The following is a 144,179-nucleotide window of genomic DNA, read 5'->3' as shown; positions in this document are numbered from 1 at the left end:
GATGAACACACAATTTCTACTGAAATTGTCTCTGGTCCTCATAAAGGGAAAAAGGTCTTCATTCCAAAAATTCATTTGCAAACTTTTGATAGCGAAAAGAATGGTATTCCATTTATACGGACACAGTTTCCCATCCGTTTATGTTTCGCAATGACAATCAATAAATCTCAGGGTCAGACTCTTGACTATGTTGGAATTTATCTTTGTGAACCTATCTTTTCTCACGGCCAGCTTTATGTTGCTCTCTCTAGAGTTAGGAATTCTTCTGCAGTTAATGTTTTAATTGTTCTGGGTACTTCTGATAACATCAAAGTTGATTGTAAAACAAGAAATGTTGTCTTTCATGATATATTTCGCTTGACTAACATATGATATATGAGGTCTGACTACCCATACCATTGAATACTTATTAATTTATGATTTGAAGAATCAAATGCTAACACTAATTTCCCATTCTATTTCTGTTTTTTAAAAAATTACAATGTGGAACTTGTTATCCCAGTTAAAGGTGTCCTGCCTGGGTGTGAAGGCTAGATCTGCAAAGTCACCGTGCAAGAAAAGCAGCAGATAACTGGATCAGCAATAACGCCAACAAAAAAACAAAAGTTTATTTTGCTGGATTCAGAGTTCTTCTCTCAACTGCCATGATGTATACTTCTTCATACTGCATGATTAACCATTTCATCACTAAAAGAATGCATTAATATGGTCCTTATATTTTTCATATCATTAAGGCATCTTCTGTTTTTATCTACAGGTCAATGCATGTATAATTGATTGCTTTGTGAATACTTTCCTTGTTGATAGGGATCACAGGTAGACGGGATTATATTCAATAATGACATTCCAAAGATCAGCCCTGGCCTTTAAGTTTATAAAAAGTATCTGATTTCAAATGCCATAGTAATGCTCATTCCATAAAAATATTGAACTGCTGAGCTGAAGATCCAGTGGGTTATTGTGACAGTCCCACTTTCCCCTAAGGCGTACCAAAGGGGTTAGCGGATTGCCTGTCCAACTCTCGCCAGGACTAATGAGGCAGTCACATACAATCTAAAACGTTCCGGAAGGTAATAGTGCGCTTAATCTATTCAAAATTGCAAACTGGCAAAACGAAAATCGAAACTGCCAATGAATAGTGGTTGCCACGTCGTATAACTCGGGAAAATATTTTCAAACCAAATAGGATACATGAACAGGGTTAAACGGTGTTATACACATACGTTTGTAATTTACAAAACAAAAAAAAAGATATTTGGATCAAAGTACATTTAAAGTTTTCCAACTATCGAGGAGCTTTACAAAAGAATATATTAAAACTAGCTTAACTCGTACTTCAAAACATCATAGTCCCCAAAAGTGGATCCCTATAAGGAAAACAAAATTTAATGGAATGAGCTTTTACCCAATGAGGTACCATCACCCAAGTAACGAAGTTCACATAAGCACAAAGCTAGTCAATCCAAACACATCCAATAAGTGAGTCAATTAGCATCACATTTCAATAAAGATATTTCAAAGGATACGGTCGGCTCTCAAGAACCCTTACCCCTGCTTGCCGTACTTGATCTCCGCCCCGTTGACCCTCCGTTAACGCTTAAGGAGTAATCAATACCGTAGACTCCACTTTCACCGATTCCTTCCACCTCACATATCCCTACCGGACCCGAACTCCAATCAGTTCAGAAATGGTAATACTCAAATATACCGGAATCAAGAGTCTCATACTCAAGGATTCCACATAAACAGTCCCCTTTGGCTTGTCAATTTTCTTGACCAAACCCTTGCCGACTCGATTCAATTGACCACCAATGGGGTTGAGCTCAGTAATAACAGTAATGGTAGCTGGATACTCGTCCAAGCGACCCCAATTCAAGTAGAATTCAATTAATGCAGTAAACAGTCACATAAGCCATAGAGCGCGAGAGTGATAAAGTACACCCCTGTCTCAAACAATTTCATCCATATACATAAGCATTCAAGTCATAAATTTCAAGTATAACCAAGTCATGAAGCAACAATCATGTGAGTAGCACACTCACCAAGCAAACACAGAGTGAAATCACAAATTTCTGTCCAACGAACGCTCCGCGTCACCGGCTGGTCCTAAAACATTCAATAAAATACAATGAGACTCGAATACGAGTCATAAACCGAATCCACATACTACTAGAGTAAGACCAAATAGAACGTATTAGGGCAAAATCAAGCTAAGACATGTGCGGAAATGAAGTTTACGTTGGAAAACAAAAGACAGATTTGACGTTGTTTAGCGGAACGAACACAACTGAAACTACACTTATCGGATTGAGGTAAAATTTACACCGTTTCGAAGCTAAGATAAAGGGCTACAACTTTGATGAAAACCACTCAGTCCAGTGCATGGTGTAGCTAGGTCAAAATTTCAATGTACCAAACCAGAATCGCACAAACAGGTTAGCTAATCACATTATGGTTAAATGACCATAACTCAGGCTACCGAAATCCAATTAGGGAGTTTCCAGAGCCATTAGAAAGCTAAGACACAACACTACAACTTTCATGTTTTGGCCAAAATCAAACTCAGTACGTATCAGGGTGGACGGTCGCAGTCAGTTTGGGTGAACTGCCAACCCTGTCCACCGGACTCTTACCTAGGACAGTCTGGGTATTTCCATCTTTTCACAGACTACCGAGCTCGGATTGGCCTGAAATTTTACAGACAACTATAAAACATTATTTGCTACAACTTTCATGTTTTAACTTAAGGCTAATTCGGCCTTCATCCTATCCAAACAGTACCAGGCAGAACAGGGTTAATTGAAACCCTAATCTGGAATTTTCCGTGCAAAGTGGAAATTTTTCGCAAATAACTACAATTTACGCATCAAAGCTTCATTCTAGACCATCCTAAGCCATCATCCATGGCCACATAATATTAAACATATAAAAATAGAAAAATCAAGAATAAATATAAAAATTCACTAATTTCTACCAAAAGACACAAAATCTTACACAAAATCACCTCTATGTTTACCACAAGCCACTAATTAAACATTATTGAGAACAAAAGAGAGGTTCCTTAGCTACTCACCTTACCAAATCAAGAAAGGAAGCAACTTAGCACCACTTTCTTCTAAACCACTTCACAACCAACCTCACCACCACTAAACTAATGATTTTTATGGAGGAATTTCAAGTTTAATCTGTTGGATTGGGAGATTGAGCAAGATTAGAGGCAAGGGAGTTGAGAGTTTTCTTTTTCTTTTCTTCTTAGAGGAGTCGGCCAAGAGAAGCTAGAAATGAAGATGATTTTTGGGTTAATTTTGATTAATTGGTAAAGTTAATGAATAGTAGTCAAAGTCCAAGACTTAATCACCAAGTGACACTTGTCACCCTTATTAATGCAAAGCTATCCTTTTGTCTCTCCTACACCAACCCATTTGGTAATTTCTAATTATCTTTTAACACCTAATAAATTAATTCTGGTATACAAAACCTAACCTAACTGGCCGAATTTTACCGAACTTTCTGCACTAGTGGGTCCCACGCCCGATATACCCTCCTAAATTCTCATGAACTAACTTATACTAGAAAAATAACTTAAAAATCATATTTACTCATAAAAATCATTTAGAAATTTTTCTAGTCAAGAAAATGTATAAAAGGCGTATAATTAAATAAAAAAAAGCCTGAAAAATAAGAAAATTACGGGTTCTCACACTCTTTCCCCCTTAAAGGAATTTCGCTCTCGAAATTTTCTCACTTTGATTCACGAACAGTTCAGGATATTTCTTTTGCATCTCTTCTTCCACCTCCCAAGTAGTCCCTTCTATCCCATGATTTCTCCACAAGATCTTTGCCAAAAGAATCTGTTTGTTTCTCAGCTCCTTTACTTTTCGATCAAGCAACTGTACAGGTTTTTCTTCATAGGTGAGGGATTCATCGATTTCAATGTCCTCCGGTTGTAAGATGTGAGATGGGTCGGGATAGTATTTCTTAAATATCGAGACGTGGAAGACGTCGTGAATTCTAGATAGACTGGAGAGTAGTTCAAGACGATACGTTACTTTATCAACCTTTTGGAGAATCTTGAAAGGTCCGACGAATCTCGATTGGAACTTCTTTCCTCTACCGGCCGTGATGCTCCGTAACGGTGTGATCTTGAGGAAAACACGGTCCTAAATTTCGAACTCCAAGTCTTTTCTTCGATTGTCCGCTTAGCACTTTTGTTGGCTTTGAGCCGTCTGGAGTCTTTGTCTTATCAACTTGATTTTTCCTCGTGCCTCCTCCATCCATTGAATAGCCGTCGGATCTAGGACTTTCCTCTCGCCGACTTCATCCCAGTAGATCGATACTTCCTCCCATAAAGTGCTTCGTATGAAACCATTTGAATTGACGAATGGTAGTTGTTATTGTAGACAAACTCTACTAAGATCATATGTTGACCCCAGTTACCCCCAAAATCCAGAATGCAGATCCTTAACATATTCTCGAGAGTTTGGATTGTTCGCTCCGATTGTCCATCCGTCTGAGGGTGATAGGTGGTGCTTAGGTTGAACTTAGTCCCTAAAGTCTCTTGAAACTTCTGCCAAAACCTAGATACGAAGCGGGGATCTCTGTCCGAAACAATGCTCACAAGAACTCCATGCAGTCTTACGATCTCGTCCATGTATACTTGAGTCAATTTCTCCATGGAGTATTTCATGTTTACTGGCAAGAAATGGATCGATTTGGTTAATCAATCGACGATCACCTAAACGGCATCGTGTCCTTGTTGCGCTCGCGGCAAACCTGAAACGAAATCCATTATGATATTTTTCCACTTTCATTCGGGTATCTCAAGGGGTTGTAACAAACCCGATAGTTTTTTATGCTCCGCCTTAACTTGTTGGCAAATGAGATATTTCTGCACGTACAGAGCGATTTTCTTCTTCATATTATCTTACTAATAGGCTCCTTTTAGGTCCTGATACATCTTGCTACTACCCGAATGGATCGTGTATTTGGACCGATGAGCTTCCTTTAAGATCTCCGTTTTCAACGTTTCATCTTTAGGCACCACCATCCGATTTTGGTATTTTAAAATACCATCGGGACTAAAGTTGAAGTCGGTCGATTCCCCTTTTTCCATCATCTCTCCTCACTTCCGCACCATCGAATCCTCCTTTTGCGCTTCTTTAATTCGTTCCAGTAAGGTGGACGTTACCTTAATATTATCAAAAACCACCTTATGACTCCCAAGGTCGGGTTTCCACTCACAAACGGATTCTAACAAATCCCACTCCTTAATCAATAACCCTGCTACTTGAGCCTTTTGACTTAAGGCATCGGCCACCACATTCGCTTTTCCCGGATGATAGTTGATGGTGCAGTCGTAGTCCTCCAGAAATTTCATCCACCATTGCTGCCTCATGTTCAATTCCTTCTATGAGAAGAGGTATCTAAGGCTCTTATGGTCTGAATACATCTCGAATGTTACCCCGTATAGATAGTGCCTTCACTTTTTCAGAGCGAAAACAACCGCGGTTAACTCAAGATCGTGGGTTGGGTAGTTCTGCTCGTGGGATTTCAGCTTCCTAGAGGCAAAAGATATCACATTTCGATTCTACATCAGCACACACCCCAGACCTTCCCGCGACGCGTCGGTATAAAGGGCAAACCCGTCTACTCCGTTAGACAAGACTAGAACTAGCGCCATAGTTAATCTTTTCTTTAACTCTTGAAAACTCACTTTGTATTTGGCATCCCACATAAACCGACCATGTTTCTTTGTCAAGTCGGTTAAAGGACCGGCTAATTTGAAAAAATCTATAATAAAACGCCGGTAGTACCCAGTCAACCCTAGAAAACTACGCATCTCCGTGGGATTTTCTGGCCGCTTCCAATTAGTCACAGCCTCTACTTTCGCTGGGTCAACCGAGATGCCCTCTTGAGAAATTACGTGCCCTAAGAAAGAAATTTTTTCCAGCTAAAACTCGCACTTACTGAACTTGGCATACAACTGATGCTCCCTCAGGGTTTGCAAAATGACTCTTAGGTGCTGTTCATGCTTTTCGTGAGTCTTGGAGTAGACCAAGATGTCATCAATGAAGACAACGATAAATTGGATCAAATAGGGCCTAAAAACCCTATGCATTAGATCCATGAAGGCGGCAGGGGCATTGGTCAGTCCAAAGAGCAAGACCGCGAATTCGTAGTGCCCATATCTCGAATTGAAAGCAGTCTTCGGAATATCTTCCTTCCTAATCAACAATTGGTAATACCCCTGTCGAAGATCTAATTTCGAGAAGACCACTGCTCATTGCAACTGGTCGAATAACTCATCAATATGGGATAGTGAATACTAATTTTTAATCGTCACATTGTTTAGCCCCCGATAGTTTATACACATCCGCAGACTCCCGTCCTTTTTCTTCATAAATAGGACAGGGGCTCCCCAAGGAGACCCACTCTCTTGAATGAAACCCCGTTCCAAAAGGTCTTGTAACTGCAATTTCAGCTCCTTAAGTTCCGCAGGGGCCATCCGATACGGGGTTTTCGAGATGGGCGACGTTCCTGGTAACAAGTCGATTTTGAATTCGATCTCTCTTTCTAGAGATAGAGCTACTAACTCATCAGGAAACACATTCGGATATTCATTTACTATGTGCACATCCTCTACCTTCACTTTATCGGTGGGGATATTATTCCGAAAGGTTAAGAATCCTTGCGCCCCTCTACTTAGCAGTTTCCTAACCCGGATGCCCGAGATCAATACGGATGAGGCTAACCTGCCTCTTATATCTAACCTTAAGGTTGCCTCACCAGGAATGCGAAATTCTACCACTTTCTTCTTACAATCTAGTTGGGCATTGTACCTGACTAACCAGTCTATGCCCAAAATCACGTCATACCCCTTAATGGACAAGCTTATCAAATCCCCCAATAATTTCCTCTCACCTACCCAAACCTCGTAGTCTTTATAAACCATGCTAGTGATCAAACGATGGTTCCCCGTTGACGTACTAACTTCTAGGTCGTAAGGTAAAGTAGCAGATTTTATATCAATACCACACATGAAATTGGGGTTAACGAAGGAATGGGTGGCACCGGGATCTATTAAAACCTTTGCAAATCGGTGAAATACAGGGATCATACCTTTTACGAGCTCGAAAGAGTCAGGTACCTACTGTGGCTCTAACGAATACACTCGAGCTGCGACCTTGGGTTTCGTCCCGTTCCCCTTAACTGGTCCGGAACTGGTCTTTAGCGGTTGTTGGCTCTCCTGTCCATCTCGTTTTAAAATCGGGCAGGTGACAAGCTGGTGGTCTGTGCTTCCGCAATCAGGCACTTTCTCTCCTTCTTCCAGCAGTTGTCCTCGATGTGGTTTGACTTTCCGCAATACCATAGGGTCCACGGGATGTCGAACTCGAACCTCTCTAGAAACCTCCTCCTTGGCCTCTCCCAGTTGGGCCACCCCTAGACTGAACCCCTCTGCTTACACCCGACTGCCTTCCTCCTCCGGCTCCCCGTCCGAACTTGGGAAGAGCACTTTTATCTCCCTGCCCTGAACTGCTCCCAGGAAAGCCTTGCTTCTTTACCTGAAAGTTTCTTACCTGTAGCCTAGCGCTTTCCACCCGTTGAGCTTTCTCTACGGCCTCACTAAAAGCGTTAATCTGGGCCACCGCGAGATCCTTTTGTATTTCCACGTTCAGGCCCTGGATAAAGCGCTTTATCCGTCGTTGCTCGGTCATGATTAGTTCGGGGGCAAATTTGGATAGGCGGGTGAACTGGCTCTCGTACTCTGCTACGGACTGGGCCCCCGGACAAAGCCGAATAAATTCATCTTCCTTCCGCTCCTGAACTAGCGGAGGGAAGAATTTAACGTTGAATTCCCGCATAAAGTTCACCCAAGTTCTGGGCGTTTGTTCCCGTTCCTATTTTTGTCGAATAACATTGCACCAGGAACGAGCCGCCCCCTCCAGTTGAAAGATGGCGAAAGTCACCTGCCTCTCCTCGGTATAATGCAGGGCAGCAAAGATATCTACCATCTTCTCCAGCCACCTTTCGGCTACATCTGGATCGGACCCCCTAACGAACTTTGGTGGGGCAAACTTCTGAAATCTCTCGAGAGCCCTGCCCTCGCTCTCCACGTGGTTGCCATGGTTGCCAGGGTTGGGGTTAGGATTTTGACTCTATTGCTGCACCACTTAGGCTAGTAAATTAGTTATTTGCTGCATAGCAGCAGCTATTTGGACATTAGGGTCAACCCTAGGTTCAGGGTTTGGTCCAGATGAGGTATCCCCAGTGCCCCTTTCCGACGTGAGTTGCCTACTCCCGCGTCCAAGTCCCCGATCACTACGTGTCCTTTCCATGAAGTCTAATTGATCTAGGTGAACGTAGCTATATATCAAAAAAATAACAATACATGTAAGTAAGGAACCAAAGGCTTTTCATAATAAAGCATATATACATACAAAACAAAGTCAAACAAGTCACATATTAACAGTTAGTCAAGTACAAACAAAGACAGTCCATAAGGGAATGACATCATCAAAAGTAATATATACATAGTTAGTTCAAATAATATACGGTAGTCAAAAATCATCCAAAATAACCTAGGAATAACGGCTTAGTCCGTCGTCAGACTAGTGGACCCCTCCGACTGGGCGGGTTCACCTCCAACCCCGTCTCCCGTACACGAAGCCTCATCGCTCTCCTTCTCGAGCAAATCATCGCAAATGTGCAAGATCAACTTGGTTCTAATCCTCGCTTTCCTAGCCCTCTTGACCATGCGCTCACGCGCCTCCCCAAGTTGGGCACAAAGGTCATCTATTCTATCCTGACCCTTAACCACGTCGTACTCAAACTCCTTGATTCGCTCAACTTACTTTTTGTTGGCCTCCCTCAATTGGTTTACTTCAACCTCAAGTCTAGCGTTATCCTTCGCCAACTCGTTTCTTTCCTCTACCACGGATAACACGACTGTGTTGGGGTAGGCATAGGTGTGGCGTCACTCACAATGTCGAAGGCGGTTAGCCGGACTCCAACGTACGACGGCCCCTCTCCGTCGGATCTGGTACTTAATCATCGGAAGTACTCCACGGGGTCGCTCACCAGCAGCGCTACCACTAAACGCACTATGTCCGTCCATCCTACACCAAAAGCGTAGTTAAACTTAAGTATTCTTAAAGAAATAATCAAATAAAATCCTCAAGTCGAGCATTTCTAACACGTCCAGACTGATTCAAACCTAGGCTCTGGTACCACTTGTGACAACCCCACTTTCCCCTAAGACGTACCAAAGGGGTCAGCGGACTGCTTGTTCAGCTTTCGCTAAGACTAACGAGGCAGTTACATACAATCTAAAACGTTCCGGAAGGTAATAGTGCGCTCAATCTATTCAAAATTGCAAATTGGCAAAACGAAAATCGAAACCGCCAATGAATAGTGGTTGCCACGTCGTATAACTTCGGAAAATATTTTCAAACCAAATAGGATACATGAACAGGGTTAAATACTGTTATACACATACGTTTGTAATTTACAAAACAAAATAAAGATATTTGGATCAAAGTACATTTAAAGTTTTCCAACTATGGAGGAGTTTTATAAAAGAATATATTAAAACTAGGGGTAAAAAATAAAAAAACCCCCTGTGGTAAACCTAATACACAGAAAAGTCTCCCATGGTTTCAAAATATACAACACGACCCCTCATACTTTGAACTAAATTGTAAAGGTGACGGAATCCGTTAAACTAAACGGAAATGGACAAAATGACCAAAATGCCTTGATATAATTAAGCAAAAGACAGCTCAAAAAAATCATTTGTTTCATTCTCTAAATAGAGAGAATTGAGAGTTAAGGGGTAGAATAGGTATATTTGATAAAAATTAGGTATAAAATTTTTTTTTAGGTTCTAATAAGTCATTTCCGTTAAATTTAACGGATTCCGTCACCTTTACAATTTAGTTCAAAACATGAGGTGTCGTGTTGTATATTTTGAAACCATAGGGGGCTTTTCTGTGTATTAGGCTTACCATAAGGGATTTTTTTATTTTTTACCCTAAAACTAGCTCAACTCGTACTTCAAAACATCATAGTCCCCAAAAGTGGATCCCTGTAATGAAAACAAAATTTAATGGAGTGAGTTTTCGCCCAATGAGGTACCATCACCCAAGTAACGAAGTTCACATAAGCACAAAGCTAGTCAATCCAAACACATCCAATAAGTGAGTCAATTAGCATCACATTTCAATAAAGATATTTAAAAGGATACGGTCGGCTATCAAGAGCCCTTATCCCTGCTTGTCGTACTCGATCTCGCCTCGTTAGCCCTCTGTCAACGCTTAAGGAGTAACCAATACCGTAGACTCCACTTTCACCGATTCCTTCCACCTCACATACCTCTACCGGCCCTGAACTCCAATCAGTTCAGAAATGGTAATATTCGAATATACCGGAATTAAGAGTCTCATACTCAAGGATTCCACATAAACAGTCCCCTTGGCTTGTCAATTTTTTCGACCAAACTCTTGCCGGCTTGATTCAATTGACCACCAATGGGGTTGAGTTCAGTGATAACAGTAATGGTCGTTGGATAATTCAATTAATGCAGTAAACAGTCACATAAGCCATAGAGTGCGAGAGTGATAAAGTACACCCTTGTCTCAAACAATTTCATCCATATACATAAGCATTCAAGTCATAAATTTCAAGTATAACCAAGCCATGAAGCAACAATCACGTGAGTAGTACACTCACCAAGCAAACACAAAGTGAAATCACAAATTTCTGTCCAACGATCGCTCCGCGTCACCGGCATGTCCTAAAACATTCAATAAAACACAATGAGACTCGAAAACGAGTCATAAACCGAATCCACATACTACTAGAGTAAGACCAAATAGAACGTATAAGGGCAAAATCAAGCTAGGACATGTGCGGAAATGAAGTTTAGGTTGGAAAACAAAAAACAGATTTGACGTTGCTTAGCGGAACGAACACAACTGAAGCTACACTTATCGGATTGAGGTACAATTTACACGTTTCAAAGCTAAGATAAAGGGCTACAACTTTAATGAAGACCACTCAGTCCAGTTCATAGTATAGCTAGGTCAAAATTTCAATGTACCAAACCAGAATCGCACAAACAGGTTAGCTAACCGCATTATGGTTAAATGACCATAACTCAGGCTACCGAAGTCCAATTGGGGCGTTTCTAGGACCGTTAGAAAGCTAAGACACAGCACTACAACTTTCATGTTTTGGCCAAAATCAAACTCAGTACGTATCAGGGTGGACGGTCGCAGTCATTTTGGGTGAACTGCCAACCCTGTCCACCGGACTCTTACCTAGGGCAGTCTGGGTATTTCCATCTTTTCACAGGCTACCGAGCTCGGATTGGGCTGAAAGTTTACAAGAAACTATAAAACATTATTTTCTACAACTTTCATGTTTTAACTTAAGGCTAATTCAGCCTTCATCCTATCCAAACAGTACTAGGCAGAACAGGGTTAATTGAAACTCTAATCTGGAATTTTCCGTGCAAAGTGGAAATTTTTCGCAAATAGCTACAATTTACGCATCAAAGCTTCATTCTAGACCATCCTAAGCCATCATCCATAGCCACACAATATTAAACATATAAAAACAGAAAAATGAAGAATAAATATAAAAATTCACCAATCTCCACCAAAAGGCACAAAATCTTACATAAAATCACCTCTATGTCTACCACAAGCCACTAATTAAACATTATTGAGAACAAAAGAGAGGTTCCTTAGTTGCTCACCTTACCAACTCAAGAAAGGAAGCAACTTAGCATCACCTTCTTCCAAACCACTTCACAACCAGCCTCACCACCACTAAACTAAGGGTTTTTATGAAGGAATTTCAAGTTTAATCGGTTGGATTGGGAGATTGAGCAAGATTAGAGACAAGAAAGTTGAGAGTTTTCTTTTTATTTTCTTCTTAGAGGAGTCGGCCAAGAGAAGCTTGAAATGAAGATGATTTTTGGGTTAATTTTGATTAATTGGCAAAGTTAATGAATAGTAGTCAAAGTCCAAGACTTAATCACCAAGTGACACTTGTCACCCTTATTAATGCAAAGCTATTCTTTTGTCTCTCTTACACCAACCTATTTGGTAACCTCTAATTATCTCTTAACACCTAGTAAATTAATCCCGGTATACAAAACCTAACCTAATTGGCCGAATTTTACCGAATTTTCCGCACTAGTGGGTCCCACACCCGATATACCCTCCTAAGTTCTCATGAACTAACTTATACTTGAAAAATAACTTAAAAATCATATTTACTCATAAAAATCATCTAGAAATTTTTCCTAATCAAGAAAATGTATAAAAGGCATATAATTAAATTAAAAAATAGCTTGAAAAATAAGAAAATTACGGGTTCTTACAGTTGTCACCAGCCGAACAGTCATCGAATCAGTCAATGATGATGACGATGTTCTGCCTGTGAAGTTTGACAGTACAAAATTAAGTGATCTTGTGAACTTCATGGATGACACAGTAAAATCAGTTGGCGAGCTTCAGTAATGTAATTTTTCCATTTATTCATCGGTTATGTTCTTTTTCTTGATTGATATTGTATTATTCTGCAGCAGATGTACTTGCTATAGTTATTAAAGCACTGGATGTCAAACATATCAACATAAATAAAAAAGATTCAGTTGTTTAGAAATTTGTTATTGTTAACAAAGAGTAAGTTTTTCCTTAGAGATGTCATGTTGATTATATCATAGTGTTTATTTTTCTATTTATTTCATAATTGGTTATTTCCCTGTATTAGTGCGCAGACTGTTATGTTACTGTGGGATGATTTTGTAACTAACGAAGGTCACCAGATGACACGTAACATATAGAATCACCTGTTGTTGTTTGTCGCAGGTTGAAAGTTAGCTTTTACAATTCAGAAATCACCCTGTTTGTCGCAGATAATTTGTCACAGACTGTTCATCTGCATCACCGCTTGAGGATGCCAATTCAGCTAAAAGAGCCAAATTATCTTAGAGTAGTTTTTTACTTCCCCGTTAATCCTACTGGCCTTTTTTTGTTCACCATTCCAGATGAATGATGCTGCTTGTTTTGTCTTAGACTGGAGATGGTCCGTTACATGTTGAACCTCTCTTGGCACTCTGCTTTTGTTAGAACTGTATTTAACTGCCTCTGATTAGATGTTAACTTGTTATATTTTAAGCATTGATGCTTAGCTGATACTTTCATGCTGCTTCTATGCATTATCACGCCTTTTGCTATGCCCCATTATATTGCTTTCAAAAGACATCATATGTTTCTCAACTCCTAGACAGCATTAACTTTCTCGTTCAATAATTATTGCGATTTCACTTACCTTGGAATATATCATCTTTATTTAATTAAATACTCATATATACAAATGAAACATCCTCACATTAAATGTGACAAAACATTCTTTATTTAATGTGCAGTATATATTACATAAAAATTTCAATTTTTTCCCATTTAGCTTTAACAGACAAGTCTTTTTTTCAGCCTTCACACTCAAATTTTTTTTTTACAATAACATAGGCCAGTTAAAAAAATACAATCCGCAGACCTTTATCGACAACTAAATTGATTATAACGTACAGTGACTATTCCTTTTCTCTCTTTTGTCGCTTTGCTTATGAAAATTCATAGGTAATTTAATAGAGCTATTATCACTGTCCTCCTACACATACTTCAATTCAATTGTCTTTCAAGAAAGCTGTGTTCCACACAATATTCAAAGTTTCTCTTTCATAACTTTCTTACACTGCATGTTGACCACATGCATTTCTTTAGCTCTCTAATGTATATCACCAACAAGTTCATTCATTTTCGATCACATTCCAATCAACACAACCCATATAAGTGGTAAGTTTCCTCTTTGATATATTCATCAACTCATAAAATCATCTTAAGCGGTTCTTCCTTTTTTCTACATTCTGTCAATAGAACTCTTTGCTATTTATAAAACTAATGCTGCAATATTTTTGTTTTGACTGGATCAAAATCGATGGCAATAAACATTGACAGCGGCAATTCCTCCAATGATTTGTCTAATGTTTGCAATGTTACTGTTGTTTTTTGTTCAAATGCAACCAGGATAAAAAGGTAATAAATTTTTATTCATATATAAATATATGAAGCAGCAAAAAACTTCTATTCCTTAACTTCATCGTCTGCGCTTTCAACTTCCAGATTCTGGCATCGAGCTTTCACTATATGTTGAAACTGCTTAACAAAAGCAGCATAACTATCATTCAAGGAAATGAGAGTTGGACTGTTCAAGTTACAGGACACAAATTTGGAGCTCGATGGACAGAATTTCAAAAAAAATAATTTACTTAACAAAGATAGTTATATACTGTTGCGTCACATCGATGTAGACACCAAAATTTCACCATCATTTTATTTATTTCTATTATTTATTTTTATTTTATTTTCTTTTATTTCTATTTTTGTTCATTTTTGTTAAATTTTATTTATTCTTGTTTCACTTCTATTTCTTGAAGAAAAATTTTTTATTATTAGAAAAACAAAAAAAGAAAAGGAAAATTATCAAAATCAATTTTGTTAAAAAAAAAAAGCTCTTCCACTCGCGCATACTATCCACGCGCGTGTTTTCTTCCCACTTTGCAAATCCAGATGCAAGAACCAACAAAAGGAGTACAAGATGGCAACCCGTTTTTTGGTTTCGGATTTTCTTGTTTTCCAAGCTGGGATCGTACAAGATAACATCATTACCAGCTGTCCAAAGATCCAATGAACCCAAGAACATCCACATATTCCCCTTCCCTTTCAATCTTAACCCTTCCTCTCAGGTTAAGATTTCGGGTTCCATATAAATAGTTAAACACGCAGCCTTTAAGGTTTTGGGGGGAAGAAACGGAAAGAGAGCTGAGGGAGTGGAGAGCAAAAGAGAGGCAAAAGCCAAGAGAGAGAGAGAGAGAGAGTGGGGGCTGAAAAAAGAAGAAATTAGGGTTTTGGGGAGAGGAAAAAAAGGAAAATCGAGGGAAAAAGGGATGAGCTTCGAGAAAGTTGGAGAGAAGAAAAAAAAACTAGAAAGCAAGGAGATTGACAGAGGCCGGGAAGGGGGAGAACGGCTGAAGAACAAGGGAGGGGAAAACTTGGGAGAATCAGAGAAGATTAAAAGAGAAAAGCAGTAAACGTTTCTGAAATCATCAGTCCGTGGAGGAATGTTGCAGTGCAGGAGTTGAGATGTTTCTCGACAAGGTTCTCGCAAAGACCTGCTCTTCCAATCACCTCACGCCTTGCTTTGCCTTTTAAAAGGCCAAAGGTAATGCTTTTCACCCTTTTTTCTGCCCATAGATTATAGGATTCACCTCAGAAGTATTGAAACCTTTGCTGCGATGCCTGTTTCTGTTTTTCTTCCTCCCTGTGCATCCTGTTTGTGAATCTGGTTGGGGTGGAGGATTTCGTGTTGGACTGGGTTTTGGAGGGCAGGAGCTTGTGTTTTCTATAGGGTTTCATCTGGTGAATCTATGAGTTTTGATTGAAGTTTATGGCTGATGTTTGTAACAAGCAAGCCCAGCAGATTGTAGATCATTTTTTCTTCAGAGTTGCATGACCTTTTAATATGTTCTTTGTTGTTTTTTTGTCCGGATTCTCCTCGATTGCATCTGCTAAAGACAGGCCATCATGTTTGGCTTCTGTAAGCAATGAGGGGTTGAGGATTATGTGAGTTTTGGCTGATGAAATAATGGGTCTGGTTTGGGTTTTTGTATGGACATAACTATGTGGGATGAGCTGCAAAGTTCATAGCAGAACTCTGTTGCAGCAGAGCTTCGACCAGGCTGCATTTTTTTGTTGTTGAACTATCATGGCTATAGTTGTTTAGTCTAGAAATGTCCAGTCAAAGTTTTTCTAGAAAAATGGAGTCTTCCTTAAATCTGTTCTTCGAATTTGTGGGTTTCTCGTGAAAGTAGACTGCAAACCATTCGCTGGTTCTTATGCACTATTTTCCCTGGTTTGTTTCTTTCATTTCGTGGGTTCCTTTCGCTTCATGCCTTTCTTTCACTTACTTGTTGAATGCTGAGATTCTTTTGATGGATGTGAGTCATGCCTAGAATGCACGCAACAAGAGTTTACTGGTTTGCATGATCTGCTGCCTGTGGGGAAATCTTCTTTTAAATGGACTTGGAACTTCCAAGCCTTTCCCATTCCAGATTTTCCTTTTCTTTGTATGATATTTTGATGATAAATTTATGGTATTGAATGAGAACTTGGAGCTTAGATCCTTGTTGCTAGCTGTATGTCACGTGAGATTGCAAAAGTCCTTAAAACCTATGTTTTCAGAACCGGACCGGATAGTGACTCGGCCGAGATCAGGGGTCAGGGGTCAATGGATTTGACCGGGGGTCGATAGGGGTCGAATCGGATAACGTCATAAATAAAAATTATTTAAAAATTAAAATATTATATATATAATATCTAATAATATGTTGATATTAATAAAGGTATATTCATATATATTTGATGTTTCAAATATATTTAACAAGAAAATTTAAAGAAATTAGAACAATCAAGTAGCAATTTATATTATTTAATAAATATTAACAAGTTTAGAATTAAAATTATGAATTTAATTGAAAAATAACATCAAATTTTAGGACAATATTTATAAAGTATCAAATATTTGAGGTATATCAATAAGTTTTAACAATTTAGGGGGTCAAAACATAATATTAAATAGTTTGAATTTTTTTTAAAAAAAATTACTGTTGAACCGGAAAAACCGGTTTTTTCCCAGTCAAACCCAGCCAAACCCGGTTTTTGACCGGCTTTGACCGAGTTTTAAATTTCCGGTTTTTTAATATGACTCGGACCAGCCGGTCCGGTCCGAGTTTTAAAACAGAGCTTAAAACATCAGAAGTTGCTGAATATTTCCAGATTTTTACATGCTCTTTGTTCTGACCCTTTTGTGCTTAAATTCAATAGTTTTATGTTGAAGAGTGAGAAAAATATTTGGTGATCTTGTTGTTTTGGTTCAAAGTGGGTTTGGTTGAGATGTTAGTGGTGCATCTGGGATTGCGGCCGAGTACTGCACTTGAGAACTCAGAGTTGTGCCAACCAATGTACATATCAATTATACCTGAAATTTAATTTTCATTGCAAAAAAAAATTGGGTAAGCCCAAATTCGAAATGCAATGATGATTTAGGTCTCAAATTATAATTCAGCTACCGTATCTCAAAAAGAAAAAAAGAAAGAAACTAATTTAGCCACCTACTACTTGACAACAGGCAACATGATTGCCAGATCGACATCCTTGTATTATAATCAACCAAATTTATTGTATCCTAACCACTCAAGAACGTGGAAAACGAGTAAAATTGTGCTAGAATGACGTCAAACATTATTAGAAGGTTTGAATTACGTGTATACTTAACAACCGTCCCAATATTTTTTTATTTTAGTTTATGATTATTTCATGGTGGATTCAAGATTTTGGTCCAGTTAAATAAAATTTAATTAGATGGTTGAAAGTTATTATAAAATAAAAAAGGAAAGGACAAAATAGCAAAAAAATGAAAAACTTTATGTCACCTTCAGGGTATTATTCCTCTAATTTGTATTTCTCAAAAGGGTAAAAATTATTATTTTTTAAATAAATATTTGATTTTATTACTCATACTGAAAAGACGGGATACAAGGAGGGGGCCTAAACCGTACCTCCATGAGTCATTGCACTACTCCTGACGAGCACTAGTCAATCCTACTAGATGGTATACCTAGCCGATCCATAGAAATATCTTGGCGAACCTCTAGGGGTAGCTGCCCCCACGACTCGAAAACTGAATTGGTACCTGAGTTATGCTCTCCATAGCCAAACCAACCGCAGACCTGTTCGCCTCGCGACGACAATGCGTCATGACCCGCACATGATGCCGTAAAGCTAAGAGCTCCTCAAAATCGCGCATAAACCACCAAGGTATCCCGACCTTGGTGTGGAACATTCGAACCAATAGCAAAGAGTCTGACTCCACGTGCACCTCCGCAAAGCTTCGTTGTACGCAAAGCCTCACCCCCTCAAGTACTGCCTTCAGCTCTGCTTGCAAGCTCTTAGCTACATCAAACACCTTCGCAAAAGCAACAATAAAACGCCCTTCTGGGCCCCTTAAAATACCACCCTCTCCTGCTCTTTCCGCCTGATAGCAACCATCAACGTTCAACTTAGGGATCATAAGCTGTGGCCTGCTCCATTTGTGCCAGGAAATCCTACCAGAACGGTCCCTCTTGACCACTAGATCAAGAAGAGAATGCCAAGATAAACCACCAGAGGCAAGATTGGGATACCGTCCACACAAAATTTCTCGTAGCTCCCCGAGTATACGCAAGTGAATGCCAACTGCTGTCACCCGTTTGCCATCGAAAAGCATCGTGTTCCTAGCCCTCCAGAGGTGCCAACACACTAGACAAGGTAGAATCCGATATATTGTCTTCAAAGCAGCCTTTGAGGTGGCCCTAAACCACCATTTAGCCAGCATATGTCGTACCGTAAAAGCTGGACCAGGGCTTCCATCACTCCCTTCAAATGACTGCCAAACCTGTGAAGGGATCTCTCCAATGCAAAAAATATGGTCTAGGGATTCCACCCCTGGCTCCTTACAACACCAACAGCGAGATGGGCCGTGTACCTGAAAGCGGTGGAGAATCTCCATGACTGGAAGTCGGGACCCCAGCAAATGTAACATGAAGAAGGACACCTTCGCTGGAATCAACGGATGCCATATATTTGTGAAAAACATTGACCTAGGTGATGGTTGGCTCACCTCCTGATACGCCAAAGAAACTGTAAACGAGCCAGAGGAGCTCAAGGCCCACATCATGCGATCCAACCGTCGGGACATAGGAGGAGAAATATGTAAGATGTCTGACATAATACCCCGAGGCAACCACTGCTGCAACAGGTGTACGTTCCACCGGCCTTGGTCAAAGACGTGTGCCACAGCGTGTATGGTTTCCACTTTATCGCACACCGGCCCCTGCCCCATCCAATTTTCATGCCAAAAATCCACTTCCCCATTCCCCAAAACCCATGTAATGTGCTATTCCATTTGGTCTTTGATCATCACCATCCTCCGCCATATGTGGGATTGCCCCCTAACTTGTTCAGCTTCACAAGGATGACCTCCCCGTAAATACTTTCCCCGCATAAAACGTGCCCATAAGAACACATTTTGGCGGAACAACCCCCACAATTTCATAGAGAAAGCGTCATAGACTGCCTGTAGTGCCCGTATCCCCACATCACCCTCCTCTACCGGACTACAAATTGAACTCCATTTTATCCAATGAACCCGTAAACCATAATCAGAGCTACCCCATAGGAATCCTCCGAAGATCCTTTCCAAACTTCGACAGAAACCCTTCGTGGGAGTCGTGGTAGCCAAAACATGAACTGGTATAGATGCCAGCACACTCTTGATAAGAGTCAGCTTCCCACCATAAGATAGCAACTTACTATTCCATGCCAGCACCCGCTTTGATACCGACTCCGCAACCCCCGAGAAGTAGATGGACTTGCCCCTTCCGACATAGAGTAGGCAGCCAAGATATTTAATGGGGAAAGACTGCTCTTTGAATCCCGTAATCTTGGCGATGGTATGCTTCCTAACCGCATTGAGCCTTTGATGCAATAGGAAGCAACTCTTCTGGAGGTTCACCTGCTGCCCCGACAAACTGCCATAGGCTTCCACTACGCACAAGACCATCTCTAAGGGCCTCTTCAACCCGCTACTAAAAATCATCACATCATCCGCGTACGCGAGATGAGAAATGTTATGGTAGTGTCTGGGAACCTTGAACGGGACAAACCTCCTCTCTACCAGTAGTGCATTCAGTGACCGGGATAAGACCTCCACCCCCAAGATAAACAAGGCTGGTGATATGGGGTCCCCTTGGCACAGACCCCTGGAAGATGTAAAGAACCCCTTCAATGTCCCATTAATAATCACTAAGAACCACACATTAGACACTAACCGCCACATCATGTCAATCCACCTCTCCCCGAAACCAAACTTACGCATCACTTGCATCAAAAAATTCCAGGACACCCTATTGTAAGCCTTTGCCATATCCAGATTAAGGACCACGTTTCCTTCTCTATTCGCCCTCCGAATATCGGAAACAAGCTCTTGAGCCAACAAAAAATTATCCGAGATTTGCCGCCCCTGAACAAACCCGCTCTGGTTATCCGAAATCAAGAGCGGGAGCACCCTTGCTAATCTCTTCGCCAGCAGCTTAGAGATAATCTTATTCACAAACGTGCAAAGACTAATTGGTCGATATTGCGAGAAATCCTGAGGAGAGCCCACCTTGGGGATGAGGACGATAGAAGTGGCCGTTATACTCCTTGGTAGCTTTGAACCAGCAAAGAAGCTACCCACTACCTCAAACACATCCTTCCCAACAATCTCCCACACGTAGGTGAAAAACCTCCCCGAGAACCCATCAGGCTCAGCAGCACTGTCGGGGTCCAAAGAGCTTTTCACAACCCATTGGCTTTACTGTTGAACAGTAAATTTAACTTAAAGATATGACACCTAAAGGGACTGCAAAATCCTTTAAACATTGAAATCATTACTTCTCTTGGGTTTAGAGTATCCAAGGTTGTGTTTGGATTGAGAGATTTAAATTAAAAAAATTTTGAAATTCTCTCAAATCTTTCTAATTGTTTAAATTATGTAAGAGATATTTGAAATTGCAAAATTACAAATGATTATAGTGTTTAAAATGTATTTTGATAATTAGTGAATTATAAACTCAAATTTTCTTAAATAATTTAAACAACTAGATCGATTTTATTGAATTTCAAATCTTTCATCAAAATTTTCAATCTAAATCAAGCCTGAAAAATTAACATATAGAGATAAAGATTTGCCTCAGCAAATAACTGGTAATACTTTGAATGAAGAAATTGAAAAATTGTAGGCAAAAAGAGAATCTCCAAAGATCAAAAGTAAACAAAAAAGGAAAAACCAGACATAAGGCTTTGACTGATGAATAAGACGGCAACAACCACAATTAGAAAGGATAGCAATCACATGCATACAGACGAAACTGATGAGTTTATTGTCGACTGCCTCGGTTTGCTCCAAAAAAGCTACAACGATAATGATTTCCATGAAAATATCAGACTGATTGGGACTGTGGCTCGCACGATTGACAGTATTTGGATACGTTAATAGATCAGATTGGTAGACTTTTTCACAAAAAAAAAAAAAAGAAAAAAAATTGTGCAGATATGATTGAGTTGAAGTACAGATTTTGTTTCTCATGTGATGCTTGGAATTTCAGGCTTCTTTGTACAATAACCATTCTTTTTTCAAAATTATGAGGATAGATAGTAGTTTCCATTTACTCCATTAATGATTGGAATGTGTGATCTCTCTCGATAACAGATGAAACGTCTTCTTAATTACAATGTGTTTAGTTGTCAAATAAGCATGTTTTTTTGGTACAATAAGCTTGTTTCCTTGTATATTGTCTCGCACAATCAAACAATTTCCATTGGCAAGTAACCTCTCCCCGTTGATTGATATGTTATGCTTGCAGCCATTGAATCAATAGTCCATGCCTTAAGAGCAAGGAAACAAGAAAGGAAAAATTAGAAGCCTACTAAATTTCCTTGATTTCTGTCTAACTTCTGATGCAATATATACATATGTACATACGTATATACATATATACTTATGTATATGTATGTACACACAAATTTGACATGTGTATGTATGTGCATGTGTGCGGGTGTATAGATATACAATATTGAATCAAAACAATATGGATCATTGAAATAAAAGAACGAATATTCGATTACAAAAAATGAAAGAATATGAAGAACCACATGCCAAATTTTTGTGCCCTTATATTGATTTATTTGAACCAACGTTCTATCAAATTACATTGTATATCCCAGAAAAGAAGAAACAAAAAAGAAAAAGAAGAAAATCAATCACGCGATTCATGCTTGTTATGTCATTACTTGTTTGTCCTCGCTACTTATATAACCAAATAGAGTCACAAGGCCAAATCAATCTGTTTTTATTTATAAAAACAAAAAAGGGAAAAAAGCTAGTAGTATTTTTTTTCCCTGCTAATGTTTTGATACCCAAAAAAAGAACGAAAATAATTTGTTACTAATATACCATAATTAATCAATGAGGGGGTTAATTGCACTATATCCCCTTGAATTTTTAGGTGAGTTACACTTTACTCCCCTTAACTTTTTGAATAGACTCTTTGCTCGTCATTTAATGTTTCTTAACTGTAATACCTCAAAATCTCTGTTATTTTGTATAACTTACAAATACAAATTTATTTTAGCAAAATATTATTGAACTTTATCTTAAATTATAGTATCACTCGTGAAGCATGCTGCTCAAAAAGTCACTTACGTGCTCTCTACTTTATAAAAAATACGAAAGCATTTGAAAAACGTAAGAATATGCAGGAGTTTTGGGAATGGTAATTGAAAACATATAATATACAGGTACACTGTGCTGTTTTACTAACTGTGGCTTGTAGAACTCTTAAGTCGACGATAAGAATGGTATGAAATAATGGAAAATCAATCCCAAAATAAAGACAGGTTAATTGGTTTTGTGTTTAATGCTTAATTGCGTGTAAATTTCAAGTCCATTCGCTATGATGATGAATGATTAGAGCTAGCTAGCAGGTCAAATATCATGTCACTAGACAATATTATAAGGGTTTGTCTAATTGATGTGCTAAGATATATTTCAAGTATCATATCTTTGGAAATATAAGATTAATTAGAAAAAATAAATAAATATAAGGGTGGGTAAGTAAAATTAAATAGAAAAAATATACAAATAAAATAGAAGGTAATAATTGTTAGTATGCATATATACATGATAATTTAGGTGAATGTTATGTGTGTTAAATGCTCTGTAAGCACTGATTAGAAAAACCCATATTATAATGATTAAGTTGAAGAAAGTCCCTTAACCGCGAGTTGCACCTTGAAATTAAGATTAAGAAGAACCGCCAGGAGCAATTATTAGGGTTTATTTTATCAATTCAATGTAGGGACCAATTGAAAATGGCAAGTTCTTGCAAATTTCACGCGATCGAGTCTTGGACTGGCCGCAAAAAGATCCGCATATCCTTTTGGCACTTTGATTTCCGAATCCATATCTTCTGATCACACCTACCCACGGTTGTCCTTTTCAATTGTGTCTACTAATCACCAGGCAATAAGAAAAGGAAGATATACAAGTAGGAAAAAAGTTTTTCACAACTTTGAAAATGACGGAAGATTATTTTTCACTCAATTCTACAAGTATTACATTCTAATCTAAAGCTATACCAAATGGTCCAAATCCCTTTATAAGTAATAGTAGAAATGAGTCGAGTCGAATTTTAGCAATGTATTACACGAGTTAAAATATTTGAGATTAAACTCAAATTAGAACTCATCAAACTTTTAAAAGCTGAGTTTGAGTTCAAACTCAATTATAGTTTACTTTGCTAGAATTCGAACTCGAGTTTGATCAAATTTAATTTAGTTGAGTTCAATCGATCTTAATCATGTTCAATTCAGCTTAAGTAATATATATTAGTATTTTATATATTTTAAACAAGGGACACAATAAAATTTCATACTAAAACATTTTTTTCAAATATATACATATACAGACACACATATATGTATGTATGTATATATGTATATGTATATATATGTGTGTATATATGTATGTAGATACATATACATATCTACATACATATATACACACATATATGTATGTATGTATAGCTCGGAAGCTCCTCACATAATAGGTTCGGTTTGAGCTGATTAAGTATTCAAGCCGCTTGAGCTCGGACAATGCGAACAAGAGTTTTCACTGAACAGGCTAATGAGTAGTCCAATTGAGTTCAACAATTTGCATCCCTATTAACCATTTAATTCCCCTTTGTACTCTTTTCAGCAAAGGCAGTACTAAATTTTTTTGAATTGTTTGGTACTTTTTGTATCGATGATGATACATTTCTCGTGGATGTGAAGCAAGCTAAGTCAGGGGCATTTTGGTATTTCAATATTGAATTTGTTGCCTACTAAATCACCATTCTCAAAAATATGCAAAACTTGTGTCTTGATGGTTCACTCCTTAGTCTCCTCTTCTTTTAATATACGTAACTTTTATCTAATAAATCTCACGCTCCTAGTTTGTCATAAAAAAAAAAAAAGAAGACAATTTTCACTCGCATTGTTTAGTAATATTATTTGCATAATTGTAAAAAAGTGTGAAAATTAATGTGCACTCTATTCTAGGAGCAGTACGTTCTATTTAAAATTAGAGTAAAAAATAAAAAAATCTCTTGTGATAAAGCTAATACACAGAAAAGCCCCTCATGATTTTAAAATGCACAACATGACATTTCATACTTTGAACTAAATTGTAAAGATAACGGAATCCGTTAAATTTAACGAAAATTACTTATTGGAACCTAAAACAAAATTTATACCTAATTTTTAACAAATATATCTGTTCTACTCCTTAAGCCTCAATTCTCTCTCTTTAGAGAATAAAACAAATGATTTTGTTGAGCTGTCTTTTGCTTAATTATATCTGGGTATTTTTGTCATTTCGTCTATTTCCGTTAAATTTAACGGATTTCGTTACTTTTATAATTTAGTTCAAACTATGAACTGTCGTGTTTTCTGTATATTAAATTTACCACCGGAATTTTTTTGTTTTTTACTCTTAAAATTATCACGGGTCATTCCAAGTAGGCACCCTCTGCTACCCATATGGTCACGGACTTCTTTGTATTTCAATGTTCAACTTTTTGCCTACTAATTCAAGAAAAGATTCCCCAACTATTCCAAACTTTTGTCCTTTGCCTTTGCCCTTTACCCAAACTATTCCATTTCTTAACAAAAACAACAGAACGCAGGCAATTCGGTATTTGAAATAGTATACGTAAGAAGTCTTACTTCTTGAAAGCATTATAAATACGAGTAGGAGCTAGACAATAAACATCCATATCAGGATGGGGAAGCCTTATCTAGGGTTAGTGGCACTCTTTAGGGTTGTATCTTCTTTGTTGTGCTTCATCACTTCTCCATCAGCTTCAGCTGCTGATGTCCATGGTGGAGAACAGCCTTTAGCTAAAATAGCTATCCACAAGACTGTTCTCGCATTACGTGACTCTGCCTCCATCTTTGCCAGTCCTTCCCTTCTTGGCAAAAATGTAATGTCTCCTATTCATTATCTTCTCCTTCCTTTTAATGTAATGACTCCTCTTCATTATATTTTCCTTCCTTTTTGTTTGTCAAAGATTATATACTAAATTCGGATGACATATGATTTCTAAATAGATGGTGTTAGTGCCACAGTTGGATTTTTTTTTTTCACAACTATTTTTGAATAAAATCCCAAAATTGCCCTTCCAGATATGTATGCAATTTAGATTTTGAAAGGGGTAGTTTTGTAATTTTAACAATAAATTCATTAGAAATAAGAATTTAGCTATGACAATATCATTTTACTTTGCTGGATACGTAATGGATCGGGTCTACCTAAATATTTTTCCTTCCACTTTCAGCTACTACATGCATATCCTTTAAGACGTAACTAAGTGACTGTTGGTACTATTTCTGCACCTCAAATTTACCAACTCAAGCTGCATAGAGTTGCCTTGAGTTTTGATCTTCTGTTTATTCTCTCTCATATGTTAGTGTTTTCTTTCTGTAATCAAAAGTATTTAAGTTTGCTAATTATATTACAGTACATGCATGACATCTTCAGAAAAATGTTTGCTCATTATTTTATAATCAATACATGCTACCAAAGTTCTCCTTGCTTGGTGGCACAAATTATTGAAGGGCATATTTTAAAATATTCATATTTTACATTTAACGTCACATCCAGTTTGGGGTGGCTAACATTAAAATATTGATTTTTCTGATAACTATTATTGGATGGGTGTTGGTTTCGAATTATCTCAACTCGATATCCGAATTAGAATGCCACTAACAAATAAATTGTTCAGATATTACAATCGAGCATAATTGATGTAATATTTTGCCAAAGTATTTTAGAAATATTATGTGGCTTTAAAGTCTACAAGAAACTGTTTTAGTAATTTATGAATATTTAAATGTTCAATTAAAAGTATAGAAGACAAGAAAGATGATTGAGTGCAATTAATAAGGCAGTAAGGGTGTAATATTTTAGGGAACAATCATGAGACTAGTTCAAAGAATAAGGGGTCAAATTTTTGCGACTGCCCTTATTCTTTAGGGACAATTATTTTAACTTTAGAGACAACTCTCCCTAAACACTTTGCCCTTATTTTAACTTGGTCAATTACTCTTACAAGAACAGGATGAGGATACTGAATGGATCACAGTGGAGCTTGTGAACAAAGATCCAGCTGAAGATGACTGGGTTGGAGTTTTTTCTCCAGCAAAATTTAAGTAAGATCCCTTAACTTTATACAGTTAAGCCCTTTTGACTTCAAAATATTTGTTAGGCCGAGTTATTTTTTGCAACATCAGTAGTTGAGATAATTAGGTAATCCCATTTAATATTGTGAAATTGATTTTTTTTACTTCTCTAGCACGAAAAGATTATAAAAATAATAACAGAAAGGTCAAATTCGAACAACAGATTCGAATGAAAATATAATTTCTACTAAAAAAATACAAATATAACAAGCAAATTCCATACTTCCAATATAATTCTCCTAGAATAAAGTCTTATAAGAGATTAAGGCAATTATTCTTCCAAACAATGTGGTAGGGCTTACTACTGTCATGTGACATCCCTTTTGGCCTTCCCTTAAAATAGACAACTAATCTACTTCCAAATAATAATAATAAAAAAAAGAACTCACAACTCTTAGGCTAAGTTTACAAAGGCTAAATTCTACTTAATTCATCTAAAATGAGGTAATGTGTCAGAGAATTTGTCAACAACGCTTTTCTTTTTTAAACATCCCGTCACTTCATGCCTTCAATTATTGGCTTTGTTTAACATATGTCCCTGAAACTTCAATTTTATTTCAGTATGACCCCCCTAACTTATTAGATTATTTCAATGGCATCCCTTAAATGTTTGAACTTGGAGAGTCTTATTGATACAGTTAGATGGCTTTCTTGGAAACCACCGAATTAATTATTACTAATCCAAATGTTGTAGTATATATCAACTACATAAGTATACCTACCAACAACACAAATAGTAAATTATGTGATTATGAGGATATATATATATATATATATATATATTGTGTCTGGCATGCGCGCACTAAATTCAAATTTTCAAAAGTAACTTTAAATATTAGTGTATTTTTTTTCCTTCTTCTTTTTCTTTTCTCGTTTCAGCTTTTCCCTTTAAAATTGTTCACTCATGGAATTTTCATTTGTACAGTGACTCTCTTTGCTACCCGACGCTGGAGGACTCTTATGAGGAGTCTCCATACATTTGCACTGCCCCCATAAAGGTGTGCTCCAGTCAAATAAAGATTCAATTACACCAATTTTTCTCTTATTGTTTATATAATTATACTGACTTTTATTTTCGTAATTTAATAACCAAAATTTAATTTCGCTTTTGTTGAGAAAAAGAAAACCCAACAAAATCAAAACTACGAGGATGTCACTGCAATTTTACCTTTATTTTTTGGGGCACAATTTAGCCCTAACCAATATATGGAAATAGTTGAAACTTTTTCTAACCAATTCAAAATGTTTTTCCTGACAGTACAAATATGCGAATGACTCCAACCCGTACTACACCTCAACAGGCAAAACTTCACTCACATTCCAGTTGATCAATCAGCGATCTGATTTCTCATTTGCATTGTTCTCTGGAGGATTGTCAAATGTCAGTAACGTCATCTTTTCTACCACTTGTACCTTTTCTTCTTTCCTTTCACTGTATATAATTCTGTCCAGCTGTCGTAAATCATATTTAAAGTCTTTGCCTTTTTAAGTAGGACAATGGATTTATAGTTAATTACTATTTTACTAAATGTAGGGTCATTTTTTTTGGTGTATAATATGTTGCTAATGTTGACTAATTTAAGCCCTAACTCTTTTGGTTTATCCTTTTCTCTTTTTTTTTCCCTGCTATGTAATTGATTCGCTGGTTATTCTTGTCAACATGGAGCCATCATTCTGTACACATTTTAGTGTGTTACATCACTAATGGTCTTGCCTTTGAAATAACCATTTATGAATGGACCGGGGCATGCTGGATTGGACTAAATGTAAATTTTTAGTTTCGTATCTCAACCAAGTTAAGCATTAGTGTACCGTATAACTGTGAATATAGAATGAAGAAACTCATTATTGGAGAAGTGGAGTAGGGATAATTTCATAAACCTCCCCTGAGTAACAATTTTACCAGCCTCCCTTGAGGTTTATCAAATTATACTTACCTCTCTTGAAAGTTGTTCAAGAGGATATTTTCTTTAAAAATCTTAAAGTTATGATAGTTATAAAATAATTTTGTGGAAGTAAAAGAGAAAGAAGGGAAAAGAAAAGCTAAATTCAAAACCTTTTTCTGTTCAAAATTGTAAGAATCATAGCAAATCTCAGGTTGAAGAGAGATGATTGGTCTATTTTGCTGAATCTTGTGATAATTAATATAGTTTTGTTACTTATTTGTTATCTAATGTATTGAATGTGAACATTTTGAGTAGTGAAATGTATGTGTTAATTGTTTTTAACTTTTAATTATTTTCATTCTTTTACTAATACAGCTTATGAACATCTACAAGAGGTATTTATGGAATAAAAGTTTCATCTCTCTCTTTAAAGTACTTTTTTAATGTTACTTTCTTACTTGGACTTATTTTATTAACCAAACCTTAACCTCAAGGGAGTTTTGTGTAATTTTGCAAACCTCAAGGGAGGCTAGTGAAATTGTTAGAAATCTCAAGGGAGGTTTTTGAAATTATCCCTTAAAAATATGACAAACAAAATCACTATTTTATTTTACCTTGTCATCTAGAATGAACATTTGACTCAGTGGATTGTGTAGTTAATAACTGGTCAAATTGTGATTATGCTTCTCAATCCAATTTTTTCTTCTATCTTGCACCTTTTTATGTGTTATTTAGTTTTCTATAATTTCATGTGTCTGTTTTTGCAGCCAAAACTGGTAGCAGTTTCAAATACCATAGTATTTGCAAATCCAAAAGCGCCTGTTTTCCCACGACTTGCTCAGGGAAAGGCTTGGGATGAAGTAAGTTTATCAGGATGGTTGGTTCTAAATAATTTGAATAGACATTATTGCTTTTTTTTTTTTTTTTTTTTGTGAGAGGACAAAGAAGGTAGTCAATGGCTGCACTAGAATCAAACTCTCTGTCTTAAACTTCAATTAATTTGGATCCCTAATTTTTAAAAACTTAATTTAGCCCTCTAATAATGCCACTACTCTTATCTACACTAGAGCTTGCTCTATTAACAACTATAGTTGATCATGAGTCTATCAAATTTTCAAATCACTACAATCTATGATTTTCATTTCGATATGCTTGTTTTGTCTTAAATCTTCGAAAATATAATTCAACTATCTAATTTACTTTCCTTCAATTATTGTTTCAGATGACAGTAACATGGACAAGCGGCTATAACATAGATGAAGCCTATCCTTTTGTTGAGTGGGGATGGAAGGGACATGCTGCAATGCGTTCACCAGCAGGAACATTAACTTTTAACCGAGGCAGTTTGTGTGGTATGATTTTATTCTACTCTTTTTACTGCCAAGTCGTTATATTGTTGTGCATCTAATGATCAATTCCTTAAATAAATTAGTCAATTCCACATTGCATTTCGACTTTTCTTTACATAAATCTCTTAAACTTCACCTTACATTTAGCAACCCAATCAGACAATTTCTACCAATCCGAACAGCTATTGGGTTTAGGTTGCTCCTGCTAGATTTAGATGTACGATAACCTAACTAACATCCCAACCAAACAGAACTAAGTATTAGGTAAAAATTCTTTAAGAGATGACCTTCCTAGCATATATGTGGCATCTGAAAATCGATGCTAGATAGTGTATATATTTTTAGAGTAAATCTCGTATACATTAATAATGTATACATTATCACGATTGAATGCACGACACATATGTAAGATTTGAATTTTAAATTTAAATTCGAATTATATGTCATATAGCTAATAATGAAAGTGTATATACTGTCAATGTATAGAAGATTAATTCATATTTTTATGCACATACATACATATATACATACATGTTCAATGAAAATATTCAATTTGCACCTATTTATCAGAATTAGATGTACAAATCATAAGGTTCAGGTTATCCCTACTAGATTTAGATGTACAGTCACTAAATTAACGTCTCTACCAATAGAGTTGGGTATTATGAGGTCACAATTATTTGAGCTATGATTTTACAAGCATTTATGTGGCATCTGAAAATCGATGGTAAATAATGTGTACTAAATCTAGCCACTAAAGCCGCTCACTTTTGCTTGCAGGTCCTCCTGCAAGGACAGTTGGTTGGCGTCATCCTGGTTATATTCACACTAGTTTCTTAAAAAATTTGTGGCCAAACACCTTGTGAGTTTCCTAACTTAAAATTCATGCACCATATTGGCCTTGATTTTTTTTTTTTATCATGTCAAATATCTTGATTTTGTTTCACGAATAATGGACTTTTACAGGTACCAATACAGGGTCGGTCACCTTTTAGAGGATGGTTCGTATGTTTGGAGTAAGACTTATTACTTCCGAGCTTCCCCATATCCAGGGCAAGAGTCATTGCAGCGAGTTATAATATTTGGTGACATGGGAAAGGTAATGCCCATAATTATCAAATGGAAATAAACCAATTAATCTTAGTGTTTATATCACGTTGATTAAATATTCTACTGTCTAAAAGGGAGCAATTATTTAACTACGAGAACTAAGTAAAAGCAACATATATTATTAGATAAATTTAATCAAACAGTTTTGAGAAATGTTAATGATACTTCCTTATTTGTTAATGGAACTGTTCTTGACTTTTTTACTCAATATTTTGACAAGATAAAGTGCTCGTGAGATATTTGTTACTCAAAATGCTTGTCGATTTGTGCCATTCTTGGTATTAAGTATGCATTCATATATACATGCTAATGTTACTTGCAGGCAGAGCGTGATGGATCAAATGAGTATGCAAATTATCAGCCAGGATCACTCAATACTACTGACCAACTCATCAGAGATCTCCCCAACATTGACATAGTTTTCTTGATAGGAGATCTCCCATATGCAAATGGATACATCTCTCAATGGGACCAGTTCACTGCTCAGGTTGCAGCTATTACATCGACTAAAGCCTTTATGATTGCAAGGTTTGTTAATTGTTCTATAACGCACTAACTTTACACGAATTTTATTAGCTTGGTTTTGTAACATTTTTCTAATACACTTTCTGAACTATCAAGTCTTCGTACAGTAATTCTTGGTGAAAATATTAAGGCCATTTAACTATAGTTTTTGAACAGATGAAAGAATTATTATCAACTGTTGTTTACCAAAGGATTTTGTGTGAGTAAACGAAGCTAATGGTGATAATTTTCGTGACACGGAGACGCACCACAAGAGATTAATTTAATGTGTGCTTCATGCAGTGGCAACCATGAACGAGATTGGCTCAATTCAGGATCATTCTTTAACGTGCAGGATTCTGGGGGAGAATGTGGTGTACCAGCTGAGACCTATTACTATGTTCCTGCTGAGAACAGAGCTAAATTCTGGTAACCAAAGTTATGATTGTTTTTTCTATAGAAAGTAATTGTGAATTAATAGTCATTTCTTGTTCCAAAAAAAAAAAAAAAACAGCATTTTCGTGATAGGTTTTAGCTTTTAGGAATAGACCATCTTTCAGCAATTACGTGATGAAGAGTCCAAGGAGAAATGTCTGACCAGCTATACATGATCTTCTTATAGGTATCAAACAGATTATGGGATGTTTCGCTTTTGCATAATTGATTCTGAGCATGACTGGAGAGAGGGATCTGAACAATATCAGTTCATCGAAAAATGCCTTGCATCAGTAGATAGAAAGCACCAACCTTGGTTGATTTTCGCAGCTCATCGTGTCCTTGGATACTCTTCCAATGATTGGTATGCTAAAGAAGGATCTTTTGAAGAGCCTGAGGGAAGGGCACACTTGCAGAAGCTTTGGCAGAAGTACAAAGTTGACATTGCATTCTTTGGCCATGTTCATAACTATGAAAGGACTTGCCCTATTTATCAGGTACACAACTATATAATCCCGGAAATCCTTTGATTAATTATTTTGATTTTTAGGAATAGGGAAAGTTCAAATTGCGGGTCAATAAAGCTAAGCAGTCTAAGTTAGCATAATAAAATTTTAAGTGACGTTTCGAGTCCTAGAATTAATACATGAACAATTCACACACATTGGGTTCGCTCTCAATTGCATTTACTTTATTGCCTCTAGAAAGTTAGAAGCAGGCTTTGAAAAGTAATTGAGAAGAGAACAAATAACTCTTTTATAATGAAAAATTAAAATCAGGTGTTGAGAATCATTTTACAATAAGCTCATAAAAAGATTAGATATAGGCAACCAATCCTTCCAAGATTTGAAAGTTCGGTTTTTGATATTTGAGATATACTTTATGTTTATTCTTACAAATTTTGATATTTGAGAACTTTTTAATTGCACTCTAGACAATTCACCCTTGATCCTTGCTATACTCTATTAATTTTAGTAAGATAAAGATCTAAGGTAGCTAAAATCTGAAATAGAAGAAGTTCAAAATCTAAGCATAGCCACTATGCTTTAACTGCACTGTGAAGTCCTACTCTGATTCTTCTCTGATATTTAATTTCTGTATGCTTTAGAACCAATGCGTTAAAGATGGAAAATCACATTACTCCGGGGTGGTGAATGGAACTATACATGTAATCGTGGGAGGAGGAGGAAGTCACTTGTCCCAATTCACTCCAACCAATACTTTTTGGAGTCTTTACAAAGATTATGACTGGGGATTTGTGAAACTGACGGCTTTCAATCGCTCCTCACTACTGTTTGAGTACAAGAAGAGTAGAGATGGAGAGGTCTACGACTCCTTCACCATCTCTAGGGATTATAGAGATGTCTTAGCTTGTGTGCATGATGGTTGTGAATTTACAACTTTAGCATCATGAGTCCACTTTTATTCATTAGGTGGATATCCTTCATGTTGATTAGAGGAATAATAAGTTTGTATGTAGCATCTTTGTTTTAAAATGGACTTGTCCAAGTAATGCCAATCTATGTTTCAATCTTTGCTGTAGAATTCGAAAATTATTAGAGTGCAGTAGATTTTACACTGTAAGGATATTTTACACTATAAGAATGCCAAACTATGTTTCATTATTATACACTGTAAGGAGATTTTACAAATATAAAAGTACGTGCAGTAGAAGATGAGTAAAATTTATAATATACTATTAATTAAGTATAAGAACAAAACTTACACCCCTTCACTCTTTTCAACCACAAATACAAAGATCTTCTATCGTTTCTTGTCCCAACATCTATTAAATGACTATATATCCCTTTTTTTGAACGTCTTATTCTAATTTTTTTCGAACTATTCAAAGAGATCACGAAAGTCGCATATGCGTCTGTCCTCTATATGGCATATCCACACATGGTAATCATGGAACTTGAAGATCTCCTAACCTGTGCTGTGACTCTTTAGAGAGATTTAGGACAAAAAAAAAGGTGCTAGAGAGAATTAACGTTGTGCTGGATGCCTTAGAATCTCTATTTATAATAGAGTTATTTCTTATTCTAAATAAGAAAAAATTATTAATAAAAATTAAGTCCTCCTTATTCTTCTAATTACACATTAACCCCATTTGTGCGTGAATCCTTAGGTTCAAACTAATTTGGTTATGATTAAATTAGAATTTTTCTAATTGGAATAATCAATTAACAACATAACTAATTATTTCTTAATTATCATTCGTCAAAAGTGACACCCAATAGTACATTGTGACAACCAATTAAATAGTATCAATTATTTGTGAATCTTTCAGTTATTAGTTACTCTACAATTCAATCCCTCCATCATACAATATCCCTATTAGTCTATTAGAGTTTGGAATAACTATCAAATACCTAGACTTAGTCTTATGTGCTTGATCTACAAAATAAACTCTATGAAATTAGAAATTCTTTTCTAATTTCTCATGAGCCTTGACCAAGGACTTCTGAGTTATAGTTTGAAAAAAATCACCTGGGATATTCTTTCTTTTACCCAGTGTGATAATTATCTTAATAACCATTTACATGTCTCCGTACATAATTTGATATACCAAATAACACGTACTTAATTTTTTTTTTATTAGAATATAAGTACACTATATAACTAAAACATAGCAATTATATACAAGACAACCATGACATTTCAGGTCTAAGAACCACATGCACAACTGTAACTAAAAACAACCAATTGACAGATTGATAATAATTTCTATTTGGCGTTCTTTCTTTGGCTCATATTAAGTGAATTTGTACTAATTAAAGAACTCATATATTTATCTTAATGTCTCTACACAAATGATTGAGATTCATCATCCTCTCAATTGAACATGGTAGTCTTACCGCATTACTAATGTCCAATTAATTATCCTATAACTAGGAACATTTTGGAGTAAAGCAACAAGTATATAGGTCTAATATGCTCAATTCTTGAGAGCATATACTCTCCAGTTTATTAATATGGAGTTATCATAGAAATAATTACACATATATACGATATGATAAATATTGCCGAAGTGTATTTAGGAGTCTAAGGAGAAATTGCTAACCACCTACATATGATCTTCTTATAGGTATCAAAGGGATTACAGGATGTTTCGCTTCTGCATAATTGATTCTGAACATGACTGAAGAGAGGGATCTGAACAATACCAGTTCGTTGAAAAATATCTGGCATCAATAGATAGAAAACACTAGCCTTGGTTGATTTTTGCTGCTCATCAGGAGCTTGGATACTCTGCCAGTGATTGGAATGCTAAAGAAGGAGCTTTTTTGAAGAGCCTGAGGGAAGGGCACACCTTTAGAAGCTTCGCCAAAAACACAAAGTAGACATTGCATTCTTTGGCCATGTCCATAACTATGAAAGTACTTGTCCTATTTATCAGGTTTGCAGTTATATGCTCCTAGTAAATCTTTTATGTCTACCATTATCAAGAAAAGGGGGGAAGGTTAAAATGTGAGTCGACAAAGCTAAATAGTTTGGGTTAGTATAAGAATTTACAAAATTCTAGTTGACTTTTTAAGTCCAAGAATCAGTATAATAATTCACATACGTAGGGTTTTTTCTCAGTTGCATTTTACTTTTGAAAAGTATATCACTACAACAAAAATGGACTTTCCTGGCATGACTATAAAGATACTTGTTGGTTTGTGTCATTATAGTAAGTCTATCATGACACTTATTATATCAACTCAATAATATACACTATAATTTTTTTAGTTTATCTGATATAAAAAAAATAATGTGACTTTAGACTGCCTATCATGACACTCAAGAAAATGTGAGATGTACCAAAAAAAAAAAAAAAAGAGATACAAAATGACATCGGTTGGATTTGGCAGAAGATTTATTTGGCAAAACACTTGGTGAAATACTCTAAAGTTTTATTTTGCCGGCAAAAAGACTGCGAAGATTTTCTTCTTCTCATCTCTCTGACCTCTCCACAAACAAGCTATCTCAGCTAGTCTAGAAAGTTGTAGGAATCCAAGCTATCTCCGCAAACAACCATCTTCATCTTTTGCTAACCTCAACTTTAAATCCCTTGGCTAAGACATCTGGAAGGGCAGGCAAGGAGTAAAAGCTAGAAGATTGGAGTCCAATATTGGCAAAGCGGGAAGATACTTCAGGCATATGTTGTCCCAAAATCAAAGTGGTAAACACAATGAAGCTGTTGCCCATAACTTGTTCGATAAAATGTCAATTTCCCCCTGCTTTTCATTTTTTTCTCTGAATCTCTTTTAATGTTAATTTATGAAACTTAGTTGTAATTGAAGTTGTCTTTAGGCAGCTAGATTTTTATGAATAGAAATCAACTTGGAACTCTTTGATGAAGATCAAAACAGCAATGGGGTGACTGGAATGACCTTTTTGCAAGACAAGTGCAAAAGTTTAAGAAATAGGTTGATGGAAATTAATATTTAAGGACTTAATTAATGGACTTCTAGTTGAACTGCACATTGGTCATGCTCTGGTTATGCATCCGTGACTAATAGGTTCAGATTCTTGTTGAGCAAGATTATTGAACAGACAAACAAATATTCTGCCGTTATTGAGATGGGTGAGAATGAATGGTGTACCATTTGATTATGTAGTGTCTGATTGACTCGAACTTCCACCCCTCCCAGTTCTGGATGACATAGCACCGTTATTGGTTCTTTTTTTTTTCCCTCAATTTAGTCCTATTTCTAGATCAATTAGCTGAACAGTCATAGCAACTTAAAAGAATCCTGGGACCAAACAAAGATTATGAGTATAAAATAAAAAGCTAGATAGCATTCTCTTCTTTCTTTCATATTTCATTGTCTCTCTGTGGTGAATGTTTTTTCTTCATAAATGTCTTCTGGTCTAACCGTGTCATAAACCTATGCTTTTTCAGTCATTCGTTTTTTCCAATTACCTATGTCGTCAGTTGCATACCTTTCTAAAGAGATGACTATAAAATTAATCACTACACACCAGAGATGTATGTATACTTTGATGGAAATTTAGTAAGAGTCTTGAATTTCACCTTTAGTCTTGCCGCTCATGTGTTTGTTTAACCTTTGACATTTCAGATTGAACTTAGGAATTTTGTGAAGACGCGAGCGTAGGAGTTGGTACGAAGGGCTTTGTTCTATTATTAGGTAAATAAAATTTCTATCCGCTTGCTTGCAATTTCTATTTTTACAGATTGTTGAGAAATTTTGCATTTTTTTGAATTCCTTTATTTGCTGGGCTGCTAGATTTAGTAAATTGTAAATTCTTGAACTTGAAATTAGGGACTTGTAAGCCACGACCTGAATCTAAAAAATCAGGGCGCATCTTATTCCCAATGATTTGATGGTATTTGTGATTTGATGGTATTTGTCTAGTTTTCTAAGTACTAATGTGTAGTTGTCATTTTCATGCTGTTGGAAGCTTGTTGGAGGACATTTATTTATATTAAAAGTATAGATAAAAGTTGGATGGATTTTTCAAGAACAAGTGAAAAGTACGAGGTAGGACTTCAAATGTTTCTAAATTTCGCATTTTCTAGATCAAGTTGTGACGGAATGATTTTGTGTCCTTGCAATGATTGCGCCATGGGTGTTTGTGTGACTAAAATGGAAGCATATGATCATTTGAAAGTGATAGGATTTATCAAGGGTTATAATAATTGGATAGCACATGGAGAACTTTCAAACTACAATGAAGCCACATCTAATTCTGAAAATACATCAATTGGGGTTTCAAATGGGACTAATGACATGCAAGACTTGGTCCATGATGTATTTGGGATACCACATGGAACAAATGAATTGAATAGAGAAGGGGACATTCCTGTTTCAGAGGCTGAAAAATTTTACAAATTGATTGATGATTCTCAATAGGATTTGTATAGTGGTTGCAAAAATTTCTCAAAGTTGTCTTTCATTATTCATTTGCGTAGCCTAAAATGGCTTGGTAAGATGAGTAACAAGATTTTTAATATGCTTGTTGAGCTGTTGAGAGAAGCATTTCCGGAAGTCATGACTAATTTGCCTTCTTCTTACTATGAGGCTAAGAAATTGATGAATACATTGGGGCTGGGTTATAAAAAAATCGATGCATGTCCTAATGTTTGTTCTCTTTATTGAGGTAGTGCGAAAAAAAGAACTTCATGTGAAACATGTAACGAGTTTAGGTGGGTTGCTTCAGAAAATGATCCAATTGGTGAAAAAAGAAAAATTCCTCAAAAAGTGTTATGGTATTTTCCCTTAAAAGCTAGATTACAAAGACTATTTACGTCTTCTAAAATTGCATCTCAAATGAGATGGCATGAGGAAAAACATACAAAAGATGGTTGTATGAGACATCCAGCTGATTCTTCAGCTTGGCAAACTTTTGACCATCTACATCCAGAATTTGCTAAGGATTGTCGAAATGTTAGATTGGGGTTGGCATCTGACGGGTTTAATCCATTCAACAACATGAGTTCTACATAGTACTTGGCCTGTGGTTTTAATACCATATAACTTACCTCCGTAGATGTGTATGAAGCAACCGTACTTCATGTTGTCCTTGTTAATACCCAGATCATCCTCTCCTGGGAATAATATTGATGTTTATCTAGAGCCTCTAGTTAAAGAACTTACCGAATTATGGGATTTTGGTATTCAAACTTATGATGCATCCCAAAAAGAAAATTTTCAATTGCATGCAGCTCTATTGTGGACCATTAGTGATTTCCCTAGATATGCAATGTTATCTGGGTGGAGCACTAAAGTTGAATATGCTTGTCCTGTTTGTCACAAGTTCACTCATGCACGACGGTTGACTCATAGTTTCAAATATTGCTATATGGGTCATCGTAGATTCTTAGATAGTAAGCATAAATTTAGAAAGCAAACCCAATTCTTTGATGGCACCGAAGAATATGGAAAACGACCACCTTTGCAAACTGGGGATATGATTGTGAGTGAATTGGGAGACTTGCAAATTAAATTTGGAAAACTTATGAAAGGTAATCCGAAATTGCCTTTTAATTGGAAAAAGATGAGTATTTTCTTTGACTTGCCATATTGGAAAGATAATGTCTTAAGACATAATCTTGACTTCATGCACATTGAGAAGAATGTTTGTGAAAACATTTGGGGGACACTGCTGGACATTGAGGATAAAGCAAAGGACCATTATAATTCCCGCCGTGATTTGAGAGAAATGGGAATAAGAAAATAGTTGCATCCCATTGAGACAGAACCTGGAAAGGTGTACTTACCTCCATCTTCCTTTGCGATGGATAAAAAACAAAAAAACTATGTTTTGCAATGTGCTAAAAAAGGTGAAAGTTCCAGATGGTTATGCAGCTAACATTTCAAGATGCATTAGAGTAAAACCACCAAGAATTTCGGGGCTTAAAAGTCATGATAATCATATCCTAATGCAGCAATTGATGCCTATAGCTTTGAGAAAGACTTTGCCAAAATCTGTGTGCTATCCTTTGATTCAATTGAGTAGATACTTCAGGCAGCTTTGTTCTAAAGTTATTTGTCCTCAAGATGTGGTTCGTTTGGAAAGTGAAATTGCCGTTATACTCTGCGATCTTGAGAAATGCTTTCCACCAACATTCTTCGATGTCATGGTGCATTTAACTATTCATTTGGCAACTTAAGTGAAATTAGGTGGCCCGGTGTATTATCGTTGGATGTATCTTGTTGAGAGGTACTGCTTGTAATTCTAATTATGTCTTAAATGTTTATTACTTTTTTTTCTTTTTTTGATTTTTGGAACTAATCAGAGAGTTTGGAATGATGATACTTTAGGTACCTAGGAATATTAAAATCTTATGTTCGAAATAAAAGTAGGCCTAAAGATTCGATTGCTCAAGGCTACTTGGCAGAAGAATGTATAAACTTTTGCTTATTGTATTTTGCAGACTATGTTGAGACAAAATTCAATCATCCAAGCAGAAATGAAGAAGTACATAAGGAAATTGAAGATGGCTTAGATATATTCTCTGAATCAGGACATCCTTTGGGGAGGGGCAAGCCAACGGTCTTTGATGCTCATATCTTGAGTAAAGCATATCAGTATGTTTTATTTAACTGTGATGCTGTTACATCTTACATAGATTAAGTTCAACTAGAACTTGCTGCATTAAAATATTATTGTGGAATTAAATGTATGATTACAATATTGACTCATATACTTCCAGGCAGCATCATAGATTGTAAAAGAAGGCCATCCTCATGTTGCACAGCATCTAAAAGAGCACTTGCATAGCGAAAATTTTGCTTGTTGGTTTGTTGAACATGTAAGTAAAATTCTGAATAATTTATTAAGTACAATTTGAATTCTTCATATTGAAATATAGTTTCATCTTTTTTTTTTATATAGATTGACAAGTTAGAATTTCCTCAAAATGTTTTAGTGTTGAGAGACTTGAGGTTCCTTGCTAAAGGTCCAAATGTTGTTGGAATCCAATATGACAAGTATGTTGTTAATGGATTTTGGTTTCACACCAATGAAGTTGAGAAGAAAAGAAAGATGCAGAATAGTGGTGTTACAGTCAATGCAACAACATCCAGTTTTGCAAGTATAAGGGATCAAAATCCAGTTTTGAGTGAACTAGTTTATTTTGGTGCTTTGAAAAATATAATTGAATTAGTTTACGGAGGTCGTCGGGTGGTGTTATTTGAATGTGATTGGATATCGAATGGTTCGAGAATGAAACAAGATGCTGATGGGTTTATTGTAGTCAATTTTGCAAATGTGAGGCCTCATGTTGAGCCATTTATACTCGCTTCACAAGCATCACAGGTATTTTATGTGGAAGATCCAACTGATAAGGATTGGCAAATTGTTATCTCTACCACTGCAAGAGCTGGATATAACATGGGGACAAACATGGATGTTGAGACATATTTGCAAAGTGATGTTAGCAATCTTGTTGTTGAGAATGAAAATGAGGAAATTAGTTGGGTTCGTGAGGATGGACTCGGGATTGAAGTTGATTTGTCCCAATATAATATGATGTAGTAGCTATTATAGTTGCTAAGACAGTTTAATTAAGTGATTTATTGTCTCTCTTTTTAGAATTCCATATATAAATGATTGAAACGTGAATTCGAAGGAGTATATTTTTAGTTTTAAGCTTAATTATCGTATTTGGAAGCAATGGAGAACTGTGTTGGAGATTGCATCAAATGGTGCAAGGCTGAGGTTTGTCTTGGAAGGAAGCTTCTAAATTCTGGACTTGTTGAATTCTAAATTCTGTCTTGCAAGGCCGAGGTCTGTCTTGGATTGCATCAGATGGACTTGTTGGTTCTTTTGATTATTATACGCAGCAACTAAATTTGGTCCAATTACAGAAGTGGCCAATGCCACGCCTCGTCTTGTTTTTAGGTTCATCCCAAAGAAATGTGAAGAAAATAAGTTTTAAAAAATAAAAAAAAAATCCAAAGTCGAATAGAACATTAGCTAATTGACTGAATCCATTTGAAACTTTAATCTCTAAATTTCTTAAATAATTTTTTAAAACAATGGAAAACTTATTTTTTTTCAAAAATAACAATGCAAAGTGACAATAATAAAAACAAATATACCATGTTTTATCATGTTTTAGTAATAAAAACAAATATACCAGGTTTAATCATGTTTTATTTGTTTTAGTATTGAAAATTTTGAATACAACTGAAATAATTTTTTTTAAAAAAATAAAAATTTAGTGAATTCCAATAGAACTTTTTTATTTTTATTGGTCCAGTTGATCTTTGATCGAGAGCAATCGGTTTAATTGAATTTTTGGATTAACTATTGAACAAGATTGGAGACACAATCGAATCGATCGAACCGGTCATACCAAACTTGGGTTGTTATTGCATATTCTGTATACTCCATAACTAATCTTTGATCGAATTTAATCGATTTAAATATATTTTTGGTTTAACCATTGAACAAGACTAGAGACACGATTGAATCGAATCGAACGGATCATACCTAACTTGGGTTGTTATTGCATATTATGTATACTCCATAACTAATCTTTGATCGAATTTAATCGGTTTAATTGAATTTTTGGATTAATCATTGAACAAGACTGGAGACACGATCGAATTGATCGAACCGATCCAATCGAATCGAACCAATCATACCAAACTTGGGTTGTTATTGCATATTCTGTATACTCCATAACTAATCTTTGATCGAATTTAATTGGTTTAATTGAATTTTTGGATTAACCATTGAACAAGACTGGAGACATGATCAAACCGATCAAACCGATTTTCATAAATTTTGAAAACAAAACCCATTTTCAAAAATACTTAGTGGAAAGTACAATTATAAGATCTTGTAAGTGTTTAATAGCTTCTAATTAACACAAAGTTGAACGGCAATTGGTTTGGAATTGAAAACATTGTGGCAATTGATTGTGCAACTTTACCAAAAGTAATTAGCAAAATGGCTCATGAATATTCTTTTATCCTCAAAAAACATTGAATATATATATGTTCAATAAATAGAGGTCGTTAATAGTAGAATTTAACATTAAGTCTAATCCTAACATTTGCATGCTCAAAAAGTTGTTATCAATTGTAATCCTAACATTTATCAGGCGTTCCTTTCATGTATTTGCAAGTTCATTTTCTTGTTCAATAAACTAATTTGATCGGCCTAATGACTTGTTAGACTACAAGCCGTACATAATTGATAGCAGCATAAAATAAATTGAGTACTGAAAAGATATTGATTAAAAGAATTTTTTTTTAGCTTCATAAATATAGTTCTAACAATATTTTTAGTACACAACTTCTATTGAAAAATATTTTCAGGACATTTAAGGTTGTTATATTTTTTTAGAACAATTTTAGTTGTTATATTTTTGGTCGTTATATAATACTATACATAGCTTTACAAAATTTTTAGTTGTTATATTATATTGTATATAGCTTTAACAAAATGTTTAGTTGTCTCATTTTTAGTTGTTATATTATATTGTATTTAGATTTAACAAAATTTTTAGTTGTTATATAACTTTAACAAAATTTTGCCCAAACATACAAAAATTGTCATTAGTAGCGTGGCAAATTGAAAAATTCAAGAGGCTTGACTAATTTACTTTGGCGTCATTAGTACCGCCAAAATTTCAGACATCTTCTCCCTCTCTCGTTGTCCTCTCTCTTTGTCCTCTCTTTCTGTTTCGAGCTCGCACCACCAATTTGGGTCAACCCGTCTGATGCAACTGCCAAAAATGCGATCCGACCTGAGCTACTGCGAGCAGAGAGGGGCCGAGCTGATGGGAGGAGAGCAAATGAGCTGTCCTGTAGGAAGAAGCTAACGAGGGGACTAGTTTCCCGGAATAGCTCCGATGATTAAGTTAGTGAAAGCTTGAAAATAAAGCGATGGTATAAAGCACTGTAGATGGCGTACCCTGTGTCGTCTTGTGGTGCTATATTTATACGCTTGAGGGTGAGAGTTTCCTTATAGGACTACGAGTCCTAGTCAAAGGGGGGTCTTTCTAGGGTTTCGCTTGTTAATTCCGAAAGGCTCGGGAGGCGTGGCCCACTAAACCCACACGACTGACTAGCGGTGGAAACAGCCGAACTGGTGCCCCTTATCTCCAAACTGATCTGCCCGAGCTGCTGTCTCGCCACATCCGAGCTGACATGTGGCGCCTATAGATTGACCCCACTACACTAGCCCCTTTTGAGTCAAGGGTCATCGAAAAGTTGCATGAACCTAGACCAAATTTCGAGGCAGGTCAGTTCCTCGTGGAGCCCACAATCCCATGATAACTGCCTTTTCTCGGGTAACTGCCACGTCCGCTGACGAAACCATCACTTCAAGCGTCCCTTCTCTTATAATGGCGGTTACCAGCTCAACCGTCGCACAACACAGTGATTTTTTGGTAATAAATTCAAATTTCAAGTCAGGACGCTTCGTCTTCCTGCCCTAGTGGCCTATAAATAGGCCCCACTAAACGTCACTTTCACACTTTCTTCCTCATTTCCCCCACTCTCCAACTTCTAGCAGATCGCACGTCTCTCCCCTTTCAAGTCTGTCTCCACATCGCTTAGTGAGTTCGGCCAAGAGTTAGTTCGTGCCACCTTCTAAGCACCTCTCAGCTTTCCTTCCCTATTCACCAGTAAGTCTGCTCTCTCTTTTACGTCTTTTTCTTCTACTCACTCCGACATAACCAGTTCGGCCTTTAGGCGTAGAGTAGCTCGACTTGTCCCCATAGAAATCATCTCTTCCTCTCCCTCTTCTTCTAGCTCCTCGTCTCCAATTTCATAGCTCCTCGTCTCCAAGTTCATCCGAGTCGGAGTATATTCCTTCCTCCACTCCTTCTTCTGTCCAAGCAATGGCTCAATCCGACCAGCCTACTCAGCCCGCAGTTAGAACTGCTGGCGAAGCAGTTCCGCTCAAGACAGCTCCACTCCAAGCCAGGAAGGGGCCCTCCAGGGGTTCCAACATAGATTTCGGAGAAATAGATCTCATCCCTCCTATCCTGGATCAGGGGGGAGTGAACGAGTTGGTGGGGAAATACGGCATTCCCCATCAGTTCAAATCCTGAGTTGCCCGGCCTTGGGAGGTTGCTTGCCGACCTCCCCCTGGGTTTGTGGCGATCTACAAGGACCAGCTTATAGCAGGTTTTCGCCTCCTTATTCCCCAATTTCTCTTTCAAATTCTCACTTTTTAGGGAATCCGGGTGACCCAACTTACTCCTAATGCAGTTCGGTCAATCTTAGGGTTCGTTATGTTATGTAGAATTCTGGAAATCCCTTACTCCTTAGAACTGTTCAGGTCTTTCTTCCAAATGAAGGTCATTGGTCAGGTCCATGGTTGGTTCTATTTCGCTCGCAGGAGCGGAGCAGAACTTCCAACCCGCAAGCTGCTCTCCGGTGCCTCTTCCTCCATCAAGGGCTAGAAAGCCTAGTTCTTCTTTATGAAGAACACCGATTTTCCTCCTCCGACCTGGAGGGAAGATACCCAAGTGTCCGACCCTCTTCCTTCACCCTTTCTTGCGGCCGAGCTAGACCGCCTTATTAGCTTGAACATGCGACTGAACATGAAGGAATTTAATAATGTCCAACTCTGGTCTGCGGGATTGGTTCGGACACAGGTGACCGACCCTACTCCTGACCTCAAGTCACTCAGCCCAGAAGAGCTGGCTGCTCGTAAATCCCTCTTCCTCTTTATATATATATATATATATATACCGTCTGAGCTAAGCCCTCCTCCTTCTCTGCAGTGAAGAGATATTCCCAACTATTGAATATTGGAGGAATTAGCAGCTCGAGCACGCCTGCTACCGCGCCACCCACCGCATCGAGCAGTTCGGTTCCTATCGCTCATTCTCCTCAGTTCTCGCTTCGCAGGCCCCTGATCAGTCATCTCCTACAGAGGGGCCCAGCAAGAAGAAAAGGAAGAAATCGACGGCCAAGAGGGTTCGAACTGAGATCGCCTGTCCTACTGCACAGGCAACGCAATCAGCTCCTACCGCCACCTCGCTTGAGTATTACGGTGTGAATTCGGCCGAGCAGCAGGCCTCTTTTAAATCGCCACCTACCATGTGGCACTGGAGGAATATAATCCCCGTGAAGCCATTGTCCGAGCAGAACTTGCACCGTCATCCCATGTACTTCTGCCCGAAGTAGTGGTTGTCGGTGAATGACCGTGCTCAGTTCCCCGAGACAGCTCGAGATCTCCTTCGGGGCGCAGTCCTCCCCCGCGACCACACCTTCATTCAGATAGCGTCTGACTCCGAGCTGCTCGAGCACTACTACATTAGCGCAGCTCAGGTGAATCCCGGGCTGGCTTCATTGTTCGTCGTATTTAGGTTGTTCAATTACTGACTTTATGTCTGACTGCAGCTCAATGTAGCTGGCGCCTAACTGTCGCAGAGATACGAGAACATGGGGGTATATCTCTCCCAGGCTGATGCGGCCAAGGACAAGCTGTCCAATCAACTTGAAACAACCGAAGCAGAGCTGCAGTCCTTGAAGAAATAGCTTGCCAAGACCCAGTTCGCCTGCGAGCTAGAGAAGAAAAGGACAGCCGAACTGACCTCGCAACTGGAGGTTGAGCAGAGGAAATCTGACGAGCTCCCAAGCAAAATTGAGGCTACGAAGGAGGAGGGGCATCAACTGGGTATTCGGGAGTTCAAAAATTCGGAAGATTTTATGAACGACATGGCCATCTTAAATGGTCCAATCTTGCAGCTCGGCTACACGAAAGCTATAAACGACGTACAAGCCTTGAACCTGCCTGGTTTCGAGTTAGGAAGTTGGTTGGACTACAATCCTGGTGCAGTAGACCAAATTGACAGGCTCGTGGCAGGCTATGCGCATGGACGCAAGCTAACCGATCTCGTGGGGGACCCCTCTATGCCTCCGACCTCTCCTGAGCCTGAGCAAGAGCACCAAGGGGAGAACTAAACAGTGCTTAGTGTAGGCGTAGACAGAGTAGGGTAGGATTCCGGACTAGCCAGTTGGATTTTTGTATGGCCCCTATTTTGTATCCTTACTTAAAATGAATGAATTTTTCTTTGTTCAATACTCAGCCATAATTTCAAATATCTGAATACATATACGTGCAGGTCGTCCTGCCAGAAATCATGTGTAAGACAGCTCGAAAAGGTGCTTGAGTTGACTTCTAACTTATTTAGACCCACGTGAATTAATCCTTGATCATGCACCCGGACACTAGCGAAAAAGCCTTAAATTGGAGTTGTGCCATATACGTGGGACTTCTTCCCCATCGAGGCGACCTAACTTACAGTAACCCGCTCGGTCTGCTTCCTTTACTACATAGAGCCCCTCCCAGTTCGAGTCTAGTTTGCTCGTGCCCACAACTTGACTTACCGAGTTCTTTCGTAACACCAGGTCCCCTGATTTGAAGGAAAGGTGTCTTACCCTAACTTTGTAATACCGCACGACTTGCCTTTTGTACCTAGTCATCCTTATGGCTGTCTCTTCCCTCTGCTGTTCGAGCAGGTCTAGGTTGAGTTGCATCTCCTCCTCATTATCCTGAGCTATAAAATGTTACACTCGGTTTGAGGGCACACCGATTGCTGTCGAGATTACCGCCTCCACCCCGTAGGTTAGGAAGAATGGAGTGTCCTGGGTGGCAATTCGGGGGGTAGTTCGGTAGGCCCAAAGTATGGTGAGCAGCTCGTCCGTCCACCCAATTCGGACAGACTCTATCCGCGTCTTTAGGTCATGTAATATGGTCCTATTGATATTCTCCACTTGGCCGTTAGCCTGGGGATGCCCTACGGAAGTGAAGTGTTGCTGAATCCCGATCTCAGAACACCAGTCTCGGAGGAAACTGTCGACGAACAGTCTGCCATTGTCTGAGATTAGAGCTCGGGGTATGCCGAACCGACAAACTATGTTCTTCTATAGGAACTTCTGAGCCGACCTGTTGCTGATGATGTTAAGGGGTTCGGCTTCTACCCGCTTAAAGAAGTAGTCTATTGCTACCACCAAATGCTCATATCCTCCTGGAGCCCGGGGAATATGACCGAGCAAGTCAATTCCCCATTGAAAGAATGGCCATGGGTTCTGAAGATGGACCATCTTTTGAGTTGGGGCATGATGAACTGGCATGTGCAGTTGGCACGACCTGCATCTTGCCACCAGTTTGGCCGAGTCTCGAAAGATGGTCGGCCAGTAGTATCTAGATAACATGCCCTTCCTGGCCAACACTCGCGAGCCAACATGATTTCCGCATATGCTCTCATGTAGTTCGCGCAGAATGCAGCTCCCTTCTTCTAGCGTTACGCATCTAAGCCAGGGACGTAGATATGATTTCCTTTAGAGCACTCCGTCCGTGAGCACATACCTTTGTGACTTGAGGAGGACCTTGCGAGCCTCTATCTTGCTTAGGGGAAGTTCCCCACAGGCTAGGTACTGTACAATGGGATCCATCCAAGAACTCATCACTTGTATTACGACCATGTCTAGCTGCTCATATGCCCGACCTTTGACGACCTCTGCCAATACTTCCCTGTTTAGCGTGCCAAAAGAAATAAAGGTTAGTTTAGACAAAGCATCCGCTCTCTTATTACGGCTCCTTGGGACTCGTTCGAGGATGAACTGCTTAAATCGACTCCTCAGCTTATGAACTTTAGCGACGTACTTCTTCAATGGTTCTTCCTTGATCTCATAGTTCCCCAAGATTTGGTTCACTATTAACTGAGAGTCGCTATGGATCTTTATTGATTCAGCCCCCAATTTTTAAACCATCTCCATTCCCGCAATCAGAGTCTCATATTCGGACTCGTTATTGGAGGCCCTGAAGTCGAATCTCAGGGCGTAAGCCAGTTCTTTCCCGGTAGGGCTGATGAGGAGGAGCCCAACCCCACACCCTTCTTTGCTTGAGGAGCCGTCAACGTATGGCGTCCAGGCTGGAATGTCCTGTTCGGTAACCTCCTTAGTTTTTTTAACTTGTGCAGGGGCTTGGTAAGCCTCAGCCGACTGGATGCCGGCTTCCTCGGCCGGCTTGGTCTAAACTCGCAGAGGAGCCTCTCTGGTTTGTTTGGCCTTAACTCGCGGAGAAGCCTCTCCGACCTGTGTGGCCTCAGCTGGCTGGATAACAGCCTCTCCGGCCTGTTTGGTCTCAACTCGCGCAGGAGTCTCTCCAGCCTAGGTGGCCTCAGCTGGCTTGATGCCAGCCTCTCCATCCTGTTTGGATCCCGGCTGCCCAAAGGAAATGCCTTCCGCTATAAAGTTAGTCAGGGATTGGACCTTGATGGTTGTTCGGGGCTGGTACCCGAGGTCGTATTCGAACAGTTCGATAGCCCACTTAACCATCCTTCCTGATACGTCTGGCTTGGATAAGATATGTTTCAAAAATTGGTCCGTCACCATTATGATGGGATGAACTTGGAAGTATGACCTGAGCTTCCGAGCTGTGTGGACCAGCGTCAGGACATATCGTTCAACCGCGAAAGACCTCACCTTTGTCCCTTGCAAAGCTCAGCTGACATAGTACATAGGTTCCTGGACCTTGTCTTCCTCCCGAACTAACACCGCGCCGATGGCCTCCTCTCCCACAGCTAGGTATATAAACAGGGTTTCGTCCCGTCCGGGAGAGGTTAAGGCTGATGGCTGGGCAATGTGGGCTTTCAGTTCATCAAATGCTTTTTGACACTTCGGGTCCATTCGAATTGTGGACCTCTTCTTAGGATCTTGAAGAAAGATGAACCTCAAGCTGCTGACTTAGACAAAAACCTATTCAAGACTGCCATTCTACCAGTTAAGCACTGTACTTCCTTAATGTTTCTGGGGAGAGCCATATCCATGATAGTTTTTACCTTATCAGGGTTAGCCCTCACTCCGTTTTTGGATATCATATACCCTAGGAATTTGCCTGACCTGACTCCAAACATGCACTTCTTGGGATTCAATCGCATGCGCGAGCTACGGAGGACGTCGAAGATCTCTCGGCGGTCGGTGATGAATTGCTCCTGAGTCCGGCCCTTTACCAGCATGTCGTCCACGTAATCCTCCATGTTCCGGCTAATCTGCTCTTTGAATAACTTGTTCATCAACATTTGGTATGTTACTCCTATGTTCTTTAGCCCAAATGGTATGGTAACATTGCAATAGGTACCGAACGCAGTGATGAATGAGGTTGATAGGTTGCAATTTATTCATTTATTTTATTACTAATTTCCCCTATTACCTGACTTGATGTGGGTTAATTGTTGGATTCTACTCACTTTTAGTAATTTACATTTATTTCAGGGAGTAGATAAAAAATACCACAATCACTGCTACTTTGACAGTCATCGGGAAAGAAATAAAATAGAAGGCTTGCAAGGGCATTTTTGGAAAAAGGGACACAAGCCCTTTTCGGTCATTTGACCGACGTTTTGTTTTCCCTGGGAGCCGCCGCACAGTGAAAGAGGAGACTATCAGATACAAAATGGAAGATTACAGAGGATGGGAAGAGGACTACTTTGAAGCTTTTCGTCCTTTAGCTTAGCTTCACTTTTGACTTTTCTTAGTCCCTAGTAGCCATTCTCCACGGTTGGGAGGAAAACAATAAGGAGTGTTAACTTAGCATTTTATTGACTTTTTCCTTTAGATTTCCTCTCGCTTGTTCCCACGCATATCAGGAGATTGGAGCCTACTTTCTTTGACTTTTCCTCCTTGTTTCTTTTGAGTGGCCTTGCTCTACAGATGCTAGGAACAATTAAGAGATCCAATTATTACATGTAACTTTCGTTTGCTTTCTAATTATTCGACGAATTGCGGCTTCCCGAAATGCAGACAATGGCCATGACTTTTGCTGAAAGTTTGTATGGGTTTCGTTCATCAAATATGAACTAATTCCCTCACTCTAGTCAAGAAACGACAGATGCTTTGGGCCACCTAAGAATTGTGAGATCGATTTAATTTAATCTTTTTCTTTTATTTATTGGTATTCGCGTATTTTTTGATTGCTATACTTATAGTTATTTAATTAATTGATTGTCTTGGATCCGAATAATTAATTGATTTGATAACCTATTGTCAATTAGGGCATTAAATCCGTAATTATTTAATTATCCTGAAATAGTGAGCCCTCAGGCGCCAACTCAAATATGCAGGATATTGACCAAGTCTAAACAATGTTCAAACTTGGACCTTGTAACCACCTTGGTCAGCATATCTGCAGGATTCTCCGTAGTCCGAATCTTCTGAAGAAAAATCTCCTCTTTTTCGAGAATTTCCCGCACAAAGTGATAGCAAACATCAATGTGCTTCGTTCTTGCGTGCAAGACCTGGTTCTTTGCTAAGTGAATAGCACTCTGACTGTCACAAAACACATTAATATGTTTTTGACCAACTCCCAAGTTTTCAAGCAATCCTTGAAGTCAAATTGCCTCCTTCATAGCTTCTGTAATCGCCATGTACTCTGCCTCCATTGTTGACAAAGCTACCGTTGACTGCAAAGTAGACTTCCAACTAACTGGCGCCTTGGCAAATATAAACAAGTAGTCAGTTGTAGAACGTCGCTTATCCAAATCACCTGCATAGTCAGAATCACAATATCCAACTACACATTAACCAAGTGATTTATCCTGCTCAAATACTAATCCAACATCTACGGTATTTTGGATATACCGTAGAATCAATTTCACAGCTTGCCAGTGACCTTTACCTGGATCATGCATAAACCTGCTTACCATACTAACTGCCTGTGAAATGTCGGGTCTCGTACAAACCAATGCATACATCAAGCTACCAACTGCATTAGCATACGGGACTTTCGCCATGTATGCTCGCTTTTCATCCGTTTTTGGAGATTATAGGCTACTAAGTTTCAAATGAGGAGCAAGCAGAGTACTTACAGGTTTTGAATCTTCATTCATGCCAAAACGTTGTAGTACCTTCTTCAAATATTGCTTCTGTGTCAGACAAAGCTTGCCGCTCGTTCTATCCTTGCTTATCTCCATGCCGAGAATTTTCTTGATTTCTCCCAAATCCTTCATCTCGAACTCTTTACTCAACTGAGCCTTCAATTTATCAATTTCAACTTGACTCTTTGATGCTATCAGCATATCATCAACATACAAGAGTAAGTAGATGTAGGAATCATCTCGTAGCTTGCGCAAATACACACAGTGATCGTATTTGCTTCTTGTGTACTTCTGGCCCATCATGAACTGATCAAATCGTTTGTACCATTGTCTCGGTGATTGTTTCAATCCGTACAACGATTTGCTCAGTTTACATACCCAATTTTCTTTACCAGCAGCTTTAAATCCATCTGGCTGAGACATATAGATTTCCTCCTTCAAGTCACCGTGAAGAAACGCAGTCTGCACATCAAGTTGAGCTAGCTCCAGATTTAACTGTGCTACCAAGACCAATAAAATTATAATAGAGAAATGTTTAACAACTTGAGAAAATATCTCATTATAATCAACTCTCTCCTTCTGAGCGTAGCTTTTAGCCACCAATCTTGCCTTATAACGAACATCATTCTTGTCAGGAAATCTTTCTTTCTTTGCAAATATCCATTTGCATCCAATTGCCTTCTTACCTTTCGGTAGTTGTGTTAACTTTCATGTCTTGTTCTTCTGAAAAGATTGCATCTCTTCTTCCATAGCATCTTTCCATCTATCATTTTCTGTACTTCGAATTGCTTCAGAAAATGTGGGTGGAACATCATCAATAATTGGAAGTGCATAAACCACCATGTCAACAAAACGAGCAGGTTTATGAATTTCTCGTCTTGCCCTATTGGCGGCAATTGACTCTTGCTGCTGTTGAGGTTCTTGGGTTGCAACCTTTTCCTCATCTGACTCCTTTTCTTCCATAGGAGAGTCATTGATTGTGTTGTTGGTTGGATTCACCATTATTTGCTCAAATTCCACCTGTTTCGGCGTACACTCCACCTGTTGCACAGTACTACTGGTCCCATCTTGTGCTATCTTATTCAACATAGCAGATTCATCACAGGTAACATCCCTATTTATAATGATTTTCTTTGCTTCTAGACACCACAACCGGTATCCCTTAACTCCATCATTAAAGCCCATAAAGAGAGTCTTCTTTGCACGTGGATCCAACTTTGATTCATTTACATGATAATATGCAGTAGAACAAAAATACGCAAAGAATCATAATCTGTTGCAGGTTTTTCAAACCATACCTCTAATGGAGTTTTGCCACAGATTGCAGATGATGGCAAGCGATTGACGAGATGTTGAGCGTATGTCACAGCCTCAACCCAAAACTTTCTGCCTAACCCAGCATTAGACAGCATGCAATGTACTTTCTCCACTAGTGCCTTGTTCATACGCTCTGACACCCCATTCTGCTGTGGTGTTCTTCTAACTGTGAAGTGTCGAACTATGCCATATTCTTGGCATATCTTCTGGAAGGAATCACTCTTGTATTCTCCACCGTTGTCTGTTCGGAGGATTTGATCTTTCTTCCCGTCTGATTTTCAACTTGAACTTTCCATTCAAGGAAAATCGCTAGCACCTCATCCTTGCTCTTCATAGTAAACACCCAAACTCTTCTAGAAAAATCATTAATAAAAGTGACAAAATAATACCTGCCACCAAGAGATTGAGTCTTGGCAGGTCCCCACACATCTGAGTGCACATAATTCAAAATACCCTTGGTATTATGGATACCAGTGCCAAATTTCACTTTTCTTTGTTTTTCCAGAATACAATACTCACAAAATTCTAATTTGCAAATTTTCGTACCTTTCAATAATCCTTGTTTGGCAAGATTTTGCAAGAATTTTTCACCAGCATGTCTCAATCGCATGTGCCACAACTTTGTTGCCTCCATATCCTTCTTGCTACTGGAAAATGTTGCTGCTACTGCTGTCCCAACAACTGTAATACCTTGATAGTAATACAGATTATTCTTTCTCACACCTTTTAACATTACAAGTGCTCCCGAAGTTACTTTAAGAATTCCATCTCGCATCTTCACTTCCAGGCCTTTTAACTCCAAGAGTCCCAAGAAGATGAGATTCCTCTTCAAATTCGATACATACCGAACATCTTTCAAGATTCTGGTGGATCCATCATGATTACGCAGCTTGATTGAATCTATCCCAACTGTTTTACATGGATTGTCATTTTTCATGTACACAACTCCACTATCAAGTTCTTCGAATTCAAAGAACCACTCCCGCATGGGAGTCATATGGTAGGTACAAGTTGAATTCAAAATCCACTCATCTGGATGGGATGTTAAAGGTGATACAGCCAAAGAGAAATCTGATTCCGCATCACTTTTGCATTCTGCAACATTTACGTCTTGCGGAGTCTTCCATTTCTTCTTTAACTTTGGACAGTCTTTCTTCCAGTGCCCTTTCTCACGACAGAAATCACACTCATCTTTGGCAACTTTGCTTTTCGATTTCGACCTTCCTCTTCTCCCCTTTGATTGACTTTGTTGACGACCTCTTGCCACTAACGCTTCATCTGCTGCAGCTATTTTCTTTTTCATTTTATCCTACTTTCTCAATTCACAACTATACGAAACAGAACATACAGCATCTAAAGACACATTTTCCTTCCCATGAAGTAACGTAGTTTCCAAATGTTCAAATTCATCAGGAAGGGATGACAACAACATCAAAGTCAAATCTTCATTTTCAAAATTTACATCTAAATTTAACAGGTCTGCTACTAATTGATTAAACATAGTGATGTATTCATTCATAGTAGTACATGGTTGGTAATCGAATCGAAACAATTTTTTCTTCATTAGGAGTTTATTTAGACTACTCTTTTTCAGAAATTTCTCCTCCAATGTCCTCCACAATTTCCATGCAGAAGTCTCGTTCTTGAAAGCATATATTTGCTCTTTGGACAAATACGATCGAATAGTTCCGCATGCCAACTGATTTATGATACTCCACTCCTTCTCTTCTATGTCATCTGATTTCTTTTCTTCAATGGCAATGTCAAGACCCTGTTGGAAAAGGGAGTCCATGACTTCACCTTGCCACATGCCGAAATGGCCACTATAGTCAAATGTCTCCACCGCCACCTTCAAACTTGACATTGAAATTTTCGACCATGTGGACGAGGAAGCCGATGCCCCAAATATAATTCTTGACGTGGAATTGTCAGATGCCATTACAGACTCAAATGATAGTATTCAATATAACAAATTACAAACAAGCCAAAGGACGAACATTCGGCTCTGATACCATTTGTTGGGGAAATCGGGTAATTTTTCACTCAAATTACAACTAGTGATTAAACCGATTCAGTAATTCTCAGAAAAGATCATTAAAACAATCTTTTTAAACAGAATTACCATTCCAAATAAATTCTTAGGAAAGACTGGAGGAGTCACAAACGGTCCCACTTAAAACCCAATCTCCTAGATAGAACTTACGTGTACGGTGTATTATCACAACTATACCCGTGTATACATAAATATTACGTAAACACGAATAAAAAAATACACCCAAATGAATCGTATAAAACACCACAAATAAACCCGACAAATATAGACAAATATATTAAATACTATACTACAATAGAAAAGAAACTAATAAATAAATGCGGAACAAATAAAAGAGATAAGGAAAGAACACACCCGAAAAATTGATAACGGAGTTCGGCTAATTTTGCCTACTCTCCGAGCACCACTTAAGCGACCTGCTTTTATAAATTTTGGGAGAAGAAAGAATTACAAAATCCTTTTTGGGTAATTCTTTTGTTTTCTTTTTCTTTGGTACAATTAATTGGGAAGACTTGAGAGCTTATTTATAGCTCTCAAATCTTTCTCCAATTCATAAACCTATCGATGTGGGATGAATATTTCTGCCACCAAAATCCACAATTGTGAGCTGTGGAAAAATTGTCAAAGTCCACAATTGTGGCTTTGATTCAACAGATCGTTCATCGGACCGGTGGCCTGAAGTCTGTTTTCAGGCCTAAATCGAAGCCAAGCTCCATGCCCAGGTTCCCCCATAGGATCAGCATTGGAGCTAAATTTATCCTCACAATCTCGATCACCATGACCTATCTTGCCACAAAAATAACAGAAAAGTGGGAGTCGTTCATAACGAAAATGCACTGACTATACATTGCCGTCAATGAATAGCTTCATTAGTCTTTTAAGCGGGCAGTCAATCTGAAGTCTTACTCTGATCCGCATGAATTTTCTCCATGAAAACTCCTCTCTTTTGGAATCTAGACTTTCGTAGATACCTAATTTATTACCAATAAATTCTGCTGTTTTGACAATCATCCACCCAAGTGGAAGATTGTAAACTTGGGCCCAAAAAGAGCAAAAGTTTAATTCCACTTTTGATGGCTGCACATTTCCCACAAAATCACCAATAACAAATAGGTTATCATCAAAAGCCCATGGTCCTCCAATAAAAACCTTTCTCTTATCCATGATACTGTCAAACTTGAATAGAAAAAGGTTGTCTCCAACGGCAATACATGTTAAGCCTTTGGAAGGATTCCAGGCTTTCTTCATGGTGACCATTAGTGCCTCACTGTTAAAAGGTTTCTGAGTGAGAAACTTTCCTTGGATACACAACTCACCTGACATGGAGTCAACAGCCGCGTTCTCTCCTGGCATTAGCATAACTTCCTCTTTGTCATCCCAGAGATTTAGATTCTGGCACAATTTTTCCAATTCCTCAACCATAGCCAATGCACCGAGATGATTAAATAGTGCTGAGAAGAGTAGAAAAGATGCCAAACTGATAAACCGCTCACAACTACAGCCTGAGGAAGTCAAGGCAAAAAACTGTTAATACATGGCACCAGTAGGAACTAATGGAAGGAAACTTACAGAAATAAACAAATGAAGAAAAGATAGTGGGATGAAAACAGAAAAATGAAGAGTGATGGAAAACGGAAAACTTCCACTAGACACTAGGGAAGAAAGAGGCTTGCATGTGCAAGGAAAGACCCATAGAGAGCAAAAATACTCATGGGAAAAAGATGATGAAAAGCAAAGAGGTCTTTATTCTTGTATATTAAAGATTTGGAGACTAGTTATTTATATTCTATTGGCTTTGTATTGATATAGTCTGCGTGTTGTCTTTCAATTTTGTGCTTTTATGGTTTGTTTTGACAAAAAAAAGGCAAAATTGCTCTATTGATTGGATGTTTTCTTCAAAATTGATTTCAGGAGAACGGAGGCATTCAGACAAATTAACAAGCACCTTATCATGTTTAAGCAACATGTAGAAATGCAATGATTACAAGGGTATCACATAATTGTAGTAGAATTATGGTATTAAATCTTCCCTTTCAGGCTTCTTCTAATTGATTAAACGATAGTAGTTGCAAATTTTTTGCAATATATATATATTTTTTGTAAGAGATCTTGAAGTCAAAATCTTTTATTTACAACTCAACTCCTTTCATTTTATCATTTAACCCAACCCTCTTCCAGTAAATTCTGTGCTTGAATAATTATAGCCTCCTATTTGTGCCTAATTTTGATTTTTTTAAAATTATTTTTGTCTAAACATTTACAATTACATCCTCTGTTTTAGGCTATGTTTCTATTTACAAAAGAAAAGAAAGCTTGAATAGATAATTGCGAATGTTTAGAACAGGTTATATTTTTTCTTCTTAACAATTCCTAAACTCTAGTAATCGTATGATTTTCAATCTTTCCACGTCCACCTTGTGTAGCTTTTTGCTCTTTACACATAAGACATCATCTATTTGTTGTTTTCATTTTCCTTGCCATCAATTCGACACTGACTTTTATTCTAGATATTATTTTAGTCAGCTCATTCCCTCAATTTAAAATATTCAAGCTCAATACTTGGTAGTTATTTCAATCAAATCTCACTATTTATTAATCACTCAGTTACAATCATTTTAAAGCTCAAACTCCTATTAAAATTTTCTAAGGAAAACGAGCATGTTTGTGTCATATAATCAAGTAACAAATACACATCGTTCATCATACTGATTTATTCCTAAAATTTTTTTATTATGTTCTATGCATATATATTTCGAAATAAGAAATATATGCAAAGAATGGCGAATATAGTAAGAGTATTTTGAAAAATTCTCATTCTCATCAAAATATTCTCAAGAAAATGAGCATCTTCATGTTGTAAAACCAAGTATACATAGTATTCATCCAATTGATTTATTACTAAAAATTCTCATTTTCTTCTTTGCATGTGTTTCTTACAGTAGGGTGATTATAATATCAGTTACTTTAAAAAATTCGCTTCTCATTAGAATCTTCTAAAGGAAATGAAAATGTCTATATTGTTGATACTGTATTCATCCTACTAATTTCTTCCTAAAAATTGTCATTCCCTTCTTTGTAAATATTTCTTTGAGATAAGATCATTCTGGCCATAGTTTTTCTCCTAATATAAACTCCTTTGCTTGAATATAAATGTGATTGCAAATAACACTTTCTTTTTTTTTTAAATCTTCAACTCTTAAATGTTTGTAGAATCCTAGAATTATTCTTCACTCTCGAGTATACCAATATGGCCCTTAATCTTATGTAAATTTCGATCATTTCCCTCTATTAGTTTCAAATTTATTTCTTTTTGTTTCAGTATTACAGTACTCGAGTTCTTAAGTTTGTTGAGTTCATATACATATTTTTTTAATTTTTGGTATTTCTCAGCAGTATGCTCTTAAGATCTTGAATATTTTTTATTGTAAGAATTCTAAAATTTTCAAGAATTATTTTTGTCTGCATATTGGAACATTATTCTTTTACTTTTCATTTTATGATGGTATATGATAGTTGGATTCCAATAGGGATGCATTTAATGTACATTCTTATAAGTTCCTCCTATCAACACCATTTAGTTTTATCTTCCTCCTTTGATAGTTTTATAAATATTATCTGCTCATGTTAAATTCTAAAGTTCCAAGTTTGTGATACTTATATTATGGACGGAGAAGGTATAGCAACTAAACCTGATGATGGCATCATTCAAGAAAATGGCAAGGATTCAAGAAAATTATAAGTAATACAAACATTAGTGTTTTTCAATTGTAACTTTATATGTTTCATATCATATTTTCCAAGGAATAAAATTATACATTTTCCTACGTTGCATCATTTTTTAAATTTTCTAATATTTCATTTTGAATGAGAGTTAAATTGCAAACACCTTGAATCGTGGGTCTCGGCTATTGGACTTATTAGGTAGGAACAAACTAGGTAGGGTCCTAATATTCTCCAGTGGTGTTGAATTATGCCCATCCATATTTAGATACAAATGGACCTGTTAATTAGAAGAAATTGTGATTTTTTAAAACTAACATGAATACATTGTAGGTAAACATTTAGGAAGAAAAAAATGAAAGATATTAATATTAGTCTATGCATATGAGTATTCAATGTGAGTGAGCTTGTACGAGAATGTTTTTTGACTTTGGTACTTGTATGTTATTAATAAGAGAAAATGCAATGTAGGAATTATTGAATTGAATTCAATGTTGGATATTTTAGAACAAAATAGACATAAGTATTAAATCTAAAAATTTTACCCAAATGATGTGTCTTGTAAATTATTTTGAGATATATACTTTAGTATAAGTTTTAAACATATTTAAATTGGTACAGGACATATTTTACAATTATATTTGGTAGTTAGATTACTCAAGAAAAGAAAAATGTATGTTTACTATCACAATAAGAACCTCTAAAAGATTAAAACTTTATCATAGTATTAGATAAATAGGATGTACATCTTCCATAACTTTATGAATAGGATAATAAATGATTAAAATATTATGAATCAAGTTCTTTCTTTGTATCTCCAATAAAATTGTACTTACGTTTCATTATCTCTTCACTTACTGAGATTTTCTTTAAGGCTATCATTTGATGAAGTATTAATTAATTCTCAGTGTGTGATTTAGCATAATTATTTGAAATTCATATTTGCTACAATAGTATATGTTGATTGTTTTTTGAGTAGAGTATCAAATTTATATGCCATTCAACTCAATCCTACGTAGAATCCCTTTCAACTTACCATCCAACCCGCCCCTCCCCCAATTTGAGTTTGTTTTAGGTTAGTTTTATTTAACATTTTTCTCTTTAAATTTCAAAACATTCCAATTTTAAAAGTCCTTGATCAAGAGTCAAAATACAATCAGTAAATGTTTCAAGTACATTCCAAAACATTCCAATATTAAAAGCCCTAATCAAGAGCCAAAACAACTGTCCAAAAAGTCAAATAATTATTTTTGCTACAATAACAACTCCTTATGTTTAGGAAGGGTCAAAACAATTCTCCAAAAATTCGGGCTGTGATCTTTAGGCAGGTTCATCTTCAATTTTGGCTCTCTTACAACCACCCCACTTTGTCTTAGGAGCAACTTTCACCAAATCCAATAATATATAACTTCTCCCTACCATTCAAGAAAATTTGAGTAAAATTAGGCATCACAACTGATAGAGCGGTTATTTGGCACATTTTGCACCGTTATTTTGTCCTAATTTTGGCTATTCACGATGCTAAGAATTGGAATTTCACTCATATTCGATATTTGTGTGAATTGTAGGTGGTCGGCATAAAAAATGATCTCGCGAGGCAAATTTCCAGAAGACCTTTCGTCTCAGAGCGTGGCCGCGCAGAAAAGGTCTACGCTACCGAAAAGACGGACCGTGGTCCACGTGAACCCGGAGCACTGGATTAGAACCTTTAAACAAATTGTGGGCCTCCTAATCCTTTGAAGACTTCTCTGGGCGGCGGCTATAAAGAAAGGAAAAAGCAAGATTCAAGACATCACTACTTTTAGCTTTAGCTTTCTTTTTTCTACTTTTTGCAAGATTGGTCAGACGTTTTTGCTTTTCTTTTGTTTTCTTCTGCGGCTTTGGGTTAGACATTGGAGACTTTCTCATTTTCTGTAGTTTTTGCTTTTACGCGACTTTGACTCTTGAATTCGCTCCCTTCGCCTTTGACAATTCTCCGTTGGCTTTTGCTTTGTAATTGCGGCTCCAAGAAAAAACAGAGCCAAGTTTTTCGTTGATTGTTCTTTCGATTAATTCATCCTCCCCAATTCCTAGGCAATTGATTCTTGGGGAATTAATTGAATGAACTCCATTAAATCATGCAGAATTGACACGATGAGAAGCGGCTAATTTCCCCCTCTACCCAAAGGTTGACGCGAGGGCGCGGTCCATCACATCTGTGAGATCTAATCAAGCTTTCATTATTTCTTCCAATGCGTTACTATTCGTGCGTTTTCTGAACTAATTGTTCATGGGTATTTTATTAATTGAATATCAACGGCCGGGTATTTGATTTAATTTAATAGCCTACTGCCACGTTAATTAAATAGAATCCGTAATTGTTCATTTAGTTAACACCTCGTGGCAACCACCATAATTGGTTTTATGATGGGAAAACGCAAGATCTAGCTTAAATAAACCCTCTTAGCGTGTTTATTGGTTAGGATTGGGTTCTTCTAGCTTTAATGCAATTAGGTAATTAAATTCCTATGGTCGTACTTAGGGTTATTATCTGGTTAGGGAAGCAGTCAATGGTCGTACCTTGACTGCCGAAAAGGTAAGGAAGAACTGGTTGTCAGAGCTTATTGATAACTATAACCAACCTAGTGATGAATGGATGAAATATCTTTGCATCGATGATCATTTAATTGGACCGTGCCTGAGCAGTTGATCCTTTGGGTAGAACTTTTATTAATTGCTATTTTTAGTGAATTGTGCTTTGTGAGTTAGTTTTGAATTTAGTTCGCTTTATTTTTATTTTACTTCTATTTTATTTATTTCTCTCCCATTGAAAATCCCCCAATTTTGTTCTACTGATTTGGAAAGAAATAATTTCCTACCCGCTCCCTGTGGAATCGACCCTACTTGCCATTGTATGCAAAAATTAATATTTTTATAGACAAATCCAGCATATCGGATCAAGCAAACTCTTCGGGAATAGGGTGAATCAAGTAACCCATTGCACACCTAGGGTCCCTACTCCAGTACTTGGATTTGTTTTATAATTATTTAATTGATGTGGTAATTAGGACTTTTTAGTAATTATTATTGCACAGGTTCGGCACCTGTCAACAACATCTTTCAACTGCAAATCAAGCTTCATAATTTTGTTGAGAAATTTCCAAGTTTGTGATGGATTTCAAAAAAATTCTGCAAAACGGGCGATTTTTTAGTAGGATTCTGACCAGAGTTCTTCGTATTTAGGAAATGCGATGTTAGTTAAGCTTGCATTCCATGGGGTTTAAAAAATTCATGAATGCGAGCTCACCTGGAAATGGGTTTTAAAATTTTGGTTTTATTGTTGAGCTCGCATTTCTCACAAAAATTTTATTTAAAAGTATTTTTTTATTTTAGAGCTTGCATTTAGTAAATGTGAGCTCCTAGAAAATTAAATTTAAAAATTTTTGTCTTGCAGAGCTCGCATTTGCCAAATGTGATCTCTAGGAAAATCTTATTTTAAAAAAAAATAGTTGTTTATTAAATGCAAGATCATATAAAGTACGAGTAAAATAATTTTTATTTTGGAGCTCACATTTCCTAGAAAATATTATTCAAAAATTTCTTTTTTTATTTAGGAACTCACAATCATTTTTGTTTTCAAATTGACATTTAGCAAAAGCGAGCTGCAAGAGAAATCTTATTTAAAAATCTTTCATTAGTAGAGAAATAAATCCTTTTTATTTTTAAAACTAGCATGAGCTTAAAGTTAGCAAATGTGAGCTCCCAAAAAAATTATATTCAAAATAATCCTTTGTATAGAAATAACTACACATGTATACCTCTTCTATATTAAAAGAGTTGATAATTATATGGTTGGAAACACCTAATTTTATTATAATACATTTTTGTAAAGAAATAACTACACAGGTATACTTCATTATTTTCATAGGTCAATAGAAAATAAAATGAAATTGTTAATATGTTAGGTCTTAACTTTTCATGAATAAAATTCTCTTCTTTTCTTTTTTAATTTCTCATAGGAGAGTATTTAAATTTTTTTCTTTGTTTAATAGGAAAAATATGAATAAGAAAGGTAAAGGATAATTGTTGGGTTTGGATTTTATCCCACAAACCGTTATTTTGTTGGGATTGAGTTTTATCCCACCAATCGTTTATTTGTTGGGTTTGAGTTTTGTCCCACAAATTCATTAGGTTTTGCTAGTTGTTCAAGGTTGGGTTGTATCCCACCAATCAAATTTGATGTCAGAATAATTTTGTAACTTTTCTAATCCTACCAATGAGTTTAAAGACATGCGCTAGTTTCACCAATTTCAATTTTGTTTAAAAACTCAATTTGTTTGTTTTGTTTTAGTTGCAGTTGAAGTAGACAGGTAAATAAGTTGGTATCTACATTTTTGTCTTGAGTTTCTGCGAAACTCAAATAAAGAGAAGCAAGTTGTAGACACCAAAATTTTTTTATAAATCATTATTATTATTTATTTATTTATCTCTCTATTTTTCATCTTTATTTTTTACTTCTTCTAAGAAAAATCATTGCATCTCATTAGATTTTTATTTGATTATTTTTGCAGAAAAATCAAAAAGCAAAATAAAGAAAATGGGAAGGAAAATTCAGATTTTGTAAAAATAAAAAAAAGACCCTTGCCTTAGTACCTTTCTTCTTCATCTAACCCGAAATCACAGTACGAAGATAGTTGGCGCCATTTACTTTTATTTCGAGCAATTCTAATTTGTTTTGGCTCCTGGTTTCCTTGCATTTCACGTCTAAACAAGCACAAGATAGCTAATCCTTCCTAATCATATCTAAAGACACCTGGAAAATTGATCCAAGGGATCAAAATTTGCCATGAAACCTGGTTCCCGCATCCGCCATTGATCTTAGGGTTTTGGGGGAAGGGGTTAATTTTGATTTAAAAAGGGAAGAGAACGCAGCTTTAGAAGGGGAGAGAAGGAAAAAAAACGGCAGAAAGAGAGAAAAGAAAGAAAGAAAGAGAAACAAGAAAAATAAAAGGAGAGAAAATTTCCTGCTGCATTTTCAGGGATAAGGTTGACCTTCCAGCCTTCTTGCGAGGGGATTTTCTCCTTCAATATAGCTTCATTTGAGAATTTGTCAATTTCTGCACAAACTAGGAAGTGGGGAGAGTAAGTTTCATACAAAAACTCTTAGCAAAATACGTCTAGAAGATCCTCAAAATCAGCCCCAAACTTGCTTCCTCGCTTCACTGGTGTGGCTGCAATTTCTTGGAAAACTTCATCAAAGCTGCTTCCGGTTGCATTCTTTGGCTTCAATCTCGTTCAAAATTCATCCTCAGGTAATGTTATGAAGTTTTCTTGTTTATTATGATGTTTATGCAAAAGATTTGAGGGGTTTATGAAAGTTCATGTTCAATAATTTAGGTCCATATTTTTCTATGATTATGTAGTTTTTGGGTTTTGTTTGATGTTTATTTAAGTTCACAATGACATGAGTTTCACGTTTATGTAAAAATCCGGGCTTAAAAGGTTAAAAAATACGATTCCGGCCAGTAAACCGGCGTGATATTCTTCATCTTTTTTCTTTCTTTTTTCCCTCCAAATTTCTCTTGTTTGTTTTACTTGGTTTGATCTGATCTGGGCCAGAAATAGTTAATGAACCTGTTTTTGGACTGATAAATCGGGCCAAGACTTTATTTTCACTTGGATTTTCCATGTGGACTTTGATGTTGAGACCTAATGTTTTTTTGTTGACTTAGTTTACTAAAACTAATGAACTGGTCTGGTTATTTGTCTTGGACCGAAGTTTTTTGCAATTGGGTCCTTGATAGCTTTGATTTCTTAAGTATAATTGATTTATTTCCTTTAATTGTTAATCATACTTCATTTAAGTGCATTTAATTTGTAAATTTTAGGAATTTTATGTTTGTTTATATTTCCTTATTATAGTAAAAGTGAATTTGCTATATGTTTACATTTTTCTCTTTAATTGTTAATTAAATTGGTGTTCTGAACATTTTGTTGATTTTGGAGTATAAATAGGGCAAATTCCACCTCATTTAACCATAACTTAAGGGAGATACTTTTTATTATTATTTTAAATTCTTTTATGTGCTTTTATGTGTTTTTTTTAGTGTGATTGTATGTTTAAAATGCTTTTTCTTTTATTTACTCATTTTATTCATTTTAATTTTTGTTTATTTTATTGAATTTGTTATGCTTATTTGAGAGGCATTTAAATGCCAAATTGTAATAGATAGGTGCCCTAAAAATGTATTTAGTTAGATCATGTAATAGATAGATTTTACGTTTACCAAAAATATAATTAGTTTTATAAATGTAATAGATAGATTTATTATTTCCAAAAATTTTCCTTCTAGATAGTAGTTAGGATCCCAATGTAATAGATAGTTTTTATTTACTTGCATGCTTGTGTGCTTATGTGTTTATTTGTTTTTTTAGGGTTTTACATTTAGATATCATGCCTATGTGTTATGTGCTCTACGTGCTTTATGTGTTTATTTGATTTAATTATACTTTATATGTTTTATTTATTTATACTCAATGCATGACAACACCACACTAGTCCAACGTTAGTTGTGGCTTTTCTGCCCGTTTTTTCACTAGTCCAATATTAATGAGAACTTGTATGAATGAGTTAGTCCAATGCTAGATCCTTTAAGCCATTTTCGCGCTAGATTCATACCTTGTATGACATTTATTGTATTTCATGCATTTTTCCTATTTTAAGTTATTTTCATTTGCATGATATTTTTTCTACTATTATTTCTTTACCCTTTATATGTTTGGACCATATCATTTTGAATCACATCTCATTTTAGGAAATTAGAAGTAGGATAATTTATTTGTTTGATTAGTTTAGGAGAGTCATCCTTCAAATATGGGAAATGAACGAGTATGAGTTCTTAACCTTAGCCCGCTCTTATTCCTTCTATAAAATGGAAAATTAAGTCATGAATTTTAGTCTCCTAAACCCATTATGTTGCATTTCTTTCTTTTAGGTCATATATATTTATATATTACAATTTTTCTTTTTTCCAAATATCATCTTTTGTATATTTGTGATCTCTTTAAAGAATCACTCTTGGGTGTTCCAATTAATGTGATTGGTACCAATTAAATTTTAAAGAGACATTCTAGCGCTCCCGATACCCCCTAAGTCTAGATTCGCATCCATATAGAAGTATCCTAATGTGATAAATTTTATAAGTTAGACTAAAAAAATTTTGACTAAATCTCGTAACTCACCTTGGCTAGGTTGAAAGGGTGTCTTAGGTTTGAATCTATCAAATCTTTGTTTTGCCTTTTTTCAACTGTGACTTCCGATTTCTTTTCTCTTGTTTCAAAGATTTGGAATCGTCTAAAAAGAGTTTTATTTATTTATTTAAAGTATATTTTGGGTGATTTGGTACGCCTAAACTCAATACTAACGGCTAGTAGGATAAAATTCAAATCCAACAATAACTATATATAAATAGTAGGTCTATTTTTTTTTTCCAATGACGAGGGGAGATACTTAGCTTTTGATATGAACTAGAGGAGAGATTGGTGTATTTTACCCTTTTTTCATATTATTTTGTTCATGGAAAAAGGGCATTTTTTTGTAATTTTATGAAGATTTTTGGTTTTGTATAAAAGAGTACCCATATAAAATGAGAAATAAGATATTCGTGATTGAGTTGTTCTACTAACATTCATGAAAATAAAGAATATAAATGAAAAATGACACCAAAAAGTATATAATTCAGATTTAGGTTATTTATACAACAACTACATAATTATAGTGTCATCAACACTGTCCAAGTTTTATATGAGTACCACATTCTCTGGGTTTGCGTATTCTTTGTGTTCGACGTGATTGGTCTGACATTATTGTACTGATTTGAGTAATCTGTGACACCAGTGTAGCATCATGATTTTGGGTGCTTTGATTTTCATCTGTACCTCCGCATGTTGTTTAGAAGTGTCATGATATAAGTCTCCATTCGACGTAAACTTTAGAAAAGTCACTAAGGACCTAGAATGGGCAATGAATGTACTGTGCAGTTGCATGACTTGGATCTGAGATGTGACTAGAGCAAATGCACCAATATGGTACTCAGTAGCCTGTGACCCTCTATTAAATCTAATTTGGATGGCGATTCTGGTGATTGAATTCTACGACGTCGTCCACCGTCATGCTGACCTCCGTGAACATTCCTAAGAGTTCGTTAAATACGACGTGGGTCTGCATGTTGTGAAATGGCCTGTGATACTTGTAGAGGGCGAAATGCAAGTCACCGTGACTCCCCTACATGCTGCAATGTTGTGGCTGCAAAGTCCATCATTGCATGAAAATAGTTCTTGTGAGAACCCGTATTTCCCTAATATTTTTCCTAGGGTTTTCCCCCTTAATTGCATGTTTTCTGCATTTTCTGGCTTAGGAATATTTTTTTTGGTGGATTTTATGAATAATTATAGTTTTTAGATAATTTTTCTAGTATTGGAGAGTTTTTAAAAAATTAAGAATATATATTGGACGTGGGACCCACTAGTGCGAAAAGTTCGGAAAAATTCGGCCAATTAGGTTAAGTTTCGGATACTGTGTGAAATTTATCGGGTGTTAAGAGATAAGTAGAGAGTGGGATTTGATTGATGGGAGAGGAAAAAGAAAGATAAGAATGCATTTAAGAGGTGACAAGTGTCACTCTCTTATTGGTTATACTTTATGATTTACTATTCATGTTTTTGACTTTTGACCAAAATGGTTAAATATCTTAAAAATTGCACAAAAATTACCATTTCTTACCTCCTCCATAGCCGGCCCTCTCTCTTGCCAAGAAGGAAGAAAACTTCTTCAAACTTCAAGCTTTCAACTAGCTCAAATCATCCAAACCAATTGCCTAAACTAGTTTCTACTCCATACAACCTTTCCATTTGGTGTTAGTGGTGAGTTTGGTGAAGTTTTTGGAAGAGCTAAGGTGGTCTACAACTCCTCTTCTCTTGTATACTAGGTAAGTGATGATTGAACATACTCCTACACCTAATGATGCTTAAGTTATGCTTAGTAGTGGCTAAAGTGATGATATTTGTGATTTATTTCTTGATTTGAAGTGATTTGGTGAAGTTTTTATATTTTTGAGGAATTTTCTGGTTTAATATGAATGTGATGTTATGGTCATCTATGATGGTTGATAATGAGGGGGAAAGACTCTAGTAGGTGTGAATTAGTGATAATTGCAACCAATTTTGGGTTTGGATTGAATTGTGGAAAGTTAGGGTTTTATCATCCCTTATTCTGTCCGGTTTTGGATCATAGGGTTAGAGGCCGAATTGGCCTTTGCTCAAAACATGAAAGTTGTAAGTATTGATGTGGTTGAGGTGCCTGTAAAGTTTCAGGTCATTTGGAGTAGTGTAGAGTGAGATATGGCGTTTTTACTGTGGCTGTTCTGGGTTGATCAGGATGGCAGAACTGCGTTTGTATTTGGCTATTTTGACTGGAATTACTTTGGATTTGGATGTGGTGTCTTCTGATGAAATATAGAGGGATGTCTTAGCTACCATATGCCTTTGGAATCAATGCATTTGGACTTGTATAGACTGAGTTGGACTCATTACAGCATTATGTGATTTGCAAACCTGTTTTGGTAATTCTGGTTTTGTATTTTGCATATTTGACCTAGTTGTGCTAGGATTTGGACTGAGTGGCCTTCTACATTGTTGTAGCCCTGTTTCTTAGCTTCGAAACGGTGGGTCTTACACCCCCATCCGATAACCGTAGTGAATTTAGTGCCATTACCGCATATTGAGGTCAAATACGGTTTCTTTGTTAAGGCTTAAGCTAAAGCCATTTCTTAATTTCTGGTTACCAATGATGCTTATTTATGCATATAAACCCTATTGGGGGTTATGATTGGCATTGCTATATGACTTGTTATCGAGTCTCATTGCATTTGTTTACGTGTTCTAGGGCGTGACGGTGGTTCACGACGCACTTTTGATCACGGTGCATGAAATATCACTTTCTTGAGTGGTGAGTATACTACTCACTTAAATGTTACAATGTGGCTTTGTTATATGTGAAATTGATGCCTTGAAAGCTTATTTGGCTATTGGAAGTGATTGAGGTGAGGGTGTACTTGACCGCCCTCACCCCCTTGTGATTTCATTCATGACTGCTTACTATTTTACTGAAATACTGCACATGCTATATGAGACATTGAATTACTGTCATGGAAAACTGATTTGATGTCGTTTGGATGAATATCCAACGGCCTTACTGTATTACTGAGCTCAACCCCGTAGGTAGTCAATTGGATCGAGCCGGCGAGGGTTTGGTCGTGAATATTGACGTGCCACGGGGACTGTACTGGGGAATCTTGTAGTAATGAGACTCTTGGTTCCGGTATACTCGAGTATTACCAAAATGACTGAATGGAGTGCGGGCCCGGTTGGGGTATGATAGTTGGACGGTTGGATGTAAGTGATGTCTACGGATGGTTACTTTTAACATTGACGGAGGGTCAATGAGGTTGGATCAAGAAATAAGCGTGGAAATGGGCTCTTGAGAGAACATTGACGGAGGGTCAATGGGGTTGGATCAAGAAATAAGCGTGGAAATGGGCTCTTGAGAGCCGTCCGTATCCTTTCACTGATTTGATTTACTTCTTATTTGCATACTTGAACTGAACGGTTATGCTTATGTGATCTTAGTTGCTATGGTGGTTGTATTCTCACTGGGCATTTAGCTCACCCTGTTTCTTTTGTTTTCCTTACAGGAATATGACACTTTTGGAATGAATTTTGTTAAATGGTTGCCGAATGAACTAAATGAATGCCTCTTTTGTATTGTATATAAAATGGGACCCTAAATGTATCATTAGGGCCGTTTTCACTTTTGTATTGTGGCTTGTAAATGGTTAATGTTATGTTATATATGTATTTCGATGTTTGGTTGGGTTTCGGACGGGTCGGTTACTATTCATGGCCGACTCTGGATTTCATTTCTTTTATTTTGGGTTATTTTGCCCTCTTGCCTTGTTTGCTCGCATTATAAGTTTCAGAACGTGATAGATCGCTTTATACTGCACCGTGAGTCCTGGCGAGAGTTGGGCAGGCAGTCCGCTAACCGCTTTGGTTCGGCTTAGGGGAAGGTGGGGCTGTTACAATTCTTGTGTTGTTCATTACTATGTATCAAAGAATCCTGAACCATGTAATATATGCGAGACATAACATCCATTTAAAGAGTAAAAATTGGAATAAATAAGAATTAATAACATCAACCCTTAAAAAATTATTTCAATGAACATGCATGTCAAGAACAGTGGTTAGACTTGAACTTACAAGATATTGTGCTCGAATGTTATCACCCTGAAAGCCCTTCGAGAAAGCGGGATACCTAATTGGGTTTGAAATATAAAGCACTTCTGCTTTTGATACCATTGATGATAATCATCTGATGAATATGTAGAATTTTCAACTACAGTGCCATCTTGTACATGCACACGTCGATTAGTCCAAACATCAATATATGCTCTATGCGTGGTTATCCAATCTTGATTTCCATTACCACGACGATCTAGAGCATGTAGGGTTTCTTGATTTTCTATAAATATAAGATCAGGCAAGGGCTGATAAAACCCAACTGCAACATAACCTAATGAGGAAGATGCGTCTCAGCAACTTTCCAACATATGAAATATGTGACAGACCTCCAAATATCATGACCTGCAGTACAATACTCAAGCAAAGAAGTGAGAACATCTTCCGAATATAGCTACCATATGAACTGTAAAAAAAGATAAATGAATATGCACTGATTCATAACTTGAATTGGTCTCCATAGACAAATTACCATATGCGCCATTCAACTATGTCAAATGAAATAAAGATAACAAATCTTTAGCAAATTTCAAATATTTTGCAATTTTTTTGAAAAAATTTTGGCAAAATCTCCCTTATATTGGGGGAAAACTTTTTGTCAACAAATCCAATTTTATAAGCATCAAATACCATAAGATTATTAGAACAACTTTCCATATTTGATTACCTTGCTTAGTATAAAAGGTAAAGTGTCAAACGTTCAACATCTTGGCATAATTGCAATACCTCTTAAGGAAGTAGGCCTGTCAATTGATCTCAAAATACTGATATGATATGTGATGCAACCATGTGTAGATCAAACTCAACACTTCACCTACATAGAATAAATGAGAAAACAATTAATTAGAACAAATAATTGTTGTTTGAATTACAAACTATGATCTCAATTGTAAAAGATATATGCGCATCAAGCTCCATATGTACCAGAATAGTACTCCAATAGCTGCACTAGATCAAGGCACATAGTGGGTATATGTTCTTGCGCCTATAACTATAAAAAAAACTCAAATCATTATGCAATTGTAATAATATAATAGTTAAAACAACTGAATTTTATTGAGTATAAAATACCTATAACAAAACTAAGGGGCCTGCAATAGTCAATCTAGAGAGAGATATGGTAGTACACAGGGATCGATAAAGGGTGGCCAAAATCGCAATATCCCAACTGTATTGCCCAATAGTTTCCAATTCCCGAAATAAGGGAAGATATATTAGCAGAACTTTATTTCCAAACTTATAAGATAATAAGTTGCCACCTAATATCAGTAGGAGGTAGATGTATGCCCACTGGCTACATTCGACATCGAAAACATCGGCCGGCAGCTCTATTCCTAGTGTTCTGGATAAATACCCCAATTTTAGCCTTTATCCATCAAAGTCTAACGGTACAGGAGAAAAATCGATAAGATCGTCACTTGAGGAGAAAAATCGATAAGATCGTCACTTAAGACTCCCCACTCCTGGACATTATAAGATGTATCTATCCCTGTAACTGGAGGCCCATTAATGTGTAGTCCCCAAAAGACCTCTACATCCTATAAAGTCATCGTAGCCTTTCCAACAGGTAGATGAAAGGTTTGAGTCTCGGACCGTCATCACTCTACCAAATTGGTGATCAAAATATGATCAATCATCATATATCCACACTCAAATACCCCTTCAAATCCTACCAATCAAATATAATAACGAACCCGTTCAGGGATAGATGTATGATTTCAAAAACCTTTATCACATCGTCTGATATTGAGCTAATCACCCAAAATATGCCCATGAAATATAGAATGTGCCAAATGTACAGTTCCTGCCGAGATTACATCATGCACTTATGGCCCTAGATGCAGATCTCGATGTATTGGAATATCGGCCATAATGATGAGAATATGTGTAAGGATAAATACAATAATACAAAATTCGCTATTCCATGCACTCATAAATCTACTTACAAGTACAAAATATTAAATAGGACGGACTAATATATAAGACTGCAGAGACAAATACCCAAAATAGGAGTTTGGGAACCCATGCTAAATAATTTAAGAACTAAGACCCCTTCAAAGGAAAAAAAATAGTAACTTGATAATTTATCAATAAATTATACAATTACAAAAAATAGTTGCTCCTTAATGCATTCTAATAGGATTATATGGGTCCTATCTCTAAATTATTTCATTCAAGATTTATAATTCGAATAGTTTCTTATGCTGTGACTTCATTGATGACAATTTACACATCTTCTTGGTTCTTTTGGGTCTCTCTCATCCATCTCATTTTAATTTTTTTCAACTCGTACCCATCCTACCCGACATGCAATATATTTACTTCTATCTGTTTGTAACTCATATTCAGGATGGAGCCAAGTATCTGAATGCGGTAAAGGATTAAATCTTTTTGAATATTGCACACATCACCGTCTTTTTATAAATTGGAGATCCACAAGCAACCTCGGATTGTCCCCTTTATACATGCACACTACCATCACGTGTGAACAAGGAAGCATGTACTACTGCCACTTGCCACAGGAGTATATCTTATCAAAATATTTGACTGTTTGTGTATTACTCCTTTTGCCATCTATACGTCGATCTGTCACAACTTTATACACCCCTGATGAGCCATCGAACTCCACAACCTTGTGGAGTTTCATTTTCTGATCAAAATTCTTAAATCGCTGCCATATCTTTAGAGGAAAAGGATTACGGCAATATCTAGCATTCTCTCTCATCGTTTCAAAAAACTCAACCGTTCAATGAAATGTTATATCAATACAAGTCCGAACTGACAAATGGCGTGTTCTTCTAAATATATTATTATAACTTTTAGATATGTTGGTTATAAAAATACTCCAACAATGATCACCGTCATATGTTAGGCACCACTTTTCAGATTTAATGTCACACAAATAAGTCAATGCATCTAGAAACATGCTCCTTAGTTCCTGTTTGAACCCCCGCCACTTGTGTAATTGTTTAGCTTTTCTATTACCCAACACAACTTTTTAAAGTGCAAATCTTTGAAGTGTGTCATTAAGTTGCTCCTAACATGTTGTAGATAAAACCTATGAAAGGCCAAATGTTCCTTCCAATAGTGAAATTGTGTCATGGCATGGATAATACCATTATGGCAATTGAAAATAACACAAATAGGATAACGATCACGGGTCACATAGTATCTAAATTGTTTCATGAACTATGACCAACTGGAAATAGTCTCCTCATCAATAATGGCATACGTAATTAAAATTATCTTATTGTTGACATCTTGCGTAACTGCAACAAGTAGTTTACTTTTGTATTGGTCATGCAAATAAGTGCTATCAACACATATAGCCGACCTACATATGTAAAAGACATCAATAACCGATTCAAAAGTTCAAGATACAAATTTAAATGTCTTTACTCGATCTGTACTTTTCGAATGATGCAACCACTTGACCATAGTTCGAGAATTGGACAGCACAAGTGCATCAAGTTACTTTGGTAGTTTAGCAAAATTAGCCTCCTAAGACTCAAATACAGGTTCAATAGCTTCACGTCTGGTCCACTGAATTTTTTTGTGAGAAATATCCACCTTCAAACTTTACTTAGCAGACTTATTATGTTCTTGACTTTAAATATAGGATCATTTTCAATGCTATAGATTATCTCGCAGTCACTAAAGAAAATAAGGCCTGTATTGGTATTATTCATCAAATCATTTAGACAATTGTAGTCGTTGATCCATTTTGCCACAACCCATGAGTCTTCTTTTTCACTGCCTTGACACAACAGTCGCATGCCGGATATGATGGGGTGTTTGCAGTGGTAGTGCTCCTGTCAAATGCAAACTTGCATTTGGCAACCTATGTGTTACTTTTACTCTCAACAATCTTGAACTCCCTATTATGATTGATAGATCACATTCTAATAGCCCTGCTGAATTGTTGCTTGCTTTCAAATCTCATATGTAGGCGAAAATTATTATTCTCCTCACTGAATGTCATAATGAGTTCAATGTCACCTTCATCAATAAGGTCATCATCATCTATGCTTCCAAACTTAGAGAAGAATGCAAATTCCCTTGGAACATATGAGAGGCTATCATAAGCATTGTTTGACCTACGATCCCCTCGCTCAGTATTCGCATTTATATCGTCATTAAAAGGCTATTGGCTTTCGAGGTCCTGGTGGAAGTCACAAGCTTCATGCTCATCATCTGAGTCACTATAGTACACATCTATCGATTCAGATTCTTTTACATCTTCTACATCATGCTCTGGATCATCGTCTCTCTTTGAAGCAGCAAGCTTGTCATATCTACTGGCATACACATTATCTACAATTGTTCTAAGATGACTTGAACCTAGGGTGGACTCTAAGTCATAAGAAGACAAATGATATGGCAATCCCGAATATCTAAGACTTAGAATCGAGTCAAGACGATAAACATATTCAACATCACGTCTGGACCCTAATGTGATCATTGGTTTTGATGAGTCCCTAGACAAATCTTCATGTGTATATTGGGATGCTGATGCTGTCTTTGGCACTAGGATACTAGAATGGGATTGCAACCTTGTTGGATCCATGCATGCATGGATAAACAACATCATTGGACCAACATTGTTAGTTAGTGGAATAAATATGCTACTAACTCGAGTATTTTGAAAAATTTCCTCCTTTTTAATATACAGTTCTGCTATGTATGGAACTATTTTATTTTATACATAGTATATTGTCTCCAAAGTTTCATCATCAACCACTGCGGAGCTATTATAAGAGGTACAGTCACACGGTTGACATAGAAATAAATTCAACTTGAACATCTTCTTATCGACTCCCATATATTGATAAATTCTATCAACCAACTCCTCATATCCAATTCTATGCCGCAATGTGAACGTTGGAGGTATAAGGCAAATAACAAATTGATACATCCTTGTAATATATTTTACCTTACCAATAAAGAGACACTTGTAGAGATCTTTCTACAGACATTTGTGCGAAATGAATCTCAATTTTGGAAAAAATAAATTAGAATTAGTAGTATAAAAGTCCAAACAATTGTTGGGTTTGGACTCTCTTTAAATAATTTCAGCAACGTCTCCCCTAAAAATCAGCTAAAACTCTTTATGAACAAGTCCAAAATCTTTTAGGTATCAATGCACTATGAATAATTACCATTTCTTAGCTAGTCGAAGAAAAAGCTATATTAATTATATCATGCATATAGCAGAATGTGAAACTACAATAATTTGCAGCCAACCAATCCAAAGGATTTTGAAAAATTTTGATAGAACCTCCCCTATAAATGGGTAAAACTCTTTGCCAACTAATCCAAGCATGTATGGATTATGAAAGCTACCTTGTGAAACATTTGTTATCCTTCCTTTTATTCAGATATTGAAGCAGTCTACTTCTAAAAGTAATAGTGCTTGCATGTTCTTAAAGCATCAAGACATTGTTTACTGCTTTTTTATGGCTTTTAAAGATCAACTATAGATTTTCTTCAGAAGAATGTTTGGTTGTTCAATTTGAAAAATCTACCTGCACCATTATTTACATAAAAAAATGAGGCAACCCTGTCTGCTAAATGATGTGAAATGGCTTCTAAACCTACCAAGTTTGTTCATATAAAAAGATACAGAAGAAAATGAAAAAAACCAAGAAAAGGTACATATATATACACCATAAACTCTCCAGGACAATATTCCATGAAAATCTATCTCTTAATTTAAATAGTGTAGGGCAGTAGCAAGGGCTCAGAAAAATTACCACTTGCTAATTGCAGTGATGAACCTCCAAGTCACGACATGGTTGACAGTAGTTGATGGACTTCCGACAACAACAAATAGGCGGTAGATGCGCAACTCCTTTCCTTAGCTTAGGAGAGGTTTTTGAAATTATCTCATAAAAGTAACAATAACAATTTGTTGTTACAATCTCAATACATAAGGTTTGTATTAGTATAGGGGGAGAGATGAATTAAATGGTGGTTCGGAAAGAGGGAGTATAAGTGAGAGATCTAGGGTTCGAATCCTCCCACTTACACTAGAAAAACAGGCGTGTATTAGTAAATGGAATTATATTAATCCGGCCATTTATTTTGAGCCAATCAGAAAATTAACTTGGATACCAATAATGTGACATGCATATTCCAATTTTCCCATCCTATCGTATAAGAAAAACAATAATTGTAGTATATTGTTAATCATTACCAAAAATCAGCACCCATTACCATTCCTTTTTTTTTTCTCCTTTGAGTGAAATTTTGATCGTAAATGAGCACCTTAGATTTCTCATCTTCAAATCAAGTTATTGGTTTGGTTTGCCAGGTAATGGCATTATGGATCCAACCTTTGTAGCTAAGATAGCAAACTAGAAGCATTAGATGTTATATTGGCTAAATCCACAATTTTTCATCTTAAATCTACAACTTTTAATGCATTGATAACTCATATTGGGATTTGTATATTGTGTGAAATTAGAATGTAAGTGTGTGGATTGCTAACTCAAGCAAGAATCTGACAATTTCAACCGTAAAACTGATAATTGCAGTTTGAAAAAACCAAAATTCCTAGGAACCCAATGGGTTTCAATAAATTTGAATGTTCAGTTTCCAAGCTTGAATAGCTTAGTGTTTCAATCACCTTCGACTTTTTTACCGCCCTAATACAAAACGCAAATTTACAGCATTCATCCACTAGACGTGTGCAACATAATCCATGGTATAAAACTTCATAAACTCACAAATAAGAATTTCATGTAGGGAAAATCAGAACATTGATAAGGAATATGCAAGTTCTGTAAAGATGGGTTAATTAAGAACCCGGTGAATTGTTTTGACATCAATTTTTAACTATTGTCATAAAGTTTAAGAGCTTTTTGCAAGTAAAACTCAAGAAACCCAAATGTCCCTTCAAACAATTATCTTGAAAAAAATAATTATCTTGGAAAAAATTTCACTCAAGAAACAAAAAGGATGGAAGAAAGTGAATTGCTTTTGCTATTTTTTTCTGATATCATGGAATCCATGCCAAAAGAATAGGTAGAGCACTAAACAAGACTAAGTTAAATGGCGAAAACCAAATTATCCAATACAATTGATGCCTCCAAATTTATTCACAAAGACATAGTACAAAAGCGAGTAACATTTCTTTCAACAAATTACGGGAAGCAAGAAAAATAACCAAATCGCTAGTTTAGAATGGGGGTTTGAATATTGAAGTAAACATGGGACACCAAAATAATAGCTATAGTAGTGATCTGGGTTGTTAGCAAAAAAAAATTGAGTAAATGATAGTATATTATACAATTCAATATTTTCTTATCACAACTCCAAGAATTTTCACAAATGCACCCACAAAAGGCAGAAGATGGCAACGTATCCTAATGCTGCGTGATGAGTTGATTCAAGTGGGCAAGAAATTAGGAGAAAAAATGAGGCTCAGATCTGTTATAACAGTTAGGCAAAGAGAAAGTGAACTGTCATGGTTGCCAATACCAATCTCATGGACTCGTTCTACGATCTAGATTGCACAGACAAGATAGGGGCCACTTTTTTTCTCAATGCCCCCAATTTCACTCGGCCAATTTCACACATCAAATGATCCATTACATTGACAATGTGTCCCACAAAAAACAAAATAAATATTTCGAACAGCTTCTTCACCATTTAACTCGAGAAATTGCACCAGTGAATATAAGAACTAAAAAGAAAATTCCATAAAAAAAAATATGGACAGCGGCAAATGGGTGTGATTGCCTACCCAGATAAAACTGTATCTCGTAGCAACGACACCCGCGCTAGATTTTTGGAGGTCGTTTCGCAGATTTCTGGCGAGATTTCTAGCGCAAATGTGAACTTCAACTTGAACCTCTTGGGCACAGCCAAATCAGTCTAAAATCCCTCTAATTCGGCTGTAATTCAATGGGTTTAGCTTTTGCAAGGATTTCAGTAGCGAATCAGGGGACAATTTTTGGTTCATCTGCTTGTTTCCAATTTTTACCGACGGAGGTGCAGGGTTTTGAAGGAGTTGCTCGCTGCGTGTGAGAAGGAAAGACGGGGAGCGTGTGTTTTGCTTTTAGTAACTCACATTTATAAAATGTGACTTGCCCATCTCATTTTTTACTTTTCTTTTTTGAACAATTCTGACCATACCATGCATTTTTTTGAATGCGATCTCTTCGCAGCTTGTATTCCTCGAATGCGAACACTCTTATCTTAGAATTGGGTCAGCAAAGAACCCCTTTTGTAGAATAATTTTTTTTTCATAATAAATTAATAAATTCCTCTAATTTTGTTCCCCTCCACAAACACAATAACCCTAAAATGTCCCTCATAAGTGACATGATATGCATAAAATCTTGTTTTTCATCACTTCCAAGGACCAAAATCAAAAACATCCTTGAACTCCACTTAATATACTTGAATCAGATGTATAATATGGAACATGCCCAGGCCATAAAACCAAGGAAAACCTCCATTGAAATGCTACTTTTTACACGTTTTATGGTGCGCCCTCAGAGCATGCTTAGAGGGCAAAAACAAGTAAAGCAAGATTTGCATTCCTCAACATCCTTATGAAGGGTATCACCTAGACCTTTTCTTATCAATTCATAATGCCCAATTAAATCATTCTCTTTTAAAAAAAAAAAAAAACATACCACAATACTCACACAAGAAATACTTATCTCTTTTAATAAAATCTGTAAAGGAGGTTGAGGTTCCAAAGAACCTTTGAAAAAAATACATTGCCAAGACTAGAAAATGGAATTAGTTTCATTTTACATTTGACTTGTCGGCTTCTATCATAAGTATAGATATAAGAAAATACTTGTAGTATATTGTGTGCCTATTCGCACAATGGTTCAAATTCAATTAAGATACTGATTAGTTTTTTCAAGGAATGGGGAATCGAGAAAAAGATTTTCACCATAACTTTACACATTGCAAGCAAAATAAGATGATTCAATAGCTTATCACCCATCTCATTAATCTATCTCTTTTAGCCAACCATTCTGAAATAATCCCCCATCTCATTAATCTATCTCTTTTAGCGAACCTGTTTTTATATATCTACCACATTATGATTGCATAACGAGGTGCATAACCCTTAAACCATACCAGTTTAAACATGCTACAATTTGATTGTTGTTTCTCAACAATTGTACTACTAATCTAGTTGTATATATTCCTGCTACATCTCCTGCCCATCTAAATGAGTCCAGCTCCTAAGGTAGTGGCCTGCATTATGTAGGGTCTGCTGAGACTAAGGATGTGTTTGATAAAACTGAAATCTGAAAATTGAAATCTGAAATTTGAAGTCTGAATCCATTAATTCTAATACATTTGAGTGCATATCATACTCAGTGATAAGTGAATAGCTTATCACTTAATTTTAGGAGCAAGTTTTACCTAGAAAATTTAGTATCACTTAATTAATTCAAATGTTCAATTTTTGTTATCAAACGGTTTGAATATGTTAAGATCTGAATCTATTAAGTTTAAATGTTGAACTGGCTTATCAAACAAGGCCTAAATCTTCCACTTTTTGGTTCTTTCTTTTTCCTATAGGCCAGTTCCATTCTCCATCCTGCATTATTGATTCTAATTTTGCATTGATAGAACTACCAAACTGAGTTACAATCTCTCTTCCATAATGTCTAATTAATGGGCTATGAGGGTGCCAATTATCATACCATAAGTAAATGTTTTGTCCATTTCCCACTACCGCATGAATTTGCCTTCAAACCATCTCTCTTAGTTGCAATAATTTCCTCCATAACCATGAACTATCAGCAGGTATTTGGATCTATCAAAAAGACCTCTACTTCAATTTTACCAAATGTATCCAAGCAATCCATAAACTGTCTTTCCTACTAAAGATGTCCCAAATATGCCTAAGCATCGAGGTTCTATTCTAGATTTTCAAATGATTAAACCCAGTCCACCTTCATTTAGAGGTTTGCAAATTTCCTTCCATTTTACTTTGATACCTGAAGACTTATCAGAACCACTCCATAGGAATCTTGATATTATTTGTTCCAACACCTTAATAACTTTCTTTGGCAGTATAAATATGCTATTCCAATAATTTTGAAGGCTCATTAAAACAGATTTAATAAGTTGTAATCTACCTTCAGATGATAAGCTCTTTGAACTCCATCCTTGGACCTTTGTCTTTACAGAATCAATCACAACTTGACAATCACTAATCCTCAATCTGGTACTGATAAAAGTAATTCCTAAGTACCTCAAACGTAGAGTCCTTTCCTGCATTTGCATAGCTCCACAAATATCCCCTTTTTGTTGTCACCCAATCAAACGTAGGACCTTGATGCATGCCTATCTCAATCTAGGACGAGTAATAATAAATCTGAATTAAAGGTGTATCTTGAGAAGTGCTAAGTAGACCATAAGCAATGACCAGATTTAATATTTTAATTAAGTGGAAGGCAACCAAAATCAGATATATAGAGCATTCAGTTCTGACTCATAGCATTTTAGGCATTCCGTGTTAAAATATGAGTACTTTGACTTTTGAGATAAGAACTCTAGAAATGGTATAACTGACAACTAGAAACAAAGTCGAGGCATAGGATACCCTACTACCATTAAAGTCATTTCAAGCTCAAAGGAGCATGTGCATGGTGTAATATGATTCAATAGTTAGTCACTCTCTAGCATACAATGGCTAGACTCGGTCCCGTGCACGCGCAAGTCATGGTTTGGACCTTGTAATAGATTACTCAGTACAATAAAGTAGGAAGGAAGAATGAAATGGAATTTAACTAGTCAACTGAATTTTCAAGTCTTCTATTTATAAGGAATACAAGGATATAGATAATGTACTACTATTATCATAAGCACATGAATTTAGAAGTTCCATAAATGAACTGCTAAATTCTAGGAGGTACATGAATCTTGAAGGAAATGAATGTCGCCTCTAAAAAATGAATAGATTAATGTTTCCTCTTTGGATGAACAACTCTTTAGTTTGAGGCACAATGTTCAACAATCTCCCACATGACTCAAATTTAGAATATGGTACTGAATATAGAAATCTAATACATAATGAATGATGTCTTTCAATTTTAATCATCACCTTAGTGTACTCAGCTTAAAAGAAAATGAAAAACACATGACCACTGGTCTTGAATCCATCTTTCCTAGTGTAATAAGTACCTTCATATTCATATTTATATCATAATCTTATTCTTGATGTGACACAAGAAGGTATGAAGACCTTCCAAACAGCCGCACTAATCAAGAAGTCTTGGTAGTTGAAGACCTTATGTCTATATGAACGTTTATTTTTATGACTAACCAATAATGATGTCTATATACTAACAGTTTCGATCAAGTGATTCATTAAGTGAAGTAAATTCAAGTATAAAACTTGTGAAATTATTCTTTGGTAGGATGTCAGAGTATTGCAATTAAACATCCAACGGCCCCTTTTTCTAGTTCATTTTCTTTGTTTTCATGCTGCTATCTCTTGGTTTCATTTGCTTGCTATTTCGGGGCTTTTTCCTTCATGATTGATATAACCAACAATTCTTGATAATTTCATACCCCTTTTTATCCGAGTTGTTTTGCTATGATCTTGAGACGGCCAAATATATTTTGGAATGATTTTTATAAACTTTATGCTTGAGTTTATTTCATCTAATGAATTACTTGATTGAAACCATTAGTGCTCCATATCTTTATTTAATAATCATCAAAACAAGAGTTTATATAAACCATAAGGTCTTCAATTTCTCTTATTTTAATACTGACAAATCAATGATGTGATATGAACAAACTTAAGCATAGCTATGTGCTATGCTTATTGAAATATTTGAAATTTGAGTTTTATATATTTATCATTAGTTTGTTATCATAAAAAAAAGGGGGGATTGAAAATCTTACTACCACTGTTGTCTTTCTAGTTTTGATAATAACAAACTAATGCTCACTTATTTGAATTTTGAATCACTTTAGGTGAATTATTGAACTCATCAGAAGAATGTTATGTGAATTTATATGGTGTGATTGTACTTTAATATGTCATATCATCCCTAAAAAAGAATTAAGCAAGAAGCCAAAACCAAGAATTAAGACTAAGCCTCTGTTTGTTTGGATGTAAAACATTTTCACCTGCAATTATTTTATAGGAAAAGATTTGCATTTTCATAATTTTCACCAAGACTAAGCCTCCGTTTGTTTGGTTGCAATTTTGCAACTTTGTTCATACGCTCAAAACGGATATGACTAATTACCACCACCGCTGTTCTTTGCCGCCTACTACACTACCACCTCAAGGCGACAAGCCCTTAACCCATGGAAATCCATCTGCTCACCACTTGAGATGGAGTAGCAGATTCGTAGTCGACTTAAGAGAATTCCTTGATTCAAAAGTGAGGAAAATGTAATCTCCCTGATCACCAGAATATGATCCATAAACTTCAAAACCAATTTTCATATAAAGATCAAGGCAATTTGACACAAAAAAATTGTAGTTCCAAAAGAAAAGGATAAAAAAAAAAAAACCGAATCTGAATGAAGAAGGAAAAAGACCTTAAGGTTGTCTAGAAAGCGAAAGTTGTATCCAAAGCTGCATCAGAAACAGAGTCACAGGTAAGTTCACTGGCAAATTCCCTGGTGAGCCTTTTGGGCCTCTCATTACCTTTGAAAGTTAGGTTCTTTTGTTGAAAGTTTCGATTTCATTAGAGACACGTTCTTCCGAAAAATAACATCAATAGCTCTTTTAGGAAAGTTATTTTACACTGACTTCAGGAAAATATTTTACAATGGAAATTATTTTCACCAACTTTAAAGCAACCAAACACCAAAAACTGTTGAAAATGATTTTCAAAAATATTTTCAGTCCAAACAAACACGCCCTAAATACAGACAGAAATCTAGAGCAACTGAAAGAAGTTAGAAAGCGAATCAAATGAGCTATGGCATGCCAAGTAATCATCGTACGCTTTTCTGATATCTAACTTTAAACGATCAATCCTTTTCAAATAATCTGAAATTATGTCAACAAGCCATGAAGGGGATTTAACCATGTTGTAGTTCACAAGAACAGGTACAAGGAAATCTTCTATATTTGAAATTGCAGCTTCAATCTTGATAACCAGAGATTTCAAACTCCCACTACCCTGTCAGCATCATTCCAGTTGTGAATGTAATGCACAACAATTGTCAAAAACTTATACTCCACTTGAAATTCATTGAACATGGTAACCATAAAATTGTGAAACCAACGTGCAAAAGGCCTAGATTTCTTCTTCCAAAACTCGTTCTCAGCCAACTCAATTTGCAGCTTCAGCTCTTCTAAGGCAAAATAAGCAGTATCATAATGCAACCCATCATTCCCCTTTCCGTCCCAGTTGTTGCTTCCAAAATCTTGAATATAATCTTTCACAATTACTCAAATTGGATTGTGAAGAAGCGCGGAGCTTCCCCGAGGAGAGCTGGACTGACGAGCTCGGGGTGATGATGGAAGATCTGGTCCTAAACCTGCAAAATAGACAAGGATGAACTGGGAGAGGGGGCCCGGGGGTCGTCCCCGAGGGCACTCCGACGGTCAAGTTAGTTTTCCGGCGAGTAGGATTCACGGGAAGTAATAACAACCGAGAGTAATTTGCCTATCGTGAGCGTACCTTGTACAGTTGACGTATGCTACCATTTATACCTGCGAGGGAGTCCGACCTCCGTACGTTTCGGGACCTGCCCAGAATAGTCGGTATCCCGCACTCAGGGGGATTGCCCCCGACCTCTTCGGGATGGACCCTTGCCCCCTCGGGAGCCCTAGTGGTGCGGCCCAGGTCGGCTGCCAGGGGCCAGGGGCCGAAGCCCAGCTCGGCCTTGTCTGGGCTGCCACGTGTCCAGACCCAGGATGGGGCCTCTGCACTAGCCCCCTAGATTAGGTAGGGCTGTCAGGCAGACCTAATCTACCTCTGCCACGTGGGAGGCCAGGGCCGCGCACTACTCTGCCCAGGTCACTTCTGGTACAGTGCTGTCGCAGGGATGCCGCGCCCACGTCCTTTCAGTTGTCACGCCTCTTCGGTTTCCGTACCAGCATTAAATGCATTCACATGGGGGTAGGTTCAAATTCACGCAACCGTTTTCCCCCCATTTCCCCTCCTTATAAATAGGGGTTCTCGGATTTCACCCGACTCCATTTGCCATTTCTTCTTCCCCTCGCGCATTCTGCACTCCCATTTTCCTTGTGCATTCGCATTTCCCTTTTCCGGCAACTTCCGGTGTCCCGTGCCCAGATTCCGGCGAACCTTCCATCCTTCTTCGGCCTTGATCATCATCAGTAAGTCCCTTTTTGCGATTCATCTTCCCTTTTGCCTTCTGCTTTTTATGTCGGGTCATTCCGACGTTACTTCCACCGCCTCCCTGTCCCCGGTCCGTCGCAGAGCCACCAGAATCTTCATTTCTTCCTCATCCTTGCCGTCGCCTTCCCCTCCTCCGCCTTCCTCTTCCTCTGCTTCTAACCCCGACCTGCTAGATCCCATAGTCATCATGAGTTCTCCATCCGCCCACTCTCCCTCAGCCCGAGCCGTTGAGGAGGTAGCCGAGCTCGATGCTTACATCGGGCGGCAGGCTACCTCCGCCTCTTCTCCCCAGTCTCCCCATGATTCCCCCGGTGGAGCCCAAGGCGGAGCCGGGGGAGATAGGGATTTCTCTGAGGGGACCCCTGCTCCTGAGCAGGGGAATGATCTCGAGCTCTCCTACGGTCGCCCAGACCTGCAGGAGGCTACCCTATCCCCCGAGGCCATGGCCGAGCTAGCCAGGTCTTACTCTATTCCTCCGGCCTACGAGCTGAGGGCGGCCGGGCCTAACGACCGAGCCTGCAGACCTCCCCCAGGCTTCGTGGCCATCTATAGGGAGCAGCTCATCGCCGGCCTCCGTCTCCCCATTCCCTCAGCTCTTACCGAGATCTTGAACCACTGGGGGCTCAGGATCACCCAGTTTCACCCCACCTCCATCAGGATCATTACCGGATTCCTGATCTACTGACTCCTCTACGATATCCCCTACTCTCTCTCCCTCTTCCGAGCTGCATTCATTCTTAAGACCGCCCTCCCGAGATGGTACTACTTCTCCCGCCGTGGCCCCCAAACCAACGGAGGAAAAGGGGCCCAGGAGTTGTTCCACGGGCTCCCCTCCTCCGTGAAGGACTGGAATGGGGACTTCTTCTTTGTCAGGTCCACACATTTTCCCCCCAATGTGTGGAAGGTTGGGGGAGTCAAGGCCGACCCCTATCCGGAGGACCTGGACTACGATACCCTCGGCCAGCTGTTGGGCTCCAAGGTGAAGTTCGATGTCGCCAAGATCTCCACTGAGCAGATCTCCGCAGCCGGGCTGATGGGGACGGTGTCCGGATCCTCTGGGGAAGTGGCTACCCCCCAGCCCAAACTCGACACCTGTAACGCTGGCTTTGCCCCTGTCGCATTTGTAGTATATGTTGGTTTTTCCTTTTTCTCTTAAACTGCCTTGCGTCTTGCTTATCTGGTTGTGTTCGTTGCAGTGAGGAAGCTCTCCCAGCTGCTGGGCTCTCCTACTGAGGAGGCCACTCCCGCCTCCCAGCCCGGGACTGCACAGGGGGCCCCAGGAGGGGCTTCCACCCCGAGGGACGGCTCAGCCCCCAGAAAGAGGCGTCGCAGCCGTCCCCCTCCAAGCAGGCCGCCAACAAGAAGAAGGCGGCTGGGCAGAAGAGGGGCAGAGGGGACGAGCCCTCCCAAGCCGGGCAGAAGAGGCTCGCGCTGGTCCCCGCACAGCCTCCTCCTCTTACGCTGGTCTCCGGGGGGCCAGCCCACCTAGGCGTGGGTTCTGCCGAGGAGCATGCCCAGGAGTCAACTCCCCCGAGCTTGTGGCACTTCCGCCACGTGGCTCCCCTGAAGTCAGGCCAAACCCCCACGATGCACGACCCCCGCCACTTTTGCCCGTCGTGGGAGCTCTCCATCAACGACCGAACCCAGTTTCCCGAGGTGGCTCGCGAGCTGATGGTGGGCTCGGTCCTCCCTCGTGACAGGAGATGGATGGAGCTGGCCGACCCCTCCGAGCTCTTGGACGCGTACTACACCTCCCAGGCTCAAGTAAGTCTAGCCCGTGAGTTAGTTTTGCCTCCGTGTCTCGGTTAAGTAGTGTGACGTGCTGACCTATTTCCTTTTCCCCTTCAGGCCAATGCCGCTGGCACCGCCCTGGCGACCCGCTTCTCCGAGCTGTCTCCCGACCTGGAGAAACTGCGGAAGAAGAATCTGGAGGCGGAGAAGAAGCTTTTCCAGACCCTCAAGGAGGCAAGCTCCCTCAAGGCCGAACTGGACAAGGCCGAGAAGGAGCTGGACACCGCCCAGGTCCAGCTCGCCTCCACCAGGTCGGAGCTCGACCAGGAGAGGGCCGGCGCGGCTAGGCTGAAGGAGAAGCATGCCCTCGAGCTCTCCGGCACCGTCAGCCGGGAGCGGAAGAAGGCTGTTCGGGAGTTCCTTACTTCCGAGCAGTTTGAGGAGGACATCGCTCATCTCAACCTGCCCATCCTCCAGGTCGGCTGCACTCGGGTCCTGGACCAGGTGAAGAAGCTCAATCCTCCCGGCCTCGACTTGGCGAGCATCAAAGACTACAACCCCGCGGCCGAGGCGAGGCTGGACTGGCTCTTTGACGGGTATCGCAAGGGGCATTCCCTGAAGGAGCTGGCGGGCCGGACCGACACCGGGGCCGTGCTGGAGGAGGTTCCCTTGGAGGAGGGCGAGTCTCCTGGCCGAGCTGTCGGGAAGGAGCCGGTGGTCTAAGGCGGCGACCACTCCAGAAACCCTTTCCGTCTCCTTATAAGGATGTGACCATGCTCCAGTTGAAAATGCTCTTGGGGGTCCATCTGAGACGGAAAGGTTCGATTGGATAGCGTTCACCATACGCCTCTCAGCATGTTTAAGGTGTACCTTCAGCTCCTGCTCCAAGCGGACTACCAGCAAGAAGGAGGGGCTCGAGCTATTTTCTCTTCACAGCTCGACACATTTTGTAGCGGATAGGCAACTCGGAAGTTTTGTAATAGATAGGCAGCTCGGAAACTTTGTAATAGATAGGCCTTAAATGCATATGCAAAATTTCGAAGAGTCATTCTGCCTTTCTTGCCTGCGAGCAACGCCATGTGCCGACCTCCAAGGCCGAGCACCAAACGCGTCACCCTTTCCATCCAGCAATGGAGTTGCCAAACGGCAATCTAACTATTAAGATTATGCGCCGGCCTCTAGGGTCGAGCACCAAATAGCCCCACTAAGGGGGGTGTGCCAGTCTCTTGGGGCTGAGCACTTAAACGCTAAGGGCGTTCCTGCCGACCTCCAGGGTCGAACGCGGAGCCCCCGGACTCGAAGGCCCATGCCGGCCCCTCGGGATCGTATGTCGGGTCTCGAACTCCTCTTTCGCCGACCTCCTGGGTCGAACGCGGGATTTCTAGAATCCTCCCACGCTTCCAAGTTCCTCTCCATCGTGCCGACCTCTTGGGCCGAGCACTTCACACTTGGCTAAGTATTTAAACATTGAGTGCGTTCGTGCTGACCTCTTGGGTCGAACGCCTCACACTTGGCTGCTTAGTACCCCTAGCCCCCCACTAGGACATTGAGCGAGGGAACGCTAAGTGTGCTAGTGTAAGGTGCAGACTTTAAAAAATTTTAAAATGAGACAAGTACAAGTGAAATTGAAACTGTGAAGTCGGGCTTTTATTGAAATGAGAAAACAAAAATTCGGATCTCAGAGAACAGGCAACTGAACAAACTGGTCTAACCTATGCTACAAACAGTCGCAAATTGGAGAAGTGCCAAGTGCGAGGTACTTCAGATCCATCCACCTTGGCGAGCCTGCAGTAGCCAGCCCGGCTCACCTCAAGGACCTTGTACGGACCCTCCCAGTTTGGGTCGAGCTTGTTGGAACTGTAAGCTCTGCTGATTGAGTTTTTTCGCAAGACCAGGTCCCCCGGCTGGAACTGAATGCTCCTTACTCGGGCGTTGTGGTAGCGGGCGAGCTGGCTTTTGTACTTAGCCATCCGAATTGCTGCCTCCTCCCGCTTGGTCTCTAGCCTGTCCAGATTGCATCTCAACTCTTCTTCGTTGGCTGTCGCAACGAAGTTCTGGGTCCGAGGAGATGGGAGGCCGATCTCCGCGGGGACCACTGCCTCCGCCCCATACGTCAGGGAGAACGGTGTCTCGTGAGTAGCCGCCCTAGGCGTGGTGCGATAGGTCCAGAGAACACTAGGGAGCTCCTCTAGCCAGTTAGACTGGGCTAGCTCCAGCCTAGTTTTTAGTCCTTGCAAGATGGTTCGGTTGGCATTCTCCACCTGACCGTTAGCCTGGGGATGGCCGACCGACGTGAAGTGTTGATTGATCCCGAGCTCGGCGCACCAGACCGACGTGAAGTGTTGATTGATCCCGCCTCCAGGGCCGGTGCTGTCTACCGCTCGCTTGGATCGCGTCTTTGCCATCAACACAACTGCACTTACCTCTCGTTTCCCACAGACGGCGCCAACTGAAGAAGCGCGGAGCTTCCCCGAGGAGAGCTGGACTGACGAGTTCGGGGTGCTGATGGAAGAGCTGGTCCTAAGCCTGCAAAATAGACAAGGATGAACTGGGAGAGGGGGCCCGGGGGTTGTCCCCGAGGGCACTCCGACGGTCAAGTTAGTTTTCCGGCGAGTAGGATTCACGGGAAGTAATAACAATCGAGAGTAATTTGCCTATCATGAGCGTACCTTGTACAGTTGACGTGTGCTACCATTTATACCTGCGAGGGAGTCCGACTTCCGTACGTTTCGGGACCTGCCCAAAATAGTCGGTATCCCGCACTCAGGGGGATTGCCCCCGACCTCTTCGGGATGGACCTTTGCCCCCTCGGGAGCCCTAGTGGTGCGGCCCAGGTCGGCTGCCAGGGGCCAGGGGCCGAAGCCCAGTTCGGCCTTGTCTGGGCTGCCACGTGTCCAGACCCAGGATGCGGCCTCTGCAGATTGCAATGCAGAAACAAAATGCCGCTAATAGCAATCACAAAGAAGAAAAACAAGAAGAAGAAATGGGAGAATTATGCATTCATTAGGACTTCTAAATTATGCACTAATGACTATCAGGGTAGAATGACTTGGTGGACCAGATCACTAGCCATAGTTAGCACTGTAAGTCTATAAACTCATTACTCATTTGGTCGTGTATTTTTTTCAACATACTAAAAAATGATATTCTTTTGAGAATATTTGACATTTAATTTATACGAAACATCTATACAGTGAAAAATGAATAAAATTATAACAAAATCTGTAATGTTTAATTAGAAGGTAAAACTAAGTCAAATTTATACGAAATTCTATGTATAACTAATATAAGTAATGAAATATATTATGAATGGTGTTGATTTTTAAATTTTTAAATTAATTTTATTAGGATATAATGAAGAGATATTCTCTCCAATGCGATGGAGAGGAATCTAGTCCACCTATCTTAAACTTGCATGTAAGCTCCATGTTGGCTTCTTACATCTTATCTCGGGTAGAAAATACAAAAGCACCTGTGGCATAGTTATTCTACAGAAAAATCTTCTATGGTTTCAAATCATACGCGTTCGTACCTTATGATTTAAAATAAAATCGACAGAAATCATTAGATCTAATGCGTTTGATGTGAACACGCTGGAATTGCGAGTGGTTCTTCCGAAAAATAGTTTTTTAAGACAAAATTTGACCTGATATACCTATTTGGCCCTTAGATCTTAATAAAACTACCAAGGCTCTTCTTCAATTTCGCTCCAAACCTGTAGAAACCAACAATTTTTGCTTATATTATTAGTGAATGAAACCGATGAATAAAAAATTGTTTGTTTTAGGCTATTTTTTGCGTATATTATAAGGGTATTTCTATTATTTCACTCAGATTCGTTTGTTTTAACGATTTCCGTCGATGTTTCAAATTATTTCAAGGGTTAATCACATTTTATCCCCTTAAAGAATACCCCATTTCTCAATTTACCCTCTAACCTTTAATTTTGCTCATTTAATCCCCTTTAGGACAAAATTGCCCTTGCATTATTTTGACTTTTCATTTACCTTATTTTGCTTTCTTTTATTTCTTTTTATCTTTCTTTTTTATTTAATTCTTCCTCTTTCCCATAAAAATCTTTACCTTAGTGATTGAAATTAAAAAAGAGGAATTGCAGAGATCTATCTTCTCCTTAAATAATTAAAAAAAATATTCAAATCACTTTCCTAAAATACAATTTTTTTAGCCTTTCAATTCTTTTAATTTTGGGTTTTCCTCTTTCCTTTCTAGTTTCTCATTTTATTCCCAAGAAAATATCTTAAGATGAAATTGTGACCCGATTAATAATCATCAATTGAAATTTGTGACACGTGGTATTATACAAAAAATCGAAATTAGTTTTTGATGCCTTTTAAACCTTCACCCAGAAATATGCAATTACAAACTCAAAATAAAAATTTTCGTTGAAATGAAATTTCTATTGGGAAGGATGAAAGAGAGAAGAAAGAGAAAAAGAAATAAAAGAAAGGAAAACAATTTCATCTTATGATATTTTTTTGACAATAAAATGAGAAACTAGAAAGGAAAGAGGAAAACTAAAAATTAAAAGAATTGAAAGGCTAAAAAAATTGTATTTTAGGAAAGTGATTTGAATATTTTTTTAATCATTTAAGGAGAAAATAGATCTCTGCAATTCCTCTTTTTTAATTTCAATCATTAAGGTGAAAATTTTTGTGGGAAAGAGGAAGAATTAAATAAAGAAAAAAGAGAAAAAGAAATAAAAGAAAGGAAAATAAGGTAAATGAAGAGTCAAAATAATGCAAGGGCAATTTTGTCCTAAGGGGGGTTAAGTGAGCAAAATTAAAGATTAGGGGATAAACTGAGAAATGGAGTATTCTTTAAAGGGATAAAATGTGATTAACCCTTATTTCAAACCATGAAGTCCCAACACATATGATTTGAAATCACAAGAGACTTTTTTTGTAAGATAACGATACCACAGGGGTTTTTTTTTTTTACACCCTTTTATCTCATTTTTCTAAAGTCTAGCAAATGCAATGAACGTAAAATCATTTTGAATAACAAAGTTCAAATTTATTTTGATGGAATGCACGTAATGAAAATTGAAATAATTAGCATAACATTAAATAGTTATTCAAGTATTGAACGGCTAAAATATAATAAACCGTATTATGCAATTGTCTGGACTCAATTTCACTCTGGACATGTGTATTAATTTTTTTTTTTCGTTTTCAGAGTCTTTTTCGTTTTTCCTTTTTTCGCTGGGGTTTAGTGCAATTTACCCTCTAGATTATTGTTAACTAACTCTATTTTACTCCTGACTAAAAGAAATTGTTCATAGTTCATCCTGAATAAGATGATTAATATGTTAATTTACTATGGCAAATAAACAAAACAATATCAACCAGTTCAAAATATTGATGTCGGCTTCACTGGTATGACTTCCATAAAATCTAACTTGCAACAACCAAGACAAAAAGGAAGGCCTAAGAAATTCAATAATTGAAGGTAGAATAATGGAACCGAGTGAAACTACGCTCTAGTTTATATTGGATACGAGATTTTATATCAGAATGGAGTCCTTAAAAGGTCAAGGAAGCCGTCTGTTTCCAAATTAGCCTATCAATTCTCACAAGAGAACAGATCAAGTGCAAGGAATAAAATTCATAATGATAGAACAGTGCTTTCTGGACGATGATCATAACCATCCAACAGCAAAAAATGCTAAGGCTGCTACAACATAATGAATTCCTGATACTTTGCCTACATTAGATCCTTAGGAAACACTTCTCCTTTTATCTAATTTCACCTCTAAGTGTGTCTTTATCCTGTTGTCCACGAAGAACTCAAAAACTGAATTTCTTCATCTCACTTTTAAACATACAGAAGAAACTGGAAAAACACATTGCAAATGCATACTGCGCATACACGTGTGCTATCTCTGGGATATTTCATCCCCTCCGTCAGTTTGACTGGAAACAGCTTCATCTTCAGACAACATGGATTCAGCATTCTCAACCACAGAACATGATTCATTCAAATCTCCAGCAGTCTGAGAAAAGTCCTTTGATGACTCATCAATTGATTTTTCTTCAATCGACTTTTCTTCTCTTGTCCCTTTATGCCCTTCCATAGATATGGCTTCATGCTGTTCTTTCTGTTGCTCTGTGGATGAAGGATGAAGCAGAGTTGTCAGACCTAAGCCTTTAGAAAGAGAGACATACTTGAAAACAAGCTGCTTGTAGCTGTTCAGCAGGTCTTCAACGTCGCCTACTGTCAGATCACCGACCCGAGAATACAAATATGGGAAATCCTGAAATTCTTGCTTCAGTTTATCCTCCTTCAAAAGCATGTTTGCTCCTTTATTTTCCAGGTCTGAGATTGATGGAATTTTAGACAACTGATCTTTCACATACGGCTCTTCATTCCTGGACTTAGTGTCAGATGATTCGAGTGAGGACTGATTTTGTATTGTCGAGACTTGCTGCTTGTTATGATTCAAACCTTCTCTAGGGTTCACAGGTCCAACCCTTTGATCACTTTGCCCAGGCAGATTGTCCGAGGCCCCTGACAATCCTGAAAGAAGTGTATGTGCATATTCCATATTCTTCTGAAATTCAGTTTCATCCATTGAAAGTGCTTTTGCATCGATATTCATAACAAATGACTCTGCTGAAAGCATGTTAGTGAAAAAGTAGGCCGCTTCAGAGACCAAACGACTTTGGCGCCTATATCGTTGGATATACAATAAGTTGGAATGCAGTTGTGGAGGATTTGCCTGTTTGAGACATCAAAAGAACCAATTTTTAGCACCAAAGGGAACGAATAACAAAAGCAGAGTGGCAACGGGTTGCCTAGATGTAGAAAGCACCAATAACAAGGGGTGTTTTAGTGGAAAAATAATCTCACCACTCCCCCGTAATAAATGATTTCAGCTAAGGCAAATAGATATAAAAAAATAAAAATAAATAAAAACATGGATCCAACAGTCTCCAGCTACAGATATAGGGACATGTGCTTGACTCAGCAAAATGATAAAACACTCTCAAACATGACAAGGCATGCCAGATTGTTTGATGAAATGGATTATTTCCACAATATAGCCAAAACTATTAGTGCCAAATCAACAAGGACAACCAGTTTCTTGAACAGATACTAGAACATTATCCTTGGAGAGAGTTCAGGAAGCCACTTTAATACTCCAAAAATATAAGCTAATAAATCCATCTAGACAAATCATATCTTCAAAAAATGAGATCTCCAGGGCCCTCAACTTGATCGACTAGCCCTAACTGCATCTCTTTTTAGCTTAAAATGTCAGTTCTCTACCTCAAGGTAACTTCTCTATAGGAAGTTAGTTGTCATTTTGTATTCATTATTACAAGAAAATATACTTCTTGGGTGAGTTCAGAGTTTAATCACCACTAAGAGCAAACTGCTCAAGCAGATGTTGACCCCTCTTCTCACAAGATTAGATACCACCGAACAGCAAAAGTATTCTGTTTCCTTTGATTCAATTAATGTCTTTGGATTTCAGAAAGCATGCTGTGGCAAAATAACTCTCATAACTTCGAAAGGGTGATAAACATAAGCTTTTTTCCAAGTCATTACAGCAGTTTTCAGCATGCCCAAGAATAAGTTCCAGAAGGCAGAAGATGCTGAATTTCAAATCATCTGCATAATGGGAAAATGTATCTCATCTCAAATGTACTTCAACAACCATTCATCCTTTTTGCCATTTTTACCTTCGATGCATTTGCTTTGCCGGCTGAATAGTGTGTTTCATGTCTGATGCTTGTGTTTCACATTCTAACTTTGTTTTTGTAATTGACATAAAAAGCTGACAGCTTAGTTGAACATATGTATAATTCTGCTAACTTGTGCGTTATTTGTTGTTGAAAAGTGAGTTTTTTTTGGGGGGGGGGGGGGGGGGGGGCATTGAAATTGTTTTTCCAAACAAAGTTTTTCTCACGCACTGTTCACCCCATAACTCGTTTGCAATATCAGAATTTAAAAAATGATGAGCACCAAACAAGACTATTTTGACAGATACAGATGAAAATATAATTTTGTGGCAACTAGTGTCTACAGGAGATAGCCCATTAGTGCATAAGAAAATACCAAGGAGCTGACTCAGTACTGGATATCACTATTACAACTCAAAATTACCCAGGCTTCTCACTGAATGACTCCTCCTTAAATGATGTTGATTTCTTAATTTGCTGATTTCTTAATTATAAATTTGCAGTAAAATAAATTTCAGTAATCTTTAGGAAACTACGCAACCGATAGCCAGAATCTGTACCCATATGTTGGAAGAGTCATCTACAGTCTTTCCAACAATTAAGGAAACAGCTCTAGATCCAGTGTCTAAAATGCAGTTCCACAGTGTCAGCAATGTATAGAAGGTTTGTGTATTAATCAAAGAACTCTAAATACATTTAATATAAGATTACTCTGCAATACATGTCAGCATACTTAGAAAAGAGGGTCTAGATTTAAAAGACATTCACAATTATATATGAAATTCTCTTTTTCCGTTCCGCATGTGGCATGCATTTTAAATTCACTCACATAGAAAAATCTGTGCACTGCTAGTGCATAAAATACTAATACTTAAAACATCTTATATCTTTACAAAGTCTGCTTCTTCACAAAAGGTGTCTGATTTAACTCCTAATTATCTAGGACATGGTTCCTTTCCTAATTCAACTACAGCAGGAATATATACCAAAACCTTAAAATTTGCTGCAAGATGGCTACATTGGATTGCTGATAACCTCCTAAACTAATCCTATCTTGCCTACCATTTATCTCGCATCAAAAGGATGTGGTGCTTTGACTAACTCTAATCCTTAAATCTAAATGCTAAAAAGAATTGCAAACTCAAACTCTAAAGATAATTATAAAGCAGTAAATACCAAAGCCAGGAAAACTCCTATGAGACAGCTACATTACCTAAGTACTGAAAATCCCAAAAAATAAGGTTCTAAATTATACATAAAACACAGAAGCATAGTCAACAAATTCTATCTCCAAAATAGCCTGCTTAGCATATTCTATATCCCAAATAGACTCCTCCTGAGATATCGCTGTCATTTTTTCTTTTTCCCCCTTCTAATTTTTGCATAATAACACGAGAATCAGACTTGCTGTACATAAACGACCACAACTCCCAGGAATTGTCCTTTTTCCATTTAGAAATAAGAAAACAAGACAATCCTAGTTTAACATAAATTACTTTCTGCACATTCTCAAATCTATCGGACACAAGGACAGTTGACATACTGAGCACAAAGGACTGGTTCTTAACAAAGCAGAGAGATCTAGAAAAACAGCAAAGAACTAGTGCCTAAATTGCAGTAAAGAAATGGTATGAAGCTGATAACCTCAACAGTGTCCATTCTGGTGATCTTGAAAATGAGACTTGAAAGAGATAGAATTATATAAGGGAAAAAATGAAACACACTCCCACACAAACACACACACACACACACACACACAGAGCGTACAAACACAAAAGCATAAAAATCTGCAGTTTTTAAAGGAGACCAATGTATTCTCCTTTTTTTTTTGGGTAAAAAATGGATTCTCATTGAAGTCTCACTAATTGGAACTATTTCAGTTTGTGGATTACAGCTAAACAAAAGACACAGAAAAGAAAAGAAAGAGCAGATTTACCTTTATAGTGACATAAATGAGAACAGGAAGAAATTCATCAGCTCCAGGAGGATTTTCTTTTGCCGCAATAGAGGCATTTAGCAGTAGATTACTAATAACCTTGCAACAATTCAGGATGCAAACAAGTTTGTCTCTTGGTGCTTTGTACATATTAATCTTCTGTAGTTCCTTCTGAGCAAGCTGCATCAATAACAAAAAATTGTAATCCATCTTATGGTCAATCGGACACATTTCTTTCTCACCCATTATCCGCTTTTAGTTATCAAGAGCTAAGCTGCAGTTTACCCCAGAAAAAGTTATACAAAACCTACACACCTATACTTTGTTTGAGATAGTATATGTTACTAAGACCATCCAACAATCAGAAGGAAGTTCTTACTCACCAACCATGAAGTTTCATTTTGGAAGGTTGGCTTGATATCCAAATTCTCTGGCTGAATGAACTGTTGAACTAAAGCAATCTTTTCATAAAGTTGATCATCAGCTTGTACATCTTCTGGAAGTGAAGCAAATACACGTGGAAATAATTTTGTCATAACATATTTCTCCAATCCCTGTAAAGTATATGTGTGTCATGAACAACAATTGACCAGTTTAGCATAGATAAGACATTTGGGCACAATCAGTTGAAAAGTAGCAGAGAACACAATTTTCACAACTGAAATTGAGGGCCAAAACACTCAAGAAATGGGTATCCATTGAAATCTAAACTAAACAAAAGCCCAGTGGTTCCAGATCAGTAAAGCGCTTCAAGAAATGGATTTTAATTGACTAATGGTGCAGCACAAAAGCTGCTGGCAAGTCAAGAGTTTCTTAGGTTGGTTTCACAGCAAACACCCAAAAGGAAAAATAACATGAATTAAGAAACAGAACCGTACATTCATGTTTAGTATACCACGACTTGCTATAGTCATGCTCAATATTTCCTGAAGTTCACCAAACAAGAAAAATTCATATATCCCCATCTTGAAAAACATCATCCCGTTAATTTTGGCCCATCATAAAACTCAATTTTCCCAGTCCTTAAAGTAACAGTACTAACAACTGATACTGAAACTTTTAAGTGATTGGATTTCCAAGAGGATATCCTTTATAAGCAATCAACTCTTCTGGAAACAACTAGGTCAATACCGTTAGAAACTTCTTATAGCTTCACATAGAAGACAATAACAGTTAAAAATTTCTTTGGTTCATCATACTTTTTTCCACTTTACTTAGGCAAATGCCCAACTAACAAAGAAACATAAACAAAAAAAAAAAATCTTGGGCTGTTTTTGTTGGATTAAAGATTCCAAAACCTGACAATGTAGAGATTGTTTTACACTAGCATATCCAATATAATACATAGCCTATATTCAGATTAAAAATTAACGTTTTAAATACTCATGGCACACATTCATACTAGTATTAAACTAGATGTACCTGTATCCTTTTTTTCTTCCCTTCTTTAGTAAGTAAATTCTAAAAAGACGAAGGCAAAAAAACAGGCATAAACCGGAATAATGCAAGAAAATCAAGCTCACCTCACCAGCACTCTCCAATTCCTCCTCTGAAGAACCAGCCCAAAGTGTATGAGCCCTGAATGCAGTTTCCATATTGCCAAGAAATTCTTGCACAGCTGCACTATCCCTTTCCCCATCCGGCGCATTGTTCATAAATGACACTATAAAGCTGCAAATGTCTCAAATTATAATCAATCCAAATTAAAAAAAAAAAAAAAACCATCAGAACTATGCTTTAACTATGTAATTAATTACTTAATCTACTAGTAATAAGTATACCAGGCTGAAGTGAATAATCAAGATCAATTCCCATCAAACCTTTTAATGTCTTTGACAAACGGGGCAGCGGAAGGATGACGCATTCTCTCGAGGAAGTCGTGCCACGTCAACGGTGCCGTCGATGATCCGAAGGCATCGGAGGTGGCCGTCTCCATTCACGGGGAGTTTTTATGTAAATCGCCGATAATATCACCGTCTTGGGCAAGTCAACCGATCGTTAATTTCAAAGAGAAAAAAGTGGAGGGTTCTGTTTGAGCTGAGGTTTTAACAAAAAGAAGCTAAAAAACGTAAATTTATAACAATTTCAGCAATTGGGATTTTACAGCACATGAGAAGGGGAAAATTGATACTTACCAATCGGAGATTTTTCGGGTGAATGCAAGATTTTTTTTCCCTCCTTTTTTGTGGACTTTGGGTTAGATATCAGTAGTGGGGTGGAGCTTGTTCTTGATTTTAAGTGGTTTCTGCAATCAGGTGTTGGGAATTCTGCAAAATTTTATCATGAATTAGCTGTCTTCTTATGTTGGCTAGGAAGAAGGTTGTAGCAGCAGCTCGGTGGCGGTGGCAGTAGTGGTGGCGGAGAGGAAGTTGGAGTCGGCAATGGAAGAAAGAAAGACACAAATACATCCATTTTTCCTCGGATTCCTCGAACATTTTTTTTTAAATTTTTTTCTGATAGGCAATTATTTATTTATTTATTTATTCCCTTTTATTTTTTTCCCTTGGTCTTTTTTCTTTCTTACTGCGTTTTTTTCCCCTCCACAAGATTTATTTGGTAATTTCTCAGGGAAATAAATTTAATTAACTCCTATGAATCTGTTACTCTCTCTCTCTCCCTCTCCATATATATATTAGTATTTAGTTCATATATTAGTACAGAATATTTTTATCAACAATATTGTTATGTATTATTCATATTCAAATCAAAAATTATTTTATCCCGAATATTTAACTACCATATCAGTTTTGGAAAACTTCTATGCGTAAATTTTTTACAATGTAATAATGTTCATTAATTGATTATACGCCTCCCAAGCTATCGAAGCAAACTAAAGGGATTTGAAAAAATTTTAAATTCTTTGCTAAATCCCTCAATCCAAATGCATCTCAAGAGAAAACCTGCTAAAAAAGGAATACCACATTTCTTGCCTTGTCCCAAAAACCTTCCTATTTTTAGGGCTTTTAAGTATCTATCAATCCATAACCAATATCAGTAATTAATTGACCAAAAAAATAAGAAAAAAAGACTCTCAAAGTCAATCAAATTAAATTATTTATGCAAAATTTCCATTGTTTTTCAATTTTTACTTTTATGTAAACAAATCCAAATGTTAGTAGTTACAGCCACAAGTTTTTCATTGAGGAAGCAACATCTTTGTCTCCTTTTATCATAACTAGGAGGAGAACACCGCGCGATGTGCGGTGTAATTTTCAAGCTTGCCCCGAAATATCCAGTTATTCAAATTAAAAAATTAATTATAAAAAGTTACATAAAGATGTATCAAAATCTTTGCAATAGTTACAAAAAGAACATCAAATATACCCATTTTATTTTGTAACAAATGGATGGCTTCAACTATTGTTTTACCGAATGAAATAAAAAAATAAAGTTCACGACATTGACAAAATATTCACCCAATCCAACAAGAAAACTTCACGAAGAAATGCCATTGAAGTTTGCAATATAAAACTACATCCTCAAATAAACCATCAAAAAGTCAAGAAATTTGATTTATTGATGTCCTTTAGGGATCATCATCATTACAAAGAATTAAAAAATCGCTTCATTACCAGTGGCACTGGTAACTTGCTAGGTTGACATTGCCAACCAAAATAAAGGGCTTGTTTGGAAGCTAGTTTTTTGCCTAAGTTTTTTACCTACTAGTTTTTTAACAACTTTTGCTACAGGAACCTTAAAAAATTTCTCAAAGTTTTTTATCTACACACTTAAAATATCCAAAACATAAAAAAAAAAAAAAAAAAATCCCTTCTCCTTCTTTCTTCTTCCTCCCCACCGAACCCACCACCTGCATTTGAGCAACCTCTCAACAGCCTCTCTATAAACTCCATCGCCTCTAAACGCCCCCATCGCCAATCCCACATCCCCGCTTTGCTCCTCCGTCTCACTCCCTCCTTCGCGACCACCACATCCACTAGCATTTATGGGCCTCACAACAACCAACGTCGCCCCTTCCAATTTCACCCCATTTGATAGCTCCATCCGCGCCTCGTGCTTTATCCTCATCCTAACTGCAGGCACAGTCGTCCGGGGGGAGAGGAGTGGCGGGGGCAGAGGGGGAAGGGGCTGAGGGGGTGGCGGGGGAGAAGAGTTGCAGGGCAGAGGGGGAAGGGGCTGAGGGAGTGGGGGAGAGAGGGGAGGAAAGGGATGGTGTGCATAGGGAGGTGGCGGGGGAGGGAGTATGAGGGGTGGCGGTCCAAGGGGGTGGCGGGCAGAGGGGGGAGGAACGGGGAAGGGAGTGGGAGGGGGGTGGTGGAGGAGAGGGGAGGAAAGGGGTGGCGGGGGAGGGAGAGGGAGGGGGGGAGAGGAGAAAAGAAAAAAAAAAAAAAAAAGAGAGGTGGTGCTAGCAGAGGAGCGGAGGTGGGAGGCAGAGGTAACGGGTAAGGGGAAGAAGAAAAAGAAGAAGAAGAAGAAAAATGAAAGAAAGAAAAAGAAAAAGAAAGAGAAAGAGAAAAAGAAAGAAAAAGAAAAAAAGAAAAGGAACAAAAAATTCACCCTACCAAAACTTCTACAAAATTTTTCACATTACAAAAACTTCTATAAAAAAATTTTTTACCTTACAAAAACTTCTACAAAAATTTTTTAAAAACTTCTACAGTGCACTACAGTAAAGTTTTAGACAAACTCCCAAAAAACTCAGGTTCCAAACAGGCCCAAAGTTCCAACAAAAGGCAAACTACAAATTACCTAAGAAAACAAATTAGTTTACTCTCCTTGCCACTACTGAGCTGATAAAAAAAAAAAGAAAAGTAAATCTTGCAACCCATCAATAAGGTTGACAAATAACCAAAAACTGAAAAAACAAAAACAAGACTAACATCTCTAGAAAAAGGAAACAAGCAAAACTACAAGCCGAACAGCAAGTGTACAAGCAATTATATGTCCGAGTTGAATTCTGCAAAAAAGAAATTGAGCTTTAGGTTGTATGATTCTCAAACAGAGAAATCAAAACAATAAAAACAGAGTAAGTAAAACAAGTAAAAGAAAATAACTTTGGATCTCGAGGAAATAGGATGCCGTCTCAAATTTTCACCCTTCACTTTTTTAAAGACCAATAACAGGACAAAGAAAGCAGAAAGTTACAGCCAGTTACAATGAAAAAAATTTGTTCACACAAAAAAAAGGACATTAAAACACATCATCCAGGCTTACTGAAGAAAAGTAGCCTCCTTTATCTTTTCTTCCTTCATCTAACAAAGACTTAGAATAAAAAATGCTGGCAAGAGCAAATTTATTGGGGGGAAAAAATGAAGACCACAAAACCTTGGATCTACACTAAACAGATTAACATTTTTTTGTTAAAAAAAGGGCCTAAATAAAATTAACATTGAGAAAACAATTTCCAAAATCCTTTTGTACTATGCTGTAAATCTTAATATCTCAACCCATAATAAACATTTGGGATTTAGTAGAAAATAAATATAGTTAAAATTCTTATGCTACACCATCAAATATAGCATAGCATATGTTAAATCGCAAAAAAGAAGTAAAACAATAGGAATTAAGCACTAAACACCTAAATTTTTTTCAAAATTTCACATCCAAATCACATTGATGCAATAGGACAAAACATCGTCCCTAAGCCACTTTTTGAAGTAAATAAATAGTTTGTAATCTAAACAGATAACAAAGGACCTAAAACTTACAATAGCAAACAATTAAGGACCAAAAAAACATTTAAAGTTACTTTTGCTGCATCATAGGTGAATACATGAAAGGGTTCGGACCACCTTAAGCAAATGAATCAAAATGCAATCTACTACATAAAAGGACACGTAGAACTACATAAGAAATATGGTAATATCTGATAAGTCAAAAAGGAAAATATTTACAAGAATAAATCAGCATTTTTTGAAAACTTTTCGTACTTCCTATAACAACATAAGAAAGTTTCCAAACAATGTGATATGATAATTCTACCACATTTCCAAACAACATAGCAGATACAGGAGAACTACGTTATTAGAAAAAAGGCTTTCTAAATCTAAAACCTAAACAAAGGACCTAAACCTTACAATAGCAACAATTAAGGACCAAAAATACTTTTAAAGTTACTTTTGTTGCATCATCGGTGAATACATGAAAGGATTTGGACCACCTTAAGCAAATGGATCCAAATGCAATCTACTACATAAAAGGACATGTAGAATTACATAAGAATTCTGGGAATATCTGATAAGTCAAAAAGGAAAATATTTACAAGAATAAATCAGCATTTTCTGAAAACTTTTCGTACTTCTTATAACAACACAAGAAAGTTTCCAAACAATGTGATATGATAATTTTAGCACATCTCCAACCAACGTAGTAGATTTAGTAGAATTATGTTATTGAAAAAAAGCCTTTCTAAATCTAAAACCTGATTCTTCTATAATCATTATAAAACAACCAATAGTTGGCCACAATCTAAAACGCAAAAGAAACACTAACATGAAGTCACCAATTATCAAAAGGGATAAGTCACAAAAATTAAGGTCATTAGGTATGAGCGCCTTGATTACTAACTCATACTGCTACTTCGATAGCATTTTGAATATCCAGTGTTCTTTTTTGACGAGTCTATTTACTCAAAAAATGTTTATCTTTTTTTTTTTAGACAGTGATAAATTCCTCTTGCTTCCTACAAAAAATAATGGTAAGACAAAAAAAAATTCAAAAGATTTGAGACTTGAGAAACAGAAATCAAAAGAACATTCTTATCAGCCAAAAAGAGTTTTAAAAAAAAACTTCAAATGAATATACCTCTATAGAACAGAAAAAAATGAAAGGTAGGTGCTATCATCTTTCTTCCTACAAAGGCAATAACAAAAAAATATAAATCAGATAAAAAATATCAGTGACACAAAATACTTTTCTAAGAGGCAAAATATCAGAAGTGTAGACACCAAATTTTTAGCGTAATTTCATTTACTATTTAATTCTTAGTTTTTATTTGTCGTGTTAAGTTTTATTCACTTTTTAGTTTTTAGTTTTTATTTTATTATTTTTATTTTAAGTTTTAGCATAGAATTTCTCGAAAAAAAGAAAAAAAGAAAGAAGAAGAAAAAAGAAAAAAAAAAGAAAAAGGAAAAAAGAAAGAAAAGAGAAAAAAAAAAGGAAAAGCATTCAAAAAATATGATTTAGTTGTTTTCTTGGAAAAAAGAGAAAAATGATGAAAATGAAAAATGATTTAAATTGTGTTAAATGATTTACTTAAATTGTTGCTTTTGTTACTTATTTTTATTATTATTATCAATTTTGTTAAATTAAATTTAAAAAAAAAAAAGCAGCGGCATGCAAAGCTGCGATTTTCCGCAGCTTGCAAAGGAGATTGCAGCAGGGCCTTGAGGGCAATATTTAGCCATAAATGGCCAGGTGTCTAGGACACCTCAGAGGGGAGAGAACTCTAGAAGAGGGACAGCTAGGTTTAGCCGAGAAAGGGGAGAGAGCAAGAGATTGGCGGCGGGGGGTTCTGAAAAAACAAGAAAGAGAGAGCCGAGAGAGGGAGTCTGAGGCAAGAGCAAAAGGGAAAATCTGGAAGCTGAGGGAGGTTCTGGGACGACAAAAGAAAAACCAGGGGGAGAGAAAACAAGAAGGCTGAGGACGGCTGAAAATCTAAGGGGGAGCCAAAGGAAAAAGGATAGAGAGCAAAGAAAAAGGAAAAGAAGGGAGGCGACGAAAAGCTAAGGAAAAAAACAGAGAGCAGGGGACGATGGAAAATCTGGAGAGCTAAGCAAGGAGCTTCAGCCTTGAGAAGGAAAACAGAGCAAGAGGGAAAGGAGGGCTGCGGCTGAAAACGAAAAAACAGAGGAGGAAAAAAAGCTGTCGGGCAAGCAACGGAAAGAGGAAAAGGCTGAAAAGGAAACGGAGGAAGGCTTCGGCTAACTGGAATCCACCGCCACCATCGCAACTCATCATCGCCACCGGCAGATCTTTACCGAGGGACAGTGGTTTGATCCTGTGAGTACAAGAAGACTTCCGATCACTGTTTTCTTTTTATTGGTATGGTTGATAGCTTAAAGCTAGGGTCTTTTGCTGTTATGTTGCATGACAGTCATGTTAGGGTTCGAAATCCGTTTGGTATTGTTCATTTTTGTTCCCAAGCTGTAGTCTAGTAGCAAAAGATATTAACTTTGAAAAAGAAAAATGACGTTCCATGACTGGTTTATTCGAGAAAGCATCTAAGTTCATATGTAGCAGAAATTTCTCAGTTTGTGCTTTTTACTTTTATTCTTGTAAGCTGAAATCTCAAGGTTTCATGTTGGCAAAATGGAAGAACGTTCGAGGATCTTGTTGTTTGATTTTAGATGATTTACTTGAGGTTGTTGTGCGTAAATCGCTGCGAACAGGGTTGGAGCTCTTTGCAGCAATGCTGACAGATAGGAGCTCTTTCCTTTGTTGCAGCAATGGTCATCTCATCGTTTCTGAATTTATTGCTTTGCATCTGTGCTGAATTTTCGTATGAAGAAGCATTTTTGGACATGTTGAGAGTAGATATGTGCATTTGTGTGTTGCTAACAATACTTTTGGGAAAGTTTCTGGTCAAGCGAAGCTGCTGCTAAACCACACGTTGCTTTGCTGCGTTTCATGCCTGGTTGCTTTGATTAGATTTCATGAGGAACGGATGATTATGTTTGGGAGATGTGTGTTGGTTTTGGTAACTAAATGTTGAGTTATTGCGCAATCTTTCATTTGCGTGAGCTGAAGCTGCAAATGTGCAGCAGAGGAATTATTGTAGAAAGCCTCCCTAGCTGCCGAATTTTTTTTAGCAGAAAGTTTGGTTTGAATTCTGGATTGCATGAAAATCTTTATCATTTCTGATTCTGCCATCCTCTTGCATGCATGATAAGCTTAATAGGAATTTGAGTTTGGGTTTGTGGTTTGAGATGCTTGAGTGCATCTGTCATGCGAAATGCTGAAGCTCAAAAGCATTGCTTGCTGAAGTTTAAAACCATTGATGTTTTGCTAAGTTTTCTGTTTGTTTGAATGAAGTTGCTAAGTTTTCTGTTTGTTTGGTCTGAACGAAGTTGGTTGGTTTGGAAAAATCTAATCAAGGTTGTGATTAAGAAATTTGAGTTTGAGAAAAAATTGCAACAGATTTCATTTCGTTTGCCAGAGTACAGAAACATTGCAGAAATCTTGTTCGTATGCATGCATGAGAATCTTTTAGAAATTACACTCCAACCCCTTAATTTTTGTCTAATGCTATTACGGCCCAGAAACTTTGGAAAGTTAATCAAGTTTGCCCTCTTTAACATGCTGTTTTCCCTTGGTTTGCTTTCATGTGATTATTGAACAAAACATGCACGAGCTTTTGGGATGAATTTTTGAGGTTTCATAGCTTTTAAGAGATTTATGACTTTAATTTCATGTTTTAGTAAAATTTTGGAATCTTTGGTGTTTAATCCTAGCAAATTGATTTTCATTTGTTTTTTGTGTGATTTTTATCATTTGATTGAGGGGTCTCACCTTAGGTCCGTAATTTTGTTTTTTTATTCCCTGTTAGACTCTTAATTTTTATAGTAATAATAAATTGATCCCTTTTTAATCCTTTAGACGGATCCTTGTTTGTTTTAATTGGATGAATAGGGGTTGTTTAACTTATTTTGAATGCTTTGTTTAGTTATTCAATTTTATATTTATTTTATTCCTTGAGATTTTGTAAATAAATTGGTACCTTGACCATTTCTTTTATTTTGGAGGATAAATAAGTGACTTCACCCCATTAGAGCTCCATTTCAAGGGAGGTATAACTTCTTTTATCTTTTTTGTCTCTCCCCTATGTGATCCAACGTGTTAAGTGAGAATTGCATGCCTACTTTACTTGCTTTCTTTGTTTTTCCTTAATTCATTTCATTTACTTTTGCTTTTATTAAGTCATTCTTTTATTTATGGGGTATGTGTACACCTCTTGGTTTGTAATAGATAGGGTTTGGGGAGCATTTGATGAAGACCTATTGAAGACGTGTGCCTAACTAGCAAATGTAATAGGTTCATTAGCTTGATTGCTTGCTTTTGTGGCTATGTGTTAATTTGCTTTATTAGGCTTTTGCATTTAGTCGAGCATGCTAAGTGTTACGTGCTACGTGTTTATGAGTGTTTGGGCATGTCTACTTGCTTTCTATATTCGTAGATGAATGTGATGGATGAATGTACGTCACCACACTAGTCCAATGCTAGTTGTGGCTCATTATTCCGTTAGGAATTCATAGAAAGGGCTAGTCCAACGCTAGACCCAATAGGCCGTCCCTCTTTCGTTAGTGCATACTCGCATGTTCACTACATTTCATGCATTTTTCTTAGTTTTATCATTTGGCATGCTCCTCCAATCCTTTTCCCCTCATTTTAGGTTTTTTTGCATCCTCATGCTAGTTATAGGGTACATTTGCTTGAGAGTTCCCTTTCGATAAGGGAAACGAGCGAGTTTGGCTACAAAATAGCCTTAGCACGCTAGTTCTTCCTTCTAATCCAAGGGAAAATCAAAGTCGTAAAGTTAGGAGTCCTTCCCGTGCCCGACTTGATGCATTCCCTTAGGGTCATACACTTCCATTCTTTTTATATCACCTCCTCACTCTTTTAGCCACATTTTCTCACTATTTAGATTTTTCTCAATCCATTTTCTCACCACCTTTTTCCTATCCCTCATTTATTTTTCTACCTCACAAATGGCATTCAAATTGCACTTATGCGTATCTAATATCCTATTTTTATTCATTTGCACACAAACACCTTTATTTTCTCACACTTGCACACTTACACTTGAGTCCTCATTTGCATTAATCACGACTTCTATGAGAGCTTTCCTTATTGGCCACCACAATTTATGTGGTTGAGACCAAAAAGTCTCATAAGAAACATTTTAGATTTAGGATTGCATTTTTTTCTTTCCTTTTTGCATCCATTAGTCATATCCAACATGCGATACATACCTTGGGTAGAAGAATTAGGAAAAGTGAGGCTAAATCACGCAACTAGCTTTGACTAGGGTAAGGGAGTGCCTTAGGCCACGCCTTTGCCTTCTCCCTTACCAAATGTGACCCCGATCCCTTTTTTTGGTTACGTAGACCTAAAAGTTTTTAAAAGGGTTTGTTTACTTTTTTCGTTCAAAAAAAAACAAAAAATCATTTTTGGGTGACTTGGTACACCCTAACTCTATACCAAGTGGTGACTCCGTTTTCCTATTCAAAAATCCTTTTTGAATTTTGTTTGGCCAAACCGTCGCATTTCACAATCCCACGGCCTTTATTTTCACTTTCACACGTTCATATCTCACACACACCACACACACTACCTACTCACACCACTATCAAAAAGTGGGGCGCGACAAGAAGAATAAAGGTCTTGTTAATAAAAAAAGAAACCATGAGTCATTAAATCTAATAAACATAATCCACCAGATCAACTAAACATAATCCACCGGTTGAAGGATGAGGGACAAATCACAAAAGGGACTATAACTTCAAGCTAAACCCAAACATAAGCCAAATATTCCAAAAAAAAGAAAGCATAAAATGAGCTTATTTACTTGGAATTGAAATGTGCTAAAATACAATTAAGTACATGATAGAGCAACAGACCTTCTATACATTCTTGTGCTCAGATACAAAAATATCATAATTGAGAATGTTTCCACCTCTTGAAGAGATACATTCTGATAGCTTGTAACTATTCCACCTCATCGTGCAAGAAAAATATGAAAGAAAGGGTAAAGAGTTTACAAAGAGAACCTGAAAACAAATAAGTAAAATAGATGGTTATTAAATAATTAACCAAAGACAATGAGAAATGTAGTAGCTGAAAGTAAACCAGCAAATCACACAAATCATAAGTTTGTATAAGGGCTCTCAAAGAAACGTCAAAAAAAAAAAAGCAAACTAAGTAAATATAAATACAACTCCATGAGAACTATTAAAACTTAGACCAATAAAACCAGTAGCAAAGGTATGGAGAGATCACTGCCAACCAAAAGAAGGAAAAAAAAAAGAGATCGAAGAAATTAATTCACATGCAATAAACAAAATTTTCCAGAAAGAGAGCCCCAAATTGCAGGATACCTTAAAGCCGTCCTTGGGAGAAATATGAACAAATTTTATTCCATACAAAAGAAAACCCTATAATGATTATTTTTCATCTCTAATATAATATGCGCTCAGAAATGAGGATGGGGGCAACAAATAAATATGGTTGGAACGAAACTTTAGATCTATAACTTTTCTAACAAAAAAATAGTTGATACCAGTATGAACAATATTGGATTTTCTCATATTATAGTTGAAGGAAGAAACGAGTAAAGAAAAATACTATTTATCACAACCAAATAACCCAAAAAATATAAAAGGGCAAGAAATTAACTGTAATTCCTCCTTCAGTGGCCTTCCTTGTGTTTTTTTTACCTGAGATAATCACAAAAAAATTCCATAAGAAAAAATAATCATAGTCTAAAAAGCCATGAGAAAAATAAACATCATGTGAGATCTCTTACCTGGCGGGTTCTGTAGAGATTGAAGATACCAGATAATAAAAAGCAAACCTTAAACTTGCACCCTGAAACAAACATGAAATTGATTAGAGAATAAAGCAAATTAGTCAAAATAAAGGAAAATTTTAAAACTAAAATATGGCTAGATCAGCGGATCGAAAATAAATCAGATAAGAAAGATCTCCAAGGTAATTATGTCCCAATAAAGAGAAAAACAAATAACCCAAAAAAAATGAAAAGGCAAGATACTAACTGTAATTCCTCCTTCAGTGGCCTTCCTTGTGTTTTTTTTTTGCCTGAGATAATCACAAAAAAATTCCATAACAAAAAATTATCATAGTCAAAAAAGCCATGAGAAAAATAAACATCATGTGAACATGAAATTGCTTAGAGAATAAAGAAAATCAATCAAAATAAGGAAAATTTTGAAACTAAAAAATGGCGAGATCAACGGATCGAAAATAAATCAGATAAGAAAGATCTCCAAGGTAATTATGTCCCAATAAAGAGAAAAATAATTGAGAGAAAATAGAAATTTTTCTGTGTAGAAAGAGGGAAAAAATCATAGGTTTATGAGGAAAAGGAATGGAGATCAGAAACAGAAAAAGAAAATCCAAATGTGAGCAGTTGAGCAAACAAGATCGACCAAATTTTCGAGGTTCTCCTATCTCAGAGTAAGGAGACAAAAAGGGCAAAAAAGAGAGAGAATAAAAGGTGGGTTTTGAGCATCATTTTTTTTCGAATAATCTTTAAAAGAGGGGAAAATTATAGAAGAAAGGGAGAATAGATGCGGTGTGTTGTTAGTCTGTTTCTTTTCTTTTTTTCAGAGAAAAAAATGGAGGAAATCCATGGAAGGAATGGAGGCGGTCAGTCATACTCTCGGATGAGACAAAAGGAAATAGAGGTGTTTTGGAAAAAGGGAGGTGAGGAGACTGGTAGAACAAGCGGCGCAAGCTGAAGCAACAAGCAAAGACTCTCAGTAACCCTACCTATTTATTAAGGCGTGAAATCTCGATTTTGTCCTCAATTCAATTCATCAGCTCAATCAACGGAGGACGACCACCAATTGGCCAATAAAATTGTGCCACGTCAGCAATTAAAACTCAATTGGAAACGATGGCATTCGCGCATAGACTAGATATGTTAACTAGGAGGAGATCACCGCGCAAATGCGCGGTGGACAGTTTTAAAATTTATATGCCCAGTTATGCCCTGTTTACAAAATGCCTGTAACGCAACTAAGGATCAAAAAATGGGAAAATGTCATTGAAAAGTACAATAATATACACAATAAATATAGATTGTTCATAGTCAAGGAATTCATAATAAATAGATAAAACAATAAAATTAGTCTTGTAGAATCTCGAAACATGAACTTGAACTTCCATAATTCCGATAAATACATATTTTAACTTAACCAAAAACAAAAACTTTCTGTCGTTCATACTCGCCCCAGAAGTGTAATGAGCAATTTCTAAAGAAACTGCTGAAGAACCTGCCATGTATTATAACAAAAAAGAATGTAAGATATAATCCATCGAAATTAGTTTACTGCTGTAAAACCAAGTTAAAAATAAATCAAGGACTTGAATAATGCCAACAAGGACAGGACAAATTCAACAAACATTTGCACTTTTGGTTACTAATACTCTCATAAAAAATTTGTTACCCCTTGTATATTTTAACCCATTTCACAAGCAAGAAGCCTTTCTTTTTTCTTTTTTTCTTGGTACAGTAGTTGTCAAAGTCAAGAAATGAAAAAATTCTTACAGGTAAGCTAAAGTGTCTTGCTTGGTAACTCGAGTTCTCACCAAAGTGAAACTATTAGATGTGCCAGATCCTTGGAGATGGTATGCAAGTAAACTTTTCCACAACTTGATCATGCAGCTGCATAATTTACACAAAATGCCAATGGAAGATAAGGTGAAAAAGGAAATAAAATCATACAAACAAATACGCCAAGAAGATCCTAAAATGTAAAAATGAAACAGAAACTTCTCCAGAGATGATATCTTTATATTCTAATGACATACTCCAATCCAAAAGCCAAAATATATGCAACTCTAAATAATGTCATGTAATTCAGCTTTTATTCCCAATAAAGTTCATGTTACTCTAGCATCAATAATCTATAAAATTTTTCAGGTGTAAAGAAAAATAGTGAAGGCAATATTCATCTAAAAAATTGGTATTCAATTATGTTTCAGGGTTGCTCCTATTGAATATTCGCAGGGTTTACATGGATTGTTGAGCTTTTGCAACAACTTGTTTTATCAAACTTTTGATATCTATTCTATTCCCATAGAAAGAAAACACAAGCACATGTGACCATTAAAAATCCCTAAAATGGAACACAAAACTCTAAATATATAGGGAAGGCAAATAACAAAAAAGTTTCTATGAGTTGCTCTCCAATTTTTCATTTTTTGTAAAATCTCAAAATTAGTCCAACATTGGTCATAAAGTTTTGCTAATCTCAATATTATTAAGAACACAGGTTTCAAAGCAGATTCATCAAGTTCACTATTCCCTAATTGTCACAGTCAGCATTAGTTTGTTAATCATTGTTAATTGGGACATACTTCACACACTTCACATGGTTTGCAATTAACTACTTCAATTGTTAACAGCCTGAGGATTTAAGCCAAGCATTGAATAAGTTCTATAGATAGCATGCTTAGCAAAGCAAGAATGATATTTCAGACTTTAATCAAACGATATTGATCCAAATCCAAAAAAAATAAAAGAAAAGTACCTACGAAATACCTATGAAATACGTATAAAACAAAATTACCTATGAAATAGCAAAGCAAGCCTATTGTCAATTTTCAAAAGAGATGCAGAGTACAACAATCATTATTAACTTCAATTAACTTCAAAGTCTTGAAAAAAAAGAAATACAGCCTCTGAAGATCTTTATCACAGTAAAGATGAGTAAAAAGATAGTCTACCGTGGCACAAAAAGATAAGAATTAGTTTCTTCATCTCAATTAAAACTAAGAAACACTTGTTTACTACACTATTACCTCATACGTTAAACCTTACACATTGACAACCACAAATTGGAGACACTGACATATTTTCAAATGCATCAGTGACATCCAATGTATCAGATGAAATTCATATACGGTGTTCAGCAAGCAAAGATAACACCATCTGTCAAATACCACCCACAATTTGAACATCAGATGAACATTCAACACATGAATCTTACAATAAATGTCATCGAGTAGACAAATGCAGTGTAAAATAGAGAAGTGATGTCAGAAACAAACTACCTGATACCCATTCCATTCAGCTTTTGAAGGCATGCCTAGGGCTGGAGGAAATATCATTGATGCTGAAGACCAGGGTAAGGCACTTGTCTGAGTAGCACCATGCAATAGAGCAGATCCACCAGTAACAAAACCCAAAGTATGGTCATTTCCTGCTAAAAAAGTAGGATCAGGATTAGATGTACCCCAATAATAACATATTCATATAAAGAAAAGAACCTTTAAAGTTGCTTAGAAGAAAGAAGATTTCACAAAAAAAATGGCGATAACAGAAACAAGAGGAGAAATCTATTGAGAGAGTATAAAAACAAGTCTTGCCAACATACATCAAACAATAAAAATAATGTCACATGAAATTTCCCCAAAGGGAACAAAATACTGTATATATATGTGGAAGCAAATTCTAGAGAAGTTTCTATGCATTATTTTCCAATTTTTCTTTTTTTTTTTAAATGTAAAATTGGGTCCAACATCAACGGTCAATGTTGTGAAGCACAGGGATACTATTTTCTGAACATATTTTTTCTAGCCAAAGATCTTGCCAAGTTTCTTTAGTAATTTAAAAGAGGAAAGATGGTATCTTCATAGTAGATTACATGGATTTTGCTTTTGAAACTCCATTTATCTAATTCATATAACAATGTATCTCATGAATCATGAACTGATGAAAACATCTTCAAGGAAGTCAGTCATAATAATGATTTCACTTTGCAAGTCAAAACCACAAAACCAGAAAAATCGACTATGAAATAAAGATTTCATCATACAGCTTCTCAAATCTTGACATTACCAAGAATACCAGGTAGTTTAAATAACAAATTCATCATGTTCACCAGCCAAGGGAAAAAATGAAGATAGAGAAGAAAAAGATACTCGTATCTAATTTACTTTGACAAACACAATAAAACCTAAAACACAAAACACTGGAAGAAAGTTGCTCATTCTTCCAATCACTTTTACTTTATCCTTTCTCTGACAAAAACCTCAATAAACAAAAATAGGCTAAATTAGGTGAGAGAAACTGTTTATAGGAAAAGACTATGGTTTATAGTATAAATAGTAGAACACAAATAAATATTACCAGCTTCAACTACTTCTTCGAGATGTCAACTTCAAGTCTTCCTATTCCTTCCTATAACAACAACCAATAATATACTCAGAAAAGTAACACCAAAAGAACAAAAAAAAAAAAGAGAAAAAAAAATATCGTCCATCAAATCCTAAATTGGGAGTGGAAGGGACAAAAAATTAAATCAGAATGATACAGCAAAACTTATGTTTTCCCTTACCAGTTGCTTTTCATGGGTGACCATTTTTCCTCCAAGAAAGGCAAAAAATGGAACAACAAAACACCAAAGAGGTACAAACAATTAAGTAAATAAATATCTAAAAGCTAGCTAATCTTCAATTATTCATCATCTCAGACGATATCAAAACTTTTTCTTCTAATTAAAAATTAAAAATCAATGATAAAACAGAAATGAAACGGAGACATTATTCATGGAAAGAAAGGGGAAGAAAAGTACCATATCTGCATTCTAGAAATTCACATCAGGTAGTGGAGATGAAATATTGACCTTCCCCTTCCTCATTGTTTCACAAAAGGACACGAAGGAGATGGGGAAAAAGTGATTTGCTGCCTTTAGCCAAGAAAATAGAAATATCAGGAAAAATGACAAAAAAAAAAAGAAAAATTAGCCCCAGATGAAGAAGAAAAAGAGGAAGAACTGGGAGAAACCGGGAGTGGAAGGGGAAGAAGATTATCAGCCCTTTTCTGTCTCAAGCCCATCATCCATCAAATCCTAAGCACCCACTCCTCAGAAAAAAAAAATCTTGACCCTCCAATTGAGGAAGCCAGGTTGTAATCTCAATTTGTGCAGTGCAATTCACTGACCAGGAAGCACAAAGAGCAGCCAGGACAAAAAATTTGAATGGGAAATGAAAAGAAAGGAAAGCAAATGGAACAAAAAGGAAACATCACAAGAAGGCCGCACCATATATCCACCGGGCAAAACGGAATTACCTGCCATGACCGTACCAAGAAAGCAGAGGAAACAATGCGCTGTCGAGTGGACAAAGAGAGGAGCCAATTTCTCGCCCGGAACCAAAAGTGGCGGCAATGTGTTTCTGACAAACATGCCCATGCACCTAATATTTATTACAGCAAGCGGGAGACAAAAATAGAGAAAAAATGTAGGAACATGAGGGTAAATCAGTCTTTTTAATCCAAATTAATCCTATAGCTACAACTGCTACAATTAAGGAACGCCAATAGCATCGTCAATGCAATAATGGGTCTGGATCACTCCCATTGAGTCAGAAGAAGAAATCACGCGTGGGAACGGACGATCATCAATTGGAAATTCGCACGAGCGGACGACCACCAATCAATCAATAGCAGCGCGCCACGTTAGCAATCACAACCCAATTGAAAACAATGACATTCCCCAATAGACTAGATATGTTAATAAGGATAGGCTTATTCAAGAGCTAATGCAAAGGAACTGGAACTGCGGGCTGGTTCATACATTGAGAGAAAAGAACAAATGTGCGAATTGACTAATTAAGGGAAGTGTTTACACACAAACTGACCAAAGGTGAACCACATAAAAGAATCAGAGAGATACGTGGTGTTGACATTATTGGGATGAATTCGCTTATTTTGTTGCTTGTTAAAAGAACTTGTGTTTCTCCCTTGTAACTCAAAAAAAAAAAAAAAAAAGAAGCACGTCTGTTAATATTTAAAGATTCTCTAAGTGTGTTGTAAAAAATTTTATTATAATTTATTATAGAAATTATAGAAAAACTTTTGTAATTTTGAGGGTTTAAAGAAAAATTTCTTTTTTTTTTCTTTTCCCTTCCTTTTCTTCCTCCTCTCTCCCACCCCACCACCAGCCTACTGCACCACCATGAGTAATGCCCCACCATCTCACCCCTTTTTTTTCCTTGTCTCCACCTCCCTACTTTTTTCTTCTTCTTATCCTCTCTTCTTTTTTCCCTCTTCTCTTTCCCCCCTTCTTCTTCTCCCCTTCCTTCCTCGACCCCTCCTCCCCTCCCCCTCCCCCATCCCCCTTTGGTCGCTCAACGTCGGCCAGAAGGGAATGTGGGGTAGGGAAGGAGGGATCAAGGGCAAGAAGGGGGAAAAGGAGAAAGGGGCAACCAAAGGGGGGAGGGGGAAGAGAGGTGGGAGGAATGGAGAGGAGGAGGAGAGGAGAGGGAGGAAAGAGAAGTAGGAGAATGGAGGGAGGAGTGACAGGGAAAAAAAAAAAAGAAAGGAAAAAGGGGAGATGTTGGCGTCGACGGAAAAAAGAAGAAGAACAAAAGAAAGAAGGTAAATTTTTTGTATATTTTTGGATATTAAATTTTAAGGAGTTTTTTGAACTTATTGTTAAAAAATTTGTAAAAGAAAAATTAGGCAAAAAACGCATATGCTAAACAGAGCCATTATTTGGAAAAGTTTTTTGAAATAAGTATCATAGTTCTTTTCAATGTAATATTTGTGAAATAAAAAATATATTTATGATACAATCAAACAAATTTGTGCTTATTCCAAGTAAACTCATCTTTTCTGGCCCAAAAAAGACCCATTAGACCAAACTTATCGACCCACTGGACCAAATTTATCGGGTTCAAAGGAGGCAATTGCAATTTGGCCAAACCGTAAGGGTCAAATTTGCAGTTTTGCAACTCCTGTGGAACGACGAGTCTAAATTACTGAACTAACCCTCGAAATACTTGATCCCCTACCCCTCATTTCCGATCACCATAAACTAAAGTTTAAACCCTTTCCAACAGGAAGCCTCCTCAAAATCACACACACAACACGCAATGGCCTCCACTGAAGCTACAGAAAACGGCTCTGCAAAATCCACCGAAGTCGCAACCGAAGCAACCGTAAATTCACAATCCGAACCGGCGCCGGAGCCCGAGGCCACCAACAAGGCGGAGCAGGAGGCAAAAGGGGAAGCAGAGAATGAAGCAGCGGCAGAAGGCACTGCTGAGGAGGCGGCGCAGGAGGAGGAAGAGGTAGAGGAGGAGACCGAGGCGAAAGAGAGTGACAACAATGTGAATAAATGGCCGGGATGGCCAGGGGACTGTGTGTTCCGGCTAGTGGTGCCGGTGCTAAAGGTTGGGAGTATAATTGGGCGAAAAGGCGAGCTTATTAAGAAGATGTGTGAGGAGACGCGAGCTAGAATTCGCGTGCTTGACGGCCCTATCTCCTCTCCTGAGCGAATTGTCAGTATATTCTTGCTCTTCTTTTCTGATTTAAGGGTTTTTGAGTTTTTTGGCTAGGGTTCGCTCTGGTGTTTAGGTCGTCAATACTAGGGTTTCTGCCTTTCTGATTTTTGGTTGATTTGAGTGCAAAGATTAGGGTTAGGGTACCTATTATTGTCTTTCTCAGTACGAATTTTTGTACGCCATTATTGATTTTCCATTCTTCAATTTACCATTTACAGTTTATAAAGAGCCAATGTAGCCAAATATTTTTACTCATTTTTGGCATTTGGTGTCACTTTTGATTATTCTTGTGTACCCGTTCAAGAAGGAATATTAATCTGTCCTGATATGTCTATCAATTTTGATGGTAATTTCAATTAAGTGGCCAAATAGTAGAAGAATGTTGGAGTTGCAATTGCGCTTCTGGCATTTTTCGTTTTGCTTTTGATTTCTGACTTTATGTGCTACTTATCATTCCTACGCTACTTGATTTTGATTTGCAACTTTGTAGGTTCTAATATCTGGAAAGGAAGAACCAGATGCACCACTTTCTCCCGCAATGGATGCTGTAATAAGAGTGTTTAAACGCATTAGTGGACTACCTGAGGCTGAAGGTGATGGTAAGGCTCCTGGAGCTGCATTTTGTTCTATCCGGTTGCTGGTGGCATCAACACAAGCGATCAACTTGATAGGAAAACAAGGCTCTTTGATCAAATCAATTCAGGAGGGCACTGGTGCCTCGGTTCGGGTTCTCTCAAATGGTACAGTGTTGTTCTAGCTTTGAGCGTTTCTTAAATTGGATAATTACTTCTCTGAATTTAGTTATCCATGGGCCTTGTTTCCTCTCTGTCCAAGTTTTTACCTTTTCTTATTGGGGTTTGTGGGATTTTGGAAGTTGTACCAAGCCAAATTATCTCTTTTAGAAGTAGCATGGGTTCTCTTTCTTGAACACGGATGAAATACAACATGGCTACAGCCGAAAAAGCCCTTAACTGAAGTTCCATGTATTTAGCAAGCACAAGAAAGCTCTGGTATCTAATAATGGAACACTGAGGTAAGAGAGGCGTGAGCATGTTGAGATCACTAATTGGTTGTTTTGCTAAAAAAAACCTACAAAATGGAAAATACCATGTTTGCTAATTTAAAAATTAGATTCATAAGTTCCTCAAGATTTGGTACATATATAGCCTCCATTGTCTTATGTCTTGAGTTGCTACGGCCTATGATTATGGTAGTTCCAGAACAAGTATATTTTAGTGATTGGCTCAAAACTGGGCCATGGAAGATGTTTTGTCGTAATGAACCAGCTGATTCTTTCATAGTTTTGTTGGATGGTAAAATGTTTTATGAAGAACACTATTGCTGTTTGTTCTTTGCTTTAAACACCAACCCTCTTGTGCTATCTATTCTGTTAATTTTTGGAGTCGTAGCAGCCTTTTTTTCACCTGATATTATAAATGTATTTTTACTTGCATTTGTATTTGCAGATGAAACACCTGTCTATGTCAGCTCAGATGAGCGGATTGTGGACCTGCAAGGGGAAACTCTTAAGGTTCTGAAAGCTTTAGAAGCTGTAGTGGCTCATCTTAGAAAGTTCTTGGTTGATCACAGTGTTCTTCCCTTATTCGAGAAGAGTGTAAGTTAATGTCTACAGAATTTAATGGTTCAAATTTATGGCATGGTGGTCAAAGTTTCTGTTGATTTTCAGTACAATGCACCAGTTACCCAAGAACGTCCAGTGGAGTCTTGGTCTGAGAAGCCATTGCTGCATGGTTCTTCACAGAGTGGAATAGGTGTTGATTATACTCTTCCACCAAATAGGGATTCCCTATATTTCGACCGGGAAAGCCATTTGGAACCACAAGTTCCTTCTTCACTTTCACTCTATGGGCAAGATCCTGCACTTTCAGGAGTTCGTCCTTCTGGTGTTGGTCGGGCCACTCGACAGTTTGTTACTACGGTTAGTTGGACCTCACTTTGCTCATTTGGCTGTTTGATTTGTGGGTTGTTACATTAACTTGGGATAATAGACTTGTCAAGTCTTGTCGACCTCTCAAAACCTTGTCTAGCTGTCAGGGATGTTGAAAGCCTAATTGATTTTAGTAGAGATAGTTTTGAAAGTTCTACATCACTCTCAATTCTCTCTTTGTTGGCTAGGACATTTGACAGCGAAAATCAGAGTCAATTCTTTTTTGTATCCAAAAGCCATTTGGGTGCTATTTAGAACTTCTAGGATTATTCCTTTTGTGACCTTTTAATGGCTTCATTTGTTTCTTTCTTTAGGTTGTACTGGCAGTAGTCAGCTAAAGATTGAAAAAGTTTCAGGTTTTAGCCTTTGATCCGTAAAAAAGATACCTAGTAAAGGGGGTTGGTGGAATGCCTAAGTTGTTCGATTTACGTCTTTCCTTTTCAGTCACCTTAAATAGCATCTTCAATTAGCAATTATTGGAGATACCATGTTTGTTTGGATTCACAATCTTTTTCTTTTTCTTGTCCTTTTCAGGTTGCACAAACTATGCGAATACCACTTGATTATGCTGAAGATATAATTGGAATTCAAGGAACCAATATTGCTTATATTAGACGTACAAGTGGTGCAATCCTTACTGTTCAAGAAAGTAGAGGCCTGCCAGATGAAATCACGGTGGAAATTAAGGGTGATGCTACACAAGTTCAGACAGCTCAACAGCTAATTCAGGCAAGTACCATTTTGGCTTCTCTTCTTGAGAATTAATTACCGTGTTATTGATGCCTCTGTGATGTCACCAGGGCAATTTTGTTACAGACCCATGCTTTTAGAACTGAAAAACTTTTTGAATTAAAACTCGGAATTTTATGGAGTTAGAAGAAAAGACAACGTTTACGAAGTGAATTTTAAAATATCACCCAAATGTGCAAATAGGTTGTTACTGGAGTCTAGCCCTAATCTGGAATGGAATCTTATCTGGCATCCCTGTCCTTGAATTAGTAAAGGCAGAAACAGAAATAAATAATACTAGAATCCCAGGAGAATTGAGATTGGATTCGTTAAACCCCTTAAAGAATAAAGCAGTATTACTATTTCATGTGCAAATTTCAGTTCTCTTTGAGTTGGAAGTAGTAGTTCTTAGAGTGTGATTTCATTTTCAGTTAATCAAAAGGATTTGCTGTGAAATCAGTCCCTTGTTTCTTGACCTTGTTGAATTGGCATGCATGTGGAGAACTGAAGTTGTACAATAATTACAGAATTATGGAAATTCATTAGCTATAAATCACTAGAAACATAAATTGAAAGATATGATGGATAGATTTGTCCTTTTAACTAAGTTTCTCCCAATAAATTAGAAGACATTTAGGTTGTTCAGCATCTAATGATAGGATTTAGTCATGCATTTTGTCAGATGCATGATAGGCATTTCTATGTCGGGCAACTATACTCTTGTTGAGGTTTTTGTTAGCAAGTTGAAGAATAATTCTTTTCTCCTGAATATGTTAATAGGAAATGGGACTGACATTATTATCCGAATCTGGGTGGAAAATTTACTGTGGTTAAGAGTATGAATCTATCTCAGCAATTTCCCATTTATCAGCCTGTGGTTTCTTGAAATATCTTTTCTCCATGATTACCTTCTGCTCTAAGTCATAATTGCAGAGGTTGATATTTTGAATCTCCTAGTTGATTCATAAGTTCCTCAAGGTGACTCCCTATCTACTGTTCTCTTTCGACCTCTTTCAAATTGTATTGCTTTTTCAAACGCCATTTTGTAGATTTTTTTGGCTTTGATAATAATGATGGAAGCACAAGAATGAAAGAATGGGATGTTGCTCGTATTCATGTTTGAAGTTGAGGTTTTAAAGGAGAACTAAAATACTATTACGGGCTGGTTTACCATATAGTGAAAGTAATTGAGAGATTTTCTGCTAAATGCTAAACAGACAAATCATTAGAAGTCAAACCCTTAACTTAGATTCTAATAGAAGTTAAAAAGCTTAAATTGAAATGCTTGTTTTTCTGGTGGGCTAAACCAACCGGAAAGTGGATAGTACTAGCATCCTCTTTAGGAAAAAGTTGTTATAATGAAGTCATAAAAGAATGAAATCCATAAGAGAATCAAACCTTGCTACTTTGCGCTAACCTCGAACAGTTTTATCTTTAACAGATCCAAGTTTTCCTAGATCACTTTGTTTTGACAAATGCACTGATGAATTCATTGAGTTGAAGTTATATTGCTCTGTTGGCACTGCAAGAATTGTGCTTAATATGGTGCAAATGAACTGTTAAAACATTTTCCCATTCCTCCTGATTTGAAATGCATCAAACTTAAAAGTCATTAATATCTTGTATACAAGAGGATATTGTGATGTGCTCCGTATGATTGTCTTTCCTCTCATGAGAGCTCTTCATACCTTGACTATTTTGTAGAGAAGTGTAGCTGGATATTGCACAATCATGGTTTATGAGTCTGTTTCTGTGCAGGAATTTATAAGCGGGCATGGGCATAAAGAATCAGTTTCAAGCAGTTATGGCAAGTTGGATTCAGGTTTGAGGCCTTCCTACTCTCAAATGGGCAATAGCTCGTACCAGTCATCTTCATACTCAGGACAACCCTATGGTAGCTATGGCTCGTCTGGTTTGGGAGGAGGATATAGCAGCTACAGGTTATAAATTGATTGTCAAAATTTAGAAGCATTAAAATTTTTGTCTTCGTTCTAGATCTTCTCAGCAGTACTGTATAAAGCTTCGTCTGGAGATTGATTATCCTCTGTCGAGCTGACGTTGTGTTAACAGATAATAGATGAAAAACATGCAAAAAAAGACAATGCAGTAGATAATCTAATAGTTTGCTGTTATTTTGCTGTTGTATGAATGTTCACTTTAGAATCCTTTTAGTGGCTAGATTTTGTGACATTTTCCATTAAGCTGTTCGATTTTTAGTGGTCGCTACTGTGATTCTCAAGTTTAAGAAATGGATGCATCTTTCTGATCTGGGTTGATTTATTAAAGTCTTCTTATCAATAACAGCAGCATTGCACATCAAAATCTGTTAAGTGGCCACTAATAGCAGCATTGTAAAGTAAGTGCTGAAGACTGAAAGGCTATTTGGATTGAGAAATTTGACCAGAGACTTGAATTCTACTCAAATCATTCTAGTTGTTTGAACTTTGAATTACTTAAAAGGCATTTGGTTTTGTAGTTCTTCAATTATGTAAATACATTTTAAACACGAGAATAATTTGTGATTTATAAATTCAAATATCTCTTAAGTTTAACCACGAGAGAGGTTTGAGAGGTTCAAATTTTCCGATCCGTCAAAGCATCTTAAGAGTGCAATTGTATGATACACCTTCATAGAAAGGTAACATGTACTTGAAGCTTGCATGATTGCATTTGTACTAGGGTGGCAATTGTTAGCATGACATCAAAACGCTGCTCAAATAACTCGCTGTAGTATGTTTGGTTGACCCTATATGAGTTTGGTTCAAAATCAAGTTAGACCCGAATAACTCGCTAAAGAAACAGGTCAATCTTGTATCAATTCACAAAAGGAAAAAAAAGGGTTAACCGATTTTATCCACTTATAACTCGTTTATTGTGGCATCTTTTAGGCAGTCTGACATTTTGGATTTGTAACCCCTTTCTTTTATAAATCTGATTTTTTGTTATGAAATCTATTGATGTGATTAATCATATGATATCTTGTTAGGATCTTTGATTTCTATCCATTTGCGTTGGGAGGGTGGTGATTTATATGAAGTTTAGAACATGGAATTTTTGTTGGTTAATTGACTTTTTTAAAACATAGGTGATTTTTTTTTTGTTGGGGGGGGGGGGGGGGGGGGGGGGGGGGGGTTGTTGAATTGGTTATTTATCTGATCGATGAAAATTACCTACTTGAATTTCAGGTTATTTTGAGTAATGTTAGGAAATTTTGAAAAAGTTCTAAGTGACCTTCAAATGAGTCTCAATTTAACTTGTCAACTTATGACTCGACCATCATTAACCTGATAAATGGAACATAAACAATAAAGTGGCGCTTAGTGTTAGAGTATTAGGCCTTGCTTGGTTTGCAATTTTTTAAGGAAACATTTTCATGTTTTCTGTGAATATATTTCTTAATTACTTTTTTTTTTATATCTCACATAGATTAAATTGTACTCTTGAAAAAACGTCCATTTCTCTTTAAAATTAAACCACTAGGAGGAAAAAATAACCTTATTGTCTAAGCTTAAACTTGTTGTATCTTAGCCAACATCTTTTTCAAATTTAAAAGCTTTTCAAATATGATTTTTCTTACCTTGTCTATAGAGAGATGCGCTTAGAGTGTAGGATAAGCACATTAAGAGAGAAGAATCATTTTAATATGAAGTTATGACATTATTATCAGAATCGCGTATGTTTGCAATACGCAACAAAGAAACCTTAAAATAGATTAAATTTAAAAAGAACATGTAAACACCAGAGAGAAAAAGTGAGGGAACTCTTGAGAGACAAAGCGAACCCATGGATTTGGAGAATGTATAACCTAATGTGGCTATTCCTCACGAGGCAGAGACTCATCAACATGCAGAGAACCAAAGAAATGTAAGAGATCGTCTTTTGAAGAGGTCATACCTAACCCAAGCGCTAGGAATTTAGAAGAAGACTTCAACTCTACTTCCCAATCAACCGTCCCGAGTATCTCGAGGCATGGAGGAAATAGACCTTTAGTGATACCCTAAGATTTGGGAAGGAAAAACTTCCCATCTATGATGGTGCATATAAGCAACCTAGGCCCCTGGTAGATATAGAGAAGGAAAAAAAGAGAATGCCGAGACCCACCAGCAAATAATCAGCAAGCCCAAGACCAAATGAGGGAAACTTTTGGGGGTCTAACAAAGAAAGGAATTGATCAAGTGGATATACCGGAATCTTCTAGGGACAAAAAAGACCTTCTCAGGCAGAACTGGATAATAGTATCCAAGAAGCAACTGGCAAGGCAAACCCAAAACCAGGAGACTGATAAATAGGATGAGGTTAATGGATCGACGTTTGCAATTCTGGAAGATGAAGGGTTGGAAGATAGATAGAAAGGAAAATAACATTTTAGAAACCCTACCAGAAGAAGAAATTTGTAAATACAGACTGGGTATGGATCTCGGTGACCAAATGGAGCAGAATGCCATGGTAACGGCAACCTTGGGACACTAAGCTCATTATCTTATACATTGTATCCAATAAACATTTTGAGCTGGAACTGCATATCAGCTGCAAATAATGAATTTAGGAAGCATCTGAAGATAAGCACGCAGAGCTATGAGCCCTAGTGTATTTGACACTAGTGGAAACACTAACTCTACTTGTGTTTAAATTGCATTTTTCATGAATTTTTCGTTGGAAAATTACTGTAGCTATTTGATGTATGTGAGATAAAAAGGTGATAGAAAAATGTGTTCACGGAAAACAAGACCATTTTTCGATGGAAAATGGCTATCCAAACAAGCTCGAGTAGAAAGGATAAATAAAACAATGCGCTTGAGCAATCAAGCACGTGTGGAAGCTCAAGGTTTCTTGAAGGGATATGGCTCTTTTGGGATCCAAATGAAGTTGAGGTGGAGGTTATCTCAAAGAATAGGCAGATTCTTGATGTAGTGATTAAACACAATAAGAAAGAATGGTTATTCTTTGCGGTGTATGCCTCTCCTGACAATTTGCTTTGGAGGCAACTCTGGGAATATCTCATCAAGCTAGGGGATAAAATTAGATTTTCGCAGTTGATTATTGCAAATTTAAATAAAATCTTGATAGGAGCAAAGAAATGAAGGGAAAGACCCTTACCAATGATAGGTCAAACATCACTAGCAAATTGTGTACACAGTGTGGGATTGATTGAATTCGGGTTCTCTAGACCGGCTTTGACTTGGAATAATGGAAAAAAGGGGATTGCTATTGTGAAGAGAAGATTAGATCGAGGTTTATGCAACTCAAACTGGAAAATGGAATTCCTAGAAGCTACATTTAAACATCTAGTACACACATTCCCATCATCATCCAATTTTGCTGGAATTATAGGGAGAGTGTCATAACATCAAGGAAAATGAAGCTTGTGAGGTTTGAACTACCCTAGCTCTCTCATCCTAAATTGCAAGATGCAGTCACTCAGAGTTGGAATGCAAAGGAGGGGGACTTTGGCATAGGAACCAAAAATTGATGGACTTGATGGAGTGGAATAGAAGTACATTTGGGAATATGTTTCACAGGAAGAAAAGGTACAGTGCAAGAACTGAAGGAATTATTAAAATCCTAACAAAGGGGCCAGACAAAAGACTTGAGAAGTTGGAAAGTAAGCTAATACAGGAATACAACAAAAAGGCTCTTTGGTATCAGAAATCTTGAGTGAATTGCTTCAATGTGGAGAGAGAAATACAAAGTACTTTTATACAGCAACTGTGATAAAAAGATGACGAAACAGGGTTTCTAGTCTGCAGAACAATCAGGAGATGGGATAGAAGATTAGGAAGCATTATAGCAAAGGTGAGAGGATACTTCCAGAATCTCTATGCAGATAACAAAGTTGACCGAGATAGGAGTACTATTCCTAATGGTTTCTGAGAATTGGAGTACTGAAGGCTAAGAACTCTAGGAAGGAAATTCACACCAGTAGAAGTTAAAATGGCCATGCTTAACATCAAGGCAAACAAATCACCAGGCCCAAATGGATTACGTTTAGGGTTTTATAAAAATTTTAGGACATAGTAGTGTCACCAATTATAGACTTTGATGCTACTACTTTTCAAAAGAAAATGATTACATTCAGAAGTGAACAACATTCTTATCTCTTTAATCCCCATGGTGGCAAATCTAGTTAGCATCATGCAATTCAGGCTGATTTCACTATGTAACATGACGTGCAAAGTGGTAACAAAAATCCTGGCAGAAAGAATCCAGCCTCTCATGGTAGATATCATTGCCCCAGATCAGAGCAACTTTACTCTAGGGAGACAAATAAGTGACAATGTCGTAATAGCCCAAGAAGTTATCCACATAATTAGGCATAAACAGGGAAGGAAAGGGTGTATGACAATTAAGATTGATTTAGAGAAGATATATGATCGCATCAATCGGAAATATCTAGAGGAAACCTTGCAAATGGCTCACTTCTAGGCAGACATAATCACTCTGATCATGAGCTGCATGATAGCTTCTAGCACAGAAGTTTTGTCAAATAGGGAACGCACTGAAGCATTCACATCAACCAGAAGATTGCGCCAAGAAAATCCAATGCCACCATATCTTTTTGTTCTATGTATGGAGTGTCTGGGACATCTTGTTATTAGGGAAACAAAAGAAGGGAATTGGAAACCAGTTAAAGCATCTAGGAGGGGGCCAACACTCTCATACCTATTTTTTACGAACAACCTGACTGTCTTTGCTGAAGCAAGTATACAAAAAGAAAAAGTCATGTAGCAAGTACTAAAAGAATTCTGTAATGCCTTTGGGTAGAAAGTGAGCATTACTAAATCCAAGCTCTTTTGATCTAGAAATGTTCAGCCAGTTTGGCTGAGCAAATTAGCACAAGCATGAGAGTTAGTTTAACAAAGAATCTGGGGGAATTCCTCGTGCCTCTCCTCTATAACATGGTAAATAAACGGACATATGCTAAAATAAAAAATAAAGTTGACAAGAGGCTACAAGGATGGAAAAGTAAATGTCTCTCTTATGAACAGTCCTGGTCAAGTGAGTCCTGGTCAAGTCGGTCCTGGCTATTATTCCTCCTTATGTTCTGCGAACATCCTTGTTACCTTGCTCTGTTATTTTTGAAATAGAAAAAAGAATTAGGGGATTCATATGGGGTAATAGGGATAATCTGAGGAAAGTGCATCTCATCAATTGGCGGACCCTAAGAGAGGCTAAGAAGAGAGAAGGGTTGGGAATAAGGAAATTGCAAAGAGTCAACAGAGCAATGCTGGCCAAAACATGCTGGCGATATCTAAGGCAGAAAGAGGCTATATGAGCAGAAGTTTTGAGAGAAAAATACGAGGGTAAGAGTGGAGTGTCTCATTTTACATTAAAATCTGGCCAGTCCCACACCTGGAAAAGCATGCTACAGGATGTAGACTTGTTGAAGAATGGATTGAAATGGAGGCTAAGTATGGTCGAAAGATAACCTTTTGGTCAAATTATTGGGTCACTGACAAACCCCTAATTGAATATAGAGTGGGGGAGGTCCCAAATGAGGAGTGCTTGAGAACAGTAATGATTACTGGGAGAACTCAAACTAGGAGTGGGGCACACCTATCAAATACCTTCACAAGGACCAGTTAGAGGTCATTTGTACACTTACCATATATGGTGATCCAGATAATCCAGATAATCTAGATATATTTTCATGGAGCCTAGAAGCAAGTGGGGTATTCTCTACAACCTCTGCACGTGAAGTGGATGAGGATCAAATAGAGAGAATGAAAGCAAATAGGAACTGGGATAACCTATGGAACCTAAAGGGACCAAATAGGTGGCAATTCTTGTTATGGATAGTACGACATGGACGACTACTCATATATGTTGAGAAACATGCGAGGCACTTGTATCCATATGGTCAATGTACAATTTGTCGAGCAAAGAAGGAAACTGCCTTACATGCACTCGGGGATTGTGAATGGATTAGTGGAACTTGGAAGAAACTAGTTCATCCATCCCACTAGAGAGTTTTTAAATCCAAACCCTTAACACAATGGATTGACTGGAATATTAGGCAGAAGGAGATTGGAAGAAGAAGAGAAGTTTACTGGCCAATGCTTTTTTTCAACAGGTGATATATGGACTGCAAGAAATAAAATGATTCATGAGGGATCAGATAGGAAAACTAAGATACGGCCATATTACTTGATCCAACAAGCATTTCTTGCATAGGAGTTGAATACCCAACCAAAAATGATATAAGAAAGGCAAATAAGGTACACAAACTAGGAGAACCCACAACAGGGTTTGGTTAAATTAATTAATGTGGAAGGAGCTTCAAAGGACAACCAAGGAGAAGCTAGTGCTAGAGTGCTACTCAAAAATGACCAAGGATACTTGATACAGGTGTTTAGTACGAATCTGGAAAGGACTAGCAATGTTGCTATAGAGCTGTGGGTCATCCTATTGGGGTTGAAACTTGGTTGGAACTTAGGCCATAAGAAAATCATCGTGAAGACAAACTCGAAAGTGACTATAACTTTGATCAAAGAGGCCTCAAATGAGAGTCCACATTGGAACTTAATTGCTAAGATTAAAGAGATAATGCAATTGGACTAGAAATGCAGAATAGAGCACGTGTGGCGTGAAGGGAATGCTTACGCAAATCATCTGGCAAATCTAGGAAAGAGCTTGGCTCATGGTACGACCGTCTTCAAGAATCCTTTGCAAATTCTGAGAAAGCTGCTTAGCTTATACGTCTACGGAGTGACTACTCCTCATCTAGCTAATGTGTAATGAGCTTCTAACCCTCCATTGTACACAAAAAAAAAATCGTAAGTTCGTTGGAATAAGAGTTTATTTAGATGATTTATTTGAGCTAATTACTGTAGTACTTTTTATGATGTGATGTATGTGAGATAAAAAGATGATTGAAAAGATAAAAAGATAATTGAAATTTGTGAAGTAAATTATTTTATTTCAAATATTGTTTGTCCAAACACACAATTGGCTCCAAACCTTTAATTTTATGCCTTAAGAGCACAATAGAACAAACCCTTGTAATACAGGGAGGCAATACCGTTGCAAGATAGTAAGGTTATCTTCCCATGGAAAAGGTAGTAATATGGTATATTTTTGGGTTAATTGCAATATGTACCCTTATCTGTTATCCATTTCCACTTAACTTTCTATACTATCAATTCTATATCGTAGTACTCTATAATATGATTGTTTGTAAATTAATCAAATCACTTGAATACAATGAATAGTTTAATTAAGTTTTAATGAAATGAGTTGTGTATCCATAATTGATATGTTCACCGACATGCTCTAATTCATATACTGGTACAAAAGTCTTTCATTCAAAAATAGATACAAAAATTTTGTCATTTTAACCAATTTTAGCAATGTGATACAAGTTGATATTACAGGGTACTTAAGTCTAAAATTGATGGCTTATGGTGCAAACTGCAAACTAGGAACAGTGATAGTTCAAGGTTTTGTTGGATACTTGTCATGATTTGTATGTACAAAGTATCGATAATCAATCCCATTGATATAGCTTAGTTGTGTTTCAACATTTGTTTAGCTATATTCTAGACTCTTAAGTACTTTCATTAATCATATTTGAATATTGACTAAAGATATTTGAATATGTTGTATAAAAAAATCCAACAGTCATAATGTAAGTATTATTTAGTATTTACTAATCTATGATGAAAATAAATATATTACCATTCTTTGTCACGTTTTTGTTCGCTAATAGTAGCCTTTGGTGTCATTCTTTTGCAAAAATAGACAAATAAGCCAAGTGCTAATGGCTTCGATTGTTTGATTTCATCTCAAACTAGTTTTGTACCCATTCGTTGAACAGGAATCTTCGAAAAATAATAAACTATTTAATCAATTTTATAAAAATGTCGATATGAAATATAAACTTAATGTATATTCTATTATAACCTTTCTTAAGTATATTACTATGTGCGCATCATAATATAAAGTATTCTTATAATATAAATGTGAAAATCTAATTCAGTGAATAATAATTCAAAAATGGAAAAAATAACATTCGACAATACCATAACATTCAAAAACTTGAAAAGAAATAAAAAGTGCAGTAATGTCTATTTGCCCATGCATAAATTTCACAAAAGGAACCAGAATAAATTTTTCCATTTCAGTTCATGATCACTCAAGAGAGATAGGCCAAATGCTTATAATATGAATATTTAACAACACCGGAAGACAAAGAAAACGTAGTTCAACTAAAATAACTAACAGCAATAATAGCTAAAGATACAAAATTTCTGAAGAAATATCTTCGTCAATTGATTATTAAAAATTTAAGAACAACAGGGGATGCAATCAACAAAAGCATTTACTTCCATAAAATTGAACAATTCAAGATGAAACTGTTCCAAATTGTATTTACAATTCTGGACAACAGAACCCATGATCACTCACAATTCAAGATGAAAATTTAGTAGACATTTTGTCTTCGCAAAAGGAACGAAAATAAATTTGCCTCTCTCAGTTCACGATCACTCAAGAGGCATAGGCCAAATGCTTAAAATATGAATGTTTAACGGCAGTGAAAAATATAGAATAGATAGTTCAACTAAAGTAACTAACAGACTTACATATGGTTGGGGAAAAAAGGCTGGAGAAAATAACAAATTTAACTCTTGGAGTATGCGCTGAGCAAGGATCCACAGCACCAGCTACCCAGTACATTGGACAAACAAAGCAAAGGCAAATTAACAAACATCTAACATGCATCCTATAGCATATGAATGTTGTCCAATTCGGTGGAAACATCTAACATGTTTCTATATGAAAACTTACGATGAAAATATTATTTTAAATCCTATCTCTTCATACAAAACAAATAGAAAATAAAACCAAAACACACAAAATTCAAGATATATTACTAAATTCTTACAATTGAAGATGAACATGTCTTTTAAAAAAGAAAAATATGTATCGAAGAAAGATTTACCTAATAATCAAGATGAGTGGAAACCCAAAATCGATACTTTAATGTGCCAACCGCTTGTATTGGAAATACCTAACCATATAAAGAGGCTATATGTAGGCATAATAATTGATAAGCATATAAAGAGATATTGATAACAATATTAAAAGTAGTTTTATCTTAATTTAAGTTGCTGAAAGTACGTAATTTTGGGTAGGAAATAAGAATTAATAAGCATATAAAGAGATATTGATAAGAATATTAAAAGTAGTTTTATCTTAATTTAAGTTGCTTAAAGTACATAACTTTAGGTAGAAAATAAGAATTGATAAGGATATAAAGAGATATTGATAAGAATATAAAAAGATGATAATAAAAAATAGTTTTACTAAAGGCGTGCATGCTAAAGAAATTATACGGGTCATACCTTGTTGTTATACCTAGAAGTTCACAAACCAAAAGAGGAGCAAGTTGCTGCAAATATATGATTATGATAGAATGATAATCGGCCGTGAATATAGGATAGAATGCTAAGGACGGTTTTATAAGCCATACATGGATAATAAGGACGGTTTTATATTTAAAATTTAATTTAGATAGATATTGATAATTGATTTCGTGCTTATAAAAAGAGAGAGATAAGCTCCAAATGGAGCATAGGTTATTTTTTTAAAAAAGGTGGAAATCATGGAATAAATGAACAAAGGCAAAAGAATAGAGAGACGGAAGAGCGTAAATTATTTTATAGAGCATGTTGAAATCACTTGCCCTGTCGTTAAATTATATAGGAAAGAGAAAGTATAAAACGATAAGAATGAGAATACGATTTTATTATATATATATATATATATATATATATATATATATATATATATATGATTTCCCTCTCTTCATTTTCTTCATTTGCAGAAACTTTGAAAACGCATTAAAAAAAAAGAAAACAAAAAGAAAAAGAAAAATTGCTTTTATCTACAAAACGTTGTTAGAAGCCACCCGTTGGACCAAAACAAAAAACCTTAGCTTCCACAAGCTCAGAACTGCAACAAATAAGAGAGAGCATTCAGGCTAGAAGAACACGAAGGGGGAAAAAAGGGAAGAAAAAAGAAAATTTTGAAGAATGCCAACATTAAATTTATTCACTAATGTCCCAGTGGATTCAGTGGTTGCCTCGGATATTCTCAAAGATGCTACCAAAGCTGTTGCCAAAATCATTGGCAAACCCGAGTCGGTTAAGTATAGAAACGACTATCAAGTGTTTGATGAAATGACCGTGTGAAATCCAGGCTTGTGTTTCCTGAATTTGCATGCATGCATGCATTTGGTTTGTTATTTTACCTTTTGAGATCTTTAACAAAATTTTGTAGCTGTTAATAGTTTTGTCAGAAAGTTTTAGCACCTTCTAAGTTTCTATCTGATTTCTTGTTTTATAATGCCAAGTTTAGGACTTGAAATAGGGAAATGGCAACTTTTTTTATTCCAAGTTTTCTTTTTAAATTACTATATAACCATAACCTGAATATTGAAGATTTTGGGTTTAGTTTTCCTGGCAAAGATGTTTCATGGCAAAAGAGCATAGTACACAAGCTTGGGCATGTTTGAGGAAGTTGATATACGCATTTCAGGCAATGATTGTCTGGAAGACGTTAGAGTTTCTTGCCTAAATGTTAGCTGTCTTTCCCCAGGTTCTAACAGGCCCTGCTGTATGCAAATTTGATTAACTCTTTCTATGGATGGAATCCATTTTCCTGGTGGTTTTTTTTTTCCTTTTAATATAATGAAAACTAGGATTCCATTGCTTAGACACCTTATGTACAAGGCACCATGCTAGGTGTTTTTAGCTTGAGTACTCCATAAAGCAACATAGACAAAATATAAGTAAGGGGAGGGACAAATTAGACACATCCTTCATCTACGGTTCTACCCAGAGCATGCTTTTACAGAGCATCAACTAACCAATTACATTCTCTGTGCTTAAATTCCAAGTGACAGTTTGGTAATTGCTGCATCATATCCTGACAGTCCATAATAAAGTTTGCTTTCTTTTGCTCTGCTTGTGGAGGCCTGCACATGTAATCCACTATAACTTTATCTGTATGTGTGTTCATGTGCGAACATGCATTTGTGTCATGACTGAGTTTAGAATGTGGTGAAGCTCAACAATGATAACACAATAACTCGTCTTTTGATCACAAGACGAGTCACCTTGACTTTTAGCAACAACATCTTCAAGCTCATGGATATTGGTTGTAATTGATTAATTGCTGCTTTAAAATTGGTATTTTCTGCCATATTACAGGATAATTTTAGTCATTATGTTGTTGCAATATGTATAAGTATTCAGTTACTATCTTTATTTGTTCAGTATGTGATGATCTTGGTGAATGGAGGAGTACCCATTGCATTTGCGGGAACTGAAGAGCCCGCTGCATATGGGGAACTAATCTCAATAGGGGGCCTTGGACCCAGTGTGAATGGAAAACTTAGCTCAACCATTGCAGAGATTCTCCAAACTAAGCTTTCTATAGATAGTTCTCGGTTTTATATCAAGTTTTATGATGTTCAGGTATACTATCTGCCTTTTGTCTTTCCTGCTCCTTTTGATGAGCTGAAACCAAGAACTTGGAACTTTTAGGACACAAATAAACAAGGCACGCATTTTCACCTCTAGATATTTTGGGACCCCCTATCATACTCGGGATGTCCAACATGAATGTTGGGAAACTAATACAGGCCTCTCATCTGTTCATTTTTTGGTTCTTTGTTTTTGGGGTGCCAGATGTCACAGTGCATATATGATCTTATTTGTAAGTCATACATTTGCTTGCAATTAGCTATTGCCTAGTGATTTTAAAAGTTGTTCCTTTTGTTCTTTTTATACCTAGTAAAGAATTACTAGTATAAGTACTGGTTTTGAAAGCATTACCTACATAGACAAGCAATATAAAACATTTTATTTGAATGTAGTAGTTTATACATAGTTAGTCAATCTGGTTTAGAAAAATGTTTCTTCCCTATGGATCATGATCCCTCTAACAGAGCTCTAATTGCATAAGCAAATCTTACTCGTAAATGAATTGGCTCAGAGCATTTACGTTGGAGCAGTCCAATTCTAAACTTTTCACTTTTATTATCTGATGTTTAATGACCTTTGGTTGTCACAGCGTTCATACTTCGGATTCAACGGTTCAACTTTTTGATCACCATGCTCAAAGTAACATGGAACGAGGAAGATGCTGATAACTGTGAAAGTGTATCAAAGATTGCTGGAGGACCGAATATGAACTTAATAGACTTTAGCATATATGCTAGTGTTGTATGGTTAACCAAAACAATAATTTTTGGTTACTGTTCTTTTGTGAAATCTAAAATTTCAGGACCAGATTAGCTCTTTACCTTCTGTCTCTAAGCCAATTAACCGAAGTAACTGTCTCTTCTATTAAACCATGCATGCAATCTCTCTCCTAATTTCTCCTATGCCAAAGATTTTTTCCTGCTGCTCATGCAGAGATTCTCTAATTTCTGAATATTCAGGAGGAATTTCAATTGTGTTTGCCATTGATGACGTAACTTTGACCTACAAGTTTCTACCAAGAGCCCCAGGTTAAGTCCATCTATCCAACATAAGCCATTGGCCTGCATACCTAAACGCATTGTTTAGGGTAATGGCAGCTGTAGTTCTAACTGGATTTGTTTGTGGATGCTGCTGCCTCCATTTGTCTATGCATGTTTGGTAAAAACTGTACTGCTCGGAGAATAGCTTCATTCGTCTCAAATACAGATGTTGCTTATATAACATGCTCTCTCCTTAGGTTGTTCAATATCAGTTGTTATCGGCCATTTCAATTGCGGTCTTCCCCAAATTAATCCTAATATCCGCTGTTCAGAAAGTTCTCCAGTTGCTGTCCGGATATAGAGATTTTTTGGCGACATATTGGCAAAAATATTGGCGAAGTGAGAAATATCTGTTATAAAATTTTTTTCTGCCCATAATAAGATATTCAGATGTAATGCCTGACGGCAAAGACAGGGGAAAGAGAAGGAAGAAGGGGGGGGGGGGGGGTGTTGAGGAATTAAGCATCTTTTTACACTTTGTATTGAGTTAATAAGAATGAATAGTATGAGTTAATAAGAACAAATGGTACGAGTTTTTTTTTTTCTTGACGGAGGGGATATCCGAGCCATCGGGTAAATCGGATTCGACTAATCCCCCACCGGCCCGGGAGGAGAGGCTTCATCTTCCCGAACACGATAACCATGGGACTCGAACCCTGGTGGGACTGGACAACGGCTCCTAAGGAGGCTTGCCGTGACCAACCAAGCTACCCATGAGGGGCGAATGATACGAGTTACTTTTCTACACTTTGTATAATCTTTTCTGTAGAGTTAATAAAATGAATGGTCTAAGTTACTTTTCCACATTTTTCTATGTATTATCTTTTCTTTGTAGCATAAGAGTTTTACTTTTCTTTTAAATTAATTGCCTTTTCTATTTTTTCCTTAATCTAAATTCATTATCCTTTTTTCTTTTCTTTTTTCTGAATTCATTACATTTTTTATACTAGAATTAATTTTTTTTTCCTTCATCCAATCTAAAACTGTCAATGGGATTGGGTCAATCCAAATTCGACCCTTATAGTTTGGGTCTAAATATTAGATCTAAATTAATTATGAGATGAATCTAGACTTTATTAGGTTTAACTCGATTAAAACTTGACTCAAGTAATTGTATATTTAAGTATATATAACATATATAATAATAAATATAATCTATAATTATGCATATTATAACTTAAAATTTTAATAATTTATAGATAATCAAAAAATAATTATTTATAGATGATCTATTAATACTACACAAATATTAATAATATATTGCATATAATTATCTATTAAATTTTGAATTTGAGCTGAACCCAATTTTATCTCGAACCCTAATAATTCTGTGACTGCAGCATGAGCTTTATAGCAGTGAGCCTAAGTCTAACGGCCGAAAGCTCAAAAGAAAGAAAGTTTAGTCGGGAAAAGGAAAGAGAAATGCAGATGAGAAAGGGGAGAGAAACAGGAAGAAATCCAAGTTGTTATTCATTAGATGCCTTTACGACCAATCAGATTCTTTCTTTTATAACTAATCAACATTAATCCTTCTTAACTCATTTAACGAAACAACACTATCCCATGGTTATTTCATTTTTACAACCAAATGACTGTGTTTAAATAACTGGTCCTAACATTGACTTCCTCTCAAAAACAGTCTTGTCACCAGGATGGAACTGAGGAAATTGATGTTCAATGAAATCCTTGTCTTCCCAGGAGGCATCTTCAAATACCATATGGTCCCATTTGATTAAGTACTGTATGATTGGTTGCCCTTCTCTTGAGTACTGATTCAGGCTGTATGGGACATTGATCCTCCAGTTCTGGCAAAGTAGTGGTGACTTGCTACAATGGTCCTAGCTTCTTAAACAAAGACACGTAAAAAACTGGATGTATTTTTGCTCCTTGAGGCAGCTTGAGCTTATAGGCTACGAATCTCACCTTTTCCTTAATCTGAAATGGTCCATAGAATTTGGCAGCTAGCTTGAGATGCTTCCTAGTAGCAACAATCTGCTATTTGTAGCGCTGGAGCCTTAGAAAAATCCGTTCTCCAAATTCAGAAGACCTCTCTGTCCTCTACTGATATGCAAAAAACTTCATCCTTTGCTGAGCTTGTGCCAAATGTTCTTTAATGCTTGTAGAAATTCTAATTCTTTCCTCCACTAATTGAGCTACTGCTGGGATTATTGAATCCAACTGAGGTCCCGTGGGAAATGGTATAGATTTGTACCTATACAAGGCTTCAAAAGGAGTGAGTTTAAGACTAGAGTGGTAAGTGGAATTTTACCACCACTCAGCTAATGAAATCCATTTACTCTACTATGTAGGAAATTCTCCGGTCATGCACCTTAGATAAGCTTTCACACATTGGTTCAATCTTTCACTCTATTCATTTGATTGTGGATGATAGGTTTAAGTTGAAAAGTAAGCCAACTCCCACCAACTTGAATAGTTCTCTCAAGACATGATTAGTGAAAATTTTGTCCCTGTCAGACACAATAGACTCAGGAATTCCGTGCAGTCTATATGGGTCAATGAATAATTGAGCCACTTGTTCGCAGTAAAAAGATGTGTCAAGGTAATGAAATGACAATACTTGGTCAGTTTATCTACTATCCCCAATATTGAATCAAAACCTTGTGATATGGGCAACTTTTCAATAAAATCCAAGGTGATGTGTGTCCAAGCTTGTTTGGGAATAGGAATAAAAAAGGTTGTGACCATGGTTCGCCGTCACGGGTCGCAGTTGCGGTTGTTCCACATTCGTCGCGACATATCGGTTAAATATCGGTGATACGCAAGTTAGAGCATATAAAGCTTTTTAAAAAATTAGAAAAATTACTAAAAATAAAAATACTATAACCAGTACAACTATCAAATTAAATTTGAAAAAACCTATGTTAACATAAATAGTAGGTAAGTATTTAAAGAAAGTGATGCTACTCTAATTATTGATTTATAGTATTAAAAGCAAATTTTTTTTGTAAATATAAGGGGAAATTTGATACTGATTCATAATTACAAGGGGTACTTTGTAATTATGCCTAAAACCATTACCCACATAAAAACTCCTCGTCTTTCTTTCCATCCGCAAAAAGGTTTTCATCTTCTCCAATTAATCTGCATCTCTTCTTTTCCTGCATCCCTAACTCTACTTTTCCATCCATTTACTATCCTCCTCAAAACCTACTTTCCTACTCGATTTGTGGGTGTTCACCACAGTGCTTTAGAAGTTGATTCACTGTAAATCCTAGCCCGAGTAGCAGCACTTGTAAGACGGATCCGACAACCAGAAAAATTTTTGCAAAATGGCCTCAAGTACAAAAGGCTCTTGGATCTATTAGTAGAGATTGATGAAAAAACTTGATTACCAGCCAGAGTTGGCATTCTCTGAAGTCCAGGTGATGAAATATTTGTTTAGAATACTTGGTTCTTAGCAGTAGGGTGGGAGAATTTATTGGAACTCGAAGCTAAACTCTCTGCCCTATCTATGTCTATGCTAATCAATTGTTTTTGGACTTTGCTTGTGATTGATTTGTTTGTCGTCCAGGACTTCGGTTATTTGACACGGCCAAATGTGCATGGAAGAGATAATTAGGAGTTATCAAACATATGATCACTATCAAGACATTATTGCACAATTGTCATTAGACCTTGCTTTACAACCATCATATTAGTTTACTAAAGGAATACTCAAATACTAAGGGAAAATCTACGTTGGGGCTGCAAATGGGATCAAATTGCAGCTTATCAAAGCTCTTCACTCTTCTGCTATTGGTGGACATTCTGGTCAAAGAGGATGTTGGCAAAGGATTAAAGCACTATTCTACTAGCCAAATCTCAAACAAGAATGTCATTAACTATGTGCAAGCCTGTGACACAAGTCAAAGAAACAAAGTTGAACATGTTCCGAGTTGACTTGCCGAGTCATAACCGGAACGGAAGCTATCAGTACGATACCGACACTCGAGTCGCCGTTTGACCGGAATCGGAGTTAACTCGGTTGACTCGGTCAGTATTGACCGAGTCAACTCAGATCGACAAGAAATCGGCAAAACTCAGCGAAAATAATAGATGAAAATACATATCTTGAAAAAAATTTTAAAAAAAATATCTATTACATCACCTATCTAAATACATTTTTCTTGGGCAAAAGGGTAAAACCTATCTGTTACAAATTTGGCATTTAAATGCCTCCCAAATAACAATCAAAATTAAATAATATTAATGAAAGCTAAAAACATGAATAAAATAAAAGAAAATGCACTTAAAACATGCAATTACACATTAAAAAAATGCACAAGTAGCACATAAAAAGAACTTAAAGATAATAGAGCGTACCTCCCTTAAAACAATGGTTAAATGAGGTAGAGTTTGCCCTATTTATACTCCAAAACCAGCAAAATGGTCAAAACACCAATTTATTTAATAATTTAAAAGAAAATGTAAATATATAGTAAATTCACTTTATTATATGAATAAACATAAAATTTATAAATTAGATGTATTTCAATGAAGCACGATTAACAATTTAAAGAAGATAAACAATTGTAATTAAGAAATAATAAAGATCAGGGACCTAAATATAAAAATTAAGAAGTTTTTGGGGTCAAATTACAATTCTTAAAGAGATTAGGGGTCAAATTAAAAATTTTAAGGACTAAAATGTAATTAAATTAAGGAACTAAGTGAAAAAAATTCAAAAGTTTAGTGCTACACTAAAAATATTCAGAAGATTAGGGACCAAATGCAAAAGTTCGTTTCTGATTACATGAAAACCATGTTGGGCCATTTCTTAAGTATTTGGGCTACCATTCTCAGCCCGAAAGAAGGAACAAATTATCTTGTTTTTAAAAAACAGGCAAGCCCAATTTATTTTTACAAACTCAACATAATAAAACTATTGGGCTTAAACTTCATAAACCCAAACAAAATAACACCCCAACCCAATAATTTTTTACTACAACCTTACGATTAAACAATTTTCTGACCCAAATCTTAGCCCACAAACATAGATAACAACAACCTAGACATTTTAAAGGATCAAAACATAACAAATTAAAACAAGAAAAATGAGAAAAATAATAGAAGAAAGAGGATGAAGATTCCCGTGGAAATCTGGAAAATTGCAGCCAACATGCCTAGAATCTTGCCGGAATTCATTTCTAAGGGGATTTAAGTACGGATCTTAACATAAACATGCTCTACACATCCTCACTAGTTCATTTAAACATTAAATAAGTCCATTGAATATCATAAATCATGAGAAAAATGATATCTAAGATGCACAGTGTTTTGAAAACCGGACCAGACAAGCCGGTTCAACTGGTTGAACTGTGAACCGACCATGATATCGGTCCGATTCTATACTAAATTTGACCTTGTCAAAAAACCGGTCAAGAACCAGTAAACCCGGTTGAATTGGTGATTCCCGGTTTTTCAATTTTTCCATCAATATTTTTTAAAGTTTTGCAAAATATGGCTACCAAAGATCGAACTAGGACCTTTGAGATAGAAAGCCAGCATAGTAACCATTGCACCATCACATCCTATTAATCTCTTTTGATAACACATTTATATAAAATAAACGTCTATCTTTCTTTCTTCCATTTTTCCTACAAAATCTCATCCTCTCATGACTCTTTTTTAACAATCTTCAACTCTCTTTCTCTTCTCTTTTCTTTTGTCACCCCTTTTTTAATCAAACCTCTTTAGTTTTATTTAATTGATGTTTTCTTCCATCTTTTAATTTTGTTTTTGTCTATTAAATTGAAAAAAGAATTGTTTTTCTTTAACCCTAAAGATTAATTATTAAATGCCACAACCACTCACTTTCATCTCATTTTTTACTTCTTATCAAGTTTGCATCTCTATTTTCGATTCTCCTGACTTTCTTCAAACTCCAAACTTTTTTTTTTAAGTTGCAATCTCTAAATCCCAAAAACGTGAATTAAAATTTAAACTCACAATGTCTAATTCCCATAGACATGAATTTTGTTTAATTTCAAAATATTGTGGTATTTTTGGGTTGAATTTAAGATTATTTTTGGTAGATATAATTGAGATTGAGATGAAATTTATTTGTTTCAACTTATAATTTAAAATTTTATTTTTGAAAATCCAATTTCTTCGAAAATATTAAACTTTTGATCATATAAAGTTTTAAATTAGTCCATTGCATATCTTATTTTGTGCATATATATATATATATATATATATATATATTATTTTTTAAAAAATTCATTGAACCAGTATTGAATCTGTCCGACCAGTTGAATCTTGACCCGAATATCTCATCGGTTCAATTAACGATCCGAGTTTTAAAACATTAAAGATGCAAGCTTATGAAAACTCGTGAAATGGCCTAAAATTACATGCTAAAATTTAAATCAACCAGGGAAGGAAGCTATGGTTACCTAAGGATGTTGTTCAACTCGAGTAGATGCAGGAAATTGCAAGAAAACATGCACAAATTCTGGAAACGAAGCAAAAAAAAAAAAAAATCCTATTCCAGAAGTTCAAGAGTTGACGAATTGGCAAATTCAGGCTTGAATTCGAGGGGTTTAAAGACATTTTTCCAAATAATTTTCAAAACAAGAGTTGACTCTCCTATAAGCGCAGATGACGCAGAAACAAAAGATCTTGCCAATTGGAGTTTAGATGATGTTGAAAAACACAGATGAAAAGGGCTGTCTGGTCAGTCTTGGACTAAATTTCTGTAGAAATAGTTTCGACGAGTGAAGTTTGGGCTGTGATTTGAGGAATTTATAATGGCTATCTGAGAAATTTTCAACACAGAAGTTATGCACCTATATCCCTAGAAGTGCAGAAGAAAGAATCATCTCAATCGGATCAATAACAACGGAGAAAATTGAATTGGAAGAGAGCTGGTCCAACAACTCATTTCCAAATTTTTTTTTTTTGCAGAAAAAAGGTGGGTATTTCTAAAATGTTTAGTTATCGTGGTTGTGTTTATACCAATGGTACAAGGCATAACAGCCTTTGTGTTACTACAATGACTTAAATGATCTCAATTCTCCATTGGTCTTTATTCCTTTTATGCTTCTTTTCTTGTTTCTTTCTTTTGTATATATCCTTATCAATCCGTGTCCTCCTATTTCATAAAAAAGTAAGTGTATAGCATATTTATGAGCAAGAGAGATGTTAATATATAATTAATATGAATTATTAAGGAAGTTATATTGGATGCCTATAATCACAATATAACAACCAACTTGTTCAACTTCTTCTTGTTAATTGTCACTTTAATAGTACCAAAGTTGAGGAGGTTATCAATTGGAATTTTACTCCTCCTTGATTACTTCCTCTAAAACATTTCCTTTCATTAACAAAAATTGTTGCATTTCAACCTCCTCTTTCCTTCCACTCCTTCTACTCCAATACCCAACTATTGCCGTGACAAATTCAAGTGCACAATTTCTACCTATGGCTTATAATTTCAATTCATGTGAATAATTTATTCTAATTTTAGCTTCATGGTTTCTAGACTTCAAATGCAAATCTCTAATTAATTAAGTTTTGATCCAAACTTCATATTTACTATTTCTTTAGTCTTAGCGTAACTATTATCAACTTTATTCAAATGAAGAACAATAATTGGAAGCTTACTCCAGTTGTCAAAAATCCAACATCTCACTCGCAATTGGAGCACTATCATTCAATTGATAGAAAAACATAAACCACAATACTCAGAAGATGAAAAATGCTGTCAAAAATTGCTCTTTGTCAATGGTGAGATAATGTACGAAAATTCCAACCATACAAAATAAACTCTATCTTTTCTTACTCCTACTGCGATCACTATTAGCACAATCGTTGACATGTATCATTTCAGCTTATATATTTATATGCTTATTCCTTGTTCCTCATTTTCAAACAAATGTTTTATATTATTATTTTTTAAAATAGAGGTTCTAACATAGTGAAAAATAGATCTTAATTTAGACAAGTAACTAACTTGAATTGATAATTTGTAAAATACATATGCTTCTAACAAGTACGATAAATCACAAAAAATACATCAATTTACTTTATAGCTAAAATAGAGTAAATTATATTTTGATTTTTTAATTAATTCTTTCTTCATTTGCTTTATTCATGGGTTTATCCATAATTTTTTAATTCATTCAATATCATTAAGGAATATGTGATTATACCATGGAAAACTCATTTTTTTTATATGTAACAAATATTATGTGCTAATTGAAAAAGGTTTAACTAATGAGTTGTTTGGTCAAATTTTCTTCCTAACATTTTCTTCTAATACATTTTTGCTACATAGGGACAAAAGGTTGAAGCGCTAATTTATGGTATAGATATAGAATTTTTCAACAAATTCACCTATAAAAAGTAATGCATCTTCAATGCAAAAGTTCAACCCATTTTAACTACAAGTTCCACTAAAAAAATGAATATTCATGGATCATCAACACCATAACTAGTGTCCAATAATTGCAAGAAATTAACAAGCTACTCATTTCAGATGTCTTCATCTCTCACCTTAATAGAAATTACAAAATAGGTATGATCCAAATTTTCTTTCAAAAACTAACAAGTAAGTATGCCTCTTAAATAACACTATAAAAAAATCATATGTTCAAACCTTCCTGCAATTGCTATTCACATTGAATCAAAACCTATAACATCAGATCCACATACCAAATAAGTCATCATTGTTGATCAACGATTCAACTAACACCTATCCAATTAATAAAATATACTATAAATATATTCTCATTAACAATGTTACATAGCTATCAACCAATGGCACTAACTCATTGGCCATGAATATGACAACAATGAGAACCAACCAATAGTTGACATTGTTCTCGCCCCTGTGCAAGCATTTTACCACAATAAGTATTACAAAAATTACAAATATTCAAGAGGAACTATTACACTTAGAAATATCTTTGTCGTGCCCTATTTTTCGCGATAAAAAATAAAAATGAAAAGTGCTTATCAAATATGTGATTTTATTTTAAAACAAGTGAAAACAAACCTAGAATGGGACTTTAAAAATGTGACAATTTGGGTTCAAAATTTAGTCTAAAAGGGTTTTTAAGAAAAATTAGGAGTCGTCACTTGGTATTGAATTTGGGTGTACCAAGTCGCCCAAAAAGGTGTTTTTAAATAAAATAAAAATAAAACCCTTTTCGACAACTCCTGGTCTTTAAAAACAGAGAAAATGAGTTCAGGAGTCACGGTTGAAGAAAGGGAAGGCAAAGGTTCAATTATCTCAAACCTAAGGCACCCTTTCAATCTAGTCTAAGTTTGTTGCGTGGTTTAGTCAAAATTTTCTTAATCTAACCATTAAATTTATCACATTTGGATGTTTCCTACATGGATGCAAATAAAAATATCGAGAGAGACAAAATATCCATTCAAGTGTTTAATTGATACCAATTGCATTAATTACGAAGGCCAAAATAATTCCTTGAAGGGGTCACGAATATGCGAATGATGAAATCAAAAGAAAAGAAAAGAAAAGAAAATTAAATTATATACATAAGGTATAAGTGAGCAAAAAAAAAGGAATGCAAGCATAACGGGTACAGGGGACAAAAATTCGTGGCATGATTTTCTTATATAGGGATTAATGGAGTATTTAAACTAAAAAGTTATAATTACCCATTTCCCAAATTTAAAGAATAATTCTCCAAACATGAACAAGCAAATGAACTCACTTAAATGAGAGGCAATTCTAAATGACATGATTAATACATGGAGGATAGGGGGATAATAGATAATAGGGAATATCATGCAAATGGGAAATGATCCTAAAAAATAAAATATGCATGAAAATGTAATGAATATCACACAAAAGATGAAACTGATGCATGAACGATCTACGGGTCTAGCATTGGACTAACCCATTTCTAAAAAATCCTTACTAGCGTTGGACTAACAAGTAAGCGGAGGGGGAAAAGCCACAACTAGCATTAGACTAGTGTGGTGACGTCATGCATTAATAATACATAATAAGACAAATAGGCATAAATTAAAACAAATAAACACATAAGAACACGTAGCACGTAACACATAAGCATAATATCTAGATGCAAAAAATCCTAAAGAAAGCGGGTAAGGCACATAACACATAAATCACATAACACACAACCTATCCATTACATCGGGGAGCCTAACTACAATTTTAAAAGGGAAAAATATAATAAAACAAATTTAATTATCCTATCTATTACATTTTTTTGAGATATTTAAATGCCTCTCAAATAATTATAAAATTAACTAAACAAACATAAGAAAATTTAAATGAACATTCAAATCAAATAAACAAAGCATATAAAAATATATAAACACATAGGAGCACGTAGGAGCACATAGGAGCACGTAATTGACATTGAAATAATAATAGGGGGCACCTCCCTTTTGAAGTGGTGACTAAATGGAGTCAAATTGCACTATTTATATTCAAAATGAACAAAAGAATCATGGCACCAATTTAATTGAAAAAGTAATAATAATAATGAAAATTCACCTTAATATGTCAAACATAAATAAATTTAAGAATATCTAAAAATTACAAGTTAAACATACTCAAATGTAACATAATTAGCTATTAAAGAAAAGAAATAATCATAATAAAGAGAGTCAAAATTCATCAGGGATTGAATTGCAAAAATTGAAAAACTTTTGGGGATAAAAATTATATTTTTCCAAAGTTTAGAGGTAAAAATTAATTGAAATATAAAGTTCAAGGACCAAAGTGCAATTAATTTAAGGACCTAGGTGAAAGGAATTTAAAATCTTCTAGGCCACAGTAAAACTACTCCAAAGATTAGGGGCCAAAGTGCAAATCATAATCAGACCTTCTTAAAAAAACAGGCCACTGGGCCATTATTTATTTATTTGGGCCAAAAACTACCTAAGCCCAGCCGAAAGTCCAAGCCAAACACACAGGCCATTATTTATTTATTTGGGCCAAAAACTACCTAAGCCCAGCCGAAAGTCCAAGCCACACACACAGGCCAGCCCGTCTTCTATCACTCAAACCCAACCAAAAATAAAGCATGGGTCTAACCTTCTAACCCAATCCAAAATAAGAAACAAGCCCACTAAAAATAAAATAAAATTAGCCCAAACCACTTTCCTTTTTCTTTTCTTTCCTTTCTTTTCTTTTTCTTCTTCTCTTTTCTTTCTTTCCTCTTCCTCCACTTCCAGTCGTTTCCTTCCCTTCTTCTTCAGCTGGCGGCCATGGCGGCCGCCGGCGGCGCCACCGCCCGACCGCCGGTCACCGGCAACCTCTTCGATAGCCAAAATTTCTCAAAATACATCTCCCCACTCCATTTTTCGCATAGATTCCATTTCCGGATTTAGTTTTAACAAAAATTGACCCTAAAGTGGCCAAGAAGCCAAGAAATCAGTCCAATTTTTATTTTCTTAAAACCTTTAAACCTCCACCAAAAATCATAAAAATTATACCAAAACCCTCCTTATAACTTCTACATTACAACTATAATTTTAGTTTGACAAGTAAACAACAACAAAATGATGCATTAAGTCAAAACAGCCCCAAAAATGAAGAAAATATTTCAATGCCTTTAAAGCTCAAAACTCCAAAAAATTTAGATAAGCAAACATTTCCAGGCCTAAGTGCTAGCTAACGGTCATCAGTTTTGACAACAACATGCACAATATTCAGCTTTTAAATCCATTTTTCCATTTCGGCATTTTATCAAGCATTTAGCATGCATTCACAGCGCCGTTTCTTTTTTCTTAATTTTATACAGGCTTGTCCCAAAAAACTTCAACAACACCAC

General features: G+C 36.7%; 6 protein-coding genes and 1 long non-coding RNA gene across 8 annotated transcripts; 3 read left to right on the top strand and 4 right to left on the bottom strand.

Annotated features, from left to right (window-relative positions):
• Positions 1–17,778: 17,778 nt before the first annotated feature.
• LOC113693288 (uncharacterized) lies at positions 17,779–19,008 on the bottom strand. Its single transcript, XM_027211846.1, has one exon. The coding sequence runs from the start codon at positions 19,006–19,008 to the stop codon at positions 17,779–17,781; it is 1,230 nt and encodes a 409-aa protein (XP_027067647.1).
• A 5,913-nt stretch (positions 19,009–24,921) lies between these two features.
• On the top strand, positions 24,922–33,318 carry LOC113691818 (nucleotide pyrophosphatase/phosphodiesterase). Its single transcript, XM_027210118.2, has 12 exons — positions 24,922–25,231; positions 26,368–26,459; positions 27,415–27,487; positions 27,748–27,870; positions 29,143–29,235; positions 29,598–29,727; positions 30,505–30,586; positions 30,691–30,823; positions 31,157–31,362; positions 31,642–31,767; positions 31,961–32,270; positions 32,882–33,318. Exons 1-12 carry the CDS (start codon positions 25,031–25,033, stop codon positions 33,185–33,187), a joined length of 1,875 nt encoding a protein of 624 aa, XP_027065919.1. The 5' UTR covers positions 24,922–25,030; the 3' UTR covers positions 33,188–33,318.
• A 17,278-nt stretch (positions 33,319–50,596) lies between these two features.
• LOC140008803 (secreted RxLR effector protein 161-like) lies at positions 50,597–50,998 on the bottom strand. The gene is made up of 2 exons (XM_072053685.1): positions 50,884–50,998; positions 50,597–50,751 (listed from the first exon to the last, which is right to left on the bottom strand). The coding sequence occupies exons 1-2, from the start codon at positions 50,996–50,998 to the stop codon at positions 50,597–50,599; spliced, it is 270 nt and encodes an 89-aa protein (XP_071909786.1).
• A 40,170-nt stretch (positions 50,999–91,168) lies between these two features.
• Positions 91,169–97,627, bottom strand: LOC113691610 (vacuolar protein sorting-associated protein 9A). Of its 2 annotated transcripts, none has more exons than XM_027209835.2 (6): positions 97,336–97,627; positions 97,021–97,259; positions 96,724–96,871; positions 95,584–95,754; positions 95,201–95,380; positions 91,169–92,297 (listed from the first exon to the last, which is right to left on the bottom strand). In XM_027209835.2, the coding sequence occupies exons 2-6, from the start codon at positions 97,134–97,136 to the stop codon at positions 91,455–91,457; spliced, it is 1,458 nt and encodes a 485-aa protein (XP_027065636.1). In that variant the 5' UTR covers positions 97,137–97,259; positions 97,336–97,627; the 3' UTR covers positions 91,169–91,454. The 2 variants fall into 2 exon arrangements, with proteins under 2 accessions (XP_027065636.1, XP_027065635.1); XM_027209834.2 differs by having other exon boundaries at positions 97,021–97,237.
• A 2,252-nt stretch (positions 97,628–99,879) lies between these two features.
• LOC113692519 (uncharacterized) lies at positions 99,880–108,653 on the bottom strand. Its single transcript, XR_003448968.2, has 6 exons — positions 107,932–108,653; positions 107,682–107,743; positions 107,552–107,592; positions 106,777–106,926; positions 101,963–102,010; positions 99,880–100,115 (listed from the first exon to the last, which is right to left on the bottom strand). It is a non-coding gene; the product is annotated as an uncharacterized lncRNA (long non-coding RNA).
• A 6,057-nt stretch (positions 108,654–114,710) lies between these two features.
• Positions 114,711–120,137, top strand: LOC113693695 (RNA-binding KH domain-containing protein PEPPER-like). The gene is made up of 6 exons (XM_027212301.2): positions 114,711–115,189; positions 115,683–115,932; positions 116,659–116,807; positions 116,880–117,131; positions 117,675–117,869; positions 119,628–120,137. The coding sequence occupies exons 1-6, from the start codon at positions 114,782–114,784 to the stop codon at positions 119,814–119,816; spliced, it is 1,443 nt and encodes a 480-aa protein (XP_027068102.1). The 5' UTR covers positions 114,711–114,781; the 3' UTR covers positions 119,817–120,137.
• Positions 120,138–129,709: 9,572 nt separating this feature from the next.
• On the top strand, positions 129,710–132,176 carry LOC113691722 (uncharacterized). The gene is made up of 3 exons (XM_027210004.2): positions 129,710–130,012; positions 131,147–131,347; positions 131,946–132,176. Exons 1-3 carry the CDS (start codon positions 129,902–129,904, stop codon positions 131,979–131,981), a joined length of 348 nt encoding a protein of 115 aa, XP_027065805.1. The 5' UTR covers positions 129,710–129,901; the 3' UTR covers positions 131,982–132,176.
• Positions 132,177–144,179: the final 12,003 nt, after the last annotated feature.

This window comes from Coffea arabica, chromosome 6c (assembly GCF_036785885.1).
Source record: "Coffea arabica cultivar ET-39 chromosome 6c, Coffea Arabica ET-39 HiFi, whole genome shotgun sequence".
Taxonomy (NCBI): Eukaryota; Viridiplantae; Streptophyta; class Magnoliopsida; order Gentianales; family Rubiaceae; genus Coffea; species Coffea arabica.
The sequence above is the reverse complement of the archived record's forward strand: the minus strand, read 5'-3'. Positions and strand labels throughout refer to the sequence as shown.

What these genes read in the sequence shown, in the direction of transcription:
- LOC113693288 (XM_027211846.1), bottom strand. Translation starts at nt 19,008, where the DNA reads ATGGGGCAGGGGCCGGTGTGCGATAAAGTGGAAACCATACACGCTGTG.
- LOC113691818 (XM_027210118.2), top strand. Translation starts at nt 25,031, where the DNA reads ATGGGGAAGCCTTATCTAGGGTTAGTGGCACTCTTTAGGGTTGTATCT. An exon ending in TTTGCACTGCCCCCATAAAG is followed by an intron (nt 27,488 to 27,747) that starts GTGTGCTCCAGT and finishes TTTTCCTGACAG; the next exon opens with TACAAATATGCGAATGACTC. An exon ending in GAGAACAGAGCTAAATTCTG is followed by an intron (nt 31,768 to 31,960) that starts GTAACCAAAGTT and finishes ATCTTCTTATAG; the next exon opens with GTATCAAACAGATTATGGGA.
- LOC140008803 (XM_072053685.1), bottom strand. Translation starts at nt 50,998, where the DNA reads ATGGCGAAAGTCCCGTATGCTAATGCAGTTGGTAGCTTGATGTATGCA. An exon ending in CAGGTTTATGCATGATCCAG is followed by an intron (nt 50,752 to 50,883) that starts GTAAAGGTCACT and finishes CTGACTATGCAG; the next exon opens with GTGATTTGGATAAGCGACGT.
- LOC113691610 (XM_027209835.2), bottom strand. Translation starts at nt 97,136, where the DNA reads ATGGAGACGGCCACCTCCGATGCCTTCGGATCATCGACGGCACCGTTG. An exon ending in AATTGGAGAGTGCTGGTGAG is followed by an intron (nt 95,755 to 96,723) that starts GTGAGCTTGATT and finishes TATACTTTACAG; the next exon opens with GGATTGGAGAAATATGTTAT. An exon ending in AAAATGAAACTTCATGGTTG is followed by an intron (nt 95,381 to 95,583) that starts GTGAGTAAGAAC and finishes TTATTGATGCAG; the next exon opens with CTTGCTCAGAAGGAACTACA.
- LOC113693695 (XM_027212301.2), top strand. Translation starts at nt 114,782, where the DNA reads ATGGCCTCCACTGAAGCTACAGAAAACGGCTCTGCAAAATCCACCGAA. An exon ending in GGTTCGGGTTCTCTCAAATG is followed by an intron (nt 115,933 to 116,658) that starts GTACAGTGTTGT and finishes TTGTATTTGCAG; the next exon opens with ATGAAACACCTGTCTATGTC. An exon ending in CAGCTCAACAGCTAATTCAG is followed by an intron (nt 117,870 to 119,627) that starts GCAAGTACCATT and finishes GTTTCTGTGCAG; the next exon opens with GAATTTATAAGCGGGCATGG.
- LOC113691722 (XM_027210004.2), top strand. Translation starts at nt 129,902, where the DNA reads ATGCCAACATTAAATTTATTCACTAATGTCCCAGTGGATTCAGTGGTT. An exon ending in TCATTGGCAAACCCGAGTCG is followed by an intron (nt 130,013 to 131,146) that starts GTTAAGTATAGA and finishes TTATTTGTTCAG; the next exon opens with TATGTGATGATCTTGGTGAA. An exon ending in TCAAGTTTTATGATGTTCAG is followed by an intron (nt 131,348 to 131,945) that starts GTATACTATCTG and finishes TGGTTGTCACAG; the next exon opens with CGTTCATACTTCGGATTCAA.